The sequence below is a fragment of the Peromyscus californicus genome, unplaced genomic scaffold, assembly GCF_007827085.1.
Source record: "Peromyscus californicus insignis strain IS unplaced genomic scaffold, ASM782708v3 Scaffold_13__1_contigs__length_99412109, whole genome shotgun sequence".
NCBI classification, from domain to species: Eukaryota; Metazoa; Chordata; class Mammalia; order Rodentia; family Cricetidae; genus Peromyscus; species Peromyscus californicus.
The window spans coordinates 53122101-53266279 of NW_026294424.1; positions in this window are offsets into that span (position 1 = coordinate 53122101).

Genomic DNA, 144179 nt, shown 5'->3' on the forward strand with positions numbered 1-144179 from the left:
TTAAAATTTTTATGGTACATAAACGGAAAATAGTTCCAGAGGGGTTTTAGTATAAACACACAATACAAAACAAAAGCTAAAGGGATCGTGTCTCCCTTTTTCCCCTCTCCTGTTCTCTAGAAAAGACTCTTTAACTTAATAACCTTTTATATACATATTACTATTTGTCATATACAATTTTGGGGTATATATATTACATTTGAACATAGGTGTGAACACCAGTGAGGAGATGTAATAACTAGAAATTGTCTGGATTAGGCAAGAAGTGTTATAACTTTCATATGCATAAATTTGCTTATCTTGAATATAAAACTATTTTAAGACTTGGATATTTGTAGATCTTTAAATTAAGAATGTACTTTTTAATTGAAAATAGATTCTTCTCTCATACAATACATCCCAACCACAGTTTCCTCTCCCTCCATCCTCCTAGCCTCCCCCACCTCCCCAAGAATGTACTTTTGTCAAGCGCCTTGCCCATAAAGTTAAAACAAACACACTCTATTGGAGAAGATACTTGAAATTCATGATTAGTAAAAGACCCAGAGTCAAAATATTTACAGGGAACTTTCAAGTAAAAATAAATAAAATAAAATATGTAAGAAACTAATTATGCATATACCTAAACTATGAAAAATACTGTCATGCTTTGTTATTCTAACAAATACTATAGTAAATACCAATGCACCCCTGACAACGGGCTGAAGCCACATTACAGGGCACAAGCTAAATTGGATGAGAAACTGTATTTATAATTTTCCTGGAGTCTGAGCATTTGTAACCTTAGTTTGGAACCATAGGAGGTATTAATAACACTAAATAATAAATGTTTGCCCTCACACTAGCCATTCCAATCCTAAACATCTACTTGAGAAAAACGAGTTCACTTGAGTGTTCAGTAGAGACCATGGGATTCAGTGGCAACGTCTTTTCTTCCATATGGCCACTAACCATTTTCTCATAGCACATTCATAATAATCTGTATCAGGTAATAACTGAAACTTATGCAAATGATCACTAACAGTAAAGGGAGTCAACAAATTGTGACAAGATTAGATGGTGGGGAATGTGTATAAAAGATAGATAAGGAAATCACAAATATGGGTAACGTGTTATAAAACAACCATAGGAAGCAAAACAAATCAGAGAAAACAGTCTTTAGGACTGAGGAGATGGGTCAGTGAGAAAAATGTGCTGTGCAGGCTTAATGAATTGACTTGGTATCCCTAGATCTCGTATAAAATCTGCATGTGGAGGCCTATGCCTGTATTCCTAGAACTGTAGAATCAGAGATAGGAGCTAATTGGCTAGCCAGCTTAGCTGAGCTGTGAACTTCAGCTTCAGTGAGAGATTTGAAAGTGAGAGAGGCCACCACAGACACCAACATCTGTCTTTCTCAGGTTCAAACACTACTGCACCCAGCCTCACATACAAATATGCTCACATGCCAAGACCACACACACACACACACACACACACACACACAGGCACACATGTATACATGCATGCACCCACACATACACATAACCACTCACATGCACATACACACACAGGCACGTATACATATGAGAAAAATTGTAATTTTATGTATATATATATATATATATCAGTATGTATGCATATATTTGTATTCTGTTGTCTCTTCCTTCATCTTGAGAGAAGATAAAACGGACATATATACATATATAATCACTATGGAAATATTTCTCACAATTTAAGGTAAAATACATTAAGAAAAATAAATAAATTTGCATATATAGTAATCATTTTCTTAAATCATCAACAAATAGGCACAGTACTAATGTTTCACTAAGTGTTCATATCATAACATATTTAGAAAAAAAGATCAACATTTATTTTACTACTAAATAATTAAATATTATAGAATATTACCAATTAGTCAATTTTCAAATAGCAATTTTAGGTGTTAAAAACTTGATAGGGTCTCATCCCCTGTCCCTTGCCCTCCATTATCCCCTTCACCGCTGGTTGCTCATGTAGATCTCATCCATTTCTCCATCATTGTGCAAGCCATGTGCCCTTCCTAGGGTCCTCCTTACCAGCTAGCCTCCCTGGAGTTGTGGAGAGACACTTTGCTCAGACTTGGTGCAGGGAGGAGGGGCTTGGACCTGCTTCAACTGAATACCAGGCTCTGCTGATTCCCCATGGGAGACCTTGCCTTGGAGGAGGTGGGAAAGGGAGGTGGTTGGGGGGAATGCTGAGGGGTGGGTGGGAGGAGGGAGGACAGGGGAATCTGTAGTTGGTATGTAAAATGAATAGAAAATCTCTTAATAAAAAAAAGGAAAAAAAAACTTGATAGGGCAAAATTTTGATGCAACTATTTGTTATGATGGCCTGTCTTTGTAAAAGTGGTAGAAATTCCCACCCCTCACAGAGAGATTTCGTACTTTGCTTCTATTTCTCTTAAGTGAAAGAATGTGTTATGATTACACAATTGGGTAATGCCTGCCCTATTCATTTCCTATTGCTGCAGTAAAAAGTTCTATATAGTCAATGAAAATGACACAAATTTATGTCATTTGACATAGTTCTGGATTTTGAATGTCTAAGATGGGTATTGCTGAGTTAAAAATTCATGTACTTATGGTATTGTAGTGAAAAAACGCTTTGTTCATATTATAACTTAGTCAGACCGACGGATTTCGCTTGCATCTCCTGTTTTTTTTAGTGTTGAAGATCCCTGTAATTACAATTAAAAATCAGTGCAATCCAGAGTAATTTTGTATGTTACAGAGTTAGTTGACAGTCACCCTTAATTCCATCTATAAACTTAATTCCTTCTTTAAATGATGAAAATTAATTCAGAGACTTCTTAGATAAAAGTTTGAACATTTTGCGGAAGCCATTATTTTGACCGACCTGTTTGCCAATTAAATTTATGTACTGATACTGTAACAGCTACTTTCTTTCCTTACTAGCTCCTGAGAAATAAACAGAGAGTAGTATACACTAGCATTATTTAAACTAAAACAATTATGACAATGTTATACTCATTTACAAAAAAACCCCTCAAATTGGCATTTTATTTCTTTTATAGACATTGAATAATTTAGACATTTTCCTTGAAAGGGGCCATAAAGCAGCTTCATTCATCTTCAGTAAAAATAAAATTGATGATAAATTTAAATTTCAATATAGTTGAAAACATAGGATACACGGCTTTACAGTCTTGTGGTTTAGCTCCTAATTCCAGCCTCTGTAGTATCTAACTTTTCTTTAAGTGTTTTCCAGAATGGATTTTTACTGCATGAATAGATTTTATTCCAATCTGTTTCACTGCTTTTTTCCCTTTCAGGTTCTGTGTCTGCTTCCCACCATCCTCCAAACTCCGTGTCTTCTTTCCTTTCCCCGTCTCTGTCTCTCCTTTCCACCCTCACTTCCCATCCACTCTCTCCAACATATTGAGGGCAATCTGAGTTGCCTTCATGTAAGGGGATATAGGGCTGGCTCCTGTGGTCTGGCCAACCTTCCAGGGGCACCCCCACTCAGAAAGAATCTGATGTTCTTAATCCTATCAGCTGTTGACTTCACATAGTCAACCCAACGAGGAATGAGACCTGTGGCACTCTTACACCTTCCAGGGTAGAGTATTGTCTAGATGCATCTTGTGCAGGTCTTGTCTAGGTAACCAGCATTGATGAGAGTTCAAGTGTACAACAACCCTGCCATGTCCAGAAGACACAGTTCAGCAGCAGTCTTCACCAAGCTCTGTTTCTTCAAATCTTTCCTACCTTCTTGCTTTAATATCTCTAATGTTCAGGTCAAATTCCCAAGCTCCAACTATAGTAATTTAAAAATTCTAATATGATGCAAAACCACCAGAAAAAGGATGTTTTGGGAATTTCAAGGTGCCTCATCAGTAGATCAGAACTAAGGGCAATTAAAAACTGCAATGAGAGGGAAAATTAGCTGTGTTTGGAGATGAGCATCCTAAATGATTATCCAGTCCCAAGTAGCCAGCACTAAAAACAGTTATACATACAAGCCACTCTGAATGGACTCAGTAGGTGACATTTATATTATTTACATATATATGCAACAACAATTTTCAAAGAATTAGAGGCCATGAATTTGAAAGGGACTACATGGGGATCTATGGGAGAGTTAGAGGGAGAAATAAGAGAATTATATATTTTTAAAAATATAATGTGTAATTGCAATTCCTATAATCACACACTGAATATACTACCTTAGGCTGTAGTCTCATGTTTATGGCTATACTTCCACCTGTGTGCATGCTTGTATATATGTACTTGTAATCCATAGCAAATTAGTATATCACCCATATAAACATATTTGGCTGTTTCTAATGCATATTCTAATACATTTCTATAATACTCATATTAAATGCCAATACTGCCTTTGTCTCCTTTGTTCATATTATCTTTTTTCTGCCTCTTCATATGTGATCAATATTGAAAAATATTCTTGTTATATGAACTGAAATGGACTATGAATGGTTTGATTCAAATTTTTAAAACCTCCAAACAAATATGTGAAATCTGCCAAGGGAGTCACAGATTGCTTTACACTGCAAAGAAAATGACATGAGGATTAAACGTGAAGTATTCTACAGAGGGGCAAGATTTAGAATATAAGTAGATAGCAGTGCTTCAACTCGAGCCACATAAAAATGATGGGGTTAAATTCTTATCGAGGAGTATATGTATCATCAACTTTCTTCTCTTATAGTAGTGCTGTACTGTACTGTAGTAGTATTACAGAAAGGATAAAGTTCACCTGATACTGCAGGAAAGAGAACTTAATGGTCCCGAAAGATGATCATGGCTGCTTGTCCTTGAACATTTAAAATAATTTTTTCTTACCTGGAAAGCTGCAAAATGCTCCTAAAATTTTATTGAGTTTCATATGAGATGTAAATCCTTTAATTTCCTAGGAGCATTAAGTGGGCTAATTCACAAACTAGATTTGACTTTCCTGTCCTGTCCGTTTGGATGACTGACATTGAATAGTTCCTTTGGCTTTCATGAGATGAGTGCTGAAGGAAGCATTAATTTTCTCTGAAGACTTTTACTGCTCTGGATGCCACCATTGCACAACTTCCATTATGGCCTCATGCATGAAGTATAACCCACGTTGTCTCCCTTTGAATCATGTTAAACCGAGGAGTGTAAACTGCATATTTTTTCACATAGTGACTCTGGGAAAACAAAATTAGAACCACTTTACCAAAACAGTTAAACATGAGGCTTTAAAATATTTCCTTATATTTGTCAATTAATGACATTACTTGAACACTCACAAATGTATGCATAATTAAAGGCTATATTTCACATATATAAACACAAAGTTATCTCTTCTGTTTCAAGTTTTCAATAGATATGAGTGTTATATCATTCAACCACATTCTTCCTTTGAGAAATATAATTTTCAAAATAAATAAATAAATAGATAAATAGATAGATAGATAGATAAATAAATAAATAAATAAATAAATAAATAAATAAATAAATACCTGATATTTTGGGCATACATTTTTAATCCTACCCATCTTGAAAGGGATAGTTGGAACTCTGTTATGTTCAGCTTGGTCTAATCTACATGGTGAATTCCAGGCCCGCTAACAGGGGGGATTCTGCCCCAGAAAAGCCAGAAAAGAGAGGGAGGAAGGGAGAGAGAGAGAGACAGAGAGACAGAGAGAGACAGAGACAGAGACAGAGAGACAGACAGAGAAGGAAGGAGGGAGGAAAGGAGGAAGGGTAAGTGGAGCTGATTTTCTTTTTCTTTAAATTGATACAAATTCACTAGTCCTACTGAACATGGGGCATAATAAGTCCCATAGATCCACAAATGCCCACATTTCTAAAGTCCTTGCCTTCTTAGGAATGAGTCAGAACTTTTTCTGAGAACTTTAAAATCTGGAGACAAGCCATTTTTCTGTTTATTCATTGTTTGCGTGTTCTTTTCTCCTAATTTTCTTCTTTTATCCCCCCTGCTTTTGTTTGTCCCTTTCAAACATTTTTCATCCCGTTTCTTTCCTTCTTTCCTTTCTTCTTTCCCATGTAGGTGTTATATCTCATTTGTACATAAAAAAAAACCAGAAAAGTTAATTAACCAGAAATTACACTATTGCATGATAATTTATCTTATGTTCATATGTTCTTTATTGGGGGAGTTCATTTTCATGTGGAATAGAGTTGGTTTTATTTTGCAGTTGCTTTTATCAATGGAAAGAGAATAATTTTCAGTACTGAAAATTTTTCTAAGGTTTTCTTTAGCAATTTACTGAAGATCTGTGATTCTTAGAAGTGTGCCTCCAGGGTAACTGACTGGATAATTGGAGCATCTCCAGAGTTACTATGGGGTAGTTAGTGGATAGAGATATAGGAGCCCAACATTGTGCTGGATGCTCATTTAGTAGAAAGCTTCATATTCTTCATTAGTGACTGAATTTTATCTTTTAAAATTATGAGTCAGATCAATTACATCTATTTCCATAAACTATGCATCAGCATGTAAATACGTATGTATTTCAGTTAAGTTAGTCTAACATGATTCTTTTAAAATGAAGAAAAGTTAGAGGGGAGACAGTAATTGGAATTTATAAGCATATGAAATTTCAAATAACAAATTCCATCAATGAAATTAAAAGTGTTCAATTCTTTTTTAAATAGTAAAATGAATTTAAAAGATTGTTTAAATGATTAAATAATGTTTTCAAAATTTAAGTTTTATTTATGCATTTATCAAAAATCATTTGAATATAATTACAAAGCTAAAGTAATGTACCTTCCTTACTCTGTCTCTCTTCTCTGTCTTTGTCTCTGTCTCTCTATATGTCTGTCTCTCTATCTCTCTTATATACACCCCCCACACACACACATACCATCTCTTTCTAAGAGATTCTGCTATATGAGACTCTCTCAAGTCTATAATTTGTATATTTTTGAATAAATCAGAAATAAGTAATAAACTTCCTTCACAAGCCCCCACTTTAAAAATAGTCTGCTAGTAGAAATACGTAATATATAAATTCAGTTCACACAACCTCAAAATCTAAGTTTGAGAACTGTGGTTTCACATTGTCTTCTAAAATATATTTCATTGTTGCAATGACTTTTTTCCCTCTGTGTTGTACTCGACCAGCTACACTTCTATGATTCTAGCTTCAGCAACTATGTTCTTATCTAACCTATGTTCTCAGTCAATGTAGACACAGGGGTTATTTCTCACCATTCAGGACACAGAAATTATTTCTGAGAGATACACAAATAGAAAATGTTGTTTAATACCATTTAAGGCTGATGTAATATCCTATCCCCTTGTTTTTATTAAAGATTAGAAAGGACTAGGTAAGATGAGAGCAAGGGTTGGCACAATGGAGTCATATTTATCCATGTAATTTGATGACCTTACTATTCTGGCTGGTCATTTATTGTTTTGCCCCTTGAAACAGGCTAAATATTTAAGTTCTCCATTCTTACCTAAGTTCCCTGTATTCATGCACTTATGAATATAATAAATTGTCTATCTAATGTGCCCACTGGGGGAATATAATCCACCTGCATTTTGCTGCTAGCATGTATCATTAGGCAGTCATTAGCACTGTGTCATCTGATCCTCTGTTTGGAAACTCACCCTTCAACTAATCCTTCAGCATTTTCCCACTTATGAGTCACCACTCTTTTTATTATTTATAAGCATTTTGAATGAGGAGATGGAAACTCTTGGGGCAAAGTAATTATGCTGAATTGCATGGTAGTACTAAACAAGACTAATTACAGTTCAATTAAATTGAATGCTCAGATAGAATTATCATTTAATTATTTCAATAACAACAAATACCAGTTGAAATATAAATGTATTATTATTTCATATTGAAGAAAGGAACTTAGGTATTATTCTCTAAGACTAAAATTAACCAAAAGACATACAAATCTAAATATGATTCAAAATTTTTAATGTCAGTCATGGCTTTGCAAATTTGCTCAGATTAATTTTTTAATGGCTTTGGAGTGCTGGAGAGATGGCTCCTTATCTAGGAGGATGGACTGCTCTTTCAGAGGATCTGGGTTAGATTTCTTGCACCCACATATTGCCTCACAGCACTCCCAGAGCATATGGTGCTCCATTCTGAGCTCGGCAGATACTGCATAAATAGGGCGAATATACATATACTCAGGCAAAACACTCATAACACATGAAATAAATAAAAAATTTTAAACATGGCTCTGGAATAATAGCATTTGAAACTGATCCTGTGGAGATCTGCATGACTATTCTAATAGTTTCTGGAAAGAAGAGCAGCTTCTATACTACAATCATCTGAGGCAGATGTTTCCAGGCATTTGCAAAAACGGGCATGCTACACCCTGAGCTCTGGCTTGGCCCCCACATCTCTGTCTGAGAATATTTTCTTAGCAGCCCACAGAAAACTATCCTGTTGATATCCTGATGAGCAGAAGGGGAAGACTCCAAAGACTGAAGCTGCTGTTAGGACTTCCTGTCACAGCAGAGAGAGGAAGAAGAGAGCATCCAAAAGTTGACTTCTTATTGGATCTTTCCTCTGAGACCACTGCTAAGTACTTATCAGCACAGACTTAGAGGGAGAGAACAAAAGAGTGAGCACAAAGTTGTTACAAGGTAAGATCTGAATAGCAAGCCATGCCCAGAGATAGTGGAACTGTGGTCCAGCTAAATTCAGGCACAAGATTAACAGCAGAGAATCCAACTGATACACATTGAAGAAAACTTTGGGGGAGTGTCTCTGTCCTAGAATAAAACTTACCAAGGACCCAGTCAAAGAACATATGAAAATGAGCCATAGCTCCTTTGAGAATCTACAGTTTGTCTTCTTTGACCAGCTGTTGTGAAGACCTTAGGTTTTCCAAAGATCTGCCTTAACAGAGGATGGACACACTCATACAGAAGATCAACGTGTCTGTTGATAAGTGAACAGTTTCCTGAAACCAGTATTAGTGTCTTTCAGAGAAAAACAGCAAAAACCAGAGACTGTATATATATATATATATATATATATATATATATATATATATATATATATATATATATATATATATAATTTAATTTTACATATCAGCCACGGATTCCCTTGTTCTCCCCCCTCCCGACCCCCCCCCCCCCCCCCCCCCCCCCCCCCGCCTTCCCCCCAGCCCATCCCCCATTCCTATCTCCTCCAGGGCAAAGACTCCCCTGAGGATTGAGTTCAACCTGGTAGATTCAGTCCAGGCAGGTCCAGTCCCCTCCTCCCAGGCTGAGCCAAGTGTCCCTGTATAAGCCTCAGGTTTCAAAAAGCCAACTCATGCACTGAGTACAGGACCCGGTCCCACTGCCTGGATGCCTCCCAAACAGATCAAGCTAATCAACTGCAGAGACTGTATATTATCTTGCCTCCATAAAAATGATAATTAAAAAACATTCAAACCTATATTAAATGACAAACAAATGAAAGATCACTCAAAAATGTCTGTTTTTTATTGCATCAGTCTTGCATTTTATTTAGCTTTGGTAATATCAGGTTGGATTTTGGATAACATGCTAACAAAATTGCATGGTAGTAAAACTCATTTTTAAAAACTATTTGTACATGAAAGTAGCACCTTTTAAAATATATCCAGATTACTTCCCAGATAAATATTTCAGGGAACACAAATTTCTCACATTTCTTCTGCCTATTATTTTTATGACTGATTATATTTATCATAATGATGAAACAGTGTTAGCCATTGAACTCTGCACAGCCATGACTGCGATGCTGAGATTTCACTGTGAAAAAGCAATGATCAGAACTCATTATAAAGTGTGGAAACATCTTAAATCATGAAAATGTAATAAAAGAGTGAAATGCAGTTGTTTCTATGTAATTATTTATAATTATTCAGGAATAAATTAGGGTAGGTGTACTGGATTTCTGTGTCTTTTTACTGTAATGTACATCTTTCAGACATGAATTAAAATATCTTTTCAGTTTGTGTCTAGGGTCTCCCTTTACTTCTGTCTTTAATTAATGAGAATGAATACTGAGAGAAAGACATCAAAATTTCTTTCATTATTCAAATATACATTTGAAGTTCCCAAAGAGATTTTTTTTTACTCTTGCAGAAATGAAAAGACTGAAATTAAAGAAATTCCTTCCTAAAAAGAACTTCATACTAGATCTTCCTTCTAATACTCTTATCCAATACATGCCAAACTGTGTGAACACCTCCAGTGAAAGAAAGTTCATTTCTTCCTGAGAAGCCTTTTTCAACCTTGATGGCTCTGATCATCAGGCAGGAGATGGAATCTCTTTGTCACTGTAGCCACTGCCCATCAAATGACTCCACCAAATGCCTCACCACCCCAGTGGTGGGATGTGGTGCTCCTCAGTACATTACGCCTATGCTTATTTAGCCATCACCCATCTGCCTCTGTCATCTCTAACCCTCTTCACATTGTAAAGAGAAGATTTTAGCTGTGAGTTTGTTTTATTTTTTTCTCCTCTTTACCCTCATTTTTACCCAATTTAAGGATCTTTATAACAAATGAGATGTTTCTGTAAAGAGTGCCTAACCTGCATTTTTAAGTATCTATATCACTCAGCTGAACCATGCAAAGAAAACAGTGTAAATAAGGTTGTTATTGCCCCAAATATTACTCAATGTATACATTAGAGGTAAAGTGCATATTGAATAAATAATCATATAATTGTGATTTCTAATGAGGAACCTCATCTATTCTGATAAGTCAAACAAAATATTGGTCACGTATCTTTATATATATTTGCTGAATTTCTTACTAACATTCATTGCTGTGGAATAATTCTCTTGTACACTGTATAGATTTGTCTCTTGAATTGGTTTAATAAAATGCTGATTTGCCAGTAGTCAGGCAGGAAGTATAGGTGAGGAGACCAAACTAAGAATGATGGGAAGAAGAAGGGCAGAGTAAGAGGAGGACACCAGCAGACAGAGGAGAAGCAAGATGAGAATTCCATACTGAGAAAACCTACCAAGCCACATGACTAAACACAGGTAAAAATTATGGGTTAATTTAAGTGTAAGAGTTAGCTAGTAACAAGCCTGACTATCGCTTGAATATTTATAATTCATGTTCATCCTCTGAGTTGGTTACTTGAGACCTGGCAGTCAGGATGGGAAACATTGGTTTAAAATTCATTAATTTATATATTTTAGAATTTTCATACAGATTTGATATTTAATTGCACTAAAAGTTATTGAAAAGCACATTTGTTATATTCTTCACATTGGTTGGCATAATATAAGCAAACATAAGAATTAGTTCCAGTATAATAACCATCAGATTTTATGATTGCATTGAAGTAATAGTGAACATTAAGCACTGAATCATGACGATCTTTTCAGAATAAATAAAATTAATACACATATTATTATTGAAAATATGACTTTATTTTTATTTATTTATTTTTTTGGTTTCTAGAGACAAGGTTTCTCTGTATAGCCCTGGCTGTCCTGATCACTCTGTAGACCAGGCTGGACTCAAACTCAGAGATCCACCTGCCTTTGCCTCCTAAATGAAGTGTTGGGATTAAAGAAAGGTGTGCATCACCACCGCCCAGTTGTGTTTATTCTTTGCTCTCCATTTCTTTCCTTTTTTGTTTCTATACCAAATTTATTTCAAGTGATGACACTATATGTAAATAATATAATCTTTACAAAATATGTAAATAATATAATTTTATTTTTCAAACAAGAACCTTTAGACATTGAGATTTTAAGAAATGTGCTCAAGACAACAAAATGCATATGTAATTTAGGCTGAAATTAAGATCCAAATTTTGATGCATATAATAAAGCTTATACCCTTCTTTAATGTGTCTGGTGTATTCACAAAATGAAGTTTTTACTTGAGAATATTTTATGAAATAAAGAGGTGAAAATGAACTTGGCATGACCCTGGAATATAAGGTAGTATATTAGCAAATATCAGATTAAAATAATTTACTAACATAGAAATCAAGGTATCACCTAACTGTTTGGTGTTAAGAGAAGCTTTTAAGTTCAGTCTTGAAGAAAAGGCAGAAATTTCTCTCCAGAAATCAGCTTTCATGTGAAATGATGTTGTAGATGGGGGTGGTGGGGGATTAGCAAGTAACACAAGGTGTCACTATGGAATTTATGAACAGCAATGTGTAACTTGATTGTTAGAATAGTTTCATGGAAAATGTGTGTGTGCCAGTTTGTGTGTGTGTGTTTGTCTATGTATCTGTGTAGAAGAGAGAGAGAGAGAGAGAGAGAGAGAGAGAGAGAGAGAGAGAGAATATCCAGCAACGTCGCAGTTTCAAATTTAATTTAAATTCCGTGTTGGTTCTCAATATGGGATATAATTTCATACATTATTAATTTTGCTTTAAATATTAAAGACTTTCACAGCTTTAATTTCATTCTTAACATATAATTCATACCTCAATTTGTGAAATTTCCTCGTTATGTAGGGAAGTGCATCCGTTTTAAGAAAGAGAGATAGATGGTTCATAGTAATCGATTGCACAAATTGTTTGAGGTCTAAAGTTTGCTTTTTCTGTCTATTTGTTTATTAAATGACTTTGGGAGAATTTGTTTGACATGAAATCAAAGGAGGTTTGTGGGAATTGTATTATCTGTTTCATGCCTGTGCATAATGAGGTACTGTGTGAAGGATTAGTTACCTCTGCTGTTGAATATTCCAAGGAAATTTGGATTTATTTAGCTTTCAGCAGAACATCAACTGCATACTTAGACATTCTAAAGTTGTGTTTTTTTGTTCGATAGATAACCTCTCCATACTTTACCACCAGCAGCGCAATTTGACCTCTATCCCATTTCACATGTGGATATTAAAAGACTTGTTTAATGTATCTCCAAACCCAGTGGTGTGATTGAAATCATGCTTTGTTGCTACTTGAGCCCACATTCATCTTTCAACCCTCAAACATTCTCTAATGAGCCAGTTATTTTCAATGGAAACTTTACCACTGGCATATAAAGAAAGAAACAACTGGAATGGGCAAGTGGTACCTGTAAAGGGGAGATTAAAATGAAACTGTCTTTAGAGAGACCAACTCTCCCTAAAGAATTTGGCTAGAAATTAAAAAACAAAACAGAACTGCTGAATACTATTAAAAAATGCCAACATTATACGAGTTCTGTTTTGAACACTGTCCAGCGTTTGTTTTTCTTTCATGTAAGCTAAACTGTTGGGGACCAGAACACCTAATCTTTTCATTGACAGACCTTCCTTTGTGTCTTACTGCTCTGAACACTTTAGAGATGCCCAAAGAAACTACTCCAGCAGCAAAGATCCAGAGGCCACTCTAAGTGTTATGCTGCTGAAGCCATAGCTGTTGTCTCAAGAGGCCTTGCTCTAGTCACCCCTGCTCCAAACAGCCTGCAGCCGATAGGAGATTTCATTTCACAAGTTTCAATAAACTCTATATTATGACACTTATTATGACTGTAAGGTCCTTTGCATCCTGAAGCTATTTCCATTCCCATTCAAGCTAAAGGCTGCACTCTCCAGGAACTCTAGAGAAACCTTTTGACAAGCAGAAGAAAATGTTTGCAAATCCTACAGTTATGATTGGTACCCACATGAGGCTTATGATAGGTGGAATGAAAAGCCGGCCCAAGAGTGTCATGTCTTTCTTTTGCCTATACAAGTATACATTCTCAGGTCTTATGCCTTTCCTGCAGAATTGTCTCCTGGACATTAACAATCTAGCCCCCACATTTTAGAAAGTAGAGCTCCAAAATATAATAATATCTATGAAGACAGAGTTAATCAGTGCCATACTGATAGAATGATTGGTTTGTTTCTTTCAACTTTCCACACACTAATTGTGTCTAAAATTCTAAAATAATATAAAGGCAATTATATGGAATCCTAATTCCTATGGAACTGGTTATTATTGGCTCTAAACATATTTCCTTTTACCAGCACACTAAACATTTAAATGCACCTCACAGTTTTACTGTTTTGACATTTTGCTGAAGTTCCTGCTATTCACTTCTCAGAGTAATGCTTTACTGAATTTTATATTAGAATATTTGAATTAAGTAAAATTCTTCTTCTTAAAGTATAACATAAACAAAGTACTAGAGAAAATACAATTGTACCCCAGCAGAAAATACAGCATCCCTACACACATCAAAGTGCCTATTGCTGAACATTTATTTTTTCTTAATGATTTGAATCAGGTATTAAAGGAGATTTTATTATATGACAGAGAGTATTGCATATGTTTTATGAAATTTTTCTGATTTAATTACCACCATATCCAGGTACTGTCTGTTATTATTCCTTTTTTATTGATACATAAACATGCTTTTAGAAAATCATTTGCAGAAAAACAGAAGGTTGGGATGCCCAAATAAAGACTGTGTCATACTCCTTAGACATGTCTGTTTTTAATGATATAGAAGTTATTATTCTAAACTCTGCAAGATTAACAGAGTTACAGTTTTATGAGTTGCACATAGGACTTGTTGGCCAATGATGCTGTGACAAGAAGATGCAGGTAAGAAATAGACTAAGCAAAAGTCATTAGCCTGTGGCAGGACAAACAAAACCTGGTTCTGTTTTAAAATGACTGCTTCTGTAGAGTTAAATGTACCTTATAATTTCTATGGATTTTGAATCCATCTGTACAAGGCTGACAGATATCATTGCATTGAAATTGTTCATATGCATGGAGTAAAGTTTTTATATTCCAGTATTTTCAGAAATGCCTAAATTTATTTTATCTTGCTAGAAATCCTATAATAATATATAAATTTGCCTCAAATATATTTTTCCCATAGTTCTGGAAGGTGGAATGTAAGATCAAGCTACCACAAAGGCTAGTTTCTAGTGAGCAGCTTCTCCTGGTATGCTGATAGTCTTCTGTTTAATGACATAGAGAAAGGAGGTATTCATGTATCTCATTCTCAGACATCTAGTAGATTAGGGTCCCACTTTTCCTACAGATACAGTCACACTGTTGGTTGGGCTTGAATAAACAGCTAAGGCTCCTGATAATTTGCTCATATTAATGTAATGAATAAGCAAAGTTTAGCTTCCATTGCTGTCTGTCCAGAAATCCAGAGGCTCATGGGCTACTGCCAAATACTGAGCTACAAAGCCCTAGAATCTTATAGTTATCTTGATAACCAGGGATTTGGTCTTTCCAAGATAGGCTATGTGGCCTTATAACAGCCATGTGTTCAAGTCAGAGGCTTATTGTTCCGAGATTTTAAAGTCAGCAGCTAATAGATGTAGGCCTTAAGAACTATAGTGAGCATTACTTTATGTAATTGAGATTGGTTTATGTTTGTTTCAACTAAAAATGCCTAGAATCAAAGTAAGGTACAGTAGTAGCATTAGTTCTTAGGTTAGTAATCATAATATTCTAGCATATTAAATGTCAACAGTATCTGTAATAATTGAATATGTCAGAATAAAAAATCACTGTTCATACCTTGGGTCTTATTTATTTATTTATTTATTTATTTATTTATTTATTTATTTATGCACATGTACCACAATTTCTTTATTCATTCTGTGGTTGAAGGAAATCTAGGTTGTTTCTAGGTTCTGGCTATTATGAATAAAGCTACGGTGAACATAGCTGAGCAAATGTCCTTGTGGTGTGATTGAGCATCCTTTGGGTATATGCCCAGGAGTGGTATAGCTGGGTCTTGAGGTACATTGATTTCCAATTTTCTGAGAAACCTTCATATTGATTTCCAAAATGGCTATTCAAGTTTGCACTCCCTCTAGCAATGGAGGAGTGTTCCCCTTGCTCCACATTCTCTCTAACATAAGCTGTCATCAGTGTTTTTGATCTTAGGCATTCTGACAGGTGTAAGGTGGAATCTCAGAGTCATTTTGATTTGCATTTCTCTGATGGCTAAGAATGTTGAACATATCTTTATGTGTTTCTCAGCCATTTGAGATTCCTCTGTTGAGAATTCTCTGTTTAGATCTGTACCTCATTTTTAAATTGGATTATTTGTTTTGTTGATGTCTAGTTTCTTGAGATCTTTATATATTTTGGAAATTAACGCTCTGTCAGTTGTGGAGTTAGTGAAGATCTTTTCCCATTCTGTAGGCTGCCAGATAGAAGAGAAAGTGGGGAAAAAAACCTTAAGCACATTGGCACAGGAGACAACTTCCTGAACAAAACACCAATAGTGCAGATGCTAAGAGTGACAATTAATAAATGAGACCTCATGAATTTGAAATGTTTCTGTAAGGCAGATATTGGGTTTTATGCATGGTGTTTGTATATGCGTCTGTGTGTATTCATTCATTTGCTATGTGGAGGCCAGAGGTCCAATATCATATTTCTCCATCACTTTCCCTTATTTTTTGAGACTGGGTCTCTCCTTTGGATGTGAGGCTAGAAAGTCAGATTAAATTGGGTAGCCAATTACAAGTGAAACTAAATGAATGAACTCAGCAGGTTGTATATACATATGTTTGCATTTAAATGAATATGTAACAAAAATAACCAAAGAAAAGTAGCCATGAATTTGAGAGGGAATAAGGGGTAGTGCATGAAAAGTGGTGGGAGGGAGACAACATGTGTGGGATTAAATGGAGGAAAAGGAAGGACGAAATGGATGTAATCATATTTTAATTTTTAAAAATAAGATAAAATCTAAGCCTGGTCAAACAGTAGGGATAAATGTTGAAATTCATATGAAGATAATCTTTCCAACATCTGTAATTTTGAGCTATACCCAAGTATATGATAAGTGAACTTTATTGTACCAGCTTCCTGGAGAAAGCTCAGACTCATTAATTTACCAAAGATAGAAGAAACATTTTTAGCAGAAGTTTCCCTTTGTTAAGATGATTATTTAACGATAATGTCAAAGATTCCAGATTTTACAAACAGATAATTAAAATAGGTGATGCTGACTCATTAGTCATAGTTCTCTGGTGATTAGATTTTAGAAGCAGTCCTGGAGTCTCTTGTTCTAATAAATTAAGAACATGAAAAGGTGAATTACATAAAGTTTTATTCCATGGGTTTACATGTGATTAACCTTTAAAGGAGCAAGTTACCAGCTCAAGAACTTCATTTAAATGGCCAGGCATTCATACTTTAGTCAAAGGCATTTCTTGACTCCCAGTAAGAATGTAATATATATTTTAAAATATTCCTTCTGGGGTATTCAAAATGCAATGACATTAAAGGACATGGTCTGGCATCTATTTTAAAAATGAAATGACGTAAGCATGCTAACATGGAAGGTGAAAAATCTCTTAAGTCCCTAACCCTAGACAAAGAACTAAGTGAAAAATGCTGAGAGTGGGAAAAAATAGTCTTCCTCAGCAAGAGGCCATCTACTCTACAACTGTTTTCCAATACCAAGTGATCTGTCCTGAAATCATAAATAATATACATTCAAGTAACATTATATGGGCTGATAAGGCAGTATTTATAATTAGGAATAATTATACATATGCGAATAAATATATGTTAATACATGATTATTTATTTACTTATTATGTTCTCTATATTTATTATAGTATATATAATTTGATAATATAGTATATATAAATTTATCATATGACAATATATTATATATAAAATATACAATATGTCAATATTATATATAAAATATATAAATGATAAATATATACATGTATCAATAATTAAAGAAAAAGAGGCCTAGAATTTGAGAGACAGTAAGGTGTGGTGCATGGAAGGAATTTGAGGGGAGGAAATGATGTAATTATGTTTTAATTTCAAAAAATTATGAATAAAAATGCACAAGGAAACTTCAGATTGAACTAATACATTAAGGATATTAGCGAGGCTGCTCAATAAGATTATAGGACAATCAATTTAATTTGAATTTCTGATAAACAGGTAAAAATAAAATTTATTCATTTCACTACATATTATGGGATAAATTGTACTATTGTCCTGATTCATTCGCTGAAGTCCTGAATAAAGTATTTCAGAATGTGACTGTATTTAATGACTGAGTTTTTAAATAAGTAACTTAAAACAAAATTAGCAGGGTTACCTTTTACTCAGCATGATTGGTATCCTTAAGTAGAAAAGAAATTAAGGAGGTTTCTAGCACAACAATTAGGGTGTTTGACCATCCCATCACCAGAGTACTGAGGGATCTGGATGCAGAGATCCATGACTAGGCCCTGGGTGGATCTCTGGGAGTCCAATTAGCGAGAATGAGGAGGGTTTATATGAGCAAGAATTGTTGAGACCAAGGTTGGATAAAGCACAGGGACAAATAGCCAAATGAATGGAAACACATGAACTATGAACCAATGGCTGAGGGGTCCCCACTGGATCAGGCCCTCCGAATGGGTGAGACAGTTGATTGGCTTGATCTGTTTGGGAGGCATCCAGGCAGTGGGACCAGGTCCTGTGCTCATTGCATGAGTTGGCTGTTTGAAACCTGGGGCGTATGCAGGATTGTTTGGCTCGGCCTGGGAGGAGGGGACTCGACCTACCTGGACTGAGTCTACCAGGTTGACCTCAGTCTGTGCGGAAGGCTTTGCCCTGGAGGAGATGGGAATTGGGGGGGGGGGGGCGTGGGGGGAAGGTGAGAGGGACGGGAGGGGGGAGAACAAGGGAATCCGTGGCTGATATGTAGAACTGAATTGTATTGCAAAATAAATTAAAATAAAAAAAAAAAAAGAAAAGAAATTAAGGAAAAAAAGTCTTATACAGAAGAAATACCATTTGAAAGCACTGGAAAGAAATCATAATCTGTAAGGTAAGCTCCTAATATAGATATGGCATATTTTATTTGCTGTTGTATAATCTTAATTATGAAATGTAGTTGCTTGATTGGAGTGTAAACAAAATACTAAAATTTGCAAATCAATGTTTTTTTGGTTATATGTATATAGTAGATAATATTGATTTTTAGAAACTTAAATAACGAACAGCAGAAAATTGAAAGAAAAATTATTGTTTTGTCTACTTCTAGAAATTAACCATTTTAATGTTTCTGGTCATTTATTTGTAAACATGTTTTCTAATTTTTTATAAAAATGTTACATTCCTATTAAAATTTCATGTACAAGACTAAGCAGACTTTATTTGGGAATATATATGCACCTACATATATGTGTGTATATATGTATGTAACAGCAATTAATTGAAAAAAGAGTCCATGGATTTGAAAATAGCAAGGAAAAGTATATGGGAGCATTTGGAGGAAGGAAAGGGATGGGAAATAAGATGTGATTATACCACAATCTCAAAAATAAAAGAAAAATATTTTAACTATATGTATGCATGTAGACAATATCATTATGTTAGTTTATATATTCTGACAATTATGTTTTATTTTTAATATTACAGTGTTCTGACATGATACAGGTTACCGCAAGAAAAGAGACACAGAGTGTATTATGTATCTGGATATCTTCCAGAGACACTCTTCTAATAAAGCCATCAGTAATTTAATAGTAAGGCACCACTCTGATAAGCTTTCTATTCCTTGTAGCATCCAAAGTCCCCATCTCTAAACACAGTAGTCATATAAAGTATTTAGCCTCTTAATAGTTCTTAATGGAGTTTGAACATCATTATGTGCAACCCTGGAACACCAAACCATACCCAATCCAGAGCAATTGCTTTGAATATTTTCTTCTTGAAAGATCATGCCATGTACATTATTGTAAAAGGGGCAGGAATTAAGATTTTTGTAAACCAGGAAATACAACTTTAAACATCACATGTTTCCAACTATTTCATAAAATCTCCTAGAATGCATGGCTAGTAATACTAACATTACTAGTAAGAGAGTATGCTAAATAATTGGAGTGAATATCTGTCCAAAACCTCTGGCTGACTGTCAAAATAACTGTTTAACTTTTAGGATTTTGTACTTCAAATGAAATGATCACGTGGTTTCTGCCCTGAGGCTATTTATGTAATGGATTGTATTTATTGATTTATGTATGTTGAGCCACCCCTGCCTCACTGGGATGAAATCTAGTTGACAATGGTACATAATCTTTGGGATATGTCTTGGAAATGGTTTGAAAGAATTTTTTTAGTAAGTTAAGACTTATTATATTTTATTTATTTTTGAGAACATTTTTCATGTATACTATATTTACATGAGCTGAACAAAGACAATATGTATGATAAAGTGGACAGGGGAAGAGCCAGAAATCTTCAACCCTGCACAAAGAACTGCAGGCAACTACGGAATCCTAAGAGTGGCAATAGTTTTTCAAAGGTAATAGGCCACCAATACCAAATGGTCAGTTCTGAAAACATACACTTAGCTAATATCATATAGTCTTAGCAGTATTGATGTATTTATAAATACATATAAATATGTATATGTATTTGTGTGTGTGTGTGTGTGTGTGCATGTGTGTAATCACAATGATAAAATAGGCCATGAAATTGAAAGAAAGGAGTGTTGTATGGGAGTGTATAAATAATGTAATTAATTATAATTGCAAAAAAATAGAAGAAATAATTTTTTAAAAGCCCAATATCAGGAATGGTTTTCCTCTTTTGGTGGTGTTGTTCAGTGAAATCTCATAGACCCACAAACATTACAAGCTATTGCCTTTGCTCTGGGTTACACTCCAGAATTGATGACAAGGTCCTATTGTGGAAGAAAACTGTATTTGAAACACGGAACTTGGAGAAATCAAGCTACTCATCCAGAAGCTTCATCACGACTGTCATTGTGCTGAGAAATGCAATTCATGCTACTGGAGAAGAAAGTAATCATCAGTCTTATTCAGCTGTGAGGCCTGGAAACTACCATAACCATTGGTCTGTCTAGACATGCCAACTAGGGCAATAATAGAATGAACAACACGGGAGTAACTAACCATTCTCTGATTGGATTTCAGGCCTGATATACAAGATGAAACTCATACCTGGCATTGTTATTAGAGCCAAAAATCTGTGGCAGGCAGGCCATTGGTTCTAGGGGAGAACTTACTACTCTTACTCTGATAAATGTACTTGGTATTAAAATGATTTCTAATGACTTATCATTATACCCATAGATTAGTGCATCTCTCAATTCTCATTAGAAAAGCTTCTTATTGCAATAGGTGGTGATTAGCACAGAGACATGCAACGGGTATGCTTTAGACCATAATAGACAATAGAATGCTCACTCTCTGAATGGAATATCTATATCACACCTCCTCCTCTCAAAACCCATGGATATTTTCAGTATAAGTGGTATAAAGATAGTAAGATTCAGAAGTGTTTCATGATTACAAGCAAATGCAGTTTTCAGAACATGGAAAATCAATTGCCCAAGGATGTTCATAGTGGTTGTGACAGTGTATACTGAAATTGCCCAAGGATGTTCATAGTGGTTGTGACAGAGTATACTGAAATTGCCCAAGGATGTTCATAGTGGTTGTGACAGTGTATACTGAAACTGCACAAGTTCAAGCCAGACAAAGTCTCAGCATGGAAGTAAAAGGTGGGCATAAGTATATGGACAGTACCTTGGACTTTTTGAGTTTACAAAAACAGGAAGACACAAAGTTGGGTGTGTAGGGAAGGGGAAGTAGATGCAGGAGGAGATGCGGAGAGAAGGAAATATATTCAAATACGTTGTATGAAATTCTCAAAGAATTAAAATAAATTTTGAAATGTATGAACAATAAACAAGAAAAAACATACAGAGAAAATAAAATGTTAAAAAATATTATTCAGTTGCATGATGAATTATCACTTGCATAAATATTATCTCACTGCATAATTCACTTTTCTTTTTCACACTTATCAATAGTAGAATAAAAATATGAGCAAACAAATATTAGTATATGTTTTGGTGTTGGACTTCTTAAAAAAATTTACAAAATTTTATGTCAAAACTTATAAATATATAATCTACTAGAAATGGTACCCAATTACCAACAGAAAGCAAAATGTACTTTGTATTATTACAAGGAAGTAGTATATCAAGTAGCTTATTGACATTTTACCTTAGACATTTCATAAATATTCTCAGAAATGTTGCTCATTTGTAAATGATGGTTTTTAAAATTGCTTTCATTGTATGAAGTGTTATAATAAATCTTAGTTACCACTTTTTCTCCTTTGTTATTCTTCTCTCTCTTTTTTTGGCTTTTCATTTTTTTCATTTTCTATTTTTTTATTAAGAAAAATTTTTTTCATTCAATTAACACACCAATCAGAGATCTCCCTCTTCCCTCCCCCAACCCCCTCCAGCTTCCCCCTTCCAACCCACCTCCACTTCCACCCATGAGGAGGCACATCCAGTAGAGGCAAGTCCCTGCCCTTCCCCCTGCCTCAAGGCTACATGAGGTGTCACATCATAGGTAGTGGGCTCCAAAAAGCCAGCTCATGCATCAGAGATGGATTCTGATCCTACCACCAGGGGTCCTCCCAAGCAGATCAAGCTACACAACTGTCTCGCCATTTAAAGTGCCTAGTTCAGTCCCATTAGGCTCTACAGCCATTGATCCAACTTTCATGAGTTCCCTCTTGTTTGGTTTGGTCATTCCTGCATGATTCCTCATCATGATCCTGATGCACTTGCTTATAGAATCCCTCTTCTCTCTCGTTGACTGGACTCCTGGAGCTCTGTTTAGTAATTGGCTGATCTCTGCATCTGCTTCCATCAGTCATTGGAAAAAGTTCTGTGATAACAGTAAGGATATTCACCGATCTGACCTCTGGGGCAAGCCATTTTAGTTCAGACACCCTCTCCACTATTGCTAGTAGTCTAGGCTGGGGTCATTCTTGGGGATTCCTGGCAACTTCCCTAGCACTGGGTTTCTCTCTGTCTCCATGATGTCTCTCTCTATCATGGTATCTCTTTCATTGCTTTCCCACTCCATCCCTGCTCCAGTTCAACAATCCCATTCCCTTATGTTCTCATCCCCTATCCCCTACCCTACTGAAACTGAGAAGCTTCGGTAAGGCAAAGGATAGAGTAAATAAGACAAAACGACAGCCTAGAGAATGGGAAAAGATTTTCACCAAGCCCACATCTGACAGAGGGCTGATCTCAAAATATATGAAGAACTCAAGAAACTAGACATCAAAATAGCAAACGACCCAATTAAAAAAATGGGCTATAGAGCTAAACAGAGAATTCTCAAAGGAAGAATTTCAAATGGCTAAAAGACATTTAAGGAATTGCTCAGCATCCTTATATATCAGAAAGATGCAAATCAAAATGACTCTGAGATGCCATCTTACACCCGTCAGAATGGCTAAGATCAAAAAAAAAAAAACACTGCAGACAGCTTATGTTGAGAGGATGTGGAACAAGGGGAACACTCCTCTTCTGTTCATGGGAGTGCAAACTGGTACAACTACTTTTGAAATCAGTATGGTGTTTTCTCAGAAAATTGGGAATCAATCTACCTCAAGACCAGCTCTACCACTTTTGGGTATGTACCCAAGGAATACTCAATCACACATCTATCTTCATAGCAGCATTATTCACAATATCCAGAACCTGGCAACAGCCTAAATGCCCCTCAACTAAAGAAAAGATTAAGAAAATGTGGTACATATACACAATGGAGTACTACTCAGCAGAGAAAAACAATGACATCATGAGGTTTGCAGGCAAATGGATGGAACTAGAAAATATCATCCTGAATGAGATAACCCAGACTCAGAAAGACAAACATTGTATGTACCCACTCATAAGTAGATACTAGATATAAAGCATTAGGAACACATTTCAATGTTTTTTCCTTAGTTTACCAGAAGAAAAATTGCTTTACCTCATTTTAATATTCTTTGTAATTAAACCTTATACAATACGTCTAACTTGGTTTCTCACACAGAGCTATTACTCTATTCTTTCCACATTTTCCATTATCTGATGAAAATTCCATAGCATTTCATGAACTTTTTAAAAAAAGTTCATTTATTTATTTATTTATCACTCACTGTAGAACTTTCTTCATTTCCATTTGCTTTCCAACTTTTTGAATGTCAACATCTTTTTAGGTCCTCCTACACCTGACCACTTACACACCATTTTCTGACTAGTCAAGTCCTCATTCACTTCTCTGTCTCATTGATAAATTTATTAATAATTGCTTGGGTTTTTATTTAGAGACAAGATCCAGCTATGTTTTCCAAACTCATTTAAGCTTGAATCTTCCTGCCACACTAGCATCCTGCCTTCTGAATAGATGATCCTACAGGCATTTGCCATCATACCTAACTTCACATACTTCATATATGATTGATAATGAGTTAATCTTCCATCGCGGTGTTTGATAAACAATATCTGCAATGTAAACATTATCTCTACTCTCTAATTTATGGTCTATTGAATATGCAAATTTGTATATATAACATTTATTCAAAATGTAATGAAAAATAGTATAATATATACAGGAAAACAAAAAAGGGAAAGATTAGTATGGTGTCTTAGAATATGAACATCTAAATTAATTTAGGGGACCAAATAAACTTTTTAAGGTTCTACATGTTCTGTTTATTATTATTATTTTTGTTGTTGCTGTTACTATCATTACTTTAGACAAGTAATTCTCTTAGGCTAATCTGGACAGCAACTCATCACATTGCCTATACTGGCTGGAACTCATGATAATGTCCTCAGCTTCCCAAAAGCTAGGATTGTAGCTGTGACCATCATGCCTAAGCATATTTTATTTTTTTCAAATAACAATTGCTTTTGATCTTAGGGATACCAAAACAGTTCTGTCTCTGTCACATTTAGGCAAGATCATAAGTATAGTGAAAGTTATGAGAAGTGATAAATACTCATTTGCCCATTATTACATCCCAAGCATAACAGCATATATTTCTATTTTAACTTTCATGGAAGTTGAAAGTACTTTTATAACTGCAGTTTAGCTATTTGTGCTAATGCACTATTGAAAAGGTTACCTTCTTCAGAGTTAAACCTGTGAAATGTATCTTGTTAAAGAGAAGTTTCTCAAAGGAATCCATAATTAAAAGGGAAAGCACACTCATTCTCTCCAAGGACTGGGTTTTGTATTTGGAAATGAAGACTACACATCTTAGTTTAATTTGGGTCGATAAAGATACCCAGAGAATGATAAAGGTGGCATTGCTGAAGACAGAGGCTTTTACTGGCAAATGAATGACAGAAATGCTTAATGACTTGCCCAGTGAATGTCTAATTTGGAGAAAGAAACCACAGTTTAAAATAATAACATAAGAAATAAAAGAAATGTAAGCTAATATAATTGAATAAGTAAGCAATTGATGTCAATACCAGTCCAGATTGAAAAGGCGAATAACATTAATAGATAACAAAAGAAGTTAACTCTAAATTACCAAAGATACAATAGTAAAACAGCAATATTATATAATACCACACATGGTTAATACCATACATATAATACCATGCACATATAGCTTTGGATAATTTAAGAGATGTATAATTACAATCCAGATATATTACTAAAAATTAAAAGTTTTTAATTGTTTACAAATTAGTGACATGTTTATAAATTTATTCTAAAACATAGACATTATTGAATTATGTCTAGAAGTCACTCATGATTAACAGCAAGATATTCAGGTATTAATAAGAGAATAAGAAGTCTTTTTATAATGAAAAAAATGATAAAAGTAATTTGAAAAATATCTACTAGGCATTCAGGAAAATAATAACATATCTGAAAGTGTTGGTTTTTAATTGTACTTGTATCAGGATATAAATAATAGAAGTGTAGTCTCTTTCATTAGGGAAGTGAAGACCTTTCTCATATCATAACCATCATTAAATGTATTCGTAAGACTGAAAAATTTTAGAATAGGATAAACTGTAATTTTTCACACTAAAATATCAGAAAACATATTAGAATTCAATAATTTAAAAATAAATAACTCAAGAGTGGACAAAAAATCTAGAACACATTGTCTAAAAAAAGAAAAAAATGGATAAAAATTCCATGAAAATAATTTTGATATCATTTGTAATGTAACTAATGATGGAAATTCTGTCAATTCATTAAGAATAGCTCCAATAAAAAGAACATAATTGCATGTATGAGTAAATATTTCAAAATATTAGAACATGTTCACATTATTGGAAATAATATAAAATGGGACAGCCATATCAGAAGACATTGTCATAGTTCCTCCAATGTTAAACCATGTGACTGGGCTACTTTATTTTCATAAACACAAGAAAATTGAAGACATTTATGTTCTAACTATAAGTTTCTGAGAAATATTAACAGCAGTTTTATTTTTTTATGATATACAGAAAATTGAAAAGCTAATGAGCAAACTAAGCCTGAACATCCATTAGTTTGAGCTTCATAATTACAGATACAATATGGTCAGCTACATCTAATTCCTGCCCCCTTGAATTCCCTACTGTAGTGGACCCTTGAACTGGTAGCTAAAGGAAACAATATCTCCCTTACACTGCATTTTAAGAATATTTTATCATAGGAACAGAAAAAAAAATTAAGACAAAATTGTTACAAGGAATCTGGTAAGGCTGTGATAAACCCAACATTGTGGTCCTTAAGCTATGGGAACATGTTTCTAGGAGGAAAGCAGAATAGTTTGACATTTTTATTAAAAACATCGTAGAATATTTTGCTGAGATCTTGGGAAAAAACAATGCTGAGGCAAACACAGACTCTGGAGGTCTACCTCCTGAGATTTAAAAGGACTTAGGATAGGTGTCAGTCATGGAATAATTTGGTCTGGTTTTATTCTGTCTGCATCTTGTGAAGTTGAATAAATATGAATCCGAAGATCAAACACTACCTTGTTTGCTAAAGGAAAAATTTGAAGACCAAAACAACATTCAAACTAATACTTACTAATTGGGTATAACTGCCACTGAAATCCATTCCACTGAGGAGAAATTTTCACTGTGATAAGAGCAAAGGTATCCTGAGGGAAAGACTCCCATCCTTTGGAAGATCCAACTTGCAAGCTTAGAAAGATTAAAGGGCTCATGTCGTTTCTAGTGTGAGTGCTCACCTGATCCATCCACCAGGCCTGCTGCCTATTGCCTGTAATATACAACCACAGACACTGCTTCAAAAGTCTAAGTCCAAATAAATTTTTTTTCATGTAAGTTCCTTGGTCATGATATTTTAACACAGCAATAAAAAAATTCTAATACAGATGTCAGCATATGTGATGGGACAATGGATCTGAAGATTCTGACCATGTGATGTTTTTCTTATTTGTTTTTAAGAGTTTAGAAGACTTTGAGACTAAGAAACAGAAAAGTATTTGATTCTGTAAGCAAAACTTTATAGACACCCTAGTAGAAACTTGGAAGACAATGGTGCTGAGCAGTGTGCAGACTGTAAAGGCCCTATGCAAGAGGTTTCAAGGTAGAGCATTAGTAGTAATTGTGCTGTAGTTTGTTCCTTTGATATCTTGGCAAATAAAATTGTGGGTACTTTCTGTCCTTGTCCTCAGAATTTTCTTGAGGATAAATGTAAGAGTAATGGACTGATTTATTTGACAGAGAGTTCAAGATAGTTTAATATTAAATCTGCCATATTATTATTAATAATCATTATTGTGCAGGTCTGCCATGAAAGGGAGAAAATGAGTGAGATATGGAAAAATGTACAGTTTGGAGAGAAAGGGGGCACTGAAAAGCGTAATGCTGTGCATAAAGAGATAAGTAGGTTAAGGAGAGACCCAATCTGAATTGGAATAGAGAGAATGCTGCCATTGGGGCAACCACCCATCCAGAGAAAGTTTTATCTTGTCAAAAAGATAATAAGGATTTTGTTTTTCCCCCTGGAAGCCAATTTCAAACAAAGGATGCAGCAAATAGTTCTAGCGTAGCGTGGTCCATCCCAAGCTGGTAGCCAACCTTGGCAGTGTCATTCACGTTATGCTAGCTTTAGAGTCATCAAGGTTACACAAATACAAGAGTCATGGCATCTTCCTCTGCAGTTTTTGAGAGTGACTCTGACTGAGGCCACAGGATATGCAGCAATTGTAGTCCCTGTACAGCTGCAATAACAGAAGGCAAGGGGCCCTGAGAGGACATTTCATCAAGCTGTGAAACTTTATCCTGGTTGGCAGTGGAGACCTCAAGATGTTAGAGATGCTATTCGTAATCTTGGACATTTGTCTATTTGGTGAGCAAGTAAGTAGTAGTGTTCTTTGAGGAAGGTTTGGGGGTGTGGTCCTTTTGAAAAAGCCAATTTACTGGAGGCAGGCTTTGAAGGTATAGAAGATTAGCTTCATTTGTAGTTCACCATCTCTCCTTCATCTTCCAGTTCAACATGAGCTCTCAGCTGTTGCTCCTGCTGCCATGCCTGCCACCTGTTGTCTCTGTTATACTTAAATTTGTCTCTGACCCCTACAACCTTAAGCCCAAATACAGTCTTCTCTAATTCACCTTGGTCATGCATTTTCTCCCCTCTTTTAATGTTGAGGTTTCTGAAGAGTTTGTCATGTTAGAATGGTTTCTTATAGTCAATCAGATAATACATTTATAAGTAGTTAATATTGAAATGGCCTCTTGTCATGTAGACTGCCTTAGTGTTCCAGAATTGGGATCCATTAAGCTTAGAAAAGCATTCACAAACTATTAAGCTTAATGTGTATAGCATCTTCTTTTACTTTTATGGATACTAATTTACTGTAGTACCTTAATTTTTAAATGATAAATTAACCAAGTAAAACACAGCAATAATACCTAGTTGTATGTCTTTATTGATGAGGCAGGGTAGGCCTGTTTAAGGCAGAATGCATTACTTAACATGAGGTTGTACAAAGAATCTAGACTATAAAGAATTGTCCACAAATAATTGACATCCAGAGTATATGGCTAAATTCTATTTGAATATTTTATTTTTCCTTAATTACAGACTATCTTAGTCAATATTCTATTGTAGCTAGTGTTTTTCTGGTCCTGCCTGGCCCATCAGGACAAATCTCTCTCACCTGCCAGTCCTGCAGCTGCTCAGACCCAACCAAGTAAACACACAGAGACTTATATTACTTATAAACTGTATGGCCATGGCAGGCTTCTTGCTAGCTGTTCTTATATCTTAAATCAACCCATTTCTATTAATCTATAAGTTGCTATGTGGCTCACTGGTATCTTAACATCTTCTCATGGCGGCGGCTGGCAGGTCTCTCTGCCTCAGCCTTCCACTATCCTTGTCCCGCCTATACTTCCTGCCTGGCTACTGGCCAATCAGTGTTTTATTTATTAACCAATCAGAGCAACACATTTAATATACAAAACATCCCACAGCATTGTATTGCTGTGAAGAGACACCATGACCATGGCAACTCTTATAGATGAAAACATAATTACGGCTGGCTTATAGTTTAGTCCATTATATTCCTGGTGGGAATCATGATAGCACACAGGCAAGCACAGGGTTGGGTAGGTAGCTTGGAGTTCTACATATGGGTCAGCAGGCAATAGGAAGAGAGAGTAAGCCACTGGACCTTGCTTGAGCTTTTGCAACCTCAAAGCCCACATTCAGTGACATACTTCCTCCAACAAGGTTACAACTCCTAATAGTGCTACTACGTAGGAACCTATAAAGTACATTTTTGATTAAACTACCACACATATACTGAAAAATAGAACAAGAGTCTAGTGTGTTCAATACATCTATTCAGTCTGCATTTGCTCAGCATTGGCCTAGGGTATTGTTTTGGACATTCTGTAGTTTCAACTATTTCACATGTCCCAAATTATACTATAAATCCTAAACATTCTCTAGTGATATGCTTACATAGGATTTTGCCATTCAGAACAGAATAGACAAAATATACTCAGGTAAATATTGGATAAATATAGTGTAAAATTCTGATTTTTTTGAGAATTCACACTATACATCATCATCAACTCAAGCTAAGAATCATTATAAATTTTGGGGGGCTTTTGAGAATTTCAGAACCTGTTGATTTGTGATTCTAGAATTCTTATAATTTTACAACATGAGCAGGGGAGTCCTTGTTAAGTTTCTCTTTGCAGTGAATGGTAGTGAATACAGAGACTGGTAGATGTTCAAGAAGCTTAGAATAAATGATGGTTTAGTGCTCAGTCCTGGGTAGGACGTTATATCATTGCCATGAAGGACTGAGGAACATTGTGGAAGAGAGAGGAAAAAGAAAGTAAGAGCTAGTAGATAGGTAAAAGAGCTGTAGAATGATTTTCGTAGAACATGACACCACCATTGTAATCCTGATCACACAACAGCTGTTCTTGCCTACACTGGAACTGTATAAAACTCCATTGGTCAACAACCAACCATGGATCAGGGGCAGTTTGTGAGGCTTTATTCCTATCTGGATATCTGTCACTATCAGTGAATTCCTAGTTCAGGAGATAAGATATAAAGGCAAAGTGACATTGCCAAGACCACAGGATAGGTGAGTGTATGAAAATATTTTAAGCTGTTTCAGCTGTTTAAACAAGAACACATATACTTCCAGCATAGAGAATTCTATCTAGTATGCATCAAAAACACCTCCAATGTTTGTTTCATGCATTAAATTTTACTTCCCAGTTTTCCTGAATATTCAAAAGTATGGAAAAAATATTTAAAGTAGTGTTGGGCAATGTGTATAGCTCAATGCTTTCCTACCTTATTCGAGACCCTGAGTTTAATCTCTAACAGTACAATAAAATAACTCACTGAAGTAAGAGAAAGCACTGAAGAGAACACATGTATTGGGTGTCACCATTTAAGCATTTATTCAGTTAATAAAATAGAATAACAACTCAAGTCACCTTGCACATACATTTCTGTACCTTTTTTTTTCAGTGTGTTTATTTTTAATTTTATAATTTGATTTAATTTTACATATCAGCCATGGATTCCCTTGTGCTCCCTCCTCCCCTCCTCCTGCCTTCCCCCCCAGTCCACCCCCCATTCCCATCTCCTCAAGGGCAAGGACTCCCTTGAGGATTCAGCTCAACCTGGTAGGTTCAGTCCAGGCAGGTCCAGTCCCCTCCTCCAAGGCTGAGCAAATTGTCCCTGCATAGGCCCAAATCAAAACAACCCTGAGATACCACCTTATACCTGTCAGAATGGCGAAGATCAAAAACACTGAAGACAGTTTATGCTGGAGAGGATGTGGAGCAAGGGGAACTTTCCTCCACTGTTGGTGGGAATGCAAGCTTGTACAGTCACTTTGGAAATCAACATGGCATTTTCTTAGAAAATTGGGAATCAATCTCCCCCAAGACCCAGCTATACCACTCTTGGGCATATACCCAAGGAATGCTCAATCATACCACAAGGGCACATGCTCAGCTATGTTCATAACAGCATTATTTGTAATAGCCAGAACCTGGAAACAACCTAGATGCCCTTCAACTCAAGAATGGATAAATAAAATGTGGTACACATCCACAATGGAGTACTGCTCAGCAGAGAAAAGCAATAACATCATGATGTTTGCAGGCAAATGGATGGATCTAGAAAAAACCATCTTGAGTGAGTTAACCCAGACTCAGAAAGACGAACATGGTATGTACTCACTCATAGGAGGATACTAGATGTAAAACAAAGGATGACTAGACTGCTACTCATTTCTGTACCTTTAACTTTTGAGTCAACACTGAGCTGAGTGTTAGGCTTATCATACCCTATTTTATTTTAGAGCTTTGCTACTAAAATCTATCACTTTCATGGTACTTTTAAAAGTTTTACTGTCTTTCTCGTAATGATCTAAAACATTATTCAGTAACTTGCTCCTTTCTTTCTCTGTAGTTGTAATTAATCCACTTTGGAGAAATATAGAATTTTGATTGAGTCTATTACTATTTATATTCTTTTAAAATTGTGTTGATTCAATCTTTGGATTTTATATTTACACATGTCTTCAAGTGTATGTATGTAAGGCACCACTGTTGGGGTAAACTAGCATGTGGATTTCATATTTAAACTCTCATTGAATATTTGATTTTAATGTCAAATGACTTCTTTCATATTTATTTATTTTATAATTAACTTGATTTCACATATCAGCTACGGATTCCCCTGTCCTCCCTCCTCCCATCTCCCAGGACTCCCCCCCAATCCACCTACCATTCCTACCTCCTCCAAGGCAAGGTCTCCCCTGGGGAGTCAGCGCAGCCTGGTAGACTCAGCTGAGGCAGGTCCAGTCCCCTCCTCCCTACAACAAGACTGAGCAAAGTGTCCCAGCATAGGCCCCAGGCTCCAAAAAGCCAGCCCATGACCGAAGGACAGGTCTCGGGTCCACTGCCTGCGGGCCTCCCAAACAGTTCAAGTTAATCAACTGTCCCACTTATCCAGAGGGCCCGGTCTAGTTCCATGGGGGCTTGTCAGACATTGGTTCACAGTTCATGAGTTTCCACTAGTTTGACTATTTGTCCCTGTGCTTTTTCCAATCATGGTCTCAATATCTCTCGATTATACAATCCCTCCTCTCTCTCACCAATTGGACTCCCAGAGCTCCACCTGGGGCTTGGCCGTGGATCTCTGCATCCATTTCCATCAGTCACTGAATGAGAGTTCTATCATGACAGCCAGGGTATTCGGCCATTAGATCACCAGAGCAGGTCAGCTCAGGCACTCTCTCGACCATTGTCACTAGTCTACAGTGGAGGTATCTTAGTGGATTTCTGGGGACTTCTCTAGCACTCTGCTTTTCCTATTCCCCTGGGGTATTTATTCATCATGGTATCTCCCTCCCCATTCTCCCACTCTGCTCCTGATCCAGCTGGTACCTCCCGCTCCCCTAAGCTCTCTTTCTCCCGAACCTTGCCCTCTATTACCCCTCAACCCCCAGTTTGCTCACGTAGATCTCATCCATTTCTTTGTTGTTGGGCAATCCCTGTGTCTTTCTCAGGGTTCTCTTTACTAGGTAGCCTCCCAGGAGTTGTGAGTTGCAGTCTCGTTATCCTTTGCTTTACATATAGTATCCACTTATAAGTGAGTACATACCATGTTTATCTTTCTGAGTCTGGGTTAACTCACTCAGGATGATATTTTCTAGTTCCATCCACTTGACTGCAAACATCATGATGTCATTGTTTTTCTCTGCTGAGTAGTACTCCATTGTGTATATGTACCACATTTTATTTATCCATTCTTCAGTAAAGGACATCTAGGTTGTTTCCAGGTTCTGGCTATTACAAAAAATGCTGCTATGAATATGTGTTCTTGTGGTATGATTGAGCATTCCTTGGGTATATTTCCAAGAGTGATATAGCTGGGTCTTGAGGGAGGTTGATTCCCAGATTTCTAAGAAAATGCCATATTGATATCCAAAGTGGCTGTACAAGCTTGCATTCCCACCAACAGTGGAGGAGAGTTCCCCTTGCTCCACATCGTCTCCAACATAAGCTGTATTCAGTGTATTTGAACTTAGCCATTCTGACGGGTATAAGATGATATATCAGAGTCATTTTGATTTGCATTTCCCTGATGATTAAGGATGTTGAGCAATTCCTTAAATATCTTTCAGCCATTTGAGCTTCTTCTGTTGAGAATTCTCTGTTTAGCTCTGTAGCCCATTTTTTAAGAGGACTGTTGGGTATTTTGATGTTTAATTTCTTCAGTTCTTTATAAATTCTGGATATCAGCCCTCTGTCAGATGTGGGGTTGGTGAAGATATTTCTCCATTCTGTAGGCTGTATTTTTTTTTCTTATTGACCATGTCCTTTGCCCTACAAAAGCTACCATAGAGCTACTGTAATAAAAACAGCTTGGTACTGGCATAAAACAGACATGTGGACCAATGGAACTGAACTGAAGAACCCAACATTAATCCACACACCTGTAAACATAAGATTTTCGACAAAGAAGCAAAAACTGTACAGTGGAAAAGAGAAAGTATCCTCAACAAATGGTGCTGGCATAACTGTATGTCAACATGTAGAAGACTGCAAATAGATCCATATCTGTCACCACACACAAAACTTAAGTCCAAGTGGATCAAAGTCCTCAACACTGATCCAGTTACTCTGAACCTGCTAGAAGAGAAAGTAGGAAGTAGTCTTGAATGCATTGGCACTGGAGATCACTTCCTATATATAACATCAGTAGCACAGACACTGAGAGAAATAATTGATAAATGAGACCTCTTGAAACTGAGAAGTTTTTGTAGGGCAAAGGACACTGTCAAATGATTTCTAAAAGTGGTAGTATTAATTGATATTTACAGTGATACACAATTGATAAATTCATAATTGGTAAGTTATTGGTAAGTAATTTGTACATTCCTTCTATATGGAAGAATCGTATGGATTTGAGAACAAAGAGTAAAGAACTTTGATTCTGAATGAATCTGGACAGATAAAGATTTATTTGTGAAAAGATCTGGAGTGGTCAAAGATACCATAATACCAATGGAAGGAGAAAGTGATAGACACAGAGCAAGGTAGAACAAGTCTCTTGTTTTCTTTTATTTATTTTCATATATTTTTTCTATAGTTACATTTGATAATGAGGTATAGTCACTGGAAGAAAAAGTTCAATCGAGAAAAGACATACTCATGCAATGATCCCATACACATGATTGAATTTACACCAAATATGGACTGAACTTTGAGTTGTGTGACTTATTACATTGCTGAAATATCGTGTAAATTCTAGAAATCCAGTGGCTATCTCAAGAGAATAAGGAGGTCCATTTATGAAACAGATGAGTTATATAAAGTACAGAAACCACATTTTTTTATATTCTTAGATAGACTGAAGGATAAAGAAGAAAATCAATGTTGAATAATAAAACATTGGGGTAATTCAATGACAACTTGATGATACTAAGGTTATGTGTACCCAAATACATATAGGTCATAAATACTCTCCTCAGTCTTTGCAGCTCTGTTTCTATGCACAACCCAGTTGCCTTTTGATTTCCTGCACCTCTATAGCTATTTTCACAGTTTTCTTCCTGCATTGATTTTGAAGCCCCATGCTAAGGTAAACAGGTGTCAAGTGTTCTCCAGATCCCGCCTTCATAATCAGCTTTTGACTACTGAAACAGAAGAGATAAAGCAACAGCAAAAACTGGAAGCAAAAATTACTTCTGTGAAATTACGCTCTGAGTTTGAAGGCCTTAAGTTCAATTATCTTTGAAGAAGTCTCAATGCTAAAAGATTTGTCTTGATATGAAGATTTTCTTTTGACATCCACAACTATTAACGGCAGCACATTTAGCATTATCAAGATTCTGAAGAAATCTTGGGCATATTATATATTCCTCACGTTCAAAGAAAAATCAACTAAATAATAGTCTTCCAAAGGAGCATTCTTTGTCAGCCTGGCAGTGGAAAGAAACAATGTTACTTCAGATATGTATTTTAATTTCTAGCTAAGCTTACTTTGAAAAGCCTAAGCAGAATAAGAATAATCATACAGTTCAATCTTACAAAGCAGTGACTTCCTTTCTAGGATTAATGTGACAACTTTGTTCTTTACTGTGATCATTTATTCCCTATACTAAAGTCATGCTAGAATGTAAAATGTAAATCATAGATACCCACATACTTAAATTGTAGTGATAGACAGTATTGGAATTATGTTACAAAGATTTTAATATTGGCATGATAAGAATATTTCTCATTTTCTTAATGCTGGGTCCTTAAAATATTTTTTCCACCTAGAGTCTACCTTTTCAGTATTATCTCAAAAATTATACTTATTTAGATAAAAAACACTAACTAGAATGATTTTTGAAAAGATGTTGCATCACCCAGTAAAATTACAGAGAAACTACAACCGATACCTCTTTCATCAATTATCAAGGATTATAAACCACAAATAATACTTTGCTCTTTTTCACGTCTGCTGACATTTGGTGAGCTGTTTCTCCTCATCATTTGTGTGACATTCAGCCACCTAATCATATTTTGGTCACTACAAGTCCTGAAGCAAAAGAAGACAATGGTCTTATCCTTGGCTACAACTGTTTATATGCAAACACATAATGCAACCTACAAAGTACATGGAAAGAGAGGAGTTAGTAGTTTAGGACAGGGATCACAATTCAGTCTTTTGTTAATCACATATCTACTCTATTATAAGAATGTTTAAATCTCCACAAAATCTATTTCTGGAACATCCAAACCACAGAACATAGGGTTAAGGTACATGGGATCCCAAAAACTCTTTAGAGAGTATAACCACCAGGTAAAGATTAGTGCCAATGTAAAAGAGAAAAATAAAAGGACCACCATGAGTTAATTGTGATTTTTTTTGCACAATTTATAGATATACCACAAGGTGTGATGATCTATGATATCGGAGGAAGGTTCATCAGATGTGGTAGTTGAATGAGTTTGCTCCCATAGGCTCATATATTTTAATGCTTAGTCACCAAACAGTGGGACTCTGATAGAATTCAACAGATTAGTAGTAATGGCATAGTTGGAGGAAGTATGTCACTTGGGGTGTGCTTTGAGCTGTCAAAAGCCCATGCCAGGCCCAGACTCTCTTTGTCTTTGTGGATCAGGTTGTAGGTCTTAGCTACTGCACCGGAGCCATGGTTGCCACCATGCTCCCTGCTGTGATGATAATAGTGTGATTCTCTAAAATTAAGAAAACTCCAATTAAATGATTTCTTTTATGAGTTGCCTTGGTTATGATGTACTTTCACAGCAATAGAACAATAAAAAAGCACCAGATAAGGAATATATCAGGGCTTTGATCTAGGATTCCCCAGATATTAATTTGTGATAAATCTCTCTCTCTCTCTCTCTCTCTCTCTCTCTCTCTCTCTCTCTCTCTCTCTCTCTCTCTCTCTCTCTTTCTCTCTCTCTCCTTATCTCTCCCCCCTCACACACCAGGCACACATACACACACACACACACACACACACACACACACACACACACACACACACATCTCTGTATACATGAAGAACAACTCAATCATCATGTAGAAAGACAATTGATGCCCAGTTAAATAAGCCAGTAGGTTTTAACTAATCACAATATCAATGTAGAATTTCTACATGAGTAATTTTGGGTCAGAGTTCTTTGAGAAGATCCATACTTGGAATTCTCTGTACAACAACCAGAAATTACTTCTCTTGATCTTAAACCCTTCATTTTTATTTGCCGTGTCATTATTAGCCATTTCTCACTGCCATGTCACTACCTATCATGTTGCCACCCAATTCCCATCTTAGCCCTTTTTATTTCCAATATTCACCCTATTTGTATTCATTTTATTCAAATCCTGGTACCCCTTCCTTTAATGCCCCTTCTCTCTTTGGCCCATTTCTAACTCCTTAGGTTCCACATGGTAAAGGTATAAAATAACCATTTTGAGACAGTATCCAAATAGGAGAGAGAACAGATAGTAGTTGTCTTTTTGGTCATGTCCTACTGCATTGAGTAAGCTTTTATTTCCAGGCTTTATATGGCTTTTATCAAAGAAGTATCTCTCTCCAAAGTAACTGCAAAAAATATAATAATATACTTTCCTCAGTTTTATTCATTTGCCTATAAATATCATGATTTTATTTTTCTTGCAGCTGTGTAATAGTTCATTGACTATATTTTAATCAATTTATCTGTTAATGAATACCCAGGTTTTTACCATTCCCTAGCTATTGTCAACAAGGCAGCAATGGCCTGGACATGCAAGTATCTCTGTCGCTGGATGCATATAAATTGCTTTGAGTGTATTTCCAGGAGTGGCAAGGATGTTTGCATGGTAGCTCTCTGTTCTAACCTTATGACAAACCTTTAGTTTTACTTCCAAAGCATCTGCACTAATTTTCACTCTCTTCAACTATATATAAGAATTTCCCCTTTGCTACATACACAACAGTATTTAATGTCATTTCTATTCCTGATGATGGGCATTTTGTTAGTTGGAATGGTAAGAGTTTAAATATGTACTTCCCTATTTAACACTTTATAAAATGTTTATCAGTCATTTATATTCAGTTCCATATCCTATTTTGTAACTTAGTTGTGATTTTTCTTGAAGCTCACCTTTTATTCTTTCTAGATCTTGTACATTAACAGTCATCCACTTATGACTGACAATTTTTCCCTATTCTTTGGATGCCTCTTCAGTAGATCTACAGTGTCCTTCATATCACAAAAGCCTTTTAGCTTCATCAAATCCCATTTGTCAATTGTTGACCCTATTGGTAATGCTACCAGAGTCCTATTCAAAAAATGACTACTTGTAACTACATCTTGAAATGTAGTTTTCCTTGAAAAGTTTTAGGAACTGGGTCTTATATTTGAAGTACTTGGTGAATTTCTTGTTGAATTTTGGGCAGTGTTAGGTAGATAGATAAGGATCTGGTGTAATTTTCATGAATGCTTAAATTCAAGCTTCCCAGCACTATTAATTGAAGATGTGTTCTTTTGTCTAATTCATATGTTTTAACATTTTTGTAAAAAAATTAGATAATTGGGGAAGTGTGAACTTACATCTCAGTCCTTTATTCTAGTTCATTGACCTATGTGACTATCATGTCAAAACAATGTTATTTTAATCATTATTGTTCTGTAGCATAATTTGAAGTCAGGTATGGTAATACCTCCCACAGTAGTCCATATTTCAGGGATTAATTTGTCTATCTGGCATCATTTGCACTTCCTTATGAATTTGAAGATGATTAGCTTTTCTATTTCTATAAAGAATTGCCCAGAATTCTTGATGGTATATCAGTTAAATTGTAGATTGCTTTTTATAGAATGGCCATTTTTATCCAATCTGTTCTTCCAATATATAAGCATGAGAGGGGTTTTCATCTTCTATTTTCTTCCACATTATTATTATCTTTAGTATAGTATGATTTTTATATTTATTTTTTAAAGACTTTTTTAATTCATTTTACATGCTAACCACAGATTCCACTCTCATTCTTCTTCACCCTCCTCCCCAGTCACCCCCCCATCTCCATCCTTTCCCCTCCTCCAAAAGAGAAGGAAGAGAGATTATATGAGCAAGGGGGTTGTCAAGATCATGATAGGGAAATCTACAGAGACAACTGAATCAAGCTCATAGAAAGTCATAAACTCTAGATCGACAGTTGTGGAGCCTGCATGGGACCAGCCTAGGTCCTCTGCATACAGAGACAGTTGTGTAGCTTGGTCTGTTTGAGGGGGCCCTGGTAGTGGGATCAGGATCTATCTCTGGTGCATGAGTTGGCTTTCTGGAGACCATGACCTATGATGGGACACCTTGCTCAACCTTGATGCAGGGGGGAGGGGCTTGGTTCTACTTCGATTGAATGTATCAGGCTTTGCTGACTCCCGACTGGAGGACATACCCTTTTGGAGTATAGTATGTTTTTATCGTTGTAGCCTTTTTTGTTGTTTGTTTGTTTTTGTTTTGTGTTTTTTTTCTCGTGTATTTTATTTTGTCCATATTGATGCTGGCATTCTTTCTCTGCTGTTTTTTTTTTATTTTTTTCAGTATGTTTGTCATTAGCATACAGGAAGTCAGCAAATTCTTTTAGTGTGTGTGTGTGTGTGTGCGCACGCGCATGTGTGTGTGCGTGTGTGTGTGTGTGTGTGTGTGTGTGTATGTGTGTGTCTGTATGTGTGTCTGTGTGTGTGTCTGTGTGTGTGTCTGTGTGTGTGTGTGTGTATGTGAGAGAGAGAGAGAGAGATATCTTTAGGGTCTCTTATGGTTACTTTGATGTTTTTCTTACTTGGTTTCTTTTATTTATTATTTGTTTTTGTTTTGTTGCTCTAGCTAAAACTTCAAGTGCTATTTTGGTGTGAAGAAAGTGGACACCCTGTCCTCTTCTGGATCTTAATGGGAATACTTTGAGTTTTCCCATTATACTATATGTTAATTATAGTTTGTGATACTGGCCCTTTATGATGTTGAGGTATGTGCCCCCTTCTCTAACCTCTCCTTCAGTTTTATCAAGATGGGATAGTAGATTTGTCTAGTGATGTCACAGACATTGACTCAAGTAATCAGGGCAGAGAGAAATTAAAAGAAAAAAAACTGAAAGGAAACTTTGAGTTCTCACTGAAATGTTTCAAAAGCTGCTAAAGGTAAAATATTGTATTTAACATGGATTTTTAATATAAATTCACTTTAGTAAAATTTATATAGCTTATCATTTGAATATTTCCATGTCTCTCTGTAATGTTTCTTTTTACTTGCAAGAGAACAATGAAAATAAAATGAATATTTTATATTTTTTATTAATTATTATGATGAATTCTTTGTCATATAAATATTTTATCATGAAAAGCAATAATGCTGCTGCTTTATAAATGGGATAATCAGATATTCTTAGGCACCTTAAGTCATCTGTGACAGTTCAGACTTCAATGAAACAGCTTTACAATTATATGCAATTTCATTATATTTCAGTCAAAGTTTTGAGGAAAACTCTTTTTGCTGATTCTTAGCAAACCCAAGATGCATGATTCAAAGTTTAGCCTTATACTTAAACATAAGAATTTAATGCATATGATGTTAGCCAGACTTGTAATTCTCCTCATTCCTCCAGTACATCAAAGCTCCAAACTAGATGTTGCAGGAGCTCTTTCAGTTTAAATAACAAAAATAAGTAAGTTTTAAATTGGGCTCTATTAACATGTTTGTTTGCTTGTTTTAAAACAGAGTAGTCTCTCTGTGTACTCCTTGCCTAGCTTAGAATTTGCTCTGTATACCTGTGTGGTCTCAAATTCACAGAGACACAGTTGCCTCTGCCTCCCATGTGCTGGGATGAAATACATATGCCAGCATGCTTAGCTATTAATTGTGTCTTTTATTTCATCCTTGCAACAAACAGGTAATAAGACTATTTCCTTTCTGTAGCTAGAGTTTTCCTGCCTGGCCCACAGTCAGGACAAATCTCTCTCACCTGTGAGTCCCACAGCCGCTAAGACCCGACCAAGTAAACACAGAGACTTATATTGGTTACAAACTGTATGGCCATGGCAGGCTTCTTGCTAACTGTTCTTACAGCTTAAATTAATCCATTTCTATAAATCTATACTTTGCCACGTGGCTCGTGGCTTACTGGCATCTTCACATGCTGTTTGCCATCTTGGCGGCTGGCAGTGTCTCTCTCCTCTCAGCCTTCCACTTCTCAGCTTTATTCTCCTCCTTGTCCCCCCTATACTTCCTGCCTAGCCACTGGTTAATCAGTGATTTATTTATTGACCAATCAGAGCAACACATTTGCCATACAGAACATCCCATAACACCTTTCCTTTTAGAAGGTAGAAAACTTACATCTAAAGACACTAGCCAGCAGGAGAGCCTGGGTTTCATTTAAACAACTAATTTCTAAACCTTCTCAACATAGCTTGAATCTCTGCATTGCAGTGTAAATGATTTTAAGGTATCATCTATTGCAGTTTTGCATACTCCAACTTAACAGAGTAGTTGGGAAAACTAATGCTGTTGTATAAATATTCTTAGAAAAATCAATGTCCTAAAGCCTCATTTGTGGTTCTCTATCTGCTATTATACAGTATTACGTGTGTCAGGATCACATGTATGTATTTGCATGCACAGTATCAATTATATAATCTCCAATAATTTTTTTGACTTTGTGATTTTCCTCAAAATGACTTACCAATTTCCTTGAAGTTAATGACATAATATTTATAATGTCTATACATTTAAAGTATGTATCCACTCTGCTATTTTATCATCTGAATTATGAAGGGCTAATTCATGCATATCTTTGTATCATTTATGGACATAATGACACAGAGTTGATCATAATTTACTCTCTGATTACTGATGTTTTAAACCCTCATGCTATTATTCTATACAAGCCTGTGTGAACTACAGATGTGGCAAAAAATTGACCTGGGGACAGACACACAGACACCAAAACAATACTGTTTTACTTATTATGATGTCCTTATATTAGTCAATAATGTTCCTTAGAAAAGATAATTTATGTTAACCGACTTTTTTCTTTACTTTTGGGTAAATAATTATGGAATTGTGCATAATTAACAGTTGTATTATTTATTTCTATGTATAATACAGATGGAATACAAAATGTCTGACATATGCTGTGCAAGTACTCTATTGGTGAGCTATAACTCAAGTTCATTTTTTTTCTTTAAGACAAGACCTTTTCTGATTGCACAGGCTGCTCTTGAGCTTTCTACATAAAAGCAGGCCCTGAATTTAGGGTCTTCCTTCCCTATTCTACTGTAGGGCATGTCTCGCTCTGCACGGTTGTATTTTTAAAATGTTAAACATCCTTTCACCAAAATTGTGTTATTCTAAACATTTTACATGCATGAAATACTCTTCTAGTTATTTATGAAGTAATGCTACTGATAAGTCAGTAGATGTCTGAATAGTTCAAACTAAAAGGTATGATGCGAACAGAGGCTTTAGATGAATAGATAATTTGATGAAAACAGCGTATTATGACACAGTGGAGAAGGGAAAAAAGTTAAAAGGAAAAGGCAAACCATCACAAACATTTTCTGACACAAAATTTGCCTTTGATTCTATTAGTAATTAATCATAAAGTTTACTTTTTATAAAGTTTAAGACATTAATAAGTAGAATAACTTTTCAGGGTAAAATCTACAACATATATTTAATTAAATCTTCTTTTTATTTCTGGGCTTATCACAAGAACATGTATAAATGGAAATTTTGAGAATCCATAGAATCAGAAGAATTGCTGAAAAACAAGAAAAAATAAGGGAAACTGTAGTCTAGTGACTCCCAATTTCCATCTTGCAAACCATGCCTGCTTTCTCTTTGGCTGAGGTTTTATCATTTTAAAGAGATTGCACACATCATATCAGTGACAATGATTTTTTTTTTTTTGGTTTTTTGAGACAGAGTTTCTCTGTGTAGTTTTGGTGCCTGTACTGGATCTCACTCTGTAGACCAGGCTGGCCTTGAACTCACAGAGATAGGCCTGGCTCTGCCTCCCAAGTGCTTGGATTTAAAGCATGAGCCACTGCAGCCCAGCCCAATGAGTTTTTGTTCATGTTTCAAGCTAGCACATATAGATTTTGATTGGTTTAACTTTATCTAGGAGTTTTTTTTATTTTCCCCATATTTGGGGATTGTGCAGAGGAAATATTACACACTGGTTGTCTCTAGTTAAAATGTACAAACTTCTTGATGAATGAATCCTCACTTAATATAACCCAAATATCGTCCTTTTGATATAAGAATATGCAGGATAGTAGCAAGACATAGGTAAAGCAGGTTTTGAGTAGAAAGATGTGACATCACATCACATAAGCCCAGTTTAACAGTCATCTGCTGGTAACTAAAGTCCATCTACAAAGCAGCTAAACCATAGCTCTCGAGTTTCCATCTGGAACCTGAAGATAATAGTAAATTGTAGTTTAACTACCACTTGTGTGACTTGAATGCTTGTGTGGGCCCTGCTGTTTATTGAAATAAACATCTAAGTTTCTAAAAAAGAAAAGTCAAATCTATTACTAAAGAAACAGAGAGAGGTCAGGAATAGCATTCCTACTCACTGCTTCCTTTTGAAAAGGATGCTCACTCAGTACGTTAAAATTAGGCAGAAGGAATGTCAGTAGACTGCAGGTAGTTTCTGGAAGTCATGAAGATTCATGGAAACAAGTGTCTACTATCTCTCAGTCAATAAAGCAAAAGACAAAGGAGAGAGCTTTCTCTCTGTCCTTACATAAATTTTGCCAAAGGTAGTAATTACTTCCAAAGTAGAAATGCGTTTGATAAAAATAGTAAGCTCCACTTGACAATGTACTAGCATTTAGGTCAATAGTAAGTCTAAAAAATATAATTAGACAGTATAATGAAAGTGCAGATGGCTTTTACATAATTCTGACCATGGATATTCGAGCTTTGCAATTTCAGTCTTGGAAACTATTTCCCAAAACAGTTTGTATGAACTTGTACTAACATTTTCTATGCAGTAGCCTCTTAATTTACCACCCCTCCTTTTTCCCTGAGTAACTAAGATGAAAAATGCATGCAGCTTCCTTGAGCAGTTACCCCAAAAGACAACAGAGCTATTGATGACTTCAGAGATTGTCAGTGAAATCTAAAGTAAGTAATTTTCTTAGTCATAAAATTATCAAATTTATTAGTAAGCAATAGAAAATTTTAGGAGTTCAGAAACAAAAAAGAAAAGGAATAAGTTTTTATAACTTCCAATATTAATTCTTTTTCTTTCTCCTCACCTCTTCCTTCCTTCTTTGAATCTCTCTTCACAGTCTGAGTAATTTTTATTTTTCTATGAAGTGCTATTCTGTGGAAGCCTAAACACAATTAATTTGTGGAAAAAGAAAAATGAAGTTAGAAATTCTAATCTACAAACTAATCCCTAGAACCCATCTATCAGCTTATATTCTTCAAAAATGACATCTAAAAAATATTTGGGAATTAAAAGTGTCTAATACTTAAAACTGTATTTTTACAGTTCTGGATCTGGACTATATTGGAGAATAAAACCTGGTGTGAGGGCCAGTCACTCTCCTGGAATTATGGCTTTTTGTCACTGTACTTAAGCCCTATCTGCCAATGCTTCTCTCACAGTGACTAGGAATAGAGAACATTAAAGTTATGTTTTCTCTAAAAATACAGAAGTAAAACTGCACTATGACATTTCAAACTTCCACCAATGAAAGCATATTTGTGTAGAAACACAAATAGAGAGCCCACACAGAAAATGGTTTGTATTTTCCCATGCTACCTTTCCAAGTGTTATTATTGTTCTTAAAGAAGCACAGTTTTACCATCGTTACACAGGTATGCTTCAAAATTTCCTAAATGTCCTTAATCTTTTTATTTCCTCAGTAATCCTGTTGCTTACAGATATCTTAGTCCTGTTATAAAATCAATAATCTTAAGTGAAATTAACTTATTAATCTTTTCAAATCTACCAACTTGTTGGGCACAGAAAACTAACAACTGACTTTTTGGTAAGCAATGTGATGTTCAAGATGGCCATTCTGCAGGGGGAAGTTTTAGGATGGTTTATTAATCAGTTCATTACTTTTTTGTCAACTATTGCATGAGTTTTAGGCTGTGCTAAAGAAATTAATAAAGGGATGAAGAGGGGATGAATTTATTTGTAGCTAAATAAATTTATTTGTGTTTTAAAATAGGTTGAACTTAAGAAAAGCTCCCTTGAGTGGTCAGACAACAACAGAAAGAGAAAAATACAGAGATGGGAAGATTTTAACTTCAGAATAAGAAATGAGAATAATTGGAGGGTGAGTGGGGCCTGGAGTCCCTGAGATGGATCTTCGCGTTGTGATTCAATGGTATCATCACTCCAGCTGTGTTTGCTTTATGGTTCTGTTGAGCTTTCAGCCTGGTCCATTGTGGTATTGCTCACTGCCACTTATGTCACCTGACATCTATGCTCCTTCAAGCCTGATCCCAAGGTTAAGGCACTCTGACTGAATTCCCAGTGGTACCTTTTAGTAGGAATTCTCACTGTGCACCTTCCTCTCTCCTGAGAGCTGCAATGCTCTAAACAGATCAGTTCTTAATTGTGTTTGTGGTTATTCCTATTGTTATAGTCTACTTGTTACTGGCCCAGATCTTCTTGTACACTTACGCAGAATATATATAAAACATTATTAGCTAATAAAGTGCTCATTACTCTGCTAAAAATTAGCACTTTAATGGTTTCTATCCCCTTCTGAATTCCTAGAGCCACCCTCCCATCCCATCCCACCACACATACTGCTTTGAAACTTAAGGAATACTGCAGCCCCTCAGAGATTTCTAGTACTTACAAATTTTATCTGTGGTGGGTGAAGGTTGAAATAACCATATAAAAAAACTTACATACAACATCAAAGATAAATTACTGATCCTGAATTTTATGTTAGTCATGGAGCAGAATGATAACTGCTGACAATGTCATTGCACAGTTGAACATATGTCAGAGTCAGATGGAAGAAACACATGTACAGTTTCACAAACAGAAGGGTTCTAACCATAGATACTCATTCATTTCATACTATGTATTTCTAGTGTAAGTTGAAAATTTGTAATTACCTAAAATCAGCAAGAAATAATTCTATTCCTTTTTTTTCTCATTACCAGTGTTTAAATTGCAAAGATGACACTGACATATTGGAGTTGTATTTAAAATTCGCTAAGTATATAATTATAAAGAATCAATTCAATTCCGTTTTAATAGATATGATAATAAAATTGCAAACCCATTTGTCTCTTTTATTCAAGGCATGTAACATTTCTGAGTTCATAAACAAACAAAAATTAACTTTATACACAGAAAAAAATGTTCTGAGTTCAGGAACCAAGTTCTAAAATCCAAGCTGTACCTTCCCAGACAGAGCTTCTGAACATCGAATTTCCTTTGGCTAGTCACAAAGAGTTAGGTTTGCTGTTTTGTGGAAGGTTTTACAGTTGATTTTTGTGTTCTTCAGGTAAGCAGCGTGAACCAAATCTATCATTCTCTGTGACCTATACTATCTACAGCAGTGGTTCTCAGCCTTCCTAGTGCTGCAAACTTTTAATACAGTAGTTCATGTTATGTTGCCCAATGATAAAATTATTTGTGTTACTATATGGTGATATTTTATTTGTATTAAAATATTATTTGTATGTTAATAAATAAAGTTTCCCGGGGGTCAGAGCTATTAGCAAGCCATAGGAAAGCAGGGCAGTGGTAGCGTACGCTTGTAATTCCAGCACTTGGTAGGCAGAGCTGGGTAAGTCTCTGTGTGTTCAGGGATACAGCCATTATTGGATACACATGCCTTTAATCTTAATACCAATCATGGAAAACCTGGAGGCCTATACAGACAGGCTGTGAGGAGGCGGTCATGTGGTTGGGTTTACAACCAATGAGAAGGCAGGACAGGAACTCTATATAAAGACTTTAACACAGGGGTAGCTCTGGTTCGGAGAGGTAGGACCACTGCAGGAGGAAGGGTAAGGTTTTAGCTCTTAGCTCTGACCTCTTGGCTTTCTTCTTTGCATTGGTTCTGTTTCTTATTTAATAAGAAGGTTGGATACATCTACATTTGGCGCCCAACGTGACAAGAATTCATTAAAAACCGCTTGGCTTGGCTTGGCGGCAGGTCCGGTTTCCAGCCTGGGCGGCCCGGCTGCCTAGCTTGGGCCCAGGCCTGACTGACCCGCAGCTGGAGCTACTTGCAACTGCTACAAACAACTCAGACCTGCCCTGCTGAACAGGGCCCCTGCCTGTAAAGCCAAGGCTTGACTCGGCTCAAGCGGCTACATTTTCTCTCTCTCTCTCTCTCTCTCTCTCTCTCTCTCTCTCTCTCTCTCTCTCGCTGGATTCACACCTCGAACACCAGGTGGCTGTGAAATTCCCTGGGATTCTACTGTTCTACCCAGACTTGGTAAGTCAATTAACATATCTATTTAAAAGAGAATTTTTTTCTACATTAAAAAAAAATGGGCTTTATGTGTACATTGGAAGAAAATTGGGCTTTGTTTGAAATTTTAGGCACTCTGACAATGGAACAACTATATGAAAAGATTAATATTGATCGAATTATTCAGTTTATTACTTTTCTTATCCTCATTTTACTATTTAAAAAGATCGTCAACTTAAGTGCCAGGATAACAGTCTTAGAAAAACTTGTTAAACCGGTAAAAATGAATTATAGAGAAATTCAAATTCAGACAGAAGAAATAAATAGTGAAGTTGTTTCAAAATTGAATTGTAAGGTTACAGAAAGAAAGCCAGTTTTCACACTATCACCCTTAATTTATCCAGTAGCCGTACAGCAGCTACCTGATGAAGAGAATGAACAAAATACTTGGGTTCCAGTTGAAATGTTAGACTTACGAAGATTTAAAGAGGCAATAGCATCTTATGGCATGCACTCCTCATATGTAAAGCAAATGTTAAACACCTGGTCAACTTGTAATAGGATTATACCAAAGGACTGGCGGGAATTGGCACAGGCTGTTCTTGAACCCGGACAAAATCTCCAGTGGAAAATGTGGTTCAGTAATGAGGCTAAAAATATAGAAAGACAATGGAGGGATAGCGGAATACAAGTCTGCCAGGATCAGCTTATTGGCGAAGGCCAATATGCTTCAGTACAAACACAGTGTTCATATGATGTCCAAACCCTACTTCTATGTAAAACGGCAGCTTTGAATGCATGGGACAGAGTTGAAGAACCAGGAAAAAAAACTGAGTCATTTACAAAGGTTATACAGGGCCCCAAAGAATCTTTCACAGATTTCTTACAAAGATTGACTTCAGCAGTACAAAAAATGGTCCCGAATTCAGAGGCTAGTCAGATAATAATTGAATCTTTAGCCTTTGAGAATGCAAATACAGCGTGCAAAAGAATAATTAGGCCGTTAAAGGCAAGATCTGCACCTTTGGAAGATTGGATTAGAGATACAGTTAATGTAGAGGCTTATGACCATGATGATATATGGGTAGGAAAAGCAATTTCAAAAGGTTTGAGCAATGTTAGATGTTTTGGATGTGGAAAGCAAGGACATTTGAAAAGGGATTGTAAACAGGTCATTCCTAGAAATAATGTTTATTCAAGGAACACTGGCAACAGAATGCCCCTTCCTTCTGGAGTATGCAGAAGGTGTGGTAAGGGAAAACATTGGACCAACGAATGTAGATCAACAAGGGACAGACAGGGTAACCCTCTGCCTCGAGCTTCGGGAAACTCCCAGAGGGGCCTCAGGCAGGCCCCCACAGTAAATCCAGTTCAAACCTTTCCTGTAGTTGTAGAGGAAACCCCTACTCAAAGCAACTAAATAACCAAATGTCTATTGGAATAAATCATGGTAGTCGAGATGATGAAACAGAGAAAATAGGAAATACAGGAAAAAACATAAAGAAAATTTTTTGGCAAACTTCTATTAATGAACAAAGACCAAAACTAACAATAAAAATAAATGGTGTTTTGTTGTCTGGTCTGGTAGACACAGGTGCTGACATTACCATAATTGCACCAGAATTTTGGCATCCAACTTGGCCTCTTCAGGAGGTAAACATTCAACTCTTAGGAATTGGGACATTATCTAGAGTGAAACAAAGTGTAAGATGGCTTGAATGTATAGGTCCAGAAGGACAGAAAGGAAAATTAAAACCATATATGGCTAACATAGCTATGAACCTGTGGGGTCGAGACTTGTTACAACAATGGAATACTCAGATTAATATCCCTCCAATCTCAGAAACAAATCATAAATTAGTACATGTTTCTGAGAGAAATATTAAAAGATATTATTCTAATGAGTGCTCACCAGCCATCCATGTCATACAAGAACAGGGCACAACAACTGATAATCTTCCAAAAACATTAACAGCTCTACCTTTAAAATGGTCAACAGACAAGCCTGTATGGGTTCAGCAATGGCCTTTAACAACAGAGAAACTCCAGGCTTTACAAGAGCTGGTGGAAGAACAGTTAAATGCTCATCATATTGAAGAATCAACCAGCCCTTGGAATTCTCCTGTATTTGTTATAAAAAAAAAAATCTGGTAAATGGAGAATGGTAACAGACCTTAGAGCAATTAACAAAGTAATTCAGCCAATGGGCTCTTTACAATCTGGAATTCCTTTACCTACTCTGTTACCAAAAGGCTGGCCTCTCATAGTTATTGATTTAAAAGACTGTTTCTTTTCAATACCCTTACAAGAAAAAGACAGAGAAAGATTTGCTTTCACAGTGCCTACTTATAATAATTCTCAACCGGTTAAAAGATTTCAATGGAGGGTTCTCCCACAGGGAATGTTGAATAGCCCAACTTTGTGCCAATATTTTGTAAAACAGCCATTAGAAGTGGTACGTAAAAAATTTCCTAAATCTATAATTTATCATTACATGGATGACATTTTATTAGCTGATTCAAATGCAGATACTTTAGAAAGAATGTTTGAAAAAGTAAAGAAAATTTTGCCTTGCTGGGGATTACAAATTGCTTTAGAAAAGGTACAAAGAGGAGATTCTATTAATTATTTAGGATATAAAATAGAACTTCAAAAAATTAGACCTCAAAAAGTGCAAATTAGGAGAGATCGACTACAGACTCTTAATGACTTTCAAAGATTATTTGGAGACATTTCTCATCTAAGAACTATTGTTGGGGTAAAAAATGATGAACTGAATAATTTGTTTAAAACCTTAGAAGGTGATAAGGACTTAAATAGTCCAAGAGAATTATCACCTGAAGCTGAGAAAGAATTGGCCTTGGTAGAAAAGAAAGTACATGAAGGGCACGTAGATCGTATTAATCCAAAGCTGGATTGCATTTTGGTTATTTTACCTTCTAGGCATTCCCCAACAGGAATATTAATGCAAAGGGAAGATATTATATTGGAATGGATATTTTTACCAAATAAACCAAATAAAAAATTAAAAACTTATGTGGAAAAAATCTCTGACTTGATTTGGAAAGGAAAATTGAGACTTCGTCAATTAGCAGGAATAGACCCAGCAGAAATTGTCGTAACTTTAACTAAGGAGGACATTGAAAAATTATGGATAGAAAATGAAGCTTGGCAAAAAGCTTGTAGTAATTTTTTGGGAGAAATTAACAGCAAATATCCCAAAAGCAATAGAATTGATCTTATAAAGAGAGCTGATTGGATCTTGCCTCGAATTGTGAGGGAAAAACCCATATCTGGAGTTCGTACATTTTATACAGATGCCAACAAACAAGGAAAGGCAGGTTACAAATCAGAAAATTTAAGTAAAGTGGTTCAAAGTCCTTATAATTCAGTTCAAAAATCAGAATTGTATGCTATTCTGTTGGTATTAATGGATTTTTCAGAACCTCTCAATATAGTAACTGACTCTCAGTATGCTGAAAGAGTAGTATTACATATTGAGACTGCAGAATTTATCCACGATGCTTCAGAATTAACTTCATTATTTATTCAATTACAAGATACAATCAGAAAAAGGAGTCATCCTTTATATATAACTCACATCCGATCCCATACTGGTCTGCCAGGCCCTCTAGCACAAGGCAATGATGAGATTGATAAATTATTGATAGGAAATGTGCTGGAGGCCTCAGAATTTCATAAAAAACATCATGTAAATAGTAAAGGTTTAAAAAAGGATTTTTCCATAACCTGGCAACAAGCCAAAGAAATAGTAAAGAAATGTCCTACTTGTTCCTTCTACAATCAAACACCATTACCAGCAGGATGTAACCCAAAGGGTACTCAGAGGAATGAAATCTGGCAGATGGACGTGTTTCACTTTGCAGAATTTGGAAAACTGAAATATGTACACCACACTATCGATACTTATTCAGGATTTCAATGGGCAACTGCTTTGAGTTCTGAAAAAGCTGATTCTGTAATCACTCATTTGCTAGAAGTTATGGTCATTATGGGTATACCTGCACAAATCAAAACTGATAATGCTCCATCATATGTCTCTGTTAAAATGAAACAGTTTTTTGCCTATTATAATATAAACCATGTTACAGGTATATCACATAATCCTACAGGTCAAGCAGTTATAGAAAGATCAAACAGAACTCTAAAGGATATGCTAAATAAACAAAAAGGAGTAACAAAAACCCCCAGAAATAGACTACATAATGCTCTATTAACTTTGAATTTTCTCAATGCCAATGAGAAAGGAACAACAGCTGCAGAGAGACATTGGATAATAGAAAAAACTACAGAATTAAATCAACCTATATACTTTAAGGATGTGCTGACCTCAGAATGGAAACCAGGGTATGTGTTACGTTGGGGACGAGGTTTTGCTTTTATTTCTACAGGAGAAGATAAGCTGTGGGTACCATCAAAATTGATAAAGGTTCGATTTGAACAAGAGAGACCTCTTAATTAGAGGAGGTGATAGTTCATCAACTATCGTAAACATCCAATTTAAACTAACTTATACCAGTAACACATGCCTTTTCATTTAATCAGATAACTTGTCAAAAAGGAACATCCCCAAAAAGCCTTGGGGAAAGGTTTTTGTTTTTGTCTTTTAGGAGAATGAAGGTTAACGAATTTGAAGAACACTGGACAAATGAGACAACTGAAGAAAAGGAACAAATCATCTATCCTAAGAAACAGAGTGAAATGGCGTATGGGTATGTTATCTAAAAAAATTTTATGTCTTCCTAAATGTTTGTTTCTGCTTTTCTTTAAAGATTTAACACTATTTAACTTCTAATAGTCCCAGTTCAATTAAAATTTAAAGCTGACTTTGGAGTTGGAGAATGGCTCTCTCCTTCTTTAAACTCAAGCATGTTGTTAAAAGGAAAATGCAAACTCCCTGTATCATGCCAGAGGAAAAGAGCCATCTTCTGCTATGGGACAGGAGAAAAGCCAAATTAATTAAGGGACTATTCTATTACGAATCTCAACTCTTTGATTCTATTCTGATTCTTTAAACTTTTCTTAAAGTATGAATTTTATATCAAAATTTACAAGATCAATATATATAGATATATATACATTTTAAACTTTGTTAAGATATAAATGGTCATATAGAGTACTAACTAATTCTAAAAAGTCGCATATATAGTCTTTGTGTTCGAGTCTCTTATCAGTTTTTTGCAGGAAATCACGGTTAGGCCTAACATCAACTGAAGTCTCCAGGAAGAAGATGGGGCCCCACAACAACAACAATTCCACGTGGACAATAATAACATCACTAAGCTGACAAACATCATCTACAGATCAGCTTTGAACTACAAAGTGCTCAGAGCAATTTTGAGAAGAGCTAGCTGAGATGATCCAGTCTCAAAGACTACTTGAATAAGGATTTGAGATAAACCCTGAATTTTGGCATTATACACAGACTGGATAACGAAGGATATATTTACCTTTCCTAGAATTTGACAATTAACCTAAAATTTTTCTTTCAGGATAAAGATACCTTCTCCCATACCCAGCAGGAAGCAATTTCAAGAATACGATGCCCACATTCCCAAAGAGGTGGTGTGGGGCGGTTGGGTTTTTTTTGGTCTTTTAATGGGTTTTGGGTCTGGGATAATTTTCATTGATTAGGGGGGTTGGTTACAAGTTGTTGTCAAGGGTTAGGAAAAAGGCTAAGCAAAGGAGATTAGATTTAAGGTTCTTATTAAAAAAAAAAAAGAAAGAAAAGAAAAATGTAAATACTTTACATTGGATTGGATTGTTTTATATTGTATACAAATTATATATATTGAAATTGATATTGTTAGAAAATGTTATATATATTTTTCTAATTGTACCGTTCATCTAACAATGTAATGCAATTTTCTGATCCTTGAATGTTATTACCAACTATTAGGATATAAAGAAATGAAAGTTAGTAGTTAGATATTATAATAGAACTTGTAGTTATATTAGGTATGTTTTCAAGATTGAGTAGATATATTTTAGATAGACAGGTTATCTTCAAACCCTTCAGAGATCTACAGAATATGGCATTTAAAATGTTTTAATAACTTAGAAAATTTTTCTTTTTTGTTATGACTATGAGACATGTCGGCTCCTGGCAGTACCAATCTACTTCAGAGAAAATATGGGCATTGAAGAAACTGCATATGGAGTTAACTTTCATTGTGGCAAAAGTTAGCCACTGGACAACAAAGTATCCTCGAATCAACAGGACAAAATGGACAGACAGGACATAAAACAAAGGATTACTGATTCTTGCCAAAACAAGTGTGTTTAGGGCTTTATCAAAAGGCATCTTCAGAGGCCAGGACAATATGGCACCATCCCTGAAGTGGCCTTCGCAATTCGAAAAAGGTACAGTGCCCTTTTCTTCGAAGGCAGCTGAACAGGCAGTGGGCCGATGGCCTCTGATGTGCAATGGAACAGCAGCTGAAACAGTTATTCTTGAAGAGTAACTAAGCTCACGCCTCTCAATAGTAGACTGGCATTTGATGGAGGGATATGGAGAAGAATGGGATGCTGAGATGAAGCCATATATACACAGTCAAGAAGAATGGACAGCTGAATTAAAAAATCATCAACAATTTCCAGAATTTAAAATCCTGAATCATGACATGACACTAGTGGAATTCAGGTGTTTCTGGTACATGGACTACTCTCACTCAATGTGAGGTTGAACTGTTGACCTTGTGTACATCCTACTTCACAAATGAGTCTGTCAGATATGCTAAGCCTATAGGCTGAAGATGATGCCCCAGCACTTCGGAGAAACCTCAGGTGACTGTCCAGACAGCTGTCTGTTTCTGTCAACTCACAAATTTTTTGGAAGTTGCTTATGTGCACTTCCTGTTTTTATTTTTGTTAGTTAATATTATTTCCTTCTTGGGTCTCTGAGGGAGTTGAAGATTAGTTAGTTATAGTTGAAGATTAGTTAGTTATAGTTGAAGTTTAGTTAGTTATAGTTGAAGATTAATTAGGATACATTTTGGACTTACAAAAATAGGATAGATAATGAAATTATTTTCTCTGAATTTGTCAAATACAAATGGACTAGACATTGTTTAGGTATTTATTACTTGTATATATTGTATATAGTTATTGTACTTTTGTATATAGTTTTTCTTATATTAGTTATAAGCTTTTTCTTTTTTTTTCCTTTTTATTGAAATAGAAAAGGGGAAATATGGTGATATTTTATTTGTATTAAAATATTATTTGTATGTTAATAAATAAAGTTTCCCGGGGGTCAGAGCTATTAGCAAGCCATAGGAAAGCAGGGCAGTGGTAGCGTACGCTTGTAATTCCAGCACTTGGTAGGCAGAGCTGGGTAAGTCTCTGTGTGTTCAGGGATACAGCCATTATTGGATACACATGCCTTTAATCTTAATACCAATCATGGAAAACCTGGAGGCCTATACAGACAGGCTGTGAGGAGGTGGTCATGTGGTTGGGTTTACAACCAATGAGAAGGCAGGACAGGAACTCTATATAAAGACTTTAACACAGGGGTAGCTCTGGTTCGGAGAGGTAGGACCACTGCAGGAGGAAGGGTAAGGTTTTAGCTCTTAGCTCTGACCTCTTGGCTTTCTTCTTTGCATTGGTTCTGTTTCTTATTTAATAAGAAGGTTGGATACATCTACATTACTACTTCATAACTATAATTTTGCTACCATTATAATTTGTAAGGTAAATATCTGAAGTTTTTGATAGTCTTAGGAGACCCCTGCAAAAGGGTCATTTGACCCCCAAAGGGTCATCACCCTCAGGTTGAGAACTACTGATCTAGAGTAAAATGGGGGAATACTCTCCAGTATACATTAGTGCACCTCATTCTACTTCATAAGTTTGAAAGGAATATGACTGATGGCCATTAATCTTGAGGATACATTTTTTTCTGAATTATCTATTTGTAGGAAGGAGACAAGACACTATTTTTACCAGGTAAATTTTCTCTTCATTGTCAGTGTGTTATAGGCACAGTGCAATTTCCTAGAGCCACGTGCCCCAAAATCTAATTATTTTTGAAGGTTTGAAAATTACTTTACATTTCAATATGCCATATTTTAGGATATATAATTCTTTTCCTTGACATCACCTACAAGTTGGCTTTCAAATAATTCACTTGTTGTACTAGATGGCATGTCTACTGATCTTTATCTTTCTTTGAAGTGATGTGGCCACTAGCAGAGAGGCTCCTTTTCTGTTTCAATTCGTGTTGCTGTATACATCCCTACAGTAATAAAGAAAATTATTAATGAAGCATTGGCACATTGGTCATGACAATCAGGTTTCCCTTCTGGAGACTTAGCCTTGCCAGTGTTTGATGACTGCTTTGAACTTGCAGATGTTTTTGTGTTTTTGACCTAGGAAAATATTGGGGAGTTGGAGACACCCTTTGAGCAATGGCAAATTCACCTCAGCAAGCCTTGCATGGCTATGTTTTTTAATACTCCTAGTATCTAGAACAGTGTCTGAAAAAGCAGAGAGTTAAAAATATTTGTTTAATGGATTAATGAAATATTGAAGTGATGAAGAAATCTAGACATGATTTCATTTTAGTTACTAATTCATTCTTGAGATAGAACTTATAGTTGAAATGAACTATTAAGTTAAATTAATGGCATATATAACGACAAGTCTTACCACCTGAAAGAAGAATACGTGTTCCTCAGTAAATTTCCTGATGAGTCTTCCTCAGTTTGGTGGCTATTTCCATACAGGCAGTTAAGAGGGCTCTATCTAATTGCAAAGAAGAGGAAGAAATTAAAGATGTTATAGTGGGCCATTGACTTCCTACCCCTCCACCAAGAAGAAAATTCTAAATTCTAAATCATTATCATGCTTGATTTTCATGCACAACTTTATTTATGGAACTTCTGCTGCTGCAAATATTGTTTGAAAAATCTCACTGGTTTACTAACTACACTGGTCCTGGAATTTGCCAGAGTGAAACCAACAAATAAATAAAAAGAATTAAAAATTATGGATAGAAACAGAAAACAGCTATCAAGGCAGAGTGCAAAGACTACTAGCAACATGGTATTCTGTGCATTAAAGAGAAGTAATGTGGGTGGTGGTATCTGAATACACTCTGCTGCCACTACTACAGAAGTAAACAGATTTATTCTTTCAATCACTATGCTTCAGTGCACTTCTATGACACATAAGCAATTCAATCAATTACCAAGATTAAGTCAAGCCTCTGCCATTGGGATAAACAGTCTGAAATGAACACAGCATACTTCAAGAGAGAAATATAAATGCTCAGTCAAGTCAGATAATGCCAAGATGCAATAGAAGGTTCAGAATTTACAGACATAAGGGGCAAAATTAAATTGGTTGTGAACTGGGGTTGGAATCACCTCTGCCCTTCTGCTAATTTCAGAACTTGAATGACCTCCTGGGCAGAAGTTTTTAACCCCCATTCACCAGCTACCTTCCTGGGGAGGAGAATAACTGAGAGTGTAACTAGAAATCATACAGAGCTGTCTTCTCATGAACTTGCAAGATAACATTTGGAGGGAAGGGGCTGAGAATTTATATAATGTGTTTTGAAAAAACCCACCCCCATTTTCTCTAAACTCCTCTCCTATAACTCTTACTTTTCTGTCCCACCCTCATTTGCTATGTTTAAAAACCACTGAATAAACTTAGTATGTGTGCATATGCATAGATCCATCTACTGGAGTATGAGTAGCCTCTTATATCCTACATCCCTGAAGAAAACAAACTCTTCCTTCCCAACAATTCCCTCATTTGCCACTAGTACTTCTGCAAGAGGTGGGGTTTAATGAACCTCTCCACCATCCATGCTGGAATTTTGGCTGGTTTGATCTTGTGCTCATTTGTGCACACATTATTAGTCAGTATGAGTTAATGTATGGCACATACTGTTTCCAAACTGACATTCACTATCTCTAACATTTAAAATCTGTATACTCCCTCTACCATGATGGTTCTTGAGCCTTGGAAGAAGGTGATATTGAAGCCCTATTTAGAGCTGTGGATTGTATAGTCTTCCATTCTCTGTATGGATATCTATGTTGGTCTTTGTACTAAACAGCATCCACTATAAAATAAACCCTCTCTGATGAGAATTCATGTACACATCAACCAATGAGTATATATATATGTATATATATATTGATACATATATATATACACATATATATATATATATATATATATATATATATATATATATATATATATATATATGAACTTATGGGGAAATGGAATACATTATCAGTTTAGCCAAATATTAAGTTCCCCTCTAGGGCATAGGGTCTATTAAGCTATGTGTCTTTTGCCCAGTTAATGGTATGAGGCATGAGTTCCTTATTGTGGATCAGACTTTAAATACAATAAGACAGTATTTGGTTGGCATGTCCATTTACACACTTTTGAATTTCACGCATCTCGTACTTTGAACTGCAGTCATGCAGAATGAGTCTCAGAAGACTGAATTCAGTTTCCTGAGAAGACACGAGTCAGCTATGATCAGAGGGAAAGTGAAATGGAAATTATCCTAGTATGCAATGAGATTATCACTCTGAAAGCAGGGGGGAATCCGGTTTGGTACTTTTTAGAGGAAAGGTGTTGTTTCAGCAGACAGTAGAAAGAACTAGCCTATAGAAGCCAGAATGATCGGTGACATAGTCTCAGGAGAAGATGTGTTCAGATTTCAGAATTAATATGTAATGTAGTGGCAGGTTTAGATGTGAGACAGAAAAGATATCTCTGCCTTAAAGCTAAAAGTATAAACTCGCCAGGCAGTGGTGGCATATGCTTTTAATCCCAGCACTCAGGAGGGAGAGACAGATGGATCTCTGTGAGTTCAAGGCCAGCCTGGTCTACTGAGTGAGATCTAAGACAGGCACCAAAACTACACAGAGAAACTCTGTCTCAAAAAACAAAACAAAACAAAAGTATAAACTCAATGTGCACTTGGTGAGAACTAATTGGTCTTTTTGAGCCTCCTCTTCATCTGTGATTTGGAATAGTATCACCTACTTCACGAACTTTTACAAAAGATGCCAATAGTTAATGGTTCTATAAAACGCAGGCGGGGGACGTCGAGATCATGATGGGAAGACTTGCAGAGATGACCGGCCACACTAGTGGAAGCCCATGAACTGTGAACTGGTGGCTGTGGAGCCCCCATGGGACTGGACTAGGCCCTCTGGATACGGAAGATGGTTGTTTGGCTCAAACTGTTTGGGGTCACCCAGGCAAGGGGATCAGGATCGGTCCCTGGTGCATGGGCAAGCTTTTGGGAATCTGGTGCCTGTGGTGTGACACCTTGCACAGCCTTGGTGCAGTGGGAAGGGGCTAGGACCTGCCTAGGCTCAGTGTGCTGGGCTCTGCTGACTCCCCATGGGAGACCTTGATTTGGGAGATGTGAGGATGTGGGGTGGTTTGCGAGAGAGGGCTGGGGGGTGGGAGGAGGGAGGAGGTGGGATCTGTGGGTGATATGTGGAGTGAGTAGAAAATTTCTTAATAAAGAAAAATGAAAAAAAAAGAAAAATAGAATTGAAACCCCCCCAAAAAATATAGTAACAAAATCTTTGGCATGTCTTGCAATAGGTAGGCTATTAGTCTCCTTTCTCTATCTCCATAGTGGGCTTTGGTTGTCAACTGGATTTACCAGAACAGGGAATCTTAATTGTAGAATTGCTAACAATAGATAGCCTGTGTGGTTTTTCTTGACTGCTAATTGATATAGGAGGACCGAGTCCACTGTGGACAGTACCATCCCTGAGAATGTAGACCTGGACAATGTAAGAAGGTAGCTGAGCAACAGAGGCCGAGCAAGTCAGAAAGTCATGTTCCTCCATGGTCTCTATTATAAGCTCCTGTCATGGGTTCCTTCCAGGATGGACTGTTACCTATAAGCCAACTAAACAAACCATCCCCACATTGCTTTTAATCATGGTGGTTTAGCATAGAAATAAAAGCTAACTAGAACTGAATTTGATACTAGGTACAGAGTATTGTTGTGGTGAAAGTGTCCATGTAGATTTTATATGCCTTGGACTGTTTTCTCTGAAGAAGGTGGAATATTTGGAACCATTGTGCTGGATAAATCATTGACCTTGGAAGACAAGAATGCTGACAATGGAGACCAGACTCATGTTGTGTGATATTTTGCTTGTGTTCTGACAAATAAAGCTAACTTGAAGTCAGAGAGTGGAGCTAACCATTAGCTGACCAAAATTAACCATAATGGTTTGGAGGACTGTAGACAGACAGGAGACAGGAAGTAGTAAGGTGGGGCTGAGAGTGTATCTTGGTCCTTTTAGAGGAAGGAATGGAAGAAGTAGGAGGTGACTAGTGGCTAGTCTCCTGCTTCTCTGATACTTCAGGTTCTTAACCTGATATATGACTCCCATTTTATAAAGAATAATTAGTTAAAGTTTCAGACTCATAAGGTTTCAAAGGAAAATTTGAATCTCTCAGAGCCTCTACTGGGACCATTCTTATGGTATGTTGAAATCTTTAGAAGTAAAACATTCTGTTGCTTCATTGGGAATTAGGATGCTGTCTAACTAGAGCCAAAATGTAGCTAGGAATCAGAAGAGAGAAGCAGTATTGAGGTGAAATCTTCAAGGATGTGTTTTCTCAGGGTCCACACATAGTAGATATAATCCAGTGGTTGTTCAAGACTACACTACAAGCTCATTGAATAATGTGTCAAATGATGTGTAAGAATCTCACACATATACCAGTTTTTGACTGCCTGAATGGGGTCATGAAGAAAAGCAGACTCGGCACTGTGAGAGACCATGAGCAGCAAGCCACATGACTAAACATAGATAAGAATTATGGGTTAATTTAATTGTAAGAGCTAGTCAGCAATAAGCTTGAGCTAAGAGCCAAGTAGTTATAATTAATATAAAGCCTCTGTGTGTTTACTTGGGTGATGTGAGTAGGACAGATTTGTCCCGACCACCAGCCAGGACACAGGAAAACTTTTAACTACATCAAAACATAATACAACTGGAGTTTTGATTGTATGTTTGGAGTAGTATGGACTTTTGATTGAATTTTCATTGGGGTAGCTGATATCAGGTTTGGGAGACACCTCCTGAAGGGTTTCAGGATTTTGTGTTCTTGTAAAAATAATGAATATAGACACACTGACCATGTCTGTTGTTTTGGTTAGATTTGCTGACACAAGCTGACACAGGAATCTTCTTGTCTCTGTCCCACTATGGCTTGGATTACAATGAGGTCTGCCACACACACATTTTTCATGCAGATGTAGAGAATCTACTATGTTTCTCGTCCTTGCACAATAAGCACTTTTTAATCAACTGGCCCTGCTCCCTATTCAGAACTATTTTTTTTTGGTAATGTTAATGGAGTTTGCAAGCTGTTTAACTCTTCTAAGGTAATCTACTAAGCCAGTATTGATGACTCTAAGATGTGAGTCTAAATATTCATATCCTTGGTGAAGGAAGGAGGGGCTTGGACCTGCCTCAACTGAGTTTACCAGGCTCTGCTGACTCCCCATGGGAGACCTTGACTTGCAGGAGGTGGGAATGAGGGGTTGGTTGTGGGGGAGGGTTGGGGGTGGAAGGAGGGAAGACAGAGAAATCTGTGGTTGGTATATAAAATGAATAGAAAATCTCTTAATTAAAAAAAAGAAATAAAAAATACTGAAAAAATAATCATACATATTTGGACATTTCCAAAAATATTTTAGTCTATTTATCTTCTATTTTTCCCTGCATGTGGATTGATTTCCTTCTCTACTTAAGTGCTTCTCTGAGTGTTGCTTGTGATCTTTTGTATTTAATTGCAGTGTCTTAAGGTCTCTTTTATATGCTACTTTCTACATTACCCCTTGGGATTTCTAAAGAAGAAAATATCTTCAGTTAGAGAAAGTACTGTTTACTCTTCTAGTTGCTATAACAGAACTCCCAATACAACCTTAGGCTGGAAGGGTTTAAATGAGCTCATAGTGGTGTGATACCGTGTATCACAGATGAAGGGAACATATGGCAATGAGAGCAGCTCATGGCTTGCATTCCCCTGGATGAATCAGGAAACAGAGGGTTCAAGCTGCAGTAGAAAGATTCTTACATTCAATGTCACACAATGATCCACTTCTCTCTGTAGGATTCTAGCTTCTAAAGGTTCCATAGCCTGCTAATATAACATGACTAAATAGGGAGCCTGAGGGCAAGTTTCATATTTAAGCCACAATGTAGTTAATATCAGAGCCTCCAATGTCTCTCATGTACAAAGTCAACAACATGCAAAGTGTTCCAAGTATTTCATAGGAAGATTCAACCTAATTTTTCTAGCTGCTGCGACCATTCTAGTTATTGGCTAGACTCTTTAACTTAACTAAAGGTGATCTGTGAAGCTTTCCCAGCAGTGCTTCACGCGGTCTTGGCTTGCCCTAATCTTTTCACATAGAATTAATTCTCATAAAGGTATTGGGAAACTTTAATCTGTCCTTGGAGGACAATAAAATTTTTCATTTCTGTGTGTAAGTTGATTTTTTTTCTGGGTTACCTACCTTAGGTTAAATCTGTCCCCCATGGAACTCTTTTCACCAGCAGAGAAAGACCAGTCTCTTACTAATGTCTTTGACACTAATCTTTATATACAGAGAGAGTTAAAACTCCTAATGACCTCTATTGTATAAATAATGACTCAAATTGTTTCTGTCTCACAGCAGGCATGCTTTTTGTGTTTGGCAAGTAGTGATAATTAATATAGTCCAAGATACTAAAATAAGTTCCCTTTTATCAAGGTGAATTATTTTGGAAAAAAAAAACATGCATACCTCTACTTTTAGCCAAACAAGTAAGCAATCAAACAAAAAACAACAACAAAAAAAAACCCCACTAGATAGTAAGACATTAAAGATGTAATTTTCTCATAAAATAAAATTTATCCTGCCTTCTCTTGGTTGTACAATCATTTTTTTACAGTACCTCTTTAAGAGCCAAGTTTATGTGTTTATATGTGTGCATCACCCACTAGACTATCAATTATATGATAATAAGTGTTATGTTTAATTCAGTTCTGAACTGAAAATCTACACAGAGCTTCTGACCCATTGTCTACACTAATTTTTTTTTTAGTGATTAATGAATAAATGCACAAACCAAAGACTGAGATCTGGAACTTGAAATGTTTGATTCACTCAAAGGAAAACCATAACTCAATGCCCAAATCTGTGGCATAAAAATGTCTAATTTCAATTTCCTATTATTATTATAATGCTGAAGATGGAAGAATCACTGTAATTATTACCCACATTTTTCTGAAGTTCATTTTCTATTAATGGACTTCAAAATATTTGTTCTGTAAATTGCTTTTCTTCTAATTATTCTGGAAGACTTCGGAGAATTCTGTTGTTCTTGTTCTAATGAACAAAATTTCAGCTCCCATCAGATTTCTGACGGTTCTATATCAATGTCATGTCCCTTCTGGTTACATATGCTTCTCACATTCCAGTACCTACAAAGCTTGCTGAAAGTCTTGCCTTGCTTTTCCGTCTTAGTCTAGGTCCACAGAATACCTGCTAGGGAGACTAATATTAGTGAGGAATACATTGATGGACTGAGAATTTCTTTAGCTAGAGCCATAGGAACACACCTTTGAAACATATCAGGGGCATATTCAACCACATATCATCTGATTGATAAGCCTCTTAAATTCTCAGAGATGTTGACATTAGGCACATTAAATGTTCAACAGTACACACCTACTTATAATATAATCCAAAGTATTTAGAGAGTAGACAATCAATAATGTTCTCTCAGCACAGGGACTCTATGATAAACTCCTCTGCAGGATTTCACTCATAAAATCATCATTGTCACTTCCTTTTCTAAATAAAAAGAAAGGTACATATTAGGGTCAAAATCAAGTAAAGTAAAAGAAAAAGGAAGTTACTATTCATTTATATCTTCATTTTGCAACATAACATTAAATACTTTTTTGTTTGGTTGTTTTTGTTTTTGTGAGACAGAGTTTCATTGTGCAGCCCTGGTTGTCCTTGAACACACTCTGTAGACAAGATTGGCCTTGAATGCATAGAGATCAACCTGCCTCTGCATCTAGAGTGCCAGAATTAAAGGTATCCACCACAACAGCCAAGGCTTTTTAATGTCATTTAATTCTTTTAAACTACATGGAATTGGAGCTATGTACATGTCTCACACCACATGTGCTCCTGTTGTCTGTGGAGACCGGAAGGAGGCATTGAATCCCCTGTGACTGGAGTTATGGATGTTTATGAGCAACCAATTGTGTACTGAGAATAACATATGGGTTCTCTGGAAGAGTAGCCAGTGCAGTTAACCACTGAGGTACCTTTCCTGCCCTCTCAGTATTTAAAATATTTACTTAATGCTTTTGATCCTAGAACTTCTTTATAAAATAGCACTGAGAGAAATGTTCTTGTGAGAAGAGAAGTTGGTGGTAAAGAACTAAAAATGTGGTTTAAATTGATCACAGTGATACAAAAGCAGATTTTCAAGTGGAAGGCCAACACAGGTCACATTAAGAGACCCTTTCTGCACACAGACACACACACACACACACACACACAATCTGCATATCCCTACAAACACACACAAACACACACACACACACACACACACACACACACACACACACACACACACACACACACAGAGTCTGCATACACATACACAGACACATGTATTCTGCACATTCACATATAGATACAAACACACTGTCTGCTTACACACAAGCACACATACATATAGTCTGCATAACACATAGACACACACTGTCTGCAGACATACACATACACAGTCTGCATGCATGCACACAGACGCATGTACTCTCTGTATTCACACACACACACACACACACACACACACACACAAATGTACATTGTCTGTTTACACAGAAACACACATACACTGTCTGCATACACACACAAGGTCTGCATACACACATACACACACAAAGTGTCTACACACACACACATACACACACACACATACACACACACACACACACACACACACACACACACACACACACACACAAAGAGTAGCATAAAAGAGTAAGAGACAAGAACCATAGGTCACTGAAACAAAGAGAGAACAGAAGAGATGTTACTCTTTTAGTTCTGAAGAATAAAACAAATCTTTTAACTAGAATCAAGGCCATAATAAGGAGAAATGAAAAGCTCAGATACCAGTGCAGAACAAACTTAGGTAGGTGTCAGCAAGAGAGATGCTAATGTGAAGTGCTTTCTACCTAAAGGAATGTGCTTCAACTGTAGAGAACATTACAGTTGCCTAGGTTGCTTCTTAAGACAAGCAGCAAATATGATTGTGAGTACATTTTTTGGACCACTCTTTACTATAATCAGGCCTTAGTGATTTAGAAATCACTTCAGAAAGCACAGCCATAATGTGTTTTAAATCTCTTCTTTAACGATAAAATTTGCTTTTAGGTGTTTAAGTAAAAGGTTAAAGGAAATAGATTATAATTTCTTTCACTTATCATTTTATGCTCCATTTCTCCATTCAAGCTCCTGAATAGCCCATTGTTCCATGGTGTTTGGAAACTGTTTAAACAAACAATTCTTTTATTTGCTTGAAAAATGGAATTATAGTTGAATAACTGACTCATTGTATGTTAACTGTCTTTTATGATGATATACAGTGAAATATAGAATATGGAATACACTTTATGAAAAGAAAAACTAAGATAAAGTGTTTGGCTATTAAATAACACAATGTGATAACAGGCTAGGGCAGAGAATACTTAAATTATTTTCCTGTATGTGACACAGTAGATGTATTAGCTAGTTGTCTGTAGTAAGTTAGGGATTGTCTTTGTAAGCATTAATGTAATGAAGATGTATATAATTCCAAGAGGTTTCTAACATCTAATTATTCTTTTTGTCTAATATGAGAAGGAAAACACTGAAAATATGCAAGCATGACTTGATACTATACACACCTATTTATATTGATCATGTATCAAAACTAGATTCCATGGTTCAGTTAGAACTAAGAAAGTCTTGGCAGTTCTGTTTGCAGAGTCAAAATTTGCATGAGAGGTTGTCAGAAGTGTATTTATAAAATGCTTGTGAAAAAATAAACATAATTCCAAATGTGAAAATAGTTAATAGTGTATATCTGGGTCCTTGATTCAAATTACAGAATTATCCTTCTAAATGACTGTGAACCTGAATCCTATTTCTCTGATGGGAAGTGGGGCATACCAAATGAGATAGGGTAAGTTTCTTAAGAAGTAGGAATTAGTTGCTACAGTAGTCCTTTGTGTATGCCTTTATTACTTATTTCACCAAATAAAGACAGGTACTCAGAAAGTCATACAGAAGAAGGCAAGAGAGCCCATCATTTTGCATGAGGTGAGGCATGGTTTCAAGAATTCAGCCTCTTAGGATGACTAAGATAAGTGAAGAGATATCATTGGGTATAAAAGAATAGTTGTTCAAGGGTCATATTTGATACCACTAGGGAACTTCTAGAAATTAGAGTAGGCTATATCAAGGTAGTAGACTCATAATTATATTTGAGGAAAGGCAAATAGAGGTATCATGAACTGTACTTAGCATTTTGATGGCAAGGTTCTGTGATTCTGTGTGTGTGTGTGTGTGTGTGTGTGTGTGTGTGTGTGTGTGTGTGTGTGTCTGCATGAAGGACAATTATCTGCAGGTCGTTTTTCACTTATACTGAGAATGTTTACAGCATTACTTAAAGTTATAACAGTAAAGCAGAATGCATTGTGGAACGTTTGCTGTTCAACAATTAAATTTTCAAATATATTATCATTACAGCTAATCACAGTCAGAAATGAATCGCCATATACATGTATATGCTCTATGTATTCATCAGCATCTCCAAAACAAACAGATTTGAGATTAGATGGTTCAACTGAAGACGTGGGAAATGCATTGGTAAAGTTAATGAAACATGCAAAGAACATTGAGGCTTTCTGAGAAATGAAGACTGAGTAGGTTTTACTGGGATTAAGTTTGTGCTACCCCAGATAGTGTTATGAGGGAATCATCTTTCCTTTATATGCCCCCTTGTGGTGAAGTGAAGAAATACAACTATTGAAAAAAACAAATACAGAAATGGCGGACTGATAAACTTCTCTCCTAACCAATAATTCACTGCCTGTGTCTTATCCAATCAGAAGCTAACCATTTCAGAAGGTTGGGTTATGTAGGTAACAGGGACAGTCATGGACCATTCTTATCTCACACACAGAAAATGAAAGAGAAGCAGAAGTGATGAAAATGAATCTGGAGATTAGCAAGACACTTCCACAAGGAAGTGGTAGTACATTAGACATCTGATTCAGAAACTTTATTCTCAAGTGCTGAGCAATTTTTAGGCTATGACCTTTGCATAAGATCTGGTAAGGGTAAAATTTTAATATATCCAAACTAGTAATCTTCTAATTATGTTTTTCCTTTGAGATTTCATAGAACAAAAGATTTAACTCTTTCAACCAGGGCACATAGGACTGGAATGGGAACTAAATTTTTTTTTTTTTTGGTAGATTTGGTTAACCAAACAAGTATTTTATGTTAGAATATCATTTAAGAATTTAATATAATTTAAGTAGTAGAAAGAAAAAATACTACGTTATGTTATGTGAGAATTCCACAATCTTTGCATTTGACACAAATTATAAATATATTTGTGTTCATACTCTAAGCATATGTGTGTGCCATATTTACATATGCGTGCTTTGGTCTGTACCCTATTCAAACACCAGAGTAGAATTTGCATCTACCCCCTTTGCTTAATGAGAGTTTTTTTTTTTGAGTTGCTAAGCAAAGTTTTTAAAAATAAAAATAGCATCCTGTGAAACAGCTGAATCTAAAATAGAATCAGTGTGAAACTAAGAAACCAAAATAGAATTCCCATAACCCCTTAAATCTAAAATGCTTTAAATAGCTTTTTGTGTGTTTGATATAATCACGTCTGTCTTACTGACTGAAGGCCACCTTTTGAGCATTATTTGTGGATTCCATGAAAATAATAATACAAACACACATGAGAGAAAACCTGTTTTAATTTTAAATGTGCATAAGCTGCACAAGTTATTATTTAATTCTGTTGTCTCCAGTTTGCACTCTAGAAATGAAGTTTCACAGATGAACTGTGGTGTGAGAGCATGCGCTTGTGTGGTAGAGGCTGATTGTAATTTAGTGGATTTCATCTCATATTCTCACCAAAGAACTCTTCCCTCAAAATGCAATGCGCAATAAAATATACTCTCCCTACCTCTCTAACATCGAAAATCACCAGGAGTCCACTTTCTTAAACAGTGGCATGTGACACCATTTATATTACGGTAGCTGAATGCAAGGCTTATGCAAAACAACAAAATTAAAGGTTGCATTTAAACTCTAATGTGTAATGAATTCTGGGTGCTTCTTTCAGTGCTCACCAATAATGCATCACAAAGCTGCACTGCAGTGTGTCTCTTAACCCACAGCATGCAGACAGTGCACCAGGCATGCTTTCCTGCCATGGGACAATAATGAACACTGCTTGAAAGGTTTGAAGCAGCTGTATATTATGAATTGAGGTGTTTATACTGTACATGCAAAATGTATTGCTCTTGTGCAAACATAATTGTTTAATTACAGAAAGCCAAAAATTGTATTGTCTTTTATCATTACTCCTCACCATGTTTCAATAAAGTTAATATATCTTTGGCTTGTAGTACGTTAGATTGTTGGATTTTAAAGATTTCCGTTTGATTTTCTAACTTTGAGTCTCATAAAAAGATGAATGTTGGCTTAGTGCAGCTTTCAATAATTTATTTTGCCATTTGTGCTAGCTATGTATTTATGTGAAGTGGCATTGACTATTATAAATTTTAACAGATCATTCAATACTGACAGACTTTGAAGACACTCTATATTTTACAGTATCAAATAGTCAAAATTTCCTTATGTAAAAATATGTAATCACATCCATTTCATTTACAGACAAATAAATTTACTATCATATTTAATAAATGATAAAATTATATGCATACCAAAGACACACACACACAAATATATATATATATATATATATATATATATATTAGTGTTTATCAGTAAGTACTAGTTTTGTGTACTTTTTTACATACTTCTCTACATAGGGAGTCTTGTAAAAATCTGACAGAAGAAAGCAGGATTCCGGTGGAAGCGTTTATGACACTAGCTAAAGTAATGACTTCTAGACAAACACAACTTTCTTTTGTTGCTTTATAAGGTTGTAGGGTCCATCCACCTCTCCATTCTAAATGTCAGCAAAAGCACTTTTAATATGCAAAAGTTCTCTTTCCAAAAACTTGTTCTGTTGAAGTATGTTGCTGGAGTTGAGCTTAAAGAGCAAAGTTATTCATGGAAGAGGAAAATAGGAAGATTAAAATTATGCTAGTATCTGTCAATAGCAACTCATTTCTCTCTGTCTTTGGTACACTGTTGTTAATAGTCTCATCAGTCTCATGCTGGGACTCAAAGATGTGTGTGTGTGTGTCTGTGTGTGTCTGTGTGTGTTATGTTGCACTCAGATGTCTTTAATCTATGAATAATGTCTCTGATCAAGTGGCTAAAACTTCTGAAAATTATCATTAGAAAGTTCTGGATAGGGATTAGAATTTTTTTAAATCACAAAAAAATGTACTTTTATCACTTAAAGTTTTTAATCATCAAAATTATATTTTATGTCAATATCTATATCTTTTTGGAAATAACTAGACAGAGATCACTTTCTTGGAGAGTGAAGATATTTAGGGATAGTATAGGTGAAGTGACAAAAATGTAACTTGAGCCAAGACTTATATGTTTTTATTTCCCTCTGATGTGGCCTAGGGTTATGATAACGAACTGTCAGAACTATTAAAATTATGGTTACCTCCCCCTCATTTATCCTATGATAGTGAGGATGGTACTCTTGCCACTAGAAACAGAACACTCACCAGGTAATCCAATATGATTAATTCCCATTCTGTTTTAAGTAGCTCATTTTCTGTGTAGGATAAAGACCAGGAAATAGGGAGGTGAAGATGTATATGAAGAGGTCACCCTGGTGAGACAAAATACATTTTCTTGGAGGAATTAAAAAATAAGAACACAAATGTTCATCAGTAGAAGCCAGGAGGTAGAATAAATAGTATCTGGATATGTATACCATTTGGTAGATTTGAACTAAATAGTTCAGTTTTGTTGTTGTTGAATATTTGTTTGTAATATTTTTGTATGTTCCATCATAGTTCCTTCTCAAACTTCTGGCTGATTCATTCACAAATCTAATACAAAGTAGCTGGTACTTTATATTTTCAAATTAAGGAATGGCATATATAATGGACTTAAATGAAAAAAAAATAAGTTAATTTTATTTCACATTTATACTTTTCTTCTGTTATATTCAATATAATCCTAGTTCTGTATACATTAAAATGGCTTTCTCTGTATACCAGCTAATATTGTTTTGGCAAACAATTTGTTTAAATTGTTGTTTTTGACCCACTGTATAGAAAATACTATGAGTATATATTCATTTTTTAGTAGAAGGCTATGTATATTCCTCAAAGTATGGTAAATTGAAATTCAGCCTGTTTCTGATATAATTAAATATTTGATTTATTTACCATCTGTATACTTGTCAAATTTACATGGGAAATATTCACAAAGAATATGATTATTCTGTGAGTTTTTTTAGCCACAAAATGGAATCATATTTTTAAAAATATTGCTTTCTAACAAGTTCCTTTCAATGTATGCACGTGATGAGAGATGCAGATGAAGGCTTTGTATTATGCCATAATATGCTGAATCTAGGGCAAGACAGATAGCTTGCTTCTTCAACTCTGTCCATTTTACACAGAAGACAAAATCAGAACTTCAGCTTGGTGTTCTACAAAGAGGGGTCAAGCTACCAGGAATTCAAATAGTCATATTACTTAATTGCAGCTTGATGAGAAACAGAAAAAAAATGAAAGCAATTAGTCTGCCTGTTTTGTTTTGTATCAGATAACACATTACATGTGTCTTGTTCTGCTGACTTGAACTTATCAAGACTTGAGTGTACCTTTTTAAATTTTTTCCCCCAAAGCTCTGTTACACAACAGATGGGATGTCTAACAGCCTTTTCTATTTAAAACATGCGAGTTCTAATCAACAGGAGGGTTTTAGGATGTTAAACCAGCCAGCCATAAGAAATGTGTCATGCAGTTTCCTGTCATTCTAATTAATTAGATAGCATTATTTGTTGTCCCCAATGAACCTAAATGAGCTCAATGCTGGGATAATAGCTTCATTCTTATCAAGAGTTCATTTTTGTATTATTCACTTGGATTAGAGAAAAGTAAATGTGAAAAGATGACTCTGGTTATATGAGCTGATTTAGTCTATATATTTTTATGAATTGCTTATATTTCTCATGATCATATAAATATTTTAACATTTAAGATACTTTTATTTGGAAATTAAATTTCATCTAATCCATTGTATCCATCATTTAAAAACGAGTCATGATATCTTTATGGAAAGATTTTTATATTCCCTTCCCCTTGTGTTTTTCAACAGTATTATGTAAACAATATTTTACTTTTTAGTATTCTAGGAAGCCTCCCATAAAATACCCTTGTCTAAAAATAACCTAATATGATAAATTTACAGAAATGAATCTAAAAGTGAATCACAGCTTACAGAGCTTTTGCTTTCGTTATTAAGAATCAAATGAGCAGAAAATTAGAAATGAAATGAAAATAAGAAAAGGAGTTAAGAAGTAATGGGAGCTAAAGTATCCAGTGTTTGTCTGAAGGACAGACATAGTTTCAGGCTGTGAGGTGGAAATATTTAGGTTATAAAGCAAAGCTTAGTCATGACAAGTAACTGAACAGAGAGGAAAAGTCCTACTCTTGGTCTGTAACCTTCTAAGTGTTTGGACAGCAGAACCTTGCGAATATTTACCTATCACTGTCATTTATTGATGAACAATAAAAATAGTAATTAAAAATAATGTTGGTCTTTGTAGAACATTTAGTGCCTGTCACCCAGAGACTGCATCTACTTTACAGAGATCCAAAAGAACTCAGTAAATAGTTTATTTTTTTCTAATACTTATCCTTTGCGTTTGTTACAAATTGATTTAAGTACTCATTCAATTTGAAAGTGTGACACTCATATTTTAAATACCCAAAATACATGAATTATTTTATTTAAAAATAAACCACTCTTATATAAATAAGAGTATGCTTATTCATTTTAACGTATTATATGATATCTAATAATAAATGAAATCTATTATAGTTTAATGTGGCCTATTAGAACATTTTGGCCCTGTGTTGGTTAATATATCAGGATATAACTGGCTTCTATAAGTCATCTTGAAGGTAGAAAGAATTTCCTCATTTATTGCAGTGGAAAATTTCCCACATTGTTATGCCATAATTATGTGCAGATAGAAAGATATGCTTTATCACTGGTTTCTACTTCAAAACTATTACTGAAGGTTTTTTTTATATGTCTTGTGTTAGTTTGTTACAGATTCTCCTCCAATAATTTTCATAACTTAGATATTAGAATACCTTAAAATATTACAGGGCTAACATGTAAGTAGAGGTAAATAAAGGTACTAAATAGAAACATATATAGAGAAAGAAAATAAAAAATTACTCAGAATAACATTACAAACTATGCTTCTTTAGATTCTGAAATTATGTGACAAGGAGAACTTCAACTACATAAATGTTTTTCACATATCCTGATGTATTTGTAAATATTCAAAGTTGTTTTCCATGAGGAGAATGCAGTAGAACTCAGGAGTCTCTTAGTGCCAAGAACAGAGATCTTGGCAAAAAAGGTAAGAAATGAAGCAAGGCATTATAATTTTAATTAGTATCTATACTATAAAGAAGAGCACTCTTGATCCAGCTGGGATCTCCCGCTCTCCCAAGCTCTCTTTCCCTCGACCCTCGCCCTTCACTACCCCCACTCATGTCCAGGCTGTTCATATAGATCTCATTCCATTTCTCTGTCACTGGACGATCCCCATGTCTTTCTTGGGGTCCTGTTTTCCAGGTAGCCTCCCTGGTGATGTGAGTAGCAGTCCAGCCATCCTTGTTCCACATCTAGTATCCTCTTATGAGTGAGTACATACCATGTTTGTCTTTCTGAGTCTGGGTTCACTCAGGATGAATTTTTCTAGATCCATCCATTTGTCTGCAAACCTCATGATGTCATTGTTTTTCTCTGCTGAGTAGTATTCCATTGTGTATATGTACCACATTTTGTTTATCCATTCTTCAGTTGAAGGGCATCTAGGTTGTTTCCAGGTTCTGGCTATTACAAACAATGCTGATATGAACATAGCTGAACAAGTACTCTTGTGGTGTGGTTGAGCATTCCTTGGGTATATGCCCAAGAGAGGTATAGCTGGATCTTGGGGGAGATGGATTCCCAAATTTCTAAGAAAGCACCATATTGATTTCCAAAGTGGTTGCACAAGCTTGCATTCCCACCAGCAGTGGAGGAGAGTTCCCCTAGCTCCACATCCTCTCCAGCATAAGGTGTCTTCAGTGTTTTTGATCTTAGCCATTCTGACAGGCATAAGGTGGTATCTCAGAGTTGTTTTGATTTGCATTTCCCTGATGATTAGGGATGTTGAGCAATTCCTTAAATGTCTTTCAGCCATTTGAGTTTCCTCTGTTGAGAATTCTCTGTTTAGTTCTATAGCCCATTTCTTAATTGGACTGTTGGGCATTTTGGTGTCTAATTTCTTCAGTTCCTTATATATTCTGGATATCAATCCTCTGTCAGATGTGGGGTTGGTGAAGATCTTTTCCCACTCTGTAGGCTGTCGCTTTGCCTTGTTGACCATATCCTTTGCTCTACAAAAGCTTCTCAGTTTCAAGAGGTCCCATTGATTGATTGTTTCTCTCAGTGTCTGTGCTACTGGTGTTACATTTAGGAAGTGGTCTCCTATGCCAATGCCTTCAAGACTACTTCCTACTTTCTCTTCTAGCAGGTTCAGAGTAGCTGGATTTATGTTGAGGTCCTTGATCCACTTGGACTTAAGTTTTGTGCACAGTGATAGATATGGATCTATTTGCAGCCTTCAACATGTTGGTATCCAATTATGCCAGCACCATTTGTTGAAGATGCTTTCTTTTTTCCATTGTGCACTTTTAGCTGGCTGATTGAAACCTGGGGCCTATGCAGGATCGCTTGGCTCGGCCTGGGAGGAGGGGACTGAACCTACCTGGACTGAGTCTACCAGGTTGATCTCAGTCCGCAGGGGAGGCTTTGCCCTGGAGGAGGTGGGAATAGGGGGTGGGTTGGGGGGAAGGTGAGGGGAGCGGGAGTGGGGAGAACAAGGGAATCCGTGGCTGATATGTAGAACTGAATTGTATTGCAAAATTAAAAAAAAAAAAAAAAAGCACTCTTGTTGGCATTGTGGCACTTGCCTACCATCCCAATACTCAGAAGGCAGAGTCAAACAATGCAGGTTCCAGGCTAGCCTGATTGACAATTCAGTATCATTAAAGTAAGATCTGAATATATCTTTTGTTGGTAGAATGCTTGCCTGTCAGGGCTAAGTCCTTATCACAGCAAACAGCAGAACTTTAAAGTTTTATTCCTGACAAAATACTGTGCTTTAAATAAAATATATGAATAACTTTGTACAAAGCAAATAAGCACACAATTCTATAATGTTTATCTACTGATGCTGAATTCCACCATCCTGGTGCGAGCAGTTTAAACCTGCTAGTGTTAAATAACTTGAGGTTGAACAAAAAGAATAGCAAATAGGGAAAGACATTGTGGAGACAGTAGAACACAGTGATGTACAAATTTTATTAACACTGCAGCTAATGACAAGAGTCACAAGGAGATTTCTCTGATGATTTGTGTGACTTATGAAATGGAAATGAAAGATAAGAAAGCCCACAGATAGCTACCAAACAACAGGAAAATCAACACTTGTATTCTCAATTTGATTAAACACGTGTACTCTCTTCTAATAATTTTCCAGTCTATGACATATTTTCCTTTCCTGAGGTTTGAGGGGGACTTAAAAACTTTTCAGTGATTTTTTTTGTTTGTTGGTTGGTTGGTTGGTTTTTCCAGACAGGGTTTCTCTGTGTAGCTTTGGCACCTTTCTTGGAACTCACTCTGTGGCCCAGGCTGGCCTCGAAATCAGAGATTCATCTGCCTCTCCCTCCCGAGTACTGGGATTAAAGGCATGGGCCACCACTGCCTAGCATTTTCAGTATTTTTTAAAGGCAAAACTTCTCTTTAATACGTGGAGTTTTGTTTGATGTCAATGAGGTTTTATGTCAAGATTATGCTATAAACTTATATTTATACCCATAATAAATTCAGTTGGTAGTTATTGTATCTCTTCTCTTTTCATAGAGAAGAGTCTTCTCAACAACTACTTCAAGTCATGTTCCAAGTTAAAATGTTTTGGTTTCTTGCAATAATTACTTTTAAAATATTAATATAGTGTCTGTATTTCTACTTTTGCTTCAGAAAAGCAGACTTACCAATAAGTCTAAAAGGTCATAATCAGCAAAAAAAAATTATCATAGAAAACAATTTTAATGGAAACACCTAAAATTACAATTATTAAAGATAACTTAATCTAATTCTCTGTAAGAATAAACCATTAGTATAGTCACTCCTTAGTTTTTAGAGAGTATTTATTTTCTTGTAATTCTAAATATATTAACAACTTAGTCATACCTCACCTAAAAAATAGAAAACAGAAAATGAAATAACAAAACCAATGTTAGCACATGCCATAACAAAACTATCAAAGTCATCATCTTAATTACTTGAAAATAAAACTTAAACAAACTTGGCCAAATAAAGGTATGCAGTCCTCTGATGATACAGAATTAGATATAATCCATAATTCTCTTGTTATCTAGTGAAGATAATATAAAAAGATGATATGCAAAGGAAATTGGAAAATTCAAGATGGAGACAAAGATAAATTTAGATCGTTCCCTAAGGGTAACACAGATCTTTCTAGGACAATTGACAGAAAATGAGACCTATACTGTTGATGGAGACAATGAGAAAGATTCATTCTTAACATAGGACTGAACAGATGCAGATGAAGAGTCAGTCATCTGAGTCATGTAGAGCATATGACACACATACATACAAACACAAACACACACACACACACAAACACACACACACACACACACACACACACACACACACACACATTATTCTCAACTATCTTTAACACTCATTGTGGATCAAGTCACCATTAAATGAAGAGACTCGGTTCCTTTTTGAGTCTTTAAAGCCTGGATTTAGATTAGTTTGGAGAAACAGAGAAAATCGAGTTTTTTGTTTTTTTGTTTGTTTTCTTTGTTTTGTGTGTGTGTGTGTGTCAATGCAGAAACTCAGAGGCTTCATGAGTTTTCCATTGCTTGGTAACAAATTACTAAAAGTTTAACAACGGCCATGTGTTAGCTTACAGTTCACAATAGAAGAGATGTTACATAATTCTCTGATCAGATATACTATAATTAAGAGGCATCAGGAGCCTCTAGTGTGATTAGGATCTCCATACTTACACTTGGAGCTAACAGAATTCATTCCCTGTTTCCTAAAAACAGAGGGCTCTGTTTTTGTCTCACAAATGTTAGTTGAGGACTGCTCGGTACACCTACGTGCGCAGGAATGGATTGGTTTTCTCTGCTGATAAAATAATTAAAAGGCAGGAAAGAAGTGCTACCTGAAATCTAAGGGAATCTGGTAGATCCATCATGGGAATCCACAGAACTCAGGGCCCCTTGTTGAGGTTATTAGTCTCAATAATGAAAAAACAAAAGAGGACAATTTCTTATGGTTACACTGCACTGTTAAGGAAAGTGGAGAAGACACACAGGCATGGAGGTCAGGCACTGACTGGGTAGCAAGCAGCCACACGGCAGACAGTGAAAGAAGCTTTGGGGAAGACTAAGAAAGCCCTTACTGACAGGATGTAAAACAAAAACTCCGGGGCAAGCAAGCTGTAAATCTCATAGCTGCCCCAGAGAATGAAAATGTGAAAAAAAAAAAAAAGGAAAAAAATCATGCTATTTGATATACAGCAGCAGGGAGATAAGAGAAATGGCAGAAAGGGGAACTTTAGAGAATAAGGAAGTCCAAGGTACTATGGGAAAAAGTACTTTGACCCTGGCCAGTATGTGAAAGAAAAAGGCAGACAGAATGAAAACTTGAACAGTTATATCCTTCTGAGTCAGAAATGTTGGCTGACCCAGTTAAACCTCATTGTGGTTCATAGGACTGTACCAAGGGGCAGAAATTCTAGAAGGAAAAGTTAATTATGTTAAGCTAACCCTGTGTTTTTAGGGGTGATCTCCTAGTCAGCTCCCTGAACGGCATACCTGTATTTACCCTAAAGTGAAGTGACAGGGATATGTCTCCACATAAAACAAGATTATACATTCATTCTAACTTGCTCACTTCAAAATTCCCATTTTTTTTCACTTCAGCAGCTTATCTGTTTCCATCACCAGTTCAGAAAACCTGTGTCCTTTTATTTTTCATATCCATCAGAATATATATATATATGTATATATATAACATATATATATGTATGTATGTATGTATGTATGTATATTATTTCTTACCTGTGAACTAGTGCAGAATCTTCTGCTTTTAAGTTTGTGACATGTCTACCCACAATCTTCCTATTGCTAACCATCAATGATGAATGAGATCATGGCTTCTCATGCAAGTGAAGTCTGTCAAATTTTCATATCAGGCATATTTCAAGGTATGGTTGCTGAATGCTACTTACCACCAGAATCATGAGCCTGAAGATTGGGCCTCACATGTTGACTTTTCTGATTTATAGTCATGTGGTTAAAGAACTCCTTTACTCTTTCCATATTACCACTTGTAAAACTAGCACAACACTGTTATTTTTAAGAGATTATTTTTAGTAACTCTCCAGTAGATCTCTACCATATTGGAAACAACATGAAGAGAGTCCGTGGGAAGATGGTATGAAGAAGTACTTCAGGCTGAGACATTTCTTTAAGTAGACATTGAATGGAATGCATTTGGTTTTGACTTGATGCATTTCAGTTCTAATGATCCTTCCTTATAGCCCCAAAATGCTAAAAGTGAATATTGAAATTTAGTACAACTTAGTGTACATAAACATTACCAAGATAATCACTTCATCTATTGGATCCCGAGAGATACCGGTTGTCCACTGCACTGCTGACCATATCAGCCGTTAGACTCACTGAGAAAAACACATCTATTGTCAAAGGTTAAAAAGGAAGGAGTGTTTCAAAGGCAAGAGAAATTTAATCTGAAATTTAATCTATTAGATTTATGTAATCACTCGAGTATGGTATGATGTAACTGCACTAATAAATTCAAATTGATTCAGAAAATTTAAAATTAACCAAATAAAAATAAAAAAGTCTTTTCATTTTTACCACATAAAGTGTATTTCTATTAAACCTTTCCATTTATTACTTTTCTTTCCAGAATCATCAAAAACTGACTCCTGGAAATTTTTTTCTGCAATATTTCTTGTATCTTGAGAACATCTTTCTTTAGGGTAAATTTCTATGTTCTATTAAATCCAGACCAACCATACCAAACACCCTGTTATCCATTCCCCTCACTATAGTAAGAACCTCACATCTTATAGCGCCAGAGATTTATAATCAGAAACCTGTTGTATTCAAGTCCATGGCTACATCTGTGACATATGGTAAATCCTGACTTGATTTTTCTGGTCAATGATCCCAGGGACTGGGGATTTGTTACCTGTGGAGAACAACCTTTATGCTGATTCCTAACATGTCTGGATTTCATAATAAAAACATGAATCACAGTAATGACGCTTGAATTTATTTCAACTAAACTCTCCAAACTGTCAAGAGTGTGCCCTTTTCAATTTATATTTAGTTCTCATTTTCCAGGATGCTATTTCCTTGTACCAGTATTAATATAACCCAGGCATTTAGGTCAAATAAATTATCTTATCCTGGTAAATTCTGTTTATTTCATTGGTCTTCTGTGTTTCTATTTCCTTGTTTATTTGACTTTTTTGTTTCTTTATTTACTTATGGACGCAACATCTTACTATGTAGCACTGGCTGGGCTGGATTTCACTGTCACAGAATAGCTTTGAACTCACAGAAGTCATCTTGCCTTGGCCACAGAGTACTGGGATTACAGGCATACATGACCATATCTGGGTTTTTTCTATTGCTCTTAAATAAACCAAGCCAATCTTTGTGTCAAGAAGAACAGAGGATTAAAGTAGTAACACTAAGAACAAGGGGCATATGAAGTTGTTACACTCTGTGTTATGTAGTAGAATAATATTTTAAGGAGTGCTACTTTTGTTTACGTTGCATTTGTTTAACTCCGTGAAGCTGTGTTACTGTGCCTTTGTAAAACACCTGATGGTCTAATAAAGAACTGGCCAATAGCAAGGCCGGAGAAAGGATAGGCGGGCCTGGCAGGCAGAGAGTATATATATAGGAGAAAACTGGGAGGAGGGAGCTAAGATCTAGGAGCAGCCAGAAAAGGAGAAGACACCAGAGAAGGGGAGGACCTCAGGGGCCAGCCACCCAGCTACAAGGCCAGCAAACCATGGAGTAAGAGTAAGATTTACATAAGTAAGAGAATGGGGAAAAGTCCACAGGCAAAAGATAGTCAGGATAAGTTAAGAAAAACAGGAAAGAAACAAGCTGCATTAAGGCCAGGCATTCATAATTAAGAATAAGCCTCCATGTATGATCTGTTTGGGAGCTGGGTGGTGGGCCCTTCAAAAAAGAGTAAAATACCAATAACATCAGTGTTATTGAATCAAGTAAGAAACATGGGAATACATGTTTCTTTGTTCACTGAAATTATATTTAATTTCTAGCATAAGCAAAAAGAACATTTTGAACTTGGTAAGATAGATGAAAATTCTTCATATACACATTAAATAACATTGATTTTGTTCTAGAATTATAATAAAAATGAACATTCAATACACTTTGGAATCACAAGGAAATCAAGGGGGTCACTGAAAATCATGTCAGCATTTCTCAAAAAATTTATCCATAGAATTATTTGTGGAGATAAATGTCAGAGATGTTTATCAATTTGTTTAATTCAAATGCCATGGTTGTATTGTATTTTCAATGAATTAGTGTTTGAATTTGGCTAAGTTGCTCGATAAATATTTTTCTGCTTATTGCTTAGGAAAATGTTAACCAAAATTCAACAGCCTTGAAATAAAATTAAACAAAGCCAAACTAAACAAATGAAAAAACTAAACATACACTTCTGTGTAACTTGAAACCAGTCAATTTTATACTGTTATAGATAAATGTTAAGTGCACATTGGATAATTACAGACAATCAGAATTTTAAGGAACTCTCCTATATTTGGAACAGTTATCTGTGCTTTATTATGGTACAATCACAGAAACACAGTTCATTTTGTAGGTATTTTGGAAAGTCAGTGAATTCTTTTAACCCTGGCATAGGTCGTGGCATAGAAATTTGTGGGTTCAGCCTGGTTCAGATCCAATGCTGAATTACTGCTGTGAGCAGTCAGTCTCAAGCTTGCATTTCTTTGTTTGCTTTGTTGTTTACAAATCACTGATTGTACATGCTCTGGTGCCTAGACTAGGAGTGTGCCTGCTGGGAGGGTTAAGTCACCCTAATGATAGGCAGAGGTGAGGTGGGTGGTAGTGTTTTATTGGAGGTAACAGAAGTAGGGTTGAAATACACAGAATCATTATACATTAGTTTCAACAGAGGCATAAAGCATATACACAGAACAAATGGCGTAGCCTGAGCAGTTACATAAATCATGCTGATCTAACAAGCTTCAAACAAGGGAAAGCCAGGCCCTCATCTTGTCTCTAAAGACTTTCTCTGTCTTTTGGTTGAGCCATCTTTTCCAGGAAGAGTTGACACAGGCTCACAATAACATTAATCTCCAATTGCTAGGTAGGAGAGGTGAATTCAGTGCAGGCATTAATTGTGTTCCTGGGGAGCTGAAGGATGAGCAACAATGCCTATGCAGCAGAGCTGACTGAACCAGACATAAGGAAGATAAACAATCTAGGGTACATTCCTCCCGACAAACACATTTTCATCAAGTTGCTGTAGCCACAGGGGCCCAAAGGAAGAGCCGGAAAGAAAAACACAACTGACAAAATAAAGCCTATTCACAATTACAGTGTTTGTTGAGACAAAGTAATTACAGAACTATCAGGCCCAATTACAAAGCACACAGAGTCAATTGTCATAAAGTATTTAGAAAGCCAAGAGTAGAAGCTGTTTGACCAGCATCCTTCCATTCAGCCATCCCTGCTCAGGGGCCTCTTTCTTCTTGTTTGCAAAAGTCAGACCAGGCACTCTGTAATTGTGTTGTTTGTTCACTCTGCCCTTAAACATTTGCCAGGGGAAATGGATTTGTTCATGGGATCTGCTTTTCTTACAGAAAAAAACAAATGATATTTGCCTCATTCTCATTTTAGTTGTTTTCTTATTGATTTGTGACTCACTTCATTTCCTTTTCTAAAAAGATACCTAAGAGAAGCAGAGGTTAATGTAAAATTGCTTAATATTTTACCTTGACAACACCTTACAATGGCATGGATATGAAATGTGTCCCATAGGTTCACTGCTTGAATTCTTGGTCCCATGCTGTTGTCACTGATTTGGGAAGTTATGGATCCATTGGACATGACATCTTATTGGTAGATGTATGACAGGGATGGTAGTATCCTGTCCTTTTCCATGCTGAAGATTTCTGCTTCTGATCCATTGAGATATAAAGAGACCCAAGCTCTGTAATCCATCACACCATCACTACCAGTATGAACACCAGCTAAAACTGGGTGATGACATAAATCCTTCCTTCTCATCAAATATTTGGTTACAGGGATGAAAAACTAATACATATATCTTATAAAATTTATGTAATATGTGTAAGTGCAGGGGAGATGGGAGGAGTGGGGTGAGGGGAAACTGTGGTTGGGATGTATTATGTGAAAGAAGAGTCTATTTTCAATAAAAATTTCAAAAATTATATAATATATGCCTTTTGAAATATTGTGAACATTAATTTGAAAGTGATATTAAAATATTAATTTCAAAATTTCAAGTCCATCCCCATCTCCCTGTATCTTCAGTCTCACTGTGCCTTGGGATGATTCATATATATATAGGTTGCTATGGAAAAAAGTTTTTGATAATTTTTAAAAAATTATATTCTACTAACTTTTTGCTTTCACCTATGAATTCAATACTGTGAATCTGTCTGTCCCAGTCTTTGTGGTTTGTGCCTATATCTAACAAAGCACTTTGGTTTCTCTATTATTGGATAACACAACAAGCATTACATGGGGGAGAAATAACATATTTTACAGAAATCTTTAACAGAGTTTTACAAGGGATCAAGTCACTGACTCAAACTGACCCCAACTATCACAGATAAGAAACATTATTATAAATATTATTGTTATCAAGCAAGAAGCATGTGTTGTGCTGAACATTTGGAGCGTATATTCATTTGATGAGGTTGATTTCAACTTATCTTTGCTGTTTTCAGAAAATGAACATCACAACACACAGGCAAACATACATGTATTGCTTCTGGGTAAAAGACCTAGAAGAATGCATAACTTAAGATATGGTACATTAGCTGAGGGTGGGAAAACTGATTACATGTGGAATCCAAAGTAAGTAAGGTTGGTGTTACATTGTTCTTTAAAAGGTAGATTAAACAACCAGGTTGAGAGAACAGCAGTCTTAAGTCTCAAGGAATCTCAAAGTGTATTAGTAATTCTGGCTTTTTCTCTTCCATATTTTCATGGACATTAGTGTTATCCTTGGTTGGGTCTTGTTTACGTAGCCACAATGTTGAGTACTCATACGTGGAGCTTCCCTGCCATTTCTATGAAACATAATCTTGCAGTACATTTTCTGGTCCTCTGGTTCCTACAATCTTTCTGCCTCCTATTTGCATGATGCTCCCAGAGACTGAGGTGTGGGAGTTGTGTTGTAGATGCATCCATTTCAATGGGACACCAAATGATAAGTTGCTCTTTGCATTTTGACCAATTGTGGTTTTATGTAATGATCTCCATCTGCTTTTAATATAAGCTTTTTGATGAGTTGACAGCTAGACATATCTGTGGCTTTAAGTATGAGTATTTAGAATGCATCTAGGAATTATGCTGGCTTATCAAATTTGTGATAGTTGATTCTCCTCTAAGATCCATGTTCTAGTAGTACCAGGAATCTGGCTGGTTTTGTAGTAACAGGCATTATTTCCTTCTGTTGAAAGCACTTTAATTCCAATAAGATATTTGTTGGTTATATCCAAGATATGAGTACCACTAATTCACATTCAGAGGGGGATGACAATCAAGGGAAACAGACATGGCCTATGTTGATTTGGCAGTCTCTTGGCATCCCTTGACCTACAACAAAGAAAGGGTGTTTTTCAGATCTCCCTTTTGGAATTTGATGATTTAGTCTATAGCTCTTTGGGGAACAAATGCCAGCCCAGTTGGGAAAATTTCCTTTAAACTGTATATGTATATACATGTAGTTACATAGAGTATTTATAATTTTAGATAAATAAAAATAGTGTGATTCCTTAAGGATTTTTACAAACATAATTATCAGGATGTTTAAATCCTACTGTCTTAAGAAATATCAGATAACAGTGATGTATTGAAAATAACGTATATATTCATATGTTTTGTATTTGATATAATATGATTCATCTTATGTTGGAAGGTTTGTACAATTTGATCAACACCTCTGTTTCTCATTATTTCCATCTTTAACTACTGATAGCACTGTTCTTTTTTCTGGATTTCTCAATTTGTCTTTTATTATTATTATTTTTAAGTTGATATAGACATGAGATCATAAAGCACTTGCAAATGTGTGTCTGACTTACTTCAATTGCTTATTAACCTTCAAATTAACTCATGTTCATATTATTGATAGAATTTTTTTCTTTTATAATGGTTGAAAATACTCTATTTTCCATATATATATATATATATATATATATATATATATATATATGATGGCCATAAATATATATGTGTTTATACTGAAAGGGTACAAAAATATATCCATTAAATTTCAATTCATGGAAATTTTACAAATAGGAAGAGACTATTAAAATTGGAAATGTACACTGGCTTCCGTTCTGACAATCAACCATTATCTTGCCAATGCAAATATAATAAATCTAACAATCTCTCCCACTGGGTATGGCTTTCATTTTTAGTTACAAATTACTATTTACCAGGATTTATAAGTAGCTGTGAATTGTTGATAATTGACTACTATTATTTTTTCACATTTGATTTTCTCTTTTCTTTTCCTTTTTATTTTCTGTAGTTTTGTTGCACTTTTCTAAAGGACTGAAGCAATCCGTCAGAGAATGTTCTATCTTGGTGTAACTAGCCCCTCAGGAGTGCTTCAAAGATAAACACACACACACACACACACAAGATTTGCTGAAGGACAAAAGGGAAAAGATATATACATAGTGAAAATCCACTTAAGATCCCTGGCCCCTTACGATACATTGCAAAATATCTTACTGAAGACACTGAAGACTAATAGATTATGTTCTGAAAGTATCTGTTTCTAATTCCCTTCCAAGCCTTGGTTCAATTCTTTTTTATTATGATTTTTTTAAATTCCTTGAGAATTATATCCATATGTACAATACAGTATGATCATATCTATTCACCATTTCCCCTTTCCACTTCCCCATAACTCTCAGTTTGTTCCCCTTCCAGTTTCATGCAACCTTCTTTGTTGTCAATGTCCCCTCTCCCTCTTATTATTACTTTTTGTTATAATCAATCAATTCTTATAGGTGCTTCCTGTATTTGTGTTATTGTGGAGCCATCCACTGGAGGATGAGAAATCACAAACCTACCTTCCTTGTTGAGACGCCAGCCCAGAACCACGTAAGATAGGCTGGCCAGCCAGAGACTGAAAGTATCTGCCTCTCTTTGTCTCCTCAGTTCTGTAATCACAAGTGTGTGCACCACACCAGATTTCTATGGGAGTGGTGTGAACTAAACTCAGGTATTCAAGTTACATGGCAGGCCGACTTGGAACTGAGGAATTTCCACATCCCAAGTTTTCTCCTTTAAAGTACCTAGTAACATAAAAGATTATAGATTTGGTTTTTGAAAAGCACCAAATGAATGAGTTAAATTAATTCAGTGATTGCACATTATTTCATGTAGTGGGGTGTATCTCCTACACCCAATTTTTAAGGCACACTATTCAGTACTTACAATGGTATGAAAAATCTGAACTTTTCATTTTTAGAATTTTGAGAGGAATTTATAAACCTAGTGGTCAACAACACTCTTATTGACTAAAAAAATGACAATGAATATTTTGAAATATCTTATATATACATATTCGGGGAATTCAGAAGGCAAGGAAGCTGAGTATAAGGCTTGGTCAGTAGCATAATTTCTGAACAATCATGGGGACTTTAGCTCTGATTCTCAATACCCATAAAAATGTCATTTGGGATGCTACATTCTTATAATCGAAGAGCTAGGGTGGCGCTTGGCATGTGTTAGCCTGTCAGTCTAGCTGAATTATTGAGTACCAGGTTTAATGAGGTCTCAGTTTGAAAAACCAAGGTTAAGAGTAGTTGAGCAAGACGTCTGATCTGTCTCTGGCTGTCACATATGGGTACATGTGCCTTCATACATATACTCACAACACATACAAAAATAGACAAGCAAATGTGTGAAGTAAGCCAGCATTTATGAAAGGCTTACCCGGGAAGAGATGGGTTTTGGGTCAATTAAGGTTTGGATTGCAGCAATGAGGACAGGGGTGGGGCAGTGCCCTGGCCATGCACATGATCTGAAGCCAGGGATAATTAATATCCATGGTAAGCAAGGTGGATTCTAGACAATGTAAGAAGTAAAATATTCTGTCAAAGAAGAATGAACATTTAAATCCAGGGATGCACCTAAGTCTGAATCTAAGCATTGTCCACTCTCTTATATATCCCTTCTCTGGCAGGTATCTATGCTTTCTTGGACTTCATTTCCCTCATCTTGAACACAGATATGACGCTTACCTCTTTACTAAGTTATTAGGACTAATTAACCTGAATATGATTCCATAAGATGTGAATAGATTGTAGTTTACAGTGTTGTAACTTACGGTTTCCCTTTATCCAAAGAGATTCTTACTTCTACTGAATAATAATGAGCATTTGTTTTGTGAAGGTCAAGACTGTATTGAAGGCATTTGAAGTGCTTCTTGAACAGCTGAGAGGTTAAAATATTTTTTTTCTGTTCTCTTACTAGCTTTCAAACATAATTACTTGCTCCATTCATCTCCCCGCATAATTTTCAAGGTCAAAGCAGTGGGAAGAACCACATTAAAAAAAATTAATGTGTTTTGGAATGCTTATATGGTCACTTACAATGAAGTCAATGTTTTTGCCAGATTCTACAGATCTAGAGACTGATTTAACAGAGAACTCCATTAGTAAATAACTGTGAAGACTACTCAAACCATAAATAAAGCTCAGGTGTTAACAAAGAAGTGCCACAATGGGCTTGATTTCTAAAGATGTTACCTTTTTAAATTTCAACTAAATTTATTGGGCATTAGAAGAGAAATAGTTACTTTAGACTTTGCTTCAAACTTACAAGACCCAAGATAAGTAGGAATTGAACACATGCGTTTGGTTTTCCATAGAATAGAATGTGTTAAATTATGATCATCAAAGATATATGGGAAGATAGTTGTACTATGTTCCTAAGCAAAAAAATTGTGCTATTAATCTAAATGTTACATGGCTGTCCTTAGTTCTGTTTTCCATGCTCCTTTGCTGCCCTTGATGTTATGGTTTTATGGAAAAATGATATTACTCTGTTAATTTGTATATTTAAAATATGCAAATTTATAATACCACATTTATTTTAACAAATAAAGTTTTTAATTAGATGAATGATAGCATTGGATGTAAAAATTGAATACACATTTAATTGAGGTATGTTTAGTATAAAGAAGCATTGCAGCCACCAGAGGTTTACTATGAAACCAAAAATGATTTATTAGTTACTTCATACAGATCCCTGTCATGAGGGACTTTAAATCTAGAAAGGACAGAATGAATAAATATTAAAAATATAAACACATTTGTTAACAGAAATACACAACATACAAACACACACACACATACAAAGGAGAATTTCAGATGGTTAGCATAATGATCATGTTAAAGATTCTTAAAATTTGATCATTTTTATTTTACTTTTATATTTACTACTACTTGGGATTATGTGGTTTATTTCTTGTTTTAGTTTGTTTTTGTTCAGTAATATTAGTTCCATAAGGACAGTGGCCTCTCTTGTATATTTCACTGCAGGTTCATTTTACAAACAGATTTTTAGGTCAGTTTTCAACATGTTGTAAATGCACAGTAAATATTTACTAAATGTATAAATACATAGTTTCAAGTATTTAAAAGATAATCTGGGTTTTGTGGGCTTTTTCCTCAGCTTAGTAGCCCAACTCCTTTCTCAGGATGAATTTCCTTTTCTTAATATGCTATTCATTTCTGTTCTACAACTTACCTAAAAGACATGTCTTTTTCTTCATCTATTCCTGGTGGCTGTCTGGATCTTTTCCTGAACTATAGTATATTTTTTCTCTTAAACTCAAAAACAATAATTCTTTTTGTGCATATAAAAAGACAGTCTTCTCATGGGAAGAGCACATCAACTCGTTATCCAATACCAAATAATCATCCCTGAAGACAAACAATACAAGTAGTTTTCTGTGAAGTGAGCAGGGTGTATGTCTATATTAACAATTAAAATCAAAGAGACCATTGATTTAAAAATAAGCAATCGAGGGGTGTACATGAGAAGGCTTAGTGGGTGGGGGACAGAGGGAAAGATGTAATTATGCTAAAAAAAACACCTCTGCAAAGATTCTAGCTGTGTGGATAGGCATTAACCTCAGAACAGTAGGATATCTATTAGTATTGTTACTATATTTTACTTTTAAAAGATTCAGAACAACATGGTGAGGGAAATTTCAAGAATGAAGGTGACACTTGAATTGATTAATGAAGAGTGAGAAGGGGAAAGTGTGGGTATGGAAAGAAGGTTAGAGCAAGAGAGAGAATAAGATAAATTTAAGGCAAAATAATTGCCCAAATGAATTAGGAGTCAATGTAAGATAGAAACTCAGAAGCACAGATGATCAATATCAGTATAATATTAGTGCTAAACTGCACTCCAAAGGGATTATTTAAATATAAGCAAAGTAATGAAGACTGAGTTTAGTGAAGCATGCAACTCCCAACTTGCAAATTCCTTGAAGAAATTTACTTTCTACTGTCTGCATCAAACCTCTGGATATAGTATTCCCTCACAAAAGGCAGGCTGAATGAATAATTAAACCAATCAGCAAAGTATCAAGCGACTGTATGCAACTTATTCCCAGCTGATGGGAGCAGGTCAATATATTGGAGCATAAATCAGAAGGTTATTTAAACAATTAAATCAGGAGGTAACAGACATCCACAGAATGTAATTTCACTGAGTCCAAACCAAGTGAAACATACATCAACTCTGGCTCTTCCAATCATTTTGCCTTCTTATCCACATAGATCCCTGAGCCTTGAGGGCAGGGTGTTGATTACAGACCTTTAAGACTGAATATTTCAAATTCTCTCCATCTGTGCACATTGTTCAGGGGTGTGTCTCTGTGTTAATTCCCACCTGCTGCAAGAAAAAGTGTCTCTGATGTGGGCTGAGAGAGCCAGAAACTTTTGTACAGGGCAGGACCCTTATTCAGTAGTATGTTACTTAACACACATCAAATTCAATGGTATTTTTGTGGAGTTTTGGTTTTGGTTTGTTTTGTTTCCTTTTTTCCTATTGGTCTTTTAATTGTTTTGTGTTTTGTATTTCTTGTTATTATTTTTGTTTCCATTTCTTGAGAAAGAGAGGAAAAAGAACACAAGATTGGATGGATGCGGAAATGGGAAGATACTAAAAAGAGTTGGAATAGGGGAATACATAATAAAAATATATTTTCTGAAAAAAATTAAATAAATAGAGAAAAAAATAAGTGAAACAATAAGAAAAATTCTAGTGGTTTGGGGAAATGACTCAGCCCAAAATGTACTTGCCACACAAAACTTGAAGACCTGATTTGGGATCCCTAGTACATAAATAAAGGGGCTGGACCATATTGTTGTGGAGTAGTGTGGTGGGCAGAGATGAATGGATCACTGAGCTCATTGACAAACCAGCCTAGCCAATAATTGAGCCCTAGGTTCAATGAGAAGTTTTCTCAAATAACATAGTGGAGAAATGATGTAAAAAGAGAAAACATGATCATCTCTGTGCTCTACAAGGGTGGACATACATATGAAATCACAATCACACACCTAGGCATGTACATCAATGAAAAACTGCATACATAATACACAGAGTTACATGAATACACTCAGAACAGAAAATAAATACTGCAAAGTAATACAAAACCAGATGAAAACTAATGCATTTGACCTTAATATATCATGTAAGGCCTTTCATCTTAAAACCCTTGGTTCTTTATCAATTAATCACTCTCATCATTTACTGTAACACACTGGCATTTTTTCTTTGTTGATGTTTGTTATTCTTATGAAATTGAAAGATAATCACCACAAACCCCAGCCTACCCCCACCATATGTCATTTGATCTTACTATAGTCACCTTTTTTGTCATACAGTACTGAAAGGAGGAAGAATCCTTGACTGGAGAGTGAAAAAGGTGGCTAATTTATAGTAATAAAAAATAAGAGAAAGTGCTCTTTGCAATCACATATATTTATATGTAAAAAAAATCGGAGTCTAAAAAAATTAGAAGATATCAGAGCTTTATCTAAAAATTGATTGCAAATATTTAAGGAACAATGTACTTCTTATAATTAAGGACAAATTCCCTGGAGACAAGAGTTTCTAAGTTAAAATTGAGTATGAAGTGCGAGGAGCTGACTCGCTCGGAACAGAAGGTCATCCAAAGAAGGACAAGGGAATTTATACTGTCCAAGACCTTCTGCTGTTAGAAAAGCTGTCATTATAACATAGCAGAGTCATACAACCTTGAAATCCCCAAAGACCTTTCTCATATCAAGGGTTAGCAAGTGTCCTCATTATTTTCCAGCTCAAAAATGACTCAAAATATAATATGAGGAGCCGAAGGTAAAGAAAGGAGCTCTGAATAAATCAAGAAATTAGTGACAAGGGTTCTTGTTCTCTAAAATTCCTTTCCTCCTTATCCTTCTCGCCTAAATAACTTGACAAAAGGAGCAAAAATGATAGCTTTCAATTACACACACACACACACACACACACACACACACACACACACACACCACTATCATCAAATCTCTGCCTGTGCTATTATACCATCACCCTTTACTTTCATAAGCATCTGCTAATATTTAAATATTTTATGTATTTATTTCCCTCATTTTCACATCATTTTTTCCCAATAAATAGTTAAATATCTAGTCCTCAATTCATACCTACCTCATCCCTTCTTAGAAGCATCACAAATTTCATTTACTCAGAATGCTTGGCTTAGTGCATGGAAAAGAGTACATCTTTGTTTGATAGTGAGCCAGTCTTATTGGTCTTTAAAATGGTTTCCAATTCAAACTCTATTAGTTAACTTTTCCAGCCTTAAAGTTTCTGTTTTATTTTGTTTCTTCTTCTGTAAGGATAAAAGTGACTCTACATTCTACAAAATTGGCCATCTTACTATGCTCTTAGTGCTATCATTTTTACTTCCATTAACAACTTAAATCCATGTCTTTTGACAGAATTAATTTCTACAATTCACCTAAGAATTCCATTGCATCTTTCCTGAAGGAATGAACATGGCATTGTCCTATAAACTTTTCCATGTGTAATTCAACTGAATACTTGCAAAATTGAATTTGAGAACATTAGAACAAGTCTAAATTTTGGACCCTGAAGTACTGAGAAGTAAGTGATTAATCTCAAGTGCCATTGACATTTGATGTTAGTGTTGGGAGTGGAAACACTCTGATCAGAAAGACTGATCCATAGACTAGTAGTTGCATTCAGAAAAAAAAATGCACATGCTTTGTTTAATGACCTGTAATCTGTCTTAAAGTAAATATGGAAAGGATCGTTTTAAGAAGGACTGGTAAATGATCCAAGGATAAATTCAGTGGCATTCTCCTATCTCTCCTTCTAGTTCAACCCTCTGTAGTGATGATTCTACATTGTAACAGAATATTGTCATAAAGAGTTATAAACTAGAACCATGTAGTAGAGCAAAAATACCACAAAACAATCATAATATTTAAATCCACTTATGATTTTATGTTAGGCTGCATTCAGCATTCTTTGGAATACAGGTTGTATATGTACCATAAGTTGAACACATCTGAGTCTCTGATGCTTGATACTGCATGTATCCCTGGATTCTCATGATAGCAACTTTGCTATCATATTACAATCTTCATCTTGTACCCTTCCAGTCATTTCACTCATTTCTAGTTCCCAGCTGATAATTAAGTAAGTGTAACTTCATTTTCTTCAATTCTATAAAAAACTTTCATTGGCACCTTTAATCTTATAATTACATATATGATAACAATCACAAATTGATCTCTCTTAAGTTCTACGCATTTTTTGAACCCTAACATACTTTATAGGACAAACAAAAATACTGAAATATAAAAAAAGATATCATACAGTGACATAATTAATATTTTTCTTGATCAAGGCTTGCATTTAATCATAACTAAAATGTCAAGAAATCGTTTGTAGCTAGAGTTTTCCTGCCTTGCCCACAGTCAGGACAAATCTCTGTCACCCGCCAGTCCCACAGCCGCTCAGACCCAACCAAGTAAACACAGAGACTTAATATTGCTTACAAACTGTATGGCCATGTCAGGCTTCTCGCTAACTTTTCTTATAGCTTAAATTAATCCATTTCTATAAATCTATACCTTGCCATGGGGCTCGTGGCTTACCAGCATCTTCACATGCTGTTTGTCATGGCAGCGGCTGGCAGTGACTCCCTCCTCCTTCCTGTTCTTTCTTTTCTCCTCTCTGTTAGTCCTGCCTATACTTCCTGCTTAGCCACTGGCCAATCAGGATTTTATTTATTGATCAATCAGAGTAATTTGACATGCAGACTATCCCACAGCAGTAATTTCCTCAAAGTTACAACTAACTCAGCTTAATATACAATTCTGTGCTACTTTTTTATTTTTCATATTAAAAATTTTAATTAAACTAATTTCATCACTTCTCCCATCCTTATCTCCCCTCTAACCCTCTCATTCTCCCTGTTCTTTCATGTTGATGAACTCTTTTTGAATTATTATCACACACTCATTCATATAAATATCACTTTCTTAATGTATTTAGTGGCGCTTGTGTATATATGATTTCATGGTTTGCCAACTTCAGTTGTTTGATAAATGTTGGAAATTTTTGGTTTCAATCATTTTTCTAAACCATACTACAGAGTAAAAATGATGAATTTGTGTCAAAATTAAGAATTCATTATGAAAAAATATAGTAAGAAATAACAATATGATGTTATATATTTATTAAAACTTCTGTAAGCACGTTCATGTTCTTTAATTTATTAATAGCAAGAAAAGACAGCACTCCCAAGAGAAATACGTGAAGGAAATTTCAAAAATCTGTAACATCTACAATTTAAACAATCTACAAGAGACAAAAGGAGAAGATGAGACACATTTGAAGAAAACACTAACGTATTTCAATTATCAAGTAACAGCTGGATTAGCCACTAGAGCAGCAAAAATTTTGAAAGAGTACATTGAAAAAGTATCCACTGGAATTCAGTTTTGTAGGAATTATGATTTCCTCTTGATGGGGATGTTCAACACTGAAATTTGTAGGAATTCTGATTTCCTCTTCATGGGGATGTTCAACACTGAAATTTGTAGGAATTCTGATTTCCTCTTGATGGGGATGTTCAAGACTGAAATTTGTGGGAATTCTGATTTCCTCTTGATGGGGATGTTCAAGACTGAAATTATCAAAGGTATCAAAGACTATTGGAATCCAGCTCCTCTATAGTCTTTTCCCAGAGTTGCAGAAGAGATTTTTCCAGTGGCAAATTAATTAATCTGAGGATTTCTTGAATGAATCTACGTACATGGAACTCGTAAGTCCATTCACTTTATTCTTCTGAGTCAGTTCTCTCTCTATACTGCTTCTTTTCTGCTCTCATACTTAGCTCCTTTCTTGCCTGATTTCACTCTACATTTACATGTTCTTTTTAAGTTCTATCTTAATTCTCTCTAAGTTCTTTCCCATCTAGGTCTTCCCCATCTAGCAGCTCTTCTTCTTCCTCTTCCATCTTGTTCTTCTAGTTCCTCCCCAAGTCTCTGAGGTTTTCAGTTATATACCTCTACAAAGCAGCAATTCTCTGACTAAGGCAAGGTCACACAGGCTTGAGTTCTTTCAAGGTCAAACAGAAAGGTGATAAGATCCATCCAAAGAGCAGTAATTGTCAGCTATCATTTACAACCTGAAAGGGAAGTGACTAATGGGGAATAGAATCAACTGCGGGCCAAATTCAATTAATAGATCTGAGAAAAGGGATTTATGTGCTCAAACTATATTCTTGAAAGTGATTAGTTAAAATCTTAGTTTTATGTCACTCAGTAGTGGGTAAAATAAAACTATTTTTCTTTGGAGCCGTATATGTCTCAGCCTAATCTCAGCTGTGCTGTTTTCTGGAAGGGTGGGGCAAGTGAACTTAGTGGCTAAATTGCCTGTGTCACAGCTTGATGTATCTGGTATGTAAAAGCCCTCTTGATAACCTGGAAACAACCTAGATGCCCCTCAACTGAAGAATGGATAAAGAAAATGTGGCACATATACACAACGGAGTACTACTCAGCAGTAAAGAAAAATGATACCATGAAATTTGCAAGCAAATAGATGGAACTAGAAAATATCATCCTGAGTGAGGTAACCCAGACTCCAAAGGACAACCATAGTATGTACTCGATCATAAGTGGATACTAGATGTGAGGGAAGGGATGGCCAGACTGCAACCCACAGCTCCATAGAGGCTAGCTAACAGGGAAAGACCCTAAGAGGGACAAATGGATGACCCAGCGAAGGAGAAGTGGATGAGATCTACAGGAGCAGATTGGGTGTGGGGGCAGTGGCGGAGGACAAGGAGTGGGGGATGAGAAAATAGGGAAATGGGAGGGTCGAGATGGAACAGGGACAGAGTGGGAGGGCAGGAAGGGAGATACCATGATAGATGAGGACATCATGGGAATAGGAAGAGGCAGGGTGCTAGGGAGGCTCTCAGGAATCCACAAGGATGACCCCACCTTAGACTGCTGGCAGTGGTCCAGAAGGTTCCTGGTCTGGTCTACTCTAGTGACCAGCCTAGCAAATAACCTAGCTGTCATCATAGAGCCTTTGTCCAGTGACTGATGGAGGCAGATGAAGAGATCCGTGGCCAGGTACCAGGCTGAGCTCAGGGAATCCAATCGATGAGAGAAAGGAGGGATTCTGCAGGTGTGGATGTCAAGATGATGATGGGAAGATGTGCAGAAATGACCAGCTATACTAGTGGAAGCCCATGAACTGTAGAACAGTGTCTGTGGAGCCCCCATGGGACTAAACTAGGCCCTCTGGATACAGAAGATGGTTGTTTGGCTCAAACCGTTTGGGGGGATCCAAGGCATGGGGATTGAGATCCATTCCTGGTTCATGGGCAGGCTTTTGGAATCTGTTGCCTGTGGTGTGACACCTTGCACAGCCTTGGTGCAGTGGGAAGGGGCTTGGACCTGCCTAGGCTCAGTGTGCTGGGCTCTGATGACTCCCCATGGGAGACCTTGATTTGGGAGAGGTGGGAATGTGGGGTGGCTTGGAGAGAGGACGGGGGGTGGGAGGAAGGAAGAGGAAGGATCTGTGGGTGGTATGTGGAGTGAGTAGAAAATTTCTTAATAAAGAAAAAAAATTTTAAAAAAAGCCCTCTTGTTCTGAGTAAAACGTTAAAGGGGAAGTTTAGAGATACCACTTGGGCTATAGAGAAAGGAGGGTTTAAGCTTAATTGGAACAAGGCTTGCACCTAACATCTGCCTGGCCTTGGCAGTTGTCTCATTGCAAATTTTTATCTTCCTCAGGAACTAACAGATAGTCTGGATGCTGTAGTCTGTTCTTAGAAAGTTTGGGAAATATCTCAGATAAAATACTTTCCACTGGAGATAATCCTGGTCGAATGTTGCTAATGACAATAATTACAGAAAGGCCTGAAATTAGGGGTCTTGACTGTGACTGTTGTTAGTATCGTTGGGGGAAGTTATCCAATCATTCCAATTGTATAGGGGAAATTGTGCCCAATGAATGATCAAACACACTGTTCTAGGAATGGAAAAGTGATAATAGCACATGAAAAATTCATTTCAGGAAACAGCTAATATTCAAAAGCCAATATCACTAAGATTCCTTACATTTTAGCTTTATTCTCTGAAAGGGCACTTGACTTCTTCCAGGTATAGCTTTGTCATAGTCAACTGAATTCCTACTTCATATTTATGCCTCCCACAGCATCCAATACTCCAACAAACTACAACAACTCATGTCACAGTTTATAGGCTGAAGTGTGTTCACCCATTTCATTGGACACCATCCGAGGCCAGGCAGATGTTATGTGCAAGCCTTGTTCCTTGTTCAAATTAATCAAGAGGAACTCCCCATCTTCAATCTTCATAACCAGTTGCATGCCATGAAATGAAGAAGCAGTAGATTGGACAGGTATGTGTAGTTGGAGATTTCTCCAGTCCCACTGGGCCCTGCAGCCACTCAGACCCAAGTAAACACACAGAGACTTATATTTCTTATAAACTGCATGGCTGTGGCAGGCTTCTTGCTATCTAGTTCTTATATCTTAAATTAACCAATTTCTATTAAACTATAAGTTGTCACATGGCTTGTGGCTTACTGGTACTTTACATCTCACTTCTCATGGCAGTGGCAGCTGGCAGCTTCTCCTGACTCAGCCTTCCACTTCCTAGAATTCTCTTCTCTGCTTGTACCACCTATACTATACTTCCTGCCTGGCTACTGGCCAATCAGCATTTTATTTATCAACCAAATCAGAGCAACACACTCACAGCATACAGAGCCATATCCACAGCAGGTATGCAGTGATATGGGCCCATTCTCTTCACATGGGTGGTCGAACATAAAATAGAAAATTATAATCACATTAATGTGAATTACAAAGTACTTATATTCAATATAATGCTCTTTGGTCAAGAAGACATCAGTAAAAGGATGCAAAATTGAGATGTGAACCTAGAAAAGAATGAGAAGTCAGTAACCTGTTGTCTCTGTACACTTAAACTCCACTTAGAGAGGTAATTAATTATTGAAATGTCAACCAAATTGATCTGAGTGTCCATTTTAATGATTTTCTTTTGTATGTGTAAACACATAATTGAAATCCCTTCTTTATAGGAAGCACAACATATAAAAAATGAACAACTTAATAATGAAGTTAATTTAATCTAAATTACTAATAGTATAATCATGCCTTGTAAGCAAGATTTAACAGGAAAAGTTTTAAATTGATGCTTTTTTTCTATCAGAAAGGTGAAAAATTGCTAACTTTCCCCAGCTATATCTATTTCCCTCAATTAATAATTCATCATCTAAGCCTTGTTGATAGTACTTGTCTATTGTTCTGACATTGAGGATGTCATACATAGGACTTGTAGACTATGTTTAATTAAATACCTAGTACCATTGCAGGAAATGTAAACTCTATTTTTCTTTTTTTTTCCAGGAGAAAGTGACATTGATATTATATATAACTTCTATTCACAAACTTACTCTAGGAAATAAAGTTTCTTGCTAGTGATTCAGTGATTACAAGATACAAAGGAAATCAGGAATGTTATTCAAGAAGAACTCATTACAGCTAGAAGGATATTATCAGTGAATATAATATATTTTCATATAAATAATTTATTAAAGATTTCCAAAATATTCTATCAAGTAATGGAAGGTAACAAACAGCAGTATGTTCAGAAACATGTTATAGATATTGATAAAAATCACAATTTGACTATTAAATGATTATAACAGGGCTTGTTATAATACCACAATAGCTGTAAAAGGTCTACTCATTAACTGACAATTTTACTCCAGAAATATGCAAATTTAAATGGAACCAACATAGCATGATACAAATATTATATGACTTTTATTAAGAAAGGTCCTTAGAAAAGATGTCATTTTAACCCTAAGACCCATTTAACCCAGTTTATTATTAAGCACAAATCTCAAGGTCTTCCCTGTAGCTTTGCCCCATAGCTTGACAGCAGATTTTTCCTTCTCTGGTGATTCTGGCTCTTAGACTGGAACCTTAGGCCACATTTGATGCTGCAGTCTTGAGCAAGTGTTTTCTTCCCATGGTAAGTCTGTCTTCAGGTCTCCAACTGCTGAATGAGGCTCACTCCCCTTACAGAGAATAATCTTATTTATTATATCTCAACTATTACAGGTATTTACCCTATGTGTTAAATGATATGATTGTCATTTTATTCTTTTTCTTTTCATTTTTATAAATGAACTTTATTAGAGTTGAAAATTTATTTTATTAGGTTTGAGATTATGTTATAATCACAACATTTCTCCCTCAAAGACCTTCCATATAAACCTCCCTGCTCACCTTCAAATTCACAAACTCTTTTTCATCAATTGTTATGGAATGCACATTAGTTTTACCTGTGAAATTGAAACAACTTAGAACATCCAAGTAATGTCTCTGCACAGCTGTCTACATTGTATTAGTCTATGGTCATACCTGTGGGTGAATTACAATAATTGACTTAAATGTAGCAAGACCTAGCCCTCTGTGTGCTTCCTCATTCCATAGACAAGACCAGGGGTATTGAAGTGTTCAAGAGAGTGCAAATCAGGCTAATCCCAAGTAAGGAAGCAAATAAGTGTGTAAAAGCATTCATTTCTTTCTCTGTCTTGTCTGTGGATGTGATGTGAGATGCCATGTTCCTGCCACCTTGATTTTCTTCCTGGGACAGACTCTAAACTGGAATTATGAATTGATATAAACTCCTTTCTCCCTTAACTTACGTTTTTGTCACAGTATTTTATCATAGTAACAGAAATGAATCTAGGACGAATGGCTGTAGAGCAACAGCAATGTCAGTGTTTAATAAATAATAGGATACTATTGTCTAGGTAATATTACGTAATATAACTATTACGGTCTAGATTGCCCGTAAATTAACCACTGCATTTTGTAAATAGATAGGTACCTAAAAATCATAAATATTTTAAAGAAAGAATAAAGATGAAGCTCAATTTTCATCCACTCTGTGTTAGCACTGAATATAGTTTTATCCATGGTAAGAATAGATACATAATTTATAGGAAGATCAAGATCATGAATGTCTGAGATTTTTAATAAATGACAGAAGGACTATTTCAAAACAAAGTCCAGAGATGAGTATTTGATGTGTCATATTGGAATTATTTGATATATGAGATAATTCTATAGAGGACAAATAATAACAATATTAGAATTTTACATAATATTATATATAAAGTTTTGTAAATTACAAACTCAAATGATATTTTAAGTGATATTTTCGAACTGCTTCAGGTATAGTGTATCACCTGTTTGCAGTTATCCCTTCTCCAGTTGGCTTTGATCCTGATGTCAGACTTGGGATAATGTACTAACCTTCTTATTTTTCAAAGTATGAACACTTGCCTCATTTTTCCTATGACAAAACAGTGGTAACATATGAGAGGGACCATGTATGTTTTATACTCTATAGGAGAGCACATCTAGCAGGATTTGCTCATAGCCCACTGAACAAATATTAGTATGTTTTTTAATCAGAGAAAAATCATATCACAGTTTGAATCATCAGTAGTTTAAATGACATAGACCCTTAGAAGCAAAAAACAACAAGAGAAAAACAAATTTCTGAAGTGTTCATAATTTGGAAATTTCTTTCAATAATGCTTTATTACTGTAATAGTAAATTAATATTTTAGAGAATATATCTGAAAAGTATATACACTTGTGTGCTTTACTTACAGCCTAATAATGCTTTGCTAGGCTTAAAATAAAAACAAAAGAAAAGTACAAGAAGATTTGTTTTTGTGATGAATATGAGAAAAAGACATTAAATGTAGATATATTAAATCAAAATGATGAAATGGGCAGCTATAAAATAAACAATGTCACTTGAGCTAACCAATATTATAAAATTCAAATGACCAGTTAATTAAAGTTGAGAAATGACAGAAATGGAAAAATAAGCATAAACAAATTCCCAGAAATATTATCAGAAAAATATATATTAAATATTCTCATCTTTTAGTAATAAGTCTATTTACTTTAAAACACATTAAAAATGCTTTTTCTTCAGTTTGAATCTGAAATGTCCCCAGATGGTCGGGTTTAGTGCATCTTCACTAGGAATGGCTGAACTATGACAATCAGGCAGCATTACCAAGATTGCTAAGAATGTGGCTGCACCTAAAACTATAAACTTAGGTAAAACACTACCAGATGTCTTTTTATACTTTTTCAAAATTCTGTTTTTACCAGGAGTGGTGGCAAAGGCCTTTAATTCCAGAGGTTGGGAGGCAGAGACAGGCAGATCTCTGTGAATTTGAAGCCAGTCTGGTCTACAAAGGAAGTTCCAGGACAACAATTGCTACACAGAGAAACCCTGTTCTTGAAACAAACAAACAACAATGTTGTGGCATAGAATATTTGTTTAACTATGTAAAGATGTGTTGCATTTGTTTGTGTTACAGAATAACTGTTTGTGTTGCTTTTGTTTATACTGCATTTGTTTAATTATTTAAAGATGTGTTGCTATTGTAGCTTGCCTGTCTAAAGCACCTGACTGGTCTAATAGCTAGGCAGAGGAGGGAAAGGTAGGACCAGTGGGCAGAGAGGAAAGGGGAGCCAACCAGCTAGTCAGCCAGGTGCCAGCCAGATAGTGGCTAGCCAAACACAGAGGAAGCAGGAAAGCAGGTTGGATAGTACATAGATGAGATAAACAAGCCTTAGGACAGCACATAGGTGAACAGAAATGGGTTAATTTAAGAGAAAAAAAAAAGCTGACTAGAAACTAAGCTAAGGCTGAGAATTCATAATGAATAAGTCTCCTTGTCATGATATGGGGGTTGGTGGTCCAAGAAAGCCTCTTACATTTGGTGCCCAACATGGCACACATAATTCTCATTAGGGTCTGGGAAAGCTGGGAAAAAAAAAAAAAAAAAAAAAAAAAAAAAACCTGACATGACTTCCTAATAGCTGAGTGTTCACAGTATACAGAGGCACAGCTCCCACATATTAAGTAGAAACAAGCTAAGTAAAAAAGCCTGCCAACCTCCTAGAGCTGGGGTGGTTAAATGCAGCTCCCAGTTAAATGCAGCTCTTAGCCAGACCTCCTTGAAGTAAAGCTCAGCTCTCATGGACCCCAATGGGGAAGATTCAGTTGCAAGCACAACTATACAGTGAGTTTAAGGTTTGGTTCCTATGATCAGAGAATCCTGCAGGTGCATAGTAAAGCAGGTCCAGACTGAAAAAACAAACAAACAAACAAACAAAAAAACCTCTAAAGCAGCTGATAGTGTGTTTAAAATATTTCTTTTTAAGAAAAAGAAAATGGGTGTAGACAGTCACAGGAAAAAGTAAATCGTTTAAAATAGTAAAGTCTTTAAAGAGAAAGTAAAGTAATATAAAAGCAAAAAGCTACATAAAGATGGGAAATACACAAGGAGTCTGGATCCTATATTGTGTTGTGCTAACTTTGAATTTTTTGAATTCTGATGAACTATAGATAGATGCTGAAGGGCACTGGATTATAAAAGAGACTGCTTATTTATACCAGTGTAGATACTTTAGAATGTCTTACTTTGAAATAGAATTGAGAAAATGTATTGCATTGAGTAAGGGGTTATGCTTTTGCTTCCTGTGGATTCCTTCAAGATTAATAGAGATAAAGTTTTATCTGGGGTGACCTCCTGAAAATCTTTGCTACAGACATGAAGAAATAAACCAAGAATAAGTACAACACAGATGACATATATACTTATCCCTCTGAATGGGAACAGTTCAGAGACTGAACAATAAATTTTACAAATAGCTTTCCCAAGGGACAATTGTCTCAATTTTCTCATGTCCCCTGGGATTGCTGTCACCTCCAGACAACAGGAAGTGGTCTAGATAACACAATGCCCACATTCCCAAGAAGTGGGGTGGGTGGTTTTTGGTTGTTTGGTGGGTTATGGATGTTTGTCATCATTCAGGAGTGATTTAGGAATATAGGATAAAAGACAATCATTAATTTAAAATATTTTACTTTGGTATGAATTCTGGTATGCTGATACAAATTTAAAGTTATTTTTGTTATACTGTGTATATGTTTACATTCTTGTTTAAGGTATTATACCTATGCAGCTCATTTAAAAATGTAATGCATAGTTAAGAAATACAGATTAGTGCTCAGTCGTCTATAATAATCAAATTTTTCATCGTATTAGGTATGTTTTCAAGTTTAAAAAGATACATTTTAGATATATAGATGAACTACAAACACTTCAGATACCTACAGAATATGGCATTTAAGATTTTTTAAAAACATAAAGCTTTTCATTACAGTGCTTCTGGAAGCACAATCTACTTCAGGGAAGATGATGGGCATCATAGAACCTCTGTATGGAGTTTGCTTTCATTGTGGCAAAATGAGCCATTTGAGAAAGGAACTGCCTTTGCCTTGACTGCTCACAGTATACTGTACAAAGCAGTACACAAAGGAAAAAAGACTGCTGATCTTTGCCAAGAAAAGGTGGGACAGTCCTGCAAAATTTCTGCTTCACAGAAAGGTCTGCCAGATATTCTGCAGGACACAAAGGAAAGCGATTACTGAATATTGCCAGGACAAGTTGGATAGTTTTGAAAATTCCTGCTTCACAGAAAAGTGTTCCAGATATTCTAGGCCTGTAGGCCAAGTAAGGATGCCCCAGTGTTGCAGAGGAACCTTGGGTGACTGTCCAGGTAACCAGATCTTTCTGTTTTGTTTTGTTTTTGTTTGTTTGTTTGTTTGTTTTTTTCTATAATAAGTGAGCCTCAGGGCTGTACATCAATTAATAGAAATGGGTTAATTTAAGTTTAAAAAAAAACTAACTAAAAACAAACTTAAGCTGAGGCTGAGAATTTATAATTAATAATAAGTCTCTGTGTCATGATTTGGGGACTGGTGATCCAAGAAAGCCTGCTATACAACAACAAAAATCAAAAACAAAAACAAGCACAAACAACATACTAACAAGCCTTTTTTTCATTTAAAAAAGTTTTTTTTTTATTCATTTTACATACCAACCACAGATCACCTTCTCATCCCTCCTTCTGCTTCCCCCAAACCTCTCTCCTGACCCATCCCCCACTCCCCTCATTCACTCCTCCAAAAAGGTAAGGCTTCCCATGGGAGTCAGCAAAGCCTGGTACATTCAGTGGAGGCAACACCAAGTCCCTCCCCCCTTCACCAAGGCTGAGCAAGGCATCCCACCATAGGTAGGTAACAGGCTCCAAAAAGAGCTCATGTGCCAGGGATAGATCCTAATCAAACTGCCAGGGGCCACTCAAACAGACCCAGCTACACAATTGTCTCCCTTATGCAGAGAGTCTAGGCCTGTCCCATGCAGGTTCCACAGCTGTTGATCTAGAGTTCATGAGCTCCTACAAGCTTAGTTCAGTTCTAACAAGCCTTTAAATGTAAAAGTTAACAAGCTATCATGAAATTTTCATAGAAATAAAATTAATATTCAATTACCAAATAAATTTGATAAAGACAGTCAGAAATGGAGGACTTATATCAACCAATTAAAATATATATGCAACCATAACTTTGAGCCACATTTAGAGATAAATTAATTTAATAAAATAGAGTCCAATAAATTTAAATATCTACAGTAAATTTATTTTTGACAAAGGTAAACATATCTGATTAAAATAAAAAATAATGGTGCTACAACTATTGGAGGATCATATGGAAAAATTTACAGGTATTCTCAATTAATCATTTGATTATGTAAGTGCTCAAAGTCAGGTTTTATGGTAGATTTAAAACTTGGACCTTATAATGGACATACCTTGAAATCTTTAGTGATGATTTCTTTATTGAAATGTTACAACTGGTACTATGGAAAAGGGAAATCAGAAGAACTGTGCTAAAAAAATGTATTCATTTATTTATTTGTTATTTTTGAAACAGAGTATCATGGAGTCCAAGCTGGCCTTGAACTTCTACATAGTCTATGCTTGCTTTGGACTTTTTATCCTCCCAACTTACCTCTCATCATGCTGTTATAATATGAGTGAGACACTCTGCCTACTTTACTTTTTGCATTTTCTTTTCTTCATTAAATGCAATGTTGAAGAACAAACCCAGTGCCTGTGCATCCTCTGTGAGCAATCTACCAACTAAGTTCTTTCCTGAGCCTTCATTTTTATGTTTTGATGAATGTTTGCTGATGTAACAACCTCAGAAACTGAGTTTTGTCCTCATCATTGCAGCCTTATTATACAGGATAAATCGCTTCTGCTGTGTTAACTATCTAAGGTTATTAAAGGGTAGTGTCCTAAGCTAGAAAAGTGATAGAGATTGAATACTAAAAGATATCATCAACTATAACCTGAGACAGAGAATGGAGCTGATTAATTTGGGGAACACAGATTTTTTTTTTCTTTTCTGTGTTTCTCTTTCCTTTTAACCTTTGGAATGCGCAGTTGCTTCAGAAAAGGCAATCAAATTTCAAAACCATGGAAATGTGTATTCTCAGGTAACAAGTGCTAGTTGGCAATTTGAACTCCACATTTACATGAGATGCAGACTTCTTGAACTGAGAAGACATCAAAGCAGATGTGAAGTGAGTGTCAAGTCTCCAGCCCTCCCCTGCCAAGCAGCTTTCCAGGAGGCTAGCAGCTTCACCACAGGCATGCTTCTCCTAAGAAGAGGCTGCAGGTGCCATCTTGAGCTCATGAAAAAGAAAATGATGATGACTTTGGCATGCTGGAAAAATAATTCTAAAGAAGTGTGCTGCAGAAATTCCCCCCTACTTCGCAGTCTCTCCAAATTTTGGAAGAGGAGAAAATAAACATCACAAACAAGTGCACAATCAGTTTCTTAACATTTTTGGGTTTCCATTAGTGTTTAGGATACCGACTTGTTCTATGTTCACGGAATTATAGGAGATAATAATATTGATACTTGTCTATTCTTGGAATCTGAGAATTTTTGCATTTACATACTTTAGTCTCTAAATGAGTCCATGGGTAATCTGAGTAAGCAGTTATAACTACCTCCTAACCTCTTGTTTTCACCCACCTTAAGCTAGCCCTGTGTCAATGATATGACTATACCACATTCCAGTGTGTGTATTCTACATGTCACAGGTTTTTTTAATGTTTGCTAAAACAAAATAACATTTAACCAAGTTAACAAAGCAAAAGATTCAAAATTTTAAATTCAGACAAAATTATATGCCTTGAAATCAAACTAAAATAAAATTCCTTCAAATGAAATAATATTTGTGTCAGTTTGCATTAAATACAATTTGAACATTTCACTCCCTCAGTGAGTTGCAAATGTCTTCTACAAGTGTTATGTTCACTTTTATAATTTACTTAAAATCATTTCATATATGCCATCTATGCTAGCTCATTACTCTCTTATTTTAATTCTTGCCACCATTGAGGAAAATATTCAGGTTTTTAGTTGAAATATTCTCCATCTCCGTAACTAGAGTTTTCCTGCCTGGCCCACAGTCAGGACAAATCTCTCTCACCTGCCAGTCCCACAGCCGCTCAGACCCGACCAAGTAAACACAGAGACTTATATTGGTTACAAACTGTATGGCTGTGGCAGGCTTCTTGCTAACTGTTCTTACAGCTTAAATTAATCCATTTCTATAAATCTATACCTTGCCACGTGGCTCGTGGCTTACCGGCATGTTCACATGCTGTTTATCATCATGGCGGCTGGCAGTGTCTCTGACTCAGCCTTCCACTTCCCAGCTTTATTCTCCTCCTTGTCCCACCTATACTTCCTGCCTGGCCACTGGCCAATCAGTGATTTATTTATTGAACAATCAGCAACGCACTTGATATACAGACCATCCCACAGCACATCTCTATCCATTTACCCTCAAATTTTTAATTAAATTTTTAATCTAAACTTAAATGATCATGGTTGCTTCTTTCCCTTACTTGTGGGTTATTAATATCATAGATATCTTTGTCATGGGCTAGAGTTTCTCTCCACTTTATCTTCTGTTTTGTTTTTCATATCTTCCAGGCTTACTTCATTCTTATAAATCTGGGATACCTTCACTGCTCCATTGTTCTGGCAGGTAGCTCCCAGAAATTCTATCCTGAATTTGCATCTCTCTGTAACACAGAGCCTAATATAAGCAGCACAAAATATTATATATTTTGGGTGTTGGTGTTAGAATAAGAACTACATTGTCAAAAAAAAAAAAAAAGAACTACATTGTCTCCTGTCCAATCATCTAATGGACTAAATTTTCTTCTCTTGCTTCATACCTTTCCTGTTAATATAAAACAACCAAGGAAACTAAGCATAATAAAGGTCCAGCTTAAATAAAGAATATATTTTTTAAATGCTGTTCTTATTCCTGTCCCCTACACAGAAAAATATTTCAAGACAGCCAATTAGTTGTTAATATATACCACCTTCTTTTATTTTTGTCATGCTTTAAAAAAATAAAATCTGAGTTCAATCTCTCACTTCCTCTATAACCAAAATAAATAAATAAAAACAATCAACCAAACAACCAAACAAACAAAAACCCATGATGGCAAATAAATGGTAAATTTTTAGAATCATGTTCCTTTAGTATTTTGGAATATTCTTGTGCTAACTTAGTGTTGCTGCATCACAATGCATCTATGACCTGACACCAGAATAACCATATGAGTTTTGCAGAATTATTCTGTAAGGTGGGGATATGGAAATAGAGTCCCTTGTTTACTGAGCGCTGCACATGTCCTCAGTGAAATAAATGCTCGTTGAACAGGATGAGGCTTGACTGAGCCATTCTCTCTCCATGAAGTCAGAGTCATTTTCCAAGGTCACTTGAGTTGCAGGATAAATTCAGTTTTCATGTCTGGAAGATAAGAATACCAATATTTTGCTGTCAGTGATTGTCTTCTCTAAGGAATACATTTGTGGTCTAGGAACCTAGGAACCTAGGAACCTAGGAACCTAGGAACCTAGGAATGGAAGCTTACCTACAAAGCCAGGGGAAGAACCACTTCCCAGACCAGTCTTTTAAATCTCAAACAAAACAAAACACACACAAAAGCCAAACCAAAGCAACAAAAACAACAAAAAACAGTATCAAAGAGTGACTGTACTAATATCTTTGTCATATAAGGTAGCTTACTCAGAAGAACCATTAAAGAGTAGCCATTATCAGAAGGTCACTGTACTTCTGCATAGTTCTTTAACTACTTGTATCACATGTCCAGGCAATCATACCTCGTTTTTAAGGTCTGGGCTGTAATAATAATTGATCTCTGTGATCTCAGTTTCCAATTAATTCTGATTGATCAGACAAAAATATTGTACGTCCATTAGTCCATATTTTCCATCCTAAATATTTTTATTATGCTCTCTTCAGCACAGTTCAAAATTAAATTTCTTGGAAGGCATTCACAGCCACTTGAACATGTGAGTCTTGAATGTGCCTGTAGTTCCAAGAGTGATTTCAGGAAATTTGCTTTCCATTCTATTAGATTACATATCATAGCCTTTTCTTCCTTCTTTCCTTGTAGGACGATTCTTAGAACAAGGTATTCATGTGTAATTGACACATCCTCTTGTTCCTTTTTTCTGACTTGCTTGTGCCCATTCTTGATTTTGTAATTATTTATATGTGACAGCCTTTAATTTCTTTGAAAGCTATCACATAAATGAGAAGAAAATAAATTAATGCTCAAAATATAGTAGGGAAACAGAAGATTATTGAGACCAACGTGAGAGCATATTTGAACACAGAAAAAAAATAAGCTAGAAAGCAAAATCTGTAGGAAATGTGTTATCTAACTTCAGATGTCAATTTGAATGGATTAAAATACTCACAATTAACCACAAAAGCAATATTTCTTAGTGAAGGTGTTTTTTAAAGGATTGATATTTTAACTGAATGTACTAATAAACAACTTTTGTTACTGTGAGCAGGCACTAGCTATTCAGGAGAAGGTCTTTATAGGAGAAAAATTAGAAATGGTGAGTTCTGTTTCTTCCTTTGAGTTGAAATACTTGAATTTTGCTCCTGCACATCAATAACAGATTTTCTAGCTCTTGAACCCTGACATTTGCATCACTGCCTAGAACTTGTCAATAGCCTATGGCCTACAATTTCAGATTGTTACATAGCTTCTCTTCTTGTTCTGAAATTGTTATCTTATACTGAAACCAGCCTCCCCCATCTGTAGCTGACATATGGCCTATTGTGGAAAATACTAAGCTTTATAATCATTGTGTACAACAGTTGCTGAATTTCTTCTCTCATCTCTCCTCTATCTCTCTATCTATGTATCTATCTATGTATCTATCTATGTATCTATCTATGTATCTATGTATGTATGTATGTATGTATGTATGTATGTATGTATGTATCTATCTATCTATCTATCTATCTATCTATCTATCTCTCTCTCTCTCTCTCTCTATCTATCTATCTATCTATCTATCTATCTATCTATCTTCCTAACAATCTTTCTATTGTCTTCTTATATAGGATGTATAGTATACCATTGCCTCTGTCATTGTAGAACCTTAACTAATGTTTAAGATTTAAATATTTTTAAGAAGAGGCTATTCAGTGATTATGTATGTATATAAGGACATAATCAATAATGTCACAGAGATGTCTTCAATTTCTTCTTTAAAGTTACCCAGTAATTTTATGCTGTGGGATGGTCTGTATGTCAAATGTGTTGCTGATTGGTCAGTAAATAAATCACTGATTGGTCCGTGGCCAGGCAGGAAGTATAGGCGAGACAAGGAGGAGAATAGAGCTGGGAAGTGGAAGGCTGAGTGAGAGAGACACTGCCAGCCGCCATCAGGACAAGGAAGATGTAAAGTACCGGTAAGCCACAAGCCACGTGGCAAGGTATAGATTAATAGAAATGGATTAATTTAAGCTGTAAGAACAGTTAACAAGAAGCCTGCCACGGCCATACAGTTTGAAACCAATATAAGTCTCTATGTTTACTTGATCAGGTTTGAGCGGCTTGGGACTGGCGGGTGAGAGAGATTTGCCCTGACTGTGGGCCAGTCAGGAAAACTCAAGCTACAATTTTATAAGCTCCTTGTTGACCAGTAACTCTTCTTTAAAATTCAAGATAATCTGCTATAGATTTTGAGTAATATGAATTTTGTGACATGCACATATTACATAAGGATCTATTTAAATCATTCTTCTTTAAATAGTATAATGTTTAAATATATCTAATTACATAACTCACAAATTGTATTGTGCCTTCTAATTGTAACTTTGTATTTTGAAAACTCTTGTCCTAGTAGTATGTTTGAGACTGTTGTCCTAAACCCTGCTCTATGTGCTAACGGGAATATGATTGGCTTAATATTTGTATCACCCAAGCCAGCACCTCTGGAAGACCTTGATGGTGTGATAGATATATTCTGTATCTTATTTAAACACAGTGATTATTAGCAATACATGGCTATTGCGATCTCTAAAGGCTATTAGTGTGACTGTGAAATTGAATTTTATTTGATTTTAATTAGTTTAAAATTAAAAAGTTACTCATCACTAGGTGCTGCATGCTGGTCAGCACCCATTTCAGTTTCTACGCTGCAGACTTCTAGCAGCTGGATATTTGAGTTGTAAATTTATTCAACTAAATTAAAATTAACGCATTTTCAGTGTCTTCTTGCATTCTTTGGCCTTATAAGACAAGCTATAGAACAAACAAGCAAATTCTTTCAGGAATTCTGCCGTTGATAAATAGCACTTTGGTGGACTTCACCTTGTGTGCTAAATACAAGATGCCACCTGTTGCTGGACAACAGTAATGTCCTTAAGTTTTGTTTGGCTGCGTCTCTTACCACTGGAAGATCTCAGCAGCTGTGGATTGAGCAATATGACTTTCAAAGAATCAACTATTTCCTGTCTGGACCTATAGGGAGAAGTTTCCCTTTCTTTTCTAGTTGGTTATAGATGCAAGAATGTATCAATAGATGTATGAAATGAGGGTAAAATATTAAGACATTAGGACTTGGAATTATTGATTCTGGCAGAGTGGCTCAGTCGCTCAGGAAGGAAATAGGAAAGAGTGATGTCCAAGCTAAGTTTGATTGATGAATAGAGTTTTTCCAGAACAGAGAAGAGGGGAGTTTATGATGAACGCTTTGTAGTTAGTGAAGGGACATAAAATGATCTTATTATTTATAGCTATACCAAGATATGAATATTCATATTTATGGATATATGTATGTGTGTATGTGTACAGTTATTCACTGTTATACAAATATTTAGTTTAATACTAAGGGAATCATTTTAGCGATATCCTTATATCTCTTTTGATTTTATTCTTCCTCCTTCAATTGAATGAAATATATTCTACATTAATTATTTCACATTTTAGAGTTACAGTTACTTTCTGTTCAGACTTATGGAAGAAACCTAGACCTTGTATATGATTAAGAACATGCTTTAAAACTGAGCAACAATGCCAGTCCTGAATACTAACATTTAATATTAACATTGAAATTGCCTATATTCAACAAGAAAGAGCATCAATAAATGTACTGAAATTTATCTTTTACATGGAGAAAAGGAGTTCATGAATGCATGTTCATGTAAAACAAAGTTTTGATCATATACCAAATGCAGTTATGGACAATAAAATGTGTTTTATTATAAGAATAGAAGAGTTCGGGGTTGGGGATTTAGCTCAGTGGTAGAGCACTTGCTTAGCAAGTGCAAGGCCCTGGGTTCGATCCTCAGCTCCAAAAAAAAAAAGAATAGAAGAGTTCATTGTTATGTTCAATATAACACATATGTTATATTTTTTTAAAAGGCATGAAGTTCACAACAGAAGTACAAAGAAATTCACTGAATATTGCAATAAAGATTTTAATAGCAGAATATTACATACTCAAAATGACTGAGACTTTTAGGCAAAATGAAATTTGATCTAATGGAAACCATTATTCTACACTTCCTGATTCTGAGAATTAAGAATTATTCTGCATTTGTTTCTTTTGCCTGGGTTATTCCACACTTCTATGGTAGGAGTTATAGTTGGTGTTTTTTAATTAAATGAGAGAATTACCACTTCCCCTGCTAACCAACACTGATTCAGGGCATCAAGATTAAACTCATCTGCATGTAACTTTACATTGAAGAAGACATTCATGAAGAATAATTCAATCATTAACTATCAATGAAACACCAGGATATATATGGTGTTAAGAACATTTCTTCAAGTGGACAGTCATAAAAAACCACATGGAATTAAACAGTGCTGCCACCATTAAATTAAATTAAGCAGATATGCAACCATATCCTAGATAAATATTCATGTCACAGGTAGCTTTAAGTAGTGCTGTATGTGCAAACAGCATTGTTTAAGTTTAAAATAACAAACTATGTGATTATGGTATCAGTTTCGGCAATCTTTTCAGGAGTTGTAAGAATAATTGAACATAAACCCCATAACCAAAAGGAATACCCTTATTTCCTCTTTGTAGACTCAAATAGTTTCCACTTAAAAACTTATTGTGTGAAATATTGTATGCTTTTCAGAAATGTAAATGGAATGTTGATATTAAGAAAGCTCCCATGGTATAGTGATTGGCAAGTAGATCTTCAGGAAGAAACATGGATCTAAATAGGCAAGCATTTGGAGAGGAGGTTGGGTGGAGTTGTAAGAGTATTTGGGGGACTAATTTTAAGTAGCTAAGAACGAGTACAAGCCAACATAGAACGTGTGTATGTATTTGTGTGTTTTATATGTTTTTTATATGTGTGGGTGTAGGTAGCATGTAAGTGTGGGGTATGGGGTATGCATAGATTGTATGTTGTGGTGGGGTATTATGTGTATATATATGGAGGGTAGGAGTATACTTTGTGTGTGTGTATTGCATGTGTAGAATGCATGTATTAAGTATGACATGCAATTCCTGCATTCATTGTATGCGTTTTTTGCATGTTTACATTGTGTATTGTGAGTCCTATGATGATGTATGGCATGTGTGTGTGTGTGTGTGTGTGTGTGTGTGTGTGTGTGTGTGAGAGAGAGAGAGAGAGAGAGAGAGAGAGAGAGAGAGAGAGAGAGAGAGAGAGAGAGAGGGGGAGGGAGATGTATATATACTTACTTTTGAATGCAAGAGTGGAGTCGCAGAGTGATGGCAAAATCAAAAACAAGTCCCCCAGTAGATGTAGTTGATAAATTCAATGTATTGTGTATGAAAAGGTTAATGACTATGAGAAACACTGTAATTTCTAGGTGCAAATAAGAAATACTCAGTACCTGTGCACCTGAACTTTCAAGATGATGTATTTTAAGAGGAATTTAAAATTTGAGAGCGCACTGCTAAAGTCAAATATGTTTAAAAATACCTTTTTATCCTGAAATATTCTTTATCCTTCCAAGCTTCAGCGTTTGTTTCACTAATGTCATGCTTCAAAATTTGCCATCAGGGGAGGCCTTACCCTTTTAGAGGATGGGATGGGGGATGGGTCATGGGGAGGCTGGGAAGGGGATGGGCAGAGGGATGAGGGGGATCTGTGATTGGTTCGTAAAAGGAATTAAAAAATGTCTTAAATAAAACAATTTAAAAAATGGTACCCGTGAATTTTTTTGGTATCTTGCTAGAGCAGATGCAACAATAAACAACTTGGAATTCTGAAGAAAAAAAAAATTACCATTTATGGTACCAGAGAGCACCAGGTCTCAACTAAACTAGCGAGATTGTGACTGAACAGTGAAAACCTTTTGTCTGACCTCTGACTCTACACATGCATGTGTGTCTACATGCACACATGCACTCTGGGCTTGCGCTAGCCATGTAAGGCTCAGCTGAGTGGCCAGCAAGTATAAGGGAACTAACTATTGGTTTCATCCTCACTTTAGCTGGAATTAGACGGCGGCAGGACAAGTTCTTTAAGTGTATCTTTGGGGATTACACTCAGTTCCTCATGCTTGTGAGGAAAGTACTTTACTAATTGAGCTATTACCATTAATTCTGTGGAGTATTTGTTCTTAATAAGATTCATCATTATTGAAAAAAATGCCAAAGAAATATTTACTATCAAAAAGGTGAAAGTGAAAGGAAAACCACTTGAAAAGCATTCTTATACGGATCCTCACATCTCCTCTACGATAATTTTGTTAAGAATAACTGTGTGTATGTTTATATGTGTGTTTAATCATATTATATGGAACATATTTTATCAACATTCAAGAATGTGCACGGAAAATGTACTTCAAAAATTCATACATAATATTATAGATCAAAACAGTCCACCTACTGTTCTCTAACCTGTTACAGTGTAGGCCTTTAACATTTAGATTGGGGCCGGGTGGTGGTGGCGCACGCCTTTAATCCCAGCACTCAGGAGGCAGAGCCAGGCGGATCTCTGTGAGTTCGAGGCCAGCCTGGGCTACCAAGTGAGTTCCAGGAAAGGCACAAAGCTACACAGAGAAACCCTGTCTCGAAAAACCAAAAAAAAAAAAAAAAAAAACCATTTAGATTGGAATTCAGAGAATATAATTACCTCAATGAGGCGGGATAAACTAAAGCAATGTAGATAGAAGGAGACTGCTGGTTACACCAGTCATGTATCATCTAAGAAAACCAGAGCAAACATCAAAGTGAGACTAAGTTAAGATTATTACTTGGACCTGCCTCTACTAAATGTACTGCTGACTCCCCATGGGATACCTTACTTTCTTGTAGGAGGAAATGGGGGGTGGGAGGGGTGAGGTTGGAGGGGCATGAGAAGGAAAGAGGGTGATCTTTGATTGGTATGCAAAATGAATAAAATGTTTTCTTAATTAAAAAAACACTGAACAGAAAAAAAAAGATTCTTACTTATGGTAGTGCTAATTGAGATAATAAATGTCAAATGCAAAATTCAAAAGAAAAATAAAAGTGTAAAGTATATGTGTTCAGAATAAAAAGCACAGGAAGGAAATGAGGTCTGAAGATATAACTCAGTTGTTGATTGCCTGCCTAGCATTTAAAAGTATCCAAGTTCTGTGTCAAGAAAGAAAACAAACCAGTATTATTTAGTGAACATTTTTTAATCTTTACCAAATATTTATTTTATTGTAAATAAAACTTAATAATTCTATTTACTACAAAACTTAAAACATATTTTAGTATTCCAGAATTTCTCCAACAAAAGGGAGTGTCTCACATAATGAACTCATTATTAGTCTCCCTTAATTCAGCCTGTTCATCTCAGCATAACTTGCCCTTAGGAGAAGGAGAGGCACACCAAGACCAGCTGGATAGACTTTTAACAATTTAAATGTAGTTCTGAAGCCAAAGTCAGATTATGTAAAAGTGTTGAAATTTTAAGGCATGGTTCTCAGTAAGATACTGTCTAGGTAATGAATGCTGTATTTTGGTCTTCCTTATTCAACTACACACTACAAAATATTTTCACTCAGAGAATGTCTTGCACACTTAGAGGGAAGACTGATAAAATACATCATATGAAGCTTTCTTTGGACTAACAAGGTTAAATAAAGTGTTGTCACTGCAAAGTTAAATAGTCTTGGCAAGAAAACCCAAACAAGTGTCTTCTTTTAGTTAGCATATAGATAGCTAAATATTGAACACATACTTATTATAAATATTATCAATACTCAGGAACTTTTTCTTATTGCAGTGCTTAGTTTCTCAATACCCCTGTATGATACTCAAGGGGTATATGGATTGGTTCAGTAGTGAAGAAATACTGTCAGAATAGATCTTCAGAGCAAGATAAGAAGTAAAGAATGATTTAGCAATGTCGGATAGATAATGGACTGAAAAGGTAATTCTTATTTGTTAATTATAATAATAATTTTATGATTTCCACATGTGATATATCAGTGGGCTTGTAATTTTAATCGTCACCCATGGTCAGACATTGAGAAAAATTTGATATCACACAGGTAGGATATTAAAAATGACATTTAAATATATTTAACATAAATTGTCTGTTTTACTAAGAAGCAGTGAGGTTAAGGGGACATTTAGTGTGGAAGTTCTGTTGAGAGTCTTACTCATTACTCTTTTGTTTTTCTAATTCCAGTTGCATATATCTTTTTTGTTCATTTCTTCTTTAATTTTTTTATTCATCTTATATACCAACCACAGATCCTCTCCTATCCCTTCTACTGCCCCTCCCAACTTCTCCCCCCTCACCCACCTCTCATTCCCTACTCCAAAAGGGTAAGATTTTTCTTTAATACTTTCATCCATACTTTTAAAGGGCTCAATTTATTCTTATAAGGAGATACACCATTTAACAATGTATAGCAAACCAGTAATATCCTGGGCATCTTTAATTACCTTAGAGACCAAGATGTGTTTAGGAATCCTCATTGTTAAATTTATCATGGGATTATTTTTTGTTTATAAAAATAAAATATATTTATTATGTTAGTGTTGCTGGAATGCTGATGGAAAATCACTTAGAAAAAAATTTTGAATAGTATTTTTAAGTGTTGTTAGATACCTCAAAAAACATATCAATGACCAGCAAGGTGCAATAATCATACAGGTATTGTAGTGCCACCCACACATATCTTGATGGTAACCAAGAGTGTTCTGTTAGGATTTATGACCACCTCAATAAGAGAGATACCATGCCTTGAACTAGAAAACTATCTCACGACTCAGTACTTGTAAAACCATGGTTATTGGTAGAGAATCTATAACCAATAATGAACTAAACTAACATACACCCTAATAACACCCATAAACATCTGTCCTTATACCCACAGACAAGTATAGTCTTCACCCCTCATGAAAAAAATCTCTTCGCAACAAACACGCAGAGTTGTGTAGCTCAGTTCCAAATGATGCATCTATAAAAGGCTCTGCCACCTAAGCCTCAGGGAGCATTGAGGAAGAAGCAGAACAATTGTTAGAGCCAGAGGACCTGGGAGTTTGCTGTGAGATTATTTCTCTTACTTTCAGGAGCTACGCTGGTAAAGTATCATCAACATGTGCATCCAAATGTAAGTTGAATGAGGATGACACCAATGACCATGGCAAACTGGATGAAGAAAAGCCTGTGTGGCCTCAACTCTACACAAGGATCTACCCGCAACCAAGGAAAGCCGGGAGCAGGGGAGGTAGCTTTCCCTAGAGAACAGTGTTTCAAGAGGTTTTTAGGGGTCGAATGGTCAGCCTTGAAAAGAAACATATAAGCAAAACTGCATGGATTCAACAGGCTTCATTTAGGAATATCCATGTATGTATAGATAAACATATGCATGTAATAACAATCAGTGAGCAAAGATGCCATCGGCTTGAAGGAGAGCAGGGAAGGACATATGAGAAGTTTTGAAATTAGGAAAGGAAAGGGGAAAATGCTGCAAATAAATTATAATCTCAAAAAAAATTAAAACACATACACAAACAAGCAAACAAAATCAGCCGAATAACAAACTCTCCCTCTTCTGGTTTCATTATTTTTATAATGTGGCTACAACACTGAATGATCTTATTTGTAACTGTGGAAGAAATAATGAGAATGTTGAAAAATCTCAGCCTAATATGGAAGAACAGTACTGGATGAGTTTTAATTCTGTTTAGGAAAAAAAGTGGAAAGAATGTTTGGGTTTAAAAATTGTCAGATAGACACATAAACATATGCATACAAAGTGGCACAAGATTTGAAGTCAAACCTAAGAAAAGATACATATAAAAATATTAATTTAAGTCCTTACAGTTGTTTGACCTGGGTAATATCCCTGGGCCCACTTTCATTTTTATTAAAATGGAAGCAATTATTCATGCTACACAGATGTATTATGAGTTTTAAATTTAATATTCTGTGAAAATGTGTTCTGTCCAAGTGATCATTTTTAATATTAAGTGATATTAACCTTGTATGGCTCTTGGATCTGGTATTCTCAACATTCCAATCCACCTACTACTCTCTGTTTAAATCATGATTTATCAAAAATTTATTTCTACTGTGATACATGCCATTGATTTGTGAGATCATTAAGTTTGAATATTCAATTACCATTCTGCTTAGTTTTTATAGATGTTACTATCTCTTCCAATCAACTATTATTTAGGATATTTTGGTGAACCTTGTTTCTAAAATTTTAAAATTTTAACAATTTTATCATAGCTTACATAAAAAAAATCTGTCTTTTTATTTGATTATGTTGTTTGTGGATCAAAGATCATGCTTTACTTACATTTGTATTTCCTAAGTGACTAGTGAAGTTACTATACAACAAATACTGCAGTCTTATTTTCTTCTTCTTGTTTGTTTTATTATATTTGTTATTTTTAATACGTAGTTTTACTATGTATATCAGGCAGTGCTTGAACTATTAAGGTTCTTACATCAACTTCACAAATGTTACGATAACAGTTATAGACCAGGATTCCTAGCTTACGTTCTTATTTAATTACATAATAATTTCATACTTCTTTCAAACAATTTAATAAAATATTCTTAGATTTTATTTATGGCAACCAATGACAACTTCAAAGGACAATAGTAAAAGTTATGGGGCGTGGAACAAGTCTATTCTCATCCTTCAGGTTTCAAATGCACTGGTGTTGAACTGAATTCCAACATAGAGTATATGAAGACACAGCAAAGGCCCTAGATTAGTTATACTTGTGGCCTCCCTTCAGAAGCCCATCTTTGAGCTCCCAGCTGCTATCCACAATTCCATTGCTGGGCTGTAAACACTGTAAATTTTAAATCGAATGGGTAGCAATTAGGAAACATAAATGCTCATCAATAATCTGTAGATGATATCAACAGGAAATGATAAACTTGCAATTTATAGAGTGCACGCACCCTGTCCTGTTTGCTGGGACAATTCATAGCTTCTGTTATAGATAACAATTGTACTTTGTTTAGCAGAGAAGAAAGAAATCCAAAATACAATGAGAGTATATTGTTAAAACTAGAATTTTATGTGGCTAAACCTTGAAGAACAACATATTACCTAAACCAATATGCAACCAAACCACTAAGATATAACGGCTCTCAATCACTTTGCTACTTGTTTCAGTGAAAACTGCCTGAGTTTCTGTAGTTGTTCCTATTTCACATTTGAAACAGTTCTCCATTCTCCGTCAGATGAAGTAAAAGATGCAGAGGATGCAATGTAATGAAACACACAACAACTGTAAAGACCTACCTGTTCTCTATGACTTAGCAAAGGTGTGGTCTCATAGTCTCTGTTGAAAAGCTCTCCCAGAAGTGACACTATTGACTAATGATTGCTCTAGTCATACGGTCTTTTCAAATACAATGCATTTCTTTCTTGAGTTTTCATTCACAATTATGTCAGATCATTTTTATTTCACTGTATTTTTCTTTTCATTTTGTTTTTGTGTGGAGTAAAATCTATGCTATAGTATTACACACTTTAATGCTGGATAATTTCACAGATTTGATTCAGTGCTGTCTGAATGACATATAAATCAGATTTTTAGAGAAATACCCATGCACACTAAGTCTTATGGTGACTATTACTGATAGGAATGGAGTCAGGTCTGTTCAGGACCAGAGGTCAACTACCAAGACTTTAGAAAAACCTTTAACACCAAGTGCCTCACTGTAGGAATTTGTGCCTGAGAATGTGTTACAAACCCAGGTTGGAATATATTAATGGAATACATTTCTTCAATGAAAATAATAGAGGTTCCTATGCAAAAGGGTAGGTGATTAAAAATAACTCCTCTAAGCAAAGTGAGAGATACCGCAGAAATGGTTACACCTTTTATGAAAGAAAGGCGTGCCTAGTGATTATGTTAGACTATTCTTTATTTCTTTTATAAAAATAGCACTTCACAAGAATATTTTCTCCCATATTCTGGCTGGACACAGCTGCACGTGATGCCAGCACGTGGGAGGCTAGAGCAGGATTGGAAGTCTCACACCACTGCAGGAGACAGAGTGGGAGCCTATCTCAAAAAAACAAAAACATAGATATATTTTTAGATGTAATGTTTACAGTAAGCAGATACAAAGAAAAAGAGCAAGAAGAAAAACAGAAATATATATATATATATATATATATATATATATATATACATATACATATAGATAGATAGATAGATAGATACATACATACATACATACATACATACATACTGGAAATTGAAGTTTGGGATGGTAATTACATTAGGTTCCTAGAGGTATCACTTGATTCATAATCCCCCATGGGATGGTAGACCAGGGTACTCACAGCACAGTGGTGAACATGAGCCACTGAACTAAAAGCAATGCTATGAAGGTGTTAAACTGAAGGTTAAATCAGGCTTGTTATCATGTGGTTTGTTCTAACTACTCTTCTATCTGGGCCTGGAGGCTTTTTTCTCCCTTATATAAGCCACATTCCTGAAATATTCCAGCATCCTCATTAGGTCCTGTCAAACTGGATGCAGGCTGCTATCCTTCACTTTATCTCTGTGGTTCAGCGTGCATTTGTAGACTCCACATATTTCCCTCAGTGGGCCCCTCACTTTGAATAGGCTGTTATTATATCAGTATGATATTTGGTCATGGTCAACATTTGCTTCTGCCCAAAACTAGGTTTTAGTTTTTATACCTTTGACTTATGAGATATTTTAAATGAAGTTAGCGTCTTTAATAGAGCTAGCAACACAGTGGAATACATTTCAATAACAATGGTTATTCTCTTATTTCCATTATTGTTTCCTAATACATCTCAATACATTATTTCCTCAAAACATCTTTTGAAAGATTTTGTAGAAGCAAAGACCTCTATCATTGAGTCTTCTGTGCTGAAGTGTCATTGAAGGAATTACTATTTATTCTGCAACCCAAGGTATTTCTTTATAACTCCAGGTTCCTATTGTGTAGCTTTATGTAGGTATCTATGGTGGATTGATGGATTCTTGCTCAGGCAGAACATATCTTCCATTCATAATAAAATCTGTATTGGTGAAATTATTAAGGCCACTCCACGTAGTTAAAAGGAGATTTATTTAATGGCGTAACTTACAAATTAAGGAATAGGTAGGTCGCGGAGTCTGGGGAAGGTGTATCACAGTCCAGCGGTGTTCTCTGGAGCTCTGCTCGGTCCACCTCTCCAGTCCAGGGTCCCGCAACAGAGAGAGCGCCCGCCGATCCAGATCTCGGGTCCCCCAGCACCTCCCTTGGCCCCGCCTTGTAGGCGTGACAGTTGCCGAAGTCTCAATGGGGGTTGGAACTTCCAGATCAAAGCTGGAATGGTTACCCACTACATCTCCCCCTTTTTGTCTAAATAAGAAAGTTCTAACCTAATACAAGACTATATACAAAGGAATGGTTATCAAATATTGTCCAGGAATAATGAGGGATAATGACCTAGATAAGATGGAAGTACAACCAATGCAAACAATATCATTGTAACTCAAAGGAGAAACTAACTCAAAGGAGAGAACATGGTGTACTGAACCTAGATGTCATTTATTTCATTTTTAAAAATTATGCCAGGATGTTATTGACTCTCCCTTCACTGTGCATATTTTTCAGATTCAGACCATAAACAAAGTGAACTGGTTACTAATCAATTAGTGAACAACACTTTCTCAATCCCAGGAGAAGTGGAAAGATAGAGGAAACTTACAATTCAAACACATATCAGTATATGATTTTTCAAAAAGGAAGCAATATATTTGAGGCTGTTAAAATTTATATCTATTAACTGTTTAAATTAATTATTATTTTTATTTAGAGCACCTTTATTACAATATATTTTGAATATATTTTGAACATATTCATTTAATTATTAGTTTTCATTTTGAACATTTTTCTTACAATATATCTTGATTATATTCTTTCCCAGGTCCTCCCCACCTCCCTCCCTAAGTTAATTCTCTCTCTCTCTCTCTCTCTCTCTCTCTCTCTCTCTCTCTCTCTCTCTCCCCTCCCTCCCTCCCTCCCTCCCTCTCTCTTTCTCTCTGTTTCACTGTCAAAAAAAACCAGAAAGAATGAAAATTAAAAATCAAAACACAATTAAAATAACCCAAACAAAACCAAACAGAATGCACACATGCAAAAAAATAGCAAAAACAAACAAAGAAAAACCATAGAATTCATTTTCTATTGGCCAACTACTCCGTGGCATGGGGCTTTTTCAGGAGAGCAGCTGATACACCGGGTGACACTTCACAGAGAAAACTGCTTTTCTCATTGTCGGCAGGTATAATTTTGAAATAGTGTCTTGATTAAGGTTAGAACTTTGTGTCTACCTCCCCTTTACAGTATGGGATTTTGTCTGGTTTGAAACTGCAAAGATCTTGTGCATGTATCAGGATCTCTATAATTACTGTGTGTATCAATCTTGGGTCTGGAAGATGTTCTTTGCTTGGAGTCATCCAACATCTGCATCTTCTCTTACAATAATACTGCCTCCTCTTCTGCACAGATCCTTGAGCCTCAAGGGGAGGGGTTTGATAAAGGCTTCTGCTTCAGGGCTGAAGGCTTTAAAGTATTTCACTTGCTGCACATTCCCCAGTTGCAGGTCCCTGTGTTAACAACTATCTATTGCAAGAAGAAGATTCTCTGATGAGGGCTGAGTGATGATCTGGTCTGAGCACCAGCCTAGCGTGGTGGTTGAGGATGCCTGGTAGAGATGGTTTTGGGGGTCAGCAATGTCAGAAAGGAGTGGGGATAGGGTAGGTAGAGGGGCTAGAAAGGGGAAGCTGGGAAGAGCTAGAGCGATGCTGGATCTCCATCAAGATGCTCTTTTTCTAGAACATTACCTATTAAATTCTGGGACTTAGAAATGTTAAAAATAAATGGAGATGTTACTCTGTGTTAAAATGCTTGCCTAGCTGGCACAAGACTTTATTCAATTTCAGACACAACAAAAATAACTACAAAGATTTGTTTAGAAATATTAAATGACGTGATTTTTTGTCTTTTAGTCTCATTTTTAACTCCTATTATTTAAAGGTTAATCATTTTCTAAGTGCATGGAGTGTGATTGTTTATGTTGTATGTGTGTGTGTGTGTGTGCGCGTGCGTGCGCGCGCGCGCGTGTGTGTACATGGGTGTGGAGTTTTCTGTTCTTGTACCCACATACATGTCTCCAGGAGTAGGAAACCCTCTACTAACAAAGGCCGGGCACAATAAAGGACTGAGTCAGTGACCTGAAGGTTAAATTCTTCAGCAGTAATCACTAAGCTCTCCTCTATTATACTAGCAATAAAAAGATCAAGACTGCTGACATCTGGTACCTCCTCATCTAAAACATTTTAAATTGTTTGGGAAAGGCTTTTATCTAAGAACAGAACAAAACTATAGGCTTCTGTCACTTAAAGGTCTGGAAATTTCCTGTAGGATAAACTGTTCAAGCATGTTCAGAACAGATCGGGGCTGGAGAAAAACGTTTCAATTCCATAAACCTTTTCTTTATCCCAGTAAAGTGGACTTTTGCAGAAAAGCACTTTTATACTATTTTGAAAATTGGTTCAAAGAGAAATATATGTGTTTTGTCAACATAATAACTCAAAATTGGAAGTCTTATAAAATAAGTATATTAGTTAAACGTGATAGATATAACAGTGTAGATAATAATTGCTCTTCTTATGCAAACAAACACGTTGAATAAATTAGCCTGTTATTCTTATGTAGTAATTTTAAAATATTGAATAAAATAAACAAATTAAATAGATATTCACTATTAGAGAGTATCAAGGGTCAATGAATAATCATGAAATTTCACAGAAAACTTTCTAGTACATAAAATCTTTTAAAATTAATTTAATTATAAAAATTTTACAGTGGATACAAAAATTTAGAATAACCACATGGTAATTAAATTTTGTATAGAAAATCTATATAGATGGTGAATATTCATTGTATTCCTCTATTCCATTAATAATTTATTAAATAATTGATTATTAAATTTTAGCAAATAAGTAATTACATTATGAGAATATACTAATTAGACACAAACATTAGTCTTGTCCTCAAAGGATTAAGCCAAGAAAGTTTAGAAAGATGGCTTAATCTCATATTAAAAGAGCATGGCTTAATTGTAGGCTTTGCTACATACCAATTTTATATTCTAAACAAATTTCCCAAGACTCTATTGTAAGTTAGTGTAAGAGTATTCCCCTCCTTGGATTATTGCAAATGTAGAATGAGACTCAGAAAAAACAGCTCCTGTAAACTGAGGAATTTAGTATACTTACATGCCATCATTGCTTTCAATATAAATAATTGCATTGAGGAAGCAGGATCTGTTTTAAAGCAGTTGCAATAAAAATGTAATGCAGAGTTAGAAAGGCAAACACTTTCCCATCATAGAAGAAGGGTCACTTCTCTCTGAAGAAATAGCATTTGAGCTCAGCCCTCACAGATTTCTATTTACATTTAGCATCAGAGAATGATCACCATTATGGTGATTACTCTAGGAGAAAGTTATTTGAATTGAATTTTGAATGAGGTAAGGAATCACAGCCTATTTCATATAGAGAGGCAGCAAGATCTGAAATAATATCATGTTCAAGGGGTCAAAGGGCAATCTTGCAAGTTCTGTGTAGGGAAAGGCATACATGTTTGCATGACTGTATATAAATAGGTTTCATGTATCCTTTGACATGGTTGACACTGAGAAAATAGGAGTTGTTTTAAATTACTTAGGAAGAACTTCTGTCTCCTCTATTGTAGCTCACTATCTGACAAGGCTTCAGAACACCAATGGTATCCTCGGATTAAAACAGAGTGCTCATTATTGATTTTTCTTGAGATATTCAGGAGACTCAGTGTATTATGAAATACATTTTATAAGTAAAGAAAGTTCAGGGATACATAAATTCCAGGGCTTTTTTTCTGATAGCAAAAAGAACAAATTGTTAGAATGGGAGTAACTCCAACAGGGACCATTTATATGTAGGTCTTTGATATTGTCTTCCTCAAGAATCAATAGGTGATTCTGGTGCTTTCATTTTTTGTTGATCAGTTTATAACACTGCTCTGTGATTCTCTCATTAACTGTGTGGTGTGGACTAGTAGGTACCAGGGTTCCTTGTTCTTCGGCATATTTAGTTACTTCCCAGTATCATATGGGGACTGAGTCTTCTAACTCACAATCATCATCTCCTCCTCCTCCTCCTCCTCCTCCTCCTCCTCCTCCTCCTCCTCCTCCTCCTCCTCCTCTTCCACCTTCTTCCTTATTCTTCTCTCATACATTACCACAGCTTCCCCTCTTCCCAGTTCTTCTCCCACCTCCCCTCTCTCCATCTCCTGTACTCCTTCATTTTCCTTCAGAAAAGAGCAAGCATCCCAGTGAAATCAACTGAACATGACTGGCATAACATGTGAGCTTCCATGTGGATGTTGGGAGCCAAACAGAACATGGGTTCTCTACAAGAACAGCAAATGCTCTTAACTACAGAGCCATCTCTCTAGCCCTCTCTCTCAGGAGTGTTGATAAGCACAATTACTGAAAACATTTGTGCAATAAATATAACTTGGAATGTATGGGTGTATGGATAGGTAGATGGATGGACAAACCAGAGGAATAGCTAGAGGTAAGAATAGAATATCATATGTAAAGCAGTGAAAAGATAAAATTTACTTGTATAAACTTTTATTGTGATTCTATCTATTAAAGATACACAGTCACTTTCAGTATTGTTATGCCATCTACTATTCAAAGAGAGATAGGGAAATATGATATAATATGAATTAAATACATGTGCTTGTATGTATTACTCAATATAAACCTATGTAGACATATACATAAGTGTATGTTATTTTCTTTTAAAAAATTATTTATTTTTATTTAGTGTGTATGTGTGTGTGTGTGTGTTTGTGTGTGTGTGTGTGTGTGTGTGTGTGTGTGTGTATGTGTGTGTGTGTTTGCAAGCTTGAATGCAGGTGTATGAGCACAAATCCCACAGAACCTAGACTGATGTGTTGGATCTGCTGGAAATGGAGATGCCGACCTCCAGATATAGTTGGTCAGAAGGCAAGTTTGGTCTTCAATAAGAGCAGCACACAGCTTTAACTGTCTAGCTATCTCTCCAATTCACATGCACTATGTTCATATCTCATGTAGGTTTCTTAGATATCCTACTACTAACAATATACAGATATATGTATCACATCAACTGAGACATGGTTTGTATCACACAAAGAATCTGGTAGGAAATTAAAAATTTGCATATTTAAATAATATACCTAGCAAGGGACAATAATGAAATTTCTATATTCCCTTTGTTCCAAAAGATTCAACTATATAGAATAAATGCATTTCAAACTTTAAAGTTAGTAAAGTTATAAAAGATTAAAGTATAATTAATTACATCTATAATGCCGACTTCCATTCACTAGAGTTCTCACTTTCTTGACAATGTTTATATTAAAATAATTTTATTTTATTTCGGTAGAGAATTTCAGAATCATTTCCACTTAGCATTAAGATATTTTTGTGATTTTCCCCTATCAAAATTGCTTTTAGAATGGGGTAAATGGTAATCACAATTCCATTTCAAATATATGATTTCTTAAAAGAATTTATTCCACATATATGTTGGGGTAGCACGTCGCCAAAAACAAACAAAGAGAAATGAAAGGACATTGTGATGGATGGCAGTTGTCTCTAAGTAAAAGAGTCTTCGAGCTAATGTAATTACACAAATGCTTATTTTATTACATCCCGTGTGCCGAATTCTTCAACAGATGCAATAAACGGTCGATTACTTCGGTGACTGGAAACACCCTGTAGCCACTGGGACCAAATCTGGCCAGTGCTTTTCAAAGCAGACCTCTGAACTTAAAGGCAGCAGTTGCGCTGTCCAGCATTGTTCAATAAATCAAATGCTAATTGACTTGGTAAGAACCATGTTGGCTGTTGAAGTCATTTAGATTTATCTTGCCAAAGCTGCTGGTGACACCAAGGTGTTCCTCCCCCACACAACATCTGCTTGCAGAGCCTTGCAGATGACAGAGGTGTGCCACTATTGTGTTTTTTTTTTTTTAAGCAAGCACTTAAAATCTGGGTAGACAAATCAGTTTAAATACTGGAGGAGACTGGAACTGGAACATTTACTTTTAGAAGCAATCCTTTCCTTTTGCCACTGATTGTATTTGATTTTTAAAAAATCTGAAAATCCAATTGACTGTCCTGTTAATGAAGGAATGTTTGCTCTTTGTTATCAAAAGCTACTGTTTTGTTTTTCTGTGCACAGGACCGAACTATTTATTTCTACATTCTCCCTTTCAATCTGAGAATTTTTTCTTTTTCCAAAATAGTCGCAGATGGTGGTCAGCAATTACATGATGGTAGGTTTTCCTGGGGAAAAAACAGGCTTGGATTCCTAGCCTTACTTACTGACTTGCTGAGTGATTCACCTTGAAGGGCCATTTTATTTGATGTTCTGCGACCCAGAGCCTTGACATGGCTATAATTCCCACAGAGACTCTTGGCGCTAGGAATCTGTCATTCACAGTAGCTGTAGGATGGCTTCCAGGATATTAAGTCACATTCTTCTCTTTTCTCTTCTGAAAAATGATTTATTAAATAGAAGTAACACTAAACACAAAAGGCATGTTTGACATTGTTTTATGCATTATCTAGTTTTTTTGTTTGCTTTTGCTTGTTTGTTTGTTTGTTTGTTAAGAAAAATCAGACAACATAATGAAAGTCAATGTCAGAAAAGTTTAGTGTGAGCAGGCTTCTTAGATGAAATCATGAATGATATTAGAATTGATACTGTATTGAAGGCTCTCAGGTTTCTAACTGAAGTGTGCTTATACAACAATCTTCATCCAAGATTTATTTGCTTACAACAGATACATTTTCATGAACATTTACAAGGAGCTACTTTATTTATTTATTTTTTTAGTGACACTAACAGGAATATTTGTGTGAGGTTTGTGTGTGTGTGTGTGTGTGTGTGTGTGTGTGTGTGTGTGTGTGTGTTCATGTGTGTTTGAATATGTTTGTGTGGTTATGCACATGAATCCATATCTATGGAAGCCAGAGGCCAGTGTAGTATGTCTTCTTCAGTTGTTCTCCACTATCATTTTTAAAGGAAGGATCTCCATGAGCCTTAGCTCATCACTTCATCCAGAGTAGCTGGGCCCGGGAGCCTTTAGACTTCTCCTGTCTCTTATCTCCCCAGTGGTAGGTTGAAAGGCTTGCCTGTCAACATTCAACATTCAAGTTTCTTTCTTTCTTTCTTTCTTTCTTTCTTTCTTTCTTTCTTTCTTTTCTCTCTCTCTCTCTCTCTCTCTCTCTCTCTCTCTCTCTCTCTCTCTTTCTTTCTTGCTTTCTTTTTGGTTTTTAGAGACAAGGTTTCTCTGTGTAGCCCTGGTTGTGCTGGAATTCACTCTGTAGACCTGGCTGGCCTTGAACTCAGAGATCCACCTGCTTCTGCCTCCTGAGTAAACACTCAGGTTTTTATGAGGGGTTTTACACAGAGGCTGGGGCTTCAAATCAGGTCTTCTGCTTTCACAGCAGACACTTTACCAATCAAATCAATTCCCAATCCCCATATATATATATATATATATATATATATATATATATATATATATATATATATATATACATATCTTACAAAATCTGTAAGGTTTCTATCTTAAAATTTCACACCGCTATGTGTTATGTTTATGTACTAGGATGTGTACATATAAATGTATAATAATGTAACTGCAGCTTATGTATGATGCAAGGTATTCTGGGAAATTTTCTAAATTGTAGATTTTTCTTTCCTGTCTCATTGTTGTTCTATGGTAAAGTGTAACTGAAAGTTTTTCTGTGTCCCAGCTGGCAAGCAGTTAGGACAAATCGCTCTCACCTGCCAGTCCTGCAGCCACTCGGACCCAAGTAAATACACAGAGGCTTATATTAATTAAAACTGCTGGGCCATTGCTCAGGCCTACCACTGACCAGCTCTTACACTTAAACTCAGCCCATTTCTGTGAATCTATATGTCGCCATGTGTTCAGCGGCTTTGCCTGTGTGTCATTACACGCTGCTCCCTGGACTGCAGGCTGGCATTTCCTGACTCAGCCTTCCTCTTCCCAGAATTCTCCTTGTCTTCTTATCCTGCCTATTCTTCCTGCCTGGCTACTGGTCAATCAGCTTTTTATTTATCAACCAATCAGAGCAGCACATTCACAGCATATAGAACATCCCACAGGAATAAAGTAAGACTGGTGTTCCCAAATACTAATATTTTAAAATTATAGGCTGAGAGACAGTCAGACTTCATTGATAAGAATATTTTAATATTTATTTCTATGGGTTTGCCAATATTTTGGCTAATAAATGGTAATTACTGTTATTAAAACGCAGCCTCTTTGATAAATAGGTTTCAACAATGGAAGGACTGTTTGAGAAAAGTCATTACCATTCAGTTTCTAAATATGTGAAAAGAGGGGACATGAAATTTCTGTTAACCTTAGGAGTGGCTAATGGACAGTACAAGCCTGTAATTTGATTAGAAATTCTTGCTCTATAACTTCTCAACATTTGATCGAAAAAAGTTAATTTTTCATCACATCATACACAAAATGAATATGACTGGAACTATGGCTTATTACATCGTTACAGGCCTTAAAATTGTTAAGATTAAAGATGACATCTAGGTCAAGTATATGTCTATACATGATAAAAAAAATGCCCATCCTAGTATTCATGAATATTGGGAGTATCGAGAAATTGTGTACATACTGTTCCTTAAAAGTAACTGACTGTATATTGAGTTTGAGGATTCCTAGTTCACAAATCACAGTTGTGTTGTACAGGCTGGAAAAAGTTAGAAAGTTACAACACACTGATTTCTGTGAATTTTTTGTTGTTGTTTACTCAGAGTTAGAAATCAATGGGAGCATATAATAGCATCAACATATACACTGCTATTGAAAGGTGATCAAATACCACATATTCTATAAATGGTGCCAATGCTTATCACTTTCAGCACAATGCTTACTTTCTCTTTATCTCTAGTACGTTTCTCGCTGCAATGAAAACTGTCAAGAGGACTGTAAAAGTAGAAGAGCTTCTTGTAGGTTAGTGATTAGAGTTTTCCATGGGACTTTATCTCAGGCAAATCAATGCTCCTGTCTGTGTGGTTACCAATGGCAGTCTACAGTGATCCTGTCTTTCCTACAAACCCTCAACTGTCTCACAGTACCACAAAGAATAAGTATGCAATGGATTGTTTTACTTCCTAACAGAGCTTAGAATGAATGTGTGTGTGTGTGTGTGTGTGTGTGTGTGTGTGTGTGTGTGTGTGTACATGTGTGCAATGTTTTACCTACTTTCAATAAAACAAAACTAACATAACACAACTAATGTAACCTGAGGCTTGGGTGAGGCTTGCTTGCTTCATGAATAAGTTTATTGCAACAATTCAGCTGAGACAGAAATGTCCTGGGATCTTACTTTCAGACACTTCAAAAGGACATTTTTTGAATATTTACGAGAATTTAAATTCATTAAACATTGAAATAAAACACCCAACCCGAGGAGAAGTCATTTTCACAGACATCATAAAGAAGAGAATTTGATATAAGAGATAAAATTAAATTACTAAATTGAGGAAAAAGAGGAACATTGAGAGAGATGTAAGTAAAGAGGTGGATCAATAGAAAATTGAAGATGAGATTGGTATTATTAGTAGTATCACAGCACATGTTTAGCATCAGTGTTACCTTATTTAATAAACGTATGTAGGCCTTAGCACCTTTTCAGTGTACTTTATGTTAAAAAACAACATGATTGAAATTTTCTTTTTCTCATTAAGCCCCTCACTGTACACAATTATTAGTTGCAGATTTGTCTTTACTTTGACTCTAAAGAATTAAGCTCATCATTGGTGCTATATTTAGACCATGGCTTTTTCACATTTTGATTAACTTTGATTTATGACTGTGTGAGAAAAACACCACCATAACAGCAAAGGAAAAGAGCGGCTCAAGATGACCGTGTATTTTATTTAGACAATCTTCGGTCAAGGTTGCAGAGGCACATAACATTTGCTCTTCATCAGTGTCAGTGGTGGTGACTTCATAGCCTGTGATGACAAGCACCATATTTCATAGTTACACTGACCTTTGGAGTATTGCTCATGAGGCATTGCTCTGGAAGTGAGGATGCCTCCCTTTGTGAAATTAGTACATGTGTCTCAATTTGTTGCCACTTTCTCAGAGGCTGTCATTCATCTTAAATGGAGAGAAAGTGCAGGGTTTCTTCTGTGGTCCTATGTGCTTTGCTATCATCTTTCACAAGCGACTCTGTTGTTGTTTAGAACAAACTTTATTATCTAATTTCTGGGCGAGATATTCAAGGACGGCACAAATCACTTGTTTTTCATAATGTAGGAGTTCTTTTTAGCAGGTAGACTTTGTTCTTTTTGTTTTCTTTAACTTTTAAAATTCATTTTACATACCAACCCCAGATCCTCCTCTCATCCTTCCTCCCACTCCCGTCCCCACTTTGGCCCACACCCCCAGGGTAAGTTCTCCCATGGGGGGACAGCTAAGCCTGGTACATTCAATTGAGGCAGGATCAAGCCACTCCCTGCTTTATCAGAGGTGAGCAAGGTGTCCAACCATAGGTAGTGGGATCCAGAAAGCCGGCTCATGCACCAGGGATAGATCCTGTTCACACTGCCAGGGCGCCCTCAAACAGACCCAGTTACACAACTGTCTCCCTTATGCAGAGGGTCTAGTCCAGTCTCCTGCGGGTTCCACAGCTGTAGGTCTAAAGTTTGTGAGTTCCTTTGAGCTTGGTTCAGTTGTCTCCGTAGAGTCTTCATGATCTTGACTCCTCTCCTTGCTCATGTAATACCTTTTCCGTTCTTACATAATATGATTCTTCCAAGGATGCCATGTAATTGTTCATAATATATGGTAGTTCCCATAAGCTGGATACTCAGACAAAGCTAAAACTGTATAATTTTTCTTCTGAGAATTTGAAAATTTGAATTTGTTAGGATTAATGTAATTTAAAATTTAGAAAGTATTAGGAATATGAGACTGAATCGAAATAAAAGATAATATTGTGTTTACCTGTGAAGAAAATATAGAAGAAAAATTGCTATTTTTGAGATGTATATATGTGTGTATATGTATTTTTGTATATAGATAAATATGTATTAATATTTTGCCAATAACTTTCTTTTTCTAATTTCATTTTGTAACTTATACCTAGTAGTACAGATGTATAAATGAGTTCATACTTTAACAGTTCGTGGCTTCAACACACTGTACTGAGCTGTCTGTGATACTAAGTAATCATTCTAAGATATTTTCACATAGACTATTAATATTTATGCTTTTCCTGTAAATAAGTTTTTTTTTTCAGTATGAAGTTGAGAGCTACTGACTTTCATAGGTTATTCTTTCCTTTCTACTTCTAATCCAGAATCTATAAAAGTTCCCGGGTTAACACAACAAAGCTACTGGCTAAATTGTCATAAAATGTCATGAATTTCATTTGTCATTAACTAGCTTTGTGATCTTACTAGTGTACTTACTAGATTACACTAGATATTAGCATTCTACACTGGAAAGTTGGAAAATAGTTATAGTATTCTTTTTTAATTTAAAATTATGTTATATACACCAAGCTTAAATTGATTAATCAACCAATGCAGTGTAATGGGTTTCAGAGAAACAGACCTTTGAAATATGTTCATAAACATCCTTGTGCCCAAATGTAAGGGACAGCCCCTGTTCCATAACATTGCAGCCCAGATTTTCCAAAGCATCAAGACTCCCAAAGCTGTGCTCTATCACTAAGAATTCTGCATGGAGATGTTGTTCTTCTCAGAGTAGAGTGAATACCACCAGATTTTGAAACGGACTATAAAAGAACTCAGAAAAAATTCATTTTCATTACAGACTTTTATATTTTTAAGTATGGCACACATAAAAAAAGTATGATAAAATGTAAAATAACCAAGCTAAATTAAAGTACATACTCATGCTGTAATTTTCTTTTAATCCAGGTCAATGGATCATATTTTTGTTTTAATTATGGTATTTTTCCTGTTTTTCAAATAATCAAGCAAGGGCTGCGGAAATAGCTCAGTTTCTAATGTGCTTGCTCTGTAAAGATGAGTATTTGAATTTGATTATAAAAAGCCTTGTTTTATAGAAAAAAATACAGGTGATGTCACTCTCTTTAATCCTTGGACTAGAGAGAGAGAGATGGGGATCCCTGAGGCCCATGATCCTGTCAATATAGCTAAGTTAGTAAAACACAGTTCCCAGTGAGGGAGTCTATTAAAAAAATGAAGAAATATACCCAAGGAATAAGGTAAAAGGAAGAAAGCATGGAAGGGAAGTAGGAGGGAAGTATGAAAGGAAGGGAAGGAAAGAGAGAAGGAAAAAACAAGGGAAGGGAAAAAATAAAAGAAAAAAGAGAATAGAGGGATGGTGGGGAAGAAATACAGTGAGCAAGAGAGAGATACAGAGACAGTTTGGTGATTTTTATTTGTGCTGAAATGTGGTGTTAATTTATTTGTGCTTTAATCAATAAAGCTTGCCTAGAGATCAGAGGAATAAGAACAGCCACTATAAGTAAACAAAGAAGTCAGGCAATGTAGCACACATGCTTAATCTTATCACTTGGTAGGCAGGGGTCTGTCTGGATCTCTGTGAATTCAAGGCCACAGTGGAAACAGAGCCAGGTGGTGGCATATGCCTTAAATTCTGTCACTAGTTAACCATGGAGGTCTGGAGGTCTGTACAGACACACAGGAAGTGACAGAGATGGGCAGGAAGAGAAAGTGATGTAGCTGGACAGAGAAAGCAAATCAGATGGCAGAACAGCAAGGCATACAGGCGTGGGTAGACAGGAAGTCGCTCGCATTTGGAAGCTGAGGAGTTGGTGATGTAAGGTTAGCTGTGGCTTTCCCTATTTCCCGGATCTCTCAGGTTTTCACCCCTCTAGGTGACTCCCTTTTTTTTTTATTTAATAAGACAATTTAGAAATTCATCTACAAGACAGAGACAGAGACAGAAAGACAGAGAGAGACTTTTATTTTCTTAAAATGAACCCAACTTACCTTACATATTCCTAGCTCTCAATGTAAAAAAAGCTGACTTATGGTATGATTGAGCATTCCTTGGGTATATGCCCAAGAGTGGAATATCTGGGCCTTGAGGGAGGTTGATTCCCAATTTTCTAAGAAAGCCCCATAATGATTTCCAAAGTTGTTGTGCAAGCTTACATTCCCACCAGCAGTGGAGGAGAGTTCCCCTTTCTACACATCCTTTCCAACATAAGCTGTCTTCAGTGTTTTTGATCTTAGCCATGGAGTCCAATTGGCAAGAGAGAGGAGGGATTATATGAACAAGATATATTGAGACCATGATTGGAAAAAGTACAGGGATAAATAGCCAAACTAGTGGAAACGCATAAACTGAGAACCGAAGGCGGAAGAACCCCCATGAAATTGGACCAGGCCCTCTGGATAAGTGAGACAGTTGATTAGCTTGAACTGTTTGGGAGGCCCCCAGGCAGTAGAGCCAGGACCTGTCCTTGGTGCATGGGCTGACTTTTTGGAGCCTGGGGCCTATGCTGAGACACTTTGTTCAGTCATGGTATTAGGAGGAGGGGACTGAACCTACCTTGTCTGAGTCTACCAGGCTGGGCTGACTCCTCAGTGGAGACCTTGCTTTGGAGGAAGTGGGAGTGGTGGGTGGGATTGGGGGGAGGGCTGGGGGTGGGAGGAGGGAGGACAGGGGAATCTGTGGCTGATATGTGAAATTAAGTTAATTATAAAATAAAAAATACTATAAAAAAAGCTGACTTATCTTCAGCCAATCATAAAAATCACATTTTAACTCATGCATTCAATAATTAAAGATAGATTAGGTGATACTTTATTTCTGCTAATATTTATGGGAAATATATATTAATTAAGTACAACCCACAGAGTCTGTGTACTTCAGGATAGTGTAGTAGGCCATATGGCAAGGGACAAACACACCGTGCTGCATTTTCCATTTCCCAGATAATGTATTTTTGTACATGCCTTTTAAAACACAGAGTACACAGGATGGCTTTTCCAAAGAATTTTAATAATTTTAATAAGAATTTTTCAGAAATAGATTTGCAGAATATTAACATTTAAACCTCTTTTAATCCCTAAGGTATCATCAGGAAACTTTTCTTTTGAGTCAAGGTACTTTGCTAGTCTCAAAAGAACACAAAACTGAGCAAGTAGCAAGGGAGGCACAAATACAAAGCATTTGAGTAATTACAGATTTCCACTCATATATAATATAATCTAGCTGCAGAATTTAAGGTAAAAAAATGATTTTCCATGGCACCGAAGAACACAAAAACTTTGCCATTAATACTAACTAAATTTTCATTAGTACAATTTCATAAGATAAATGCAATTTTACTTCTTTTCTTTTGCTTCTTTGATAGTCAGACTAATTTCTAAAATTAAAATTTTACCCACATGATAAAATTCAGTCAGTATACCTTTCAATGTATGTCTTTTTATGTCAAAACATACTATTCTTTTGGCAATAAAGTTTAATATGAATTGATTAATTTTTAATAGGTCTTGCAAACTTCACAAGGAATTGCCTTCATATTAACACTGAAAGGAAGATACTCTTCCTCTTGTTACTAAATACTGTTTATTTACTTAATTGTTTTATTTCCCTTTAAAATACCACTATTGTGAGAGATACTTCACCTACCACAAAATTTACAAAATTAGAAACAATTAACTACTTTTAAAAAGTTTATTGAGTGGATGGTAGTGACAATGTGATATAATCTTAAAATGCTCCCATCATATCACAATGAAAGTTTATAGCCTTCATTTTTCTCAGATCTATCCTTCTACACATCCACCCTCCCAAGCCCAAGGCTGCTACTAGTGTAATTTCTGTCTGTATATCGCTGCCTATTCTGGATACCTTATATAATAGAATAATAGGTGAGTTTTGTGACTATTTCATTTTATTCAATCTTTTAGAGAGAAACTACTTAGAAAGTGATTACTTATACATATATCACATAAGATATTATGGTCCACAAAGAACATTCTTTCATTGATACTTTAATGTCTTTTCTATTGAGATTTGATAAAGAAGCAAGAAATACTACATGCATCGGTGTTCCTCTTGTTCCAGGGTCATCATAGTTGATAAGTACCTAACAAGCAATGTTACTAGATAGAAATACACAACTTTCATGGAATCACAAAGTGATATGCACAGGAAATCTGTGCAACAATTTCTGTGTGATTTCTCTGTTCAGCAATGACACCATCTGAGATGAAATCCAAAGTGAGTGTTATACTCAGAATTGAGAGTTTACAGTACCTCCTGAAATAAATGTCACAAAATTTGGTGTATGCCACACATACTACTCATATGTAAATTAGCATATGGATCGTGTATGTGAATCACTGTTTCTGACATTTATTTCATGATGCTCTATGAAAATTTTCAACTCTGGTTATTGTTCTTTTTCACTTCCTTGAAATTAACAAATCTTTCTCAATTATACAATAAAGCTCACATTAAAAATACTGCCACACTTGTTGTTTCATTTATTTTAAGTGGTCTTAAATGAGTGCCCTAGGTTTTCTTTGACTACTTCTAAGTATCTGTTTTGATAAGTTTAACTATTATCACTGTTAACTCCACATGGTATTCGAATACAAAACCTTGTAGCATTTTTTTACAATTTTAAATTGTCTCCCTACTTCCTTTCCTTTGGCTAACAACTCATTCCAGGTCTAAAGGACACTTGTCTTGTCTTCGTTGTTGCACTCCCTACAGTTTGTGTATTTTAATGAAATAATTACAGTTCTAGTTGGAAGATACATTATAACTAGCTGCTTTCATGATACCTATGTCGTGAGTCCAAGAAGTTTTTCTAAGAGAAATTCACTTAGGCCCTTGGATATGCTAAGCATATACTGTACCACACTCAACTACAGTTCTGAGCCCCAAGGAAAGCTTGTTGCAGTTGCTTCTTTTGGATTTTCACAACTTTTGTAGAAAAAAAAGACATATATATATTTAAATGTTACAAAAAAAGAAGAAAGAATATTTTCCATTTTATAACTCTAGTAGTCAAGTGCCATCGATGTTAATGGACAGCAGAGGAATCTGATTGACATTTCTGACAGGTGATATTGAAAGACGAGCCATTTTAACTGTTTCTCTTTCTAAAGCATAACCTAGAAGTCACGACAACAAAATCAGGAGTAAACTGGGGAAAGTGGGTGGGGGGGGCAACAGAAGAGAAAAAATGGGGGATGAAAACTTGAGGGAACAGGATGGTTGAGCTGGGAGAGAGACAGAGTGGGTGAGCAATGAAAGAGACATCTTGATAGAGGGAGACATTATAGGTTTATGGAGAAACCTAGTGCTAGGAAAATTCCCAGAATCCCACAAGGATCAAACCAGATTAGAATCCTAGCAATAGTAGAGAGGGTACCTGACCTGGCCTACCTGGGTAACCAGAGGGGTTGAGCTCCAGGAGTCCAGTCAAAGAGAGTGAAGAGGGATTACATGAGCAAGCGGTTTTTTGGGGGGGTTGTCAAGATCATGATGGAGAAATCTACAGAGACAACTGAAACTAGCTCATAGGAACTCAGTAGCTAGGTAACCTGCATTGGACCAGACTAGAACCTCTGAGTATGGGAGACAGTTGTGCAGCTTGGTCTGTTTGATGGGCCCCTGTCTGATCAGAATCTATCCCTGGTGCATGAGCTGGCTTTTTGGAGCCCATTACCTATGGTGGGACACCTTGCTCAGCCTTGATTCACAGGGGAGTGGCTTGGTCCTGCCTCAACTGAATGTACCACATTTTGCTGACTCCCCATGGGAGGCCTTACCCTTTTGGAGGAGGTGCTGAGGGTGGCCTTGGTGGGTAAGGTTAGGGGGAGTGGGAAGAGGGATGAGAGGAGAATCTGTGATTTAAATGTAAAATGAAAAAGGAAATTTCTTGAAAAAAATAAACACACAAGAAGAACAAAATAATGCATACATTTCTGTCTCATGTAAACATGAAAAAAACAATTATATGATACACAAGTATTTTCTTTTGTTTGCCATAAATTTTAATTTCTTTTTTTAAAATTATCTCATACATTACATCCTTACCCCAATTTCTCCCTCTCCACTCCTCCCAGTCCCCACCACCATCTCCCCTCTCTCCCAGAGCAGCTCCTTCCCGCTTTCCCTTCAGAAAAGAAGAGACTTCCCAGGGACATCAACCAAACAAGGCAGAGCAATTTACAATAAGACCAGGCACAAACCCTCATATCAGGGCTGGACAAGGTAGCCCAGCAGGAGGAACTGCTTTAAATGATGTTTTATGAATAGAAAAGAAAATGTGTACAAGTGAAGACATTAAAGCACTGTTAAAAGTTAGAACCAGATATAGGAAGGAACAGTTATGTGAGTTTGTACAAGATAAGATGTGAGTGGAAGAGAATGTATTCCGTATCTCAGAGAGTTGAAAAACTGTCAGTAGGAATAAAACCAAATAATACATATAATAGAAGTAGATGTAGAGATCCTGTGAAAGATTCAGAATCAACTCTATATTAGAAAAATAAATATTTCTTTTTTTCTGTTTTTCAGGAAGTCCAAGTGCTGCTTGGCAGTGTGGAGAAGTGCAGATATGAGAAATACAAAGTAGACTGGCATTTATGGCTACCTATAAATGAAGTAAAACATTATCAGTCTATCCTGTTTGATGAAGAAACCAGAGTACCTCTCTAAGCTTTTATGGTGTCAGTGTTGTATTTTTCCTGGATGCTGTTTAAAAGCATCATGTGTCTGGTCCATAGAAAATTAAATGGACACTGGGATTTCTTATAAACAGTTATTTTTCTTGTTATTTTGCTAGTTCTAATGCTAAACAAGATGGAGAACCAAGAAGGAAAATCAACAGAGGTAAACTGTGGTTAATATTTAGGAAAGAGAAAACACTGGTATTGTGAATGTCCAGGTGATTTATAAAATGTATCATTAAAACTAATATAGCTACACATTGAACTCATGCTAGAAAGTGAATCTCTTTTAAAGGCAAGGAATGACATATTGTATTTTAAACAATATAATTATATATTATTATGGCCTTTTATCCAGAAGAAAATGTGGGGGTCTGTAGATCCATCACCAAGCACTCAAATCTCCTCTGTGGATGAGGATTATGAACCCAACCTTCTTGGACAGACATAATTCTCCAGACCATGTGAGCCTAGTGTAGAAGCATTCCTTGGCATTTTGGGTGAACACTTTTAGAACTAGCATGTGATCTGCCTTATACCCTGTTTCAGGAAAGGGAAGCTCCAAGCCTGTTTCTAAGACAAGCTCATGCCAAAAGGTGGTAAAGCTGAAGTAGATTAACCTGTAACAATTCTAGAAATAAGCTTTCCTTATCAGACAGTCACATTTAAGAGTTGCTGGCAGCACACAGTGTAGCTCTCCAGATGGACAGATTCATTCAGGAAGCAGATGATACATGAAAATTTCACGAAGTGGGCTCGAGGTGTTCTCTTCAGTTCAAGCCTGCCTAGGATATACTTGACTTCAGGGCTAGCTGAGGTGATTTACTAAGAGATTGGAAAAGTTTTACCAAGGAGTTACAGTGTTACAGCGATTGCTTGGCACATGTTTGGCCCTGGGTTCAATACCCAGTACCACCAAGAATAAGATGAAAGAGGAACAGGAGAATTATGAGGAAGAGGAAGATTTACTAGTGGAATCAATGGCCATTTACAAGTAATAAAGTACTAAAGCTTTGTATATTATTCTTCACTGTGATTCATTTAAATAGTTTTGAGTTTCCTGTATAGTGTCCTTTTGTTTTTACCTTTTTTTCCAAAGACTTAAAGAGAATCTTTGCTTCTTAAATTTGTAAATTTTCATACTATGGTTTGCCTGTGTATACTTCTGGTATTCAAGCACTAGAACTATTGATATAATCCTTAAAGTAGTCATTGAATACCCTTTAAAATTATTTCCTTTATTTCTGAGATTATAGTATAATTACATCAATTTCCTGTTTCTTTTCCTCTGTCTAGGATGTTGGCTCTCAATCTTCCTAATGTTGAGACCCTTTAATACAGTTGCTTATGTTGTGGTATTTCCACAATCTATATATAATTTACCATTATATGGATGCTGTCTTATTAGCTGATCCAAAGTTAGGTACATTAGAAAGTGTGTTTAAAGAAGTAAAGAAAATTCTGCTTTGCTGGGGATTACAAATTACTGCTGAAAAAAATACAGAGGAAATTCTATTAATTACTTACAATATAAGATAGATCTACAAAATATTAGACCCCAAAAGGTACAACCAAGAGAGATTGACTGCAGACTACAGGTATACCACACAATTCCACAGGCCAAGCAGTCATAGAAAGATCTAATTAAACTTTAAAGGATATGCTAAATTTAAAAAAGAGGTAACAATGCTCCCTAGAAATAGATTACATAATGCTTTATTAACCTTGAATTTTCTCAGTGCTGATGAGAAAGGAAGAATAGCTATGGAGAAACATCAGACAACATAAAAAACTCCTGAGCTAAAAGAACTAGTTTACTTCAAAGATATGTTAACCTCGGAATGGAAACCAGGATACGCCCTACATTGGGAAAGGGGTTTTGCTTTTATTTCTATAGGAGAAGAAAAGTTATAGATACCTACAAAACTAATAAAAATTCTATTCAAATGGGAGAAACCCCTTGATGAGGAGAAATAATAACTCATCCACCGATATGACAACTCTACAAGTTGTAAGAAAAACTCAACAAACAAGGGTCAGGCAGGATTCTGTTTTTTTGTCTTTACAAATAATAGAAACACACATCCTCAAGAAATAATAAGGGCTTGGACACCTAGATATTTATGGCAGAAAGGAAGGACCTATTGGTACCAATATACTCTACAGGATAGTATCTCCCTGCCTGATATCAATATCTATTTAACTCTAGAATGGTTGTGGTCCTGATTCAATTATAAATCAAGCTGGATTTAGAATTGGAATGTGGCTCTCCTCTTCTCTAAACCTAAAAGATTATCACTAAAAGAAAAAATTAGGAGATTCTGTCTCATATTGGAAGAGCCAACTGGTGTGAGACAGAAGGAAACCAATAATCTGGGGACCATGTTGTCAAGGTTCTATTTTTTCCATGTTTGTCCTTGCTTTCAGGAAATCCTTTCTCTATTCAGCATAAATCCAAACTTTCCATTTTGATATTAATAATGTTCAAATTTTCCACATTAAAAATAAGTCTTTTCAATATCAATCTCTTAGGTCTCCAGAAGGAAGTTGGGGCCCCACAATAATGACTCTTCCCAGTATAGAATGATGCCATTGCACTTAGGAACATTACTCAATGATCAAATTTGGACTTAAATCTCTCCAGGACATTTTGGAGATGAGATGGCCCATCATACTACACTTTTAGCTAGAATCTTGGGCAACCTTATGCATTGCTCCAAGACTGGCTGCAGACTCTACAGCTAGTCCTATTGATATCTAACTATCTAAGCTTTTATTGCAGGACCCCCACAGAGATACCATTGGCCCTAAACAACAGGAAGAAATTCTAAGAAAACAGTGCCCACTCTCCTAAAGGTTTCATTTTTCTCAGGGTTATGGATAAATGGTTATAGGCTTGGGGGTGGAACAATAACATTTATACTCACTATTCTCCTTAAGAATAGGAAAAGGAGAGTGGATAGGTATAGTATAATAAAGTAGATTGTAGCTAGAGTTTTTCTGCCTTGCCCACAGTCAGGACAAATCTCTGTCACCCGCCAGTCTCACAGCCGTCAGACCTAACCAAGTAAACACAGAGACTTATATTGCTTACAAACTGTATGGCCGTACCAGGCTTCTTGCTAACTGTTCTTACAGCTTAAATTAATCCATTTCCATTAATCTATACCTTGCCACATGGCTCGTGGCTTACCGGCATCTTCACATGCTGTTTGTCATCATGGTGGCTGGCAGTGTCTCTCTAACTCAGCCTTCCACTTCCCAGCTTTATTCTCCTCCTTGTCCCACCTATACTTCCTGCCTGGCCACTGGCTAATGCTGTGGGATGGTCTTTATGTCAAATGTGTTGCTGATTGGTCAATAAATAAATCACTGATTGGCCCGTGGCCAGGCAGGAAGTATAGGCAGGACAAGGAGGAGAATAGAGCTGGGAAGTGGAAGGCTGAGGGAGGAGACACTGCCAGCCGCCATCAGGATAAGGAAGATGTAAAGTACCGGTAAGCCACAAGCCACGTGGCAAGGTATAGATTAATAGAAATGGATTAATTTAAGCTGTAAGAACAGTTAGCAAGAAGCCTGCCACGGCCATACAGTTTGTAACCAATATAAGTGTCTGTGTTTACTTGATCGGGTTTGAGCGGCTTGGGACTGGCGGGTGAGAGATTTGTCCAGACTGTGGGCCAGGCAGGAAAACTCTAGCAACAGGCTAATCAGTGATTTATTTACTGACCAATCAGCAGCACACTTGACAAACAGACCATCCCACAGCAGTAGATTGTATCTACTAGTAAACTGATTAAGCAAACCATTAGCCTTGGATAATTTTCACTGATATGGATTCTTGTATATTGATACAAATGTAAACTATGTTTATATTCATACTTAGATAATTTGTATATTGATACAAATATAAAACTATATTTGTCATATTGTACATATTTCTCTACTCCTGTTTGAAATATTTTGCATATTGATACAAATGTAAAATTATATTTGTCATACTGTATGTATGTTTTTACTCTGTTTAGGGTGTTTTGTATATTGATACATGTTTAGGATATTGTTGTCATATTGCATATTGTACTATACATTTCTACCTCTGTTTAAGAGATTTTGTATGCTGTCACAAGTTTAAGGTCATTGTCCTGTTACTGTAAATCTGTTTGTAGACTGTTTACCTTGTGAATGTGAAGCCTTATTCCTTAGGTTATTTAGGTAGAGAAGACTTACAGATTTATAGTAACCCACGCTTGTCATTTCTATAGTTATGTTAGTTAGATTGTCCAGATTTACAGAAACATAGGTCAGAAGGATAGGTAATCTTCAAACATTTCATAAACCTAGAGAATATGACATTTAGTGTTTCGATAACTTAGAATTCTGTTAATGTGAGACATGGTTGCTCCTGGCAGCACTGATCTGTTCCCAGGAGAATGTTGGGCTTCTAAGACACTCTGTTTGTAAGTTGTCTTCCTCTTAACAAAAATGGCTTGCTGGACAAAGAACTGTTCTTGCCTAGACTGCTGACAGTATGAACACTGTCCCTTCCAGATGAGCAGGACACAAGGAAAAGCAACTACTGAATCTTACCAAAACAGAGTAAGATGGTCTTTCAAAATTCCTGCTTCTGAAAATGGTCTGTCAGATATTGTAAGCCTGTAGCTAAATTGGATGCTCCGACAATGCTGAGAAACTTTAGGTGACTATCCAGGCTGCTAGCTGTCTCTGTCTATTCTCACAAGATTTTCAGAAATTGCTTGCTTGCATTTTCCATTTTCTCAGGTATTATTATGTTCCTTCTCAGGTCTTTGATAGAGTGGATGACTAAATAGTTACAGTTACAATCTTCTCATGTCTTACCTAGAACATATTAAGTACTAGATTCAGATTCTTAAGGATAGGACATCTTTTGGTATAATCTCTGTAACATGTCATTTACCTATGTTCTGAACATCTTTGGATTTTAGTATATGTCTCTTGTTTGATGTTCTTGCTGGTTGTAATTCTATTTTTGTTTAGGTTATTACTTTTCCCCTCTTCTGGACAATACTTGATAATCATTCCTATTGTATATAATTTTGCATTAGGTTAGAATTCTCTTATTAAGACAAAAGCGGGAGATGTAGTACATAGCTATTTTGTCTATGATCTTGAAGCACTGCCCCTAAAGATGCAGCAGATAACTGCTCCACCTGACTATGACCTTCAAGTACATGCCTCTGCGGCTGGGCCTTGTGAAACTTTGAGACCTGGGATGCACTTAGGTATCGCTATCTCTCCCTCGTGGTTTCAGATGCTGAGACGTACCAGACAGAAGAACAGTGTGGACCGTGACTTGGCTTTTCAGGACCCTATGATAAATCTTCCATGCTGTAGTGAGTTTTTATACCCTAATAAATTCTTTGACCTTTAAGCAGACTCCATGGATTTCTCGAATTAGCTGCTATTATGAATCATTATGTAAATATCTGTGTTTTCTGATAGTCTTAGGCTACCATCATGAAAGGGATATTCAGCACCCAAGGATTCGTGACCCACAGGTTGAGAACAAGCAATAAAACCTCCCATATGCCCCTCCTTTCTCTCCTTCATATTATTTATGGTCTATCTTTTTCATTAATTTTTGTTACACAAACACACACACACACACGTCGTTTAGAGTCTACAAGACATCTGTCCCAGCCATTCTGGCTTTTAGAGTATCTATTGAGAAGTCAGGTGTAATGTTAATGGGTCTGACTATATATTTTGCTTGATCTTTTACTGTTGAAGCTTTTAACATTTTTTATTTGTTCTGTATGTTTAGTGTTTTCATTATTATGTGAAGAGGAAACTTTATTTTTTGGTCCAATCTATTTGGTGTTCTGTATGCTTCTTGTATCTTTATAGGCATCTTCTTCTTTAGGTTAGGAAAATTTTCTTTTATGGTTTTACTGAAGACATTTTTTGGGCCATTGAAATTGCTTTTTTCTTCTTCCTCTATGCCTCTTTTTCTTCCTCCTCCTCCCTTTTCTTTTTCCTCACCTTCTTAATTTTTTTTAGTAGTTTTGAATTTTATTCATTTATTTAAATTTTTCACAGCATTTTTTATTGATTTTTTAGGAATTTCACAATATGCCCCCCCCCAATCCCACTCATCTCTCATTCCCTCTGTATCCACCCATCACTCTTGTAGAATTTTCTCACCAAAGGAACGCTTAAAAAGAATAAAAATATGATAAAAAGAAAAGGAAAAACACTTCGGTCCTCTGTCTTTCCTGCCTCTCCATCACCTCTTCATTCATCCTAGTGAGACTGGAAGCAGCTGTGTATCATTCAATACACCCTTTTGTTCAAAAAGTATTACTTGAAAATGTTCATTGTGTAATCAAAACTGGACCCCCACCGACATTCTGCTCTGATATCCTGCTGTTGCCTCAGTCATCGAGATCTGGCACCTATCGTTCCAGCGGATGAGTCCCTTCAAACACTCTAGCAGATCATAGATGGGGCAGATGTTGGGGGTGTGCCAACATTAAGGCCTCAGTGAGTGCCTGAGCATCTGTTCATTTGGTTGGTCCAGGCCACTTGGACCACTCCTCTCAGGGGTCAGAAAGCACTCCTAGGAGCATAGTGAGGAGTGAGGCGAGCTTTCCCAAATAATAGGAGCCACTGACAGTAGCTGCAATAGGGCCATAGACTCAGACAGGGCCCTACTCAGACTCAGGCTCAGTGGACACCATTGTCAAGCTTCATCAACAGAACACGTGGAGGCATGATCAGTGGGAAAGGAATCTACAGCTGGTGATCTGTTGCAGTTCAAGGACAAGATTAATAGATTGTGTCTAAGAGGGACCGAGAGAGGATCTAGTGAAATTTTGCTAAGGATCATATCAATAAGTAATTTAATTTAGAGTGCAAAATGCAGTATATTATTTAAACATCATGAGCATGAATTAGCCATCAAAATTTTCTGTTTTCAAAAAGGGATGTTCACTCATCCTTTTTTCAAACAACTTCCATTGTTTGAAGTTACAGACATCTGAATCCACAGCAAGCTTTTACATAAGCATTAGACCAAAACCTAAGTTCTCATGCTTGACTTTCTGAGCTACTGCCTCCATCCATCTTTGTAGTATGATCCTAATTGGTCTTAATAATAAAAACCAGAGTCAGATATCTGGGTAAATTCTAAAAGATCAGAGAGACAAAGGAGCAAGCCACAGCCACCTCTGACCTCTTCAGCCTGAAAGGGGTGAGCTCCTGGCTCTTCCCATCTTATATTCCTCTCTCTGCCCAGTCGTATCAATTCCTGTCTCCACCTCCCTGGTACTATGACTAAAGGCATGATATCCCAAGTGATGGGTGTGTGTCACCACTGCCTGGCTTCTACAGTTAACTAGTAGCTAGCTCTGCACTCTGATCTCCAGGTAAGTTTTTTTTTTTGTTAGAGCATAAACAAAATATCACCATACATCTTCACCTTTTTAAACAAGGATTTGGCTTATAAATAGGTCCTCACACTAGTGCAGCGAGCACTGTTAAAACCGAGCTATCGCCACTACCAAGGCCCTCACACACGTTTGCATCTGGTCAATAATACCATTTATTTATTATCCTATCTTACATAACATATTGCAAACTTTCCTCCACATAACTATATTCAAAAATACTATTTTCTTAATAGCAACCTATAGAAAATAATAATCAGATTTCCCCATTGTTTACAGAGTAGAAAAAGCTGTTTTGTTGACAAAATAAAATGATAATCACCTGGTAAAGACTTTTCTAAATGAAGGTATTACATAGAGAAGTCTGC